Source organism: Strix uralensis, chromosome 15, assembly GCF_047716275.1.
Source record: "Strix uralensis isolate ZFMK-TIS-50842 chromosome 15, bStrUra1, whole genome shotgun sequence".
Lineage (NCBI taxonomy): Eukaryota > Metazoa > Chordata > Aves > Strigiformes > Strigidae > Strix > Strix uralensis.
Genome location: NC_133986.1, coordinates 9847975 through 9969870, shown reverse-complemented (window position 1 = coordinate 9969870; position 121896 = coordinate 9847975). Strand labels below are relative to the sequence as shown.

The 121896-nt window shown below is 40.3% G+C and overlaps 2 protein-coding genes and 1 long non-coding RNA gene across 6 annotated transcripts; all 3 read right to left on the bottom strand.

Annotated features, from left to right (window-relative positions):
- Positions 1 to 380: 380 nt before the first annotated feature.
- Positions 381 to 9965, bottom strand: LOC141950343 (uncharacterized). Of its 2 annotated transcripts, XR_012631002.1 has the most exons (5): positions 8611 to 9965; positions 4327 to 4473; positions 2887 to 3067; positions 2725 to 2804; positions 381 to 2262 (listed from the first exon to the last, which is right to left on the bottom strand). It is a non-coding gene; the product is annotated as an uncharacterized LOC141950343 (long non-coding RNA). The 2 variants fall into 2 exon arrangements; XR_012631003.1 differs by lacking the exon at positions 2887 to 3067 and having other exon boundaries at positions 381 to 561.
- A 1012-nt stretch (positions 9966 to 10977) lies between these two features.
- Positions 10978 to 14871, bottom strand: FADD (Fas associated via death domain). The gene is made up of 2 exons (XM_074884834.1): positions 14346 to 14871; positions 10978 to 13877 (listed from the first exon to the last, which is right to left on the bottom strand). Exons 1-2 carry the CDS (start codon positions 14644 to 14646, stop codon positions 13591 to 13593), a joined length of 588 nt encoding a protein of 195 aa, XP_074740935.1. The 5' UTR covers positions 14647 to 14871; the 3' UTR covers positions 10978 to 13590.
- Positions 14872 to 26420: 11549 nt separating this feature from the next.
- ANO1 (anoctamin 1) lies at positions 26421 to 108583 on the bottom strand. 3 transcript variants are annotated; one of them, XM_074884879.1, is made up of 27 exons: positions 108488 to 108583; positions 73930 to 74108; positions 70026 to 70352; positions 67673 to 67771; positions 65977 to 66128; positions 64617 to 64671; positions 61755 to 61806; positions 58982 to 59047; positions 58428 to 58483; positions 56862 to 56903; positions 53316 to 53380; positions 52615 to 52749; positions 51111 to 51271; positions 47306 to 47388; positions 44553 to 44624; positions 42568 to 42615; positions 41388 to 41462; positions 39841 to 40042; positions 39007 to 39118; positions 38319 to 38376; positions 38110 to 38210; positions 37507 to 37652; positions 35912 to 36064; positions 34010 to 34062; positions 32146 to 32330; positions 30140 to 30245; positions 26421 to 29144 (listed from the first exon to the last, which is right to left on the bottom strand). In XM_074884879.1, exons 1-27 carry the CDS (start codon positions 108543 to 108545, stop codon positions 28884 to 28886), a joined length of 3102 nt encoding a protein of 1033 aa, XP_074740980.1. In that variant the 5' UTR covers positions 108546 to 108583; the 3' UTR covers positions 26421 to 28883. The 3 variants fall into 3 exon arrangements, with proteins under 3 accessions (XP_074740980.1, XP_074740981.1, XP_074740982.1); XM_074884880.1 differs by lacking the exon at positions 58982 to 59047; XM_074884881.1 differs by lacking the exons at positions 42568 to 42615; positions 58982 to 59047.
- Between the last annotated feature and the right edge of the window lie 13313 nt (positions 108584 to 121896).

The window sequence follows — 121896 nt, the reverse complement described above, 5'->3', positions numbered from 1 at the left end:
TGGTCCATGAATCACCCGCTCAAGATGCTTGTCTCTTCTCATTGACTACAGAGGGAGCCTAGGGCAGCTGGACTCCTGCCGTGGGAGCTGCACTTAGATGTCTAAACCAGTGTGAGATGAATCTGGGCTGGGATGATGGATACGTGCGAGAAACAGCACCGCTTGTTTGCAGGGAAGCAAGTAAAATGAATGTGAATGTCCACAGAAATAAGCAGTGCTGTTATCGGCTTCATTGCTTTGGATTTAGCAGCCCAAGGTTTGTCTGTCTTGTTAATTTTAACTGGTCTGGAATTAAATTACTGTATTTGCAAGACTGAAGCCTAGAGCTTCTGAGCCATAGCAGTCTCTCAGGGTATGTAAAAAATAAATTACCAAGAAAAAAGAATTCTGTTCCTTTTATTCCAAAACACCCTGTATATGCATGCACTGATCCCAGAGTGAGCTCTATAGACATTAAGCTTGGCACACGTTTACTCCGCAAGAACCTGAGTAAGAACAAGAGTTGGTTTCTATGCAGACCATTTCAAAATTGAGGCTTCAGCTTCTAGAATATTTTGAGACCTGTTAAGAGAAAAAATAAAATTAAGAGATTGTATTATTTTAATAATATGTGCAGTGAGCTTTATAGTCTGACTAGAGTAAAAAGGATTTGCATGTGAAGTAACGCTTCTGTTCCTGTAAATCACAGTTTGAAGGAAAAAAATTGGGGTTTTTTTCCACTTTGTCTGCTATACAAAGGCTCCTATAGTTTCAAGTGGCTTTGGAGTAGGCACTAAGCAAAGTAGACCATGATTTCTATATACTCAGGATCTTCTATTATTAGTCCTTCATACAGTAATAAAGTAGATAAAAGCATTTTAAAAATAAAGAGATCTCAAATAGCACTTAAGCCTGTTTTTAATCCTTAACTGCCTAGATTTCAAGTGATAACATACCTTTCATTACAAGCTCATTGCCTGCATGAAATTGTATGCAGCAATCACTGTCTTCATTATTCAGATGCATGCTGAATTGAAATATTAACCTGTGTATGTGAAGATAATAATGTTGGTCCCAAGTTGTATGTGTGTAAACAAGGCAAAACGATTTTTCTGTGCAACCAGTTTCAGCTTATAGGCAAATGAAAATGTAAATAACACTTTCAGTGAATCACTAGTTTATGTACATGAGTTAAATGTTTATTTTCACCATTTTAGAACTCCCCACTGTCTTCACAGTATTTACCAAAAATATTAATTTTCTAAAATGAATTGGCTGAGATGGTGACTAAAAAACAACATGGCCTCCAAATGAAGTCATACAGAAAACTCCAACAGATAAAAATTCTAAAAATTATGGAAACTTGCAATGGCAGCAATGTATTTTGCCAACAAAACTTCCCAGTTTCAAGGTGATCCTAAGGCTCAGATGAAATTATCTGCCAATAGATATGGTGACTTAAACTGCTGTCAAAGAAAGTTCATTTTCTGATATTATTTTCCTGTTCTGATTAATAGCAATTCTACCCAGGCAACCAAGTAATTTAAAAATAAATTTCACCTTCGGCATTTTGAGAAGAAGGAGGTTACTAGGTCAGGATCTGACATGGAAAATAAGTATAGGTATAAGCCATATAATAGTAAACATTCAGCTCAGACCACCTACTAGTAGCCTTAAGCAGCAGAGTGACATTTAAAAGCAATCAGAGTCAGAAGAGAACCTTCAGGGAAAACAGACAATACTTTGGAAAAAGCAGCTCTACTTTTGCCAGAGGAAAAAACCAAAACCTTTGGGAACAGTGCTCAAGTCAACTTGAAACAAATATTAAGAAAAATAATGGAAATATAGTAAGTGGTGCTTCTCCTCTTTTGCAAAATTATCATAGCGTCCTTTTAAGTAAATTCCCTCCCCGTTTGCTTCTGTATTGGTCTGTCCTTACCCTTCAGCGGTATACCTCCACCATAAAGTGTACGCTGATGTTTAACTAACAAATATGAGAGGTAGCACATGCCTGTCAACATAGAAGCCAAGAGAGCTGCAAGTGGTCTCATCCTCAGCTTTTGAAGAAACACTATGACTCTGAGCGAAATTCCCTGCAAACCTATAAACCCAGAGCACGCAGCACACGACCTGGGCGAGACGCACAGTGGGGAGGAGAACCCACAGCGCTGCACGGAGAAGACAGGGTGCCAGCAGCATCCTCTCTAATGTCAGCAGGAGTGGGAATTGCCTCTGCACCGCCCTGCTTGCACGGGTTATCCCTACTGCTGGATTCACATTCCCCTGTAAAGAAAGGCAGTTTCAGGGATCCTGTCTGAAATTATAATTGTAGTGCTGCTAAGATATCCTGGTATTGAGCTATAAGTGTTAAGGATGCCTAAGTCCTTGTCAAAGCATCTTTTTTAACAATGAATAAAAACACAGTGAGGCCTCGTGTCTCTTCTTAGCTTGCCATCAGCAGTATGTCTAATACTAGCCTGGCTGAATTTACCTTCCCCCTACACGGCAATCTCCTCTGTAAAACTTACGATCAGGGAGCACACGAAGAATTTAAAAACTGAGGAATGCTTTCTGCAGCCCTTGGAATTAGAAGTTTAGGGGATCCACTGCAATCAGTACGCATAGTCAGAGTCTATATACCAATAATTCTCCTCTCAACTATAAAGGCAATGTACTTCAGTACAATCTCCTCCAGCAACGTTATTAATCATCATGTACAATACTTAAGTTTTCCAGAGAAAATACCTAAATCTTCTGGCTTTGATAGCAATTTTTCAGTTATACAACTGAAGCTTGACTGAAGTGGCCAGTTTCTGCATCACCTTCTGGAGAAAAAAAAAAAATCTGTTGTTAAGACCAGAGCAAGACTTATGCAGCTTCGGAGAGCTACTACTGAGCAGTACTTACAGTGGAAACTGAAGCTAATGCTGCTATAATTACATTAACGTCCTGTTTGATACTGTCATAACATGGCTTTCTGTCTGTCCCAAAGACACAAGTGCCAAGTCCCAGATGAGGCTTGGCTTTGTGCGAGCAGCGGTACCCACGCTACGGTGGCGTGTACAGAAACTCACAGCAGAGCAGCATCCTGCGGAGATGACAGTGGTGGCAGCAGGGGTAACAGTGACACACACACCCCCATATGGACATTTATGAGCACGAACACCCCAGTTCACGTTGCCTGCGCTAACTGGAGTCAGACTACATATAAGCAGCTTCTGCTCCTTGACCTGTGGGTCACTCCTCAGAGTTCAAGCATCTTACAGGAGTATCTTTATCTTCACCTGAGGTTTGATCCAGCATGTCCTCAGCTGCCACTAAGGTCTTTACATGTAGTCTTTTGATTCATCTCGGCTACCAACAAAATATTTGTCCCTGTGTTGCACCAGATAATACTCTTAGTCACTTGAGTTTTCTTTTTGCCTTTTTCTGTTTGCCCGAATGCCTTGTTCCTTTGTATTTATGTAACTTTTGTCAAATTACAATGAATTAATTCTGGCAGTTATTAAATAAAAAGCCATTTACAATCTAATTGCTGAAAGTAAGATTACGTGGCATGTAGCTTACAAGAGAAAAAAGCAAGAGAAAAAGGTATGAAAGGTAGTTCTCTCCCTGCTCTTGGTTAAGAAATCATTAGTTCTAGGAAGGTTGACAAAAGCTGAAAAAGCCTTGCTGTTGTCTTAAATTAATCCTTAAATGAAGTGAGAATAACAACAAAACATTTAGGAAATGGCTGAAAGCCATGTGTAAGATATAAAGGGGAATAACTCAGAAAAAACAGCAGACCTGACATTGTTCATCTGTGCCATAACAAGCAGGGCAAATGATTTATGTCAAAGCTAAATTCCTTGTTCTCCTGAACACAGTTCATATTAAAGACCATTTGACCTAACCATCTGTTTGCATTGTAATTCACATTTAAAAGAGTCAACATAAATATTGACTCACGAACAGGTTCTAACTTAGGCCTGTAAGTTAAGCTGCCATGATGCACTTAAGCTTTTGCACAAAGAGCTAGAGGAATATCAGTCACTTTTTCCTTTTGTGTTACATACAATCAATCAGTCCGTACTCCAAATACAGGTCAGATCCTCTTGCAAATCCAAATAAACTTATAATTTCCTTTTGTCCCTTAAACAATTTTGAATGCCTAAAACTTCCAGGAATCATTAACATTTCTTCATAGACAAATGTGAAATATTAAGTCTAGCCAAGGCAAGATTAATTTGGCAGTTTCAGCCTAGTGAATTGTTGCTTTTGCCACAAAAGCCATCGAGGAACTTGGCACTAACTCATTCTTTGTACTTTTTACCTGCAAAGCCAAAGACTGAAATGGTAGGCACTCACCTATCTTCTGCTGTAATCATTTAGGGGCACCATGAAAGTGCATGCAGAACGAGAAGGAAGGATTCTTCCGTTCACTTTGGTCAGGTATATGATTTCCAAACTGCACTGTGCCTGTTAAATCATTTATTTGGTGTCTACAGCTGCTGCCTGAAAGAGAGAAGTAACAGGGTAGAAAACAGAGGGTTAATGTCATCATCACAGATTTTGTATTGACCCAAAGTATTAAATTGAAGGAAAATACTGAAAATTACAGTAACTGATGACTGCTCTAACATATACTAGGAATTAAGCCAACCCACATTTAAATCTGGGAGATTAAAACAATGGCTTAGTCACTTTTGCTCTGTCTCTTGAAGATGCAGCAGCTGGCCCTGAATTTGTACTTAATATTTAGTGTTGGCCCCAAAATACACCACCATTGTTTCTAGCAAAACTAGGGCTGCTCCTGGAGATTGTCATAGGGATATATTTCTTTACAGAGATAGTACAGCACAGTATACAGCTTGTAAGTGGCAGACTAAAGTTTGAGAAGCAGTATTGAGAAATAACCCTCTCAGGAAAGTCTTCTATTCCAGATTACATCAAATAACTTTACTTAAGGGTGTGTGTATGTATGCATATGTATACACATGCTACATACACACACATATAGAGATATGTGTAGATACACATACACAAGCATATAAGGATTTGGGAGGCGCATCATTTTCATATCCAACACTTTGTCTCCCATAATAAACTGTACAGCTTCCTTTCACCAAAGTAACATGGCACAGGTTTAATTCCAATACATCTTTAAGCTGTGTACAAACAGTAATGTTCCTTGTGTAAGTATTCAGCATTTACCTGCTACGTGTCCATGGATATTCAGCTAATAAGGGGAACGTTCAGTGTAAGTGATACAGCAAAACTAAATTCTGCAGTACCAGATTTTTGCTGCAAACAGAATCATCAGATTTTATGCCAGCCAAAATCTACAGTGACAATTTGGAGTTTTAGGTACCACATCCAGTGATATTTTGCTAGATTGGGTTGTTTTAGCATACATTCTGTGGAGGTCAGGATGTCCAGTAGTCGCAATGGGGGAAGGTTCTTGACTCCCAATTTTCGGTGCTCATAGAGATAGCATCTCCTATCTGTCTCAGTTTGCAGCCAAAATGCTGCAGAAAAGCCTGCATATATGGACACCAGTTAGTTCTTAGCAAGGTTTATGAGTACACAAAGAAAGGGTTTTTCAGCTCCTAGGGTTCAGTTTGGTTGCATGATTAGAGGCTTTTTGTCTGCCTTCAATAATGCCACCTTTGTAATACCAAAATACGTGACCAAAAGAAGCGGGCAGTGTTCTTCAGCCAGCAGCTCCCCATTACTTCTCTTTGCATGGAAAAAACAGGAAGCTGCCACTGCTGCTGTAACATTTGACATGATAACGTTTCAAAAACAGGATATTCCCTGACCTGCTTACAGGTACTATGGCAATTCCATCCATGCCCATTTTTCCCTTACTGCGGTTGTCATATCCTATTTGAATACATTAAAAACCATTGGAATGGGCTGTCTGAATAATGAGGGATGATTCAGGAAAATGTCAGTCCTCTTCAAACCACCAAGAAAACCAGTGTTTGTCCTCCCTCAGGCTTGTGTTTTATAATTATTCAACATTTAATGATGGGGGGGGGGGGATGAGTTTGCAGGAGGGAGATAAGGGATGAACGTAACTTTTTAAAGAAGAAAATGGGACAAGCCTATGGGGCACTTCAGGTACTGTTCAAATAAAAGAAGCTGTAATCTAATTTCTCCATCATTCTTTCTCTAATTTCTCTGAATTAGCCTGTGGGAACCTCTCAGACCTCACAAAACTGAGCTCCCCACAACTCAGACCTGAGCAACAGACATCAGACTTTGCTGGTAAGACCTCTTCTGGCAGAAGACGTGGCACAATCCTATTTGAATCACCAATTATTAAAACAGTCACCCTTTAAAAATTCAGTTCAACCTAAATGCAATAGGTTGCATAATAATACTCTACAAAACAATAAGAATACTAACCTAGAAAATGCACAAATAATGGCATTACATTATGTGCAAAAGTAAACTCAGGATTTTCAAAGGTGTTGATTGATATTAAAGTTGGTTAAATACTCCAGCTGTTTTTGCAAAGGTACCTGCTTTGAGACTGTTGGTCTAGACACTTCTGCAAACCCTAATTCACAGAAGTAAAGACAGGTGAAATCTGTCTTTGGCTTTTAAGCTGCAAAATGATCTGATCCTTTCACACTCAGTAGCTTATCCAGTGGAAATGATTACTGGAGAATCAGGAATTTCTAGGGCTCTGATGAGGATTCCCACGTCCATTCCCACTTTAAGCAAAACGAGGAGAAAGAAGGAGATATTCCTAGGGAGAAAAATCACGATCGGAGTATCCCAAGCTGCTCTTAGTTACCCACAGAGGCTGTAGGAAGCACAAGCATCACTTACATATGCCGAGGAACTCAAGGACTGTTTGGGATCTTGGCTAAGCACCAAAGCAGCTTGGACACCTTCCTTCCCCAGGCTTTTATTCATGTACTGAATGCAGGGTGGAAAATGAGGGTCCCATCCACAGAATTACTCTTACAATTAAAGTCCACAGTTTGTGGGTGCCTCTTGCTCACATTAAGGTACTTACTCATGTTACTGTTTTATTATGTTTGTCTAACATGAAACTAAGGGGTTTAAAATCTTATTCCCTCATTCAGTCACATGAATAAAGGGGTTGATGTGAGTCAGGTTTGGAGTGCTCGTAACTATGCAGTTCCAGGAAATGAAACGAAAAAATACTGCATGGAGTGAAGCCTTATAAATACAGTCATCTAAGATATACCGTAACATTTAATATCCCTTAAAATTCACAGACCAGATGTGGAATTTGATATTTTGATTTAAAGAATCACATGTACCTTATGGAAACATGAGACACGAAGTTCTTTAGCATCAAAGTGCTATTTTTTGTAAGAAGTAGAATACATTTTACAGAAAATTGTACGAGCAAGTCCACAGTGAATAACTTATTTAGATGGTATATAACAGAGCTGCAAGTAGCCGTTAACTAGAAATGTACACTTTGTTGGTTTTAGCTCTAATTAGTTTTCATTCATCTGCATATATATTAGCTATTTCATGCACAAACATGCAGTTAGGCACAGGTTTGAATTTTAATGCTGAAGCTGTATACAGAAATGGAAGCACCACATGCTAAACTGTTGGTTAGAAAAATGTTGAAAGTAAATTTCTTAATGTCTAGCCCTGCGCTCTGTCCCAGTGGGGCAGTAGAACCAAAAGGAGATAATTCAGTCAAGAAATGTCATTTTACATTCCTGCACTCAGAGCTTGGATGTTTGACATGGTCACTGACTGGAGACTGCAGCAAATCTCACAATTAGTAACAACTTCCAAACATTATTCAGCCGGCTGGGACAGCCAGAAGATGGGGTGCTGCAGCCACATGCCCCATGTGCTGCTGTGCCCGGCGGTTGCCATGGGAATAATGGCTTTGGGGGTAATTCAGGCTATCCAGGGTTTCCCACATTAGGGACTTTGCAGCCAGGAAGCTGTGACTAAATTCTGCTTACATTGAGCATAACATAAAGAAAAAATATACAGGATGTGGGTCCCAGAAACCATGGGCCCAGACCTGCCAGGTGCTGCACCCTTTTAATTCACATTTTCTCTGCAATTTTTTTTTCAAAAGTTGGCAATATGCCTAGAAGAGACAGGAAGCACCTCGCAGGGAGACCACTGGTGGGGAAAAAAAGATAACCATTTAGCTCGATTGTTCACATATTGACATTAACGACAAGAAAGGTTTTGTAGCTCAATTTTTATACCAAAAATTACTCACACTTTATATGCTCACCGTATATAAAATCCGATACCAGGTTTGCATACAAAAATCACTTACCAATTTTTGTACAGACATGCAGTCTTCATACATCCTTTGGACAATCTTTGCCACGGGTAGTGTGCACACTTACAGAATAGCTGTTAAAACCCTTTTAAAAGTTAAAAAAGCCTTTTAAAAGGGTATTGCAGTATTTTAAAAGACCCTTTTAAAACCCTTTTAAAAGACTACAATAAGAAATGCTTGCTGATTAAATCCTGCAAATTATTTTCTGAAGTTACTTCTCCTGCTGGGATCAATAGGAATAACAGAATTAAGAAATGGAAAAGAAAACATTATAAAAATTGTTAGCAATTTTAACTGCAAGATTATTGCTTTACACAAAAGTTATATAAAACCAGGCTCACCTGTAAATAAAACGGCTACCACAGAAATATGTTGGATGTTTTTTACATCTGGATTTTTTTACATCTCCAATGACAATGGCCCAGTTTTATCTCCATGTAACTTCACACAGTACAAGAGCCTGGTCTGAAGGCTTGAACACTATGAAGTAAATAAAAATGCCAGTTTGCTAGCTGGCATTAGACACACAAAGCTGACATTAAGCTGTTTTCCTTAGCAAAGGTACTTACTACATTGTACTGGAGATGTAATCCTTAAAACCTCTTTTAGAGGGTTTTTTTTTTTTCTATACCAATCTCTTCAGAGTCTTAGAGAACACATACAAACCCTTAACTTCGCTACAATAGCTGGTTACTTTGAAGCTGTCTTTAAGTACTGTGACCTGCCAGAAACACAGTGCTACCCTTCTATTAGACAAACTAAACCCCAAGCTGAAAGAAAGGAAAGCTATGTCACCATCCACACAAGAACTGTACACATGGCATATTTCGAAAACGACGAAAAAGTTTTCAACTTCCAACACTGATCAAATCACAGGAATTGCCAAATTTAAACTCAGTGTTACCAACTTAACATATTTTAGTAACGCGTATTACAAAAAATTTTACAAGAACAAAGCTGTGTTAGTTTTAGTCTGTTTTAAGAAATGTGTAATGCTCTCAAGAATGAAACAGTAGCAGAAATAGCTCTGGATGAAACTTATGCCTGTTTAATCATTAAGAGTGCCTGTAAATTTGATCCACACAGATTCCCACGCAGAAGCCTACATTAATCTGCGCTTTCCCGGCAGCTGAGTAAGGCTGTGCTTCCCTGTCTGTAAACCTACAATTCCCAGAACCCATTGCAACACACCCTCTTAATGTTAAGCAATCCTCAGCTATGAAATTTTTTACGAATGCAAAGATAGATTCTTCAAACGTTCTTGAACCTTTACTTGAAACCCCTACCTCTACCCCTCATCTCACCACCACAATTCCTACTTTTCTGGTATATGATTGAAACAGTGAACTAGTTTCTAAAAATTCTACCAGTGCATCCTTCAATAAAAACACTGGCAGAGAAAAGAAATAATAAATCAAAGAGGGAAAACAACTTAGAAAAATAGTTTCTGTGCTGGAACACATTTTAAGGACATAGGTTATCCATGCAGGGAATGGGAGGAACAGCACAAACCACCTTTTGATAATTGTGAAAGAAACAAAGACCGTGATTAGAAATAAATTTCAATTGAAAAATACTCAATCAAAAAGTCTGAACATGCTGAGTGCCAGAGAGAACTTGGGAGATAAAGCATATGTTACTAAGCTTTTTGCGTTAGAAAATTAAATGAAGCAATTAAATTTTAGAAAGTAGCCAATTATTTTAGGACTGAAGCAAAGGCTGAAGGAAATACAGCTGCCTGTGTGTGGGGAATGGAGGGAAAGGAAAGCAAAGCATTGCATTTGAAATATTCCTGACAACCAATTTGTGCAAAAGCATTCTTAATTAGAAGTCTAGAAAACTTTAACTCAGTAATGAAAATAATGCAGTTAAAAAATCCCCACTTAATATGGGATATATAATTGATATATTCAAAAATCATAGGAAATGGCAAGCAAGTACTGAAAGGGCATGTGAAGCAACATGGAGAAACAATCCTCCAAAACTGAGAATTCTCCTGACATGACACTTTTTACTCTCAACATGTTTTGATGTGCTGTTTTCTAAAGGCTGTAAGGAAACAAGACTCTCAAGAGACCAAGAGGAAAAGGTTTTATTAATTCCTCACTGGCAGATACTCTTGCAGAGTAGCATAGAGTAAAATGGGTAATTAAATTACTTTTCTTACGCATTCAAAGCTTTAAGTGTGCGCTAACACTTCAGTGCCAGTATGTGCTTCACAGAACACCGAAGCCTCTATCAATTTAACTTCTGAACACATCCTCCAAAAGCCTGAACAGGTTTAGAATAAGCCATAAACTACATTTTTAAGTAATTATAGAACAAATACAACATCCAAACCACAGCATGACTAGCAGAGAAGACAATTGTAAGGCACTTACTCACCGAAGGCCTATCTCCCATGCAGACGCTGCACTGTGACTCAATTTTAGGCTCCTGAGGGTTGGCAGAGAATTTTTTTTTCTTACACTTCCCTGAGTGACAGCATTCAAATGCTACTCCTGCTAGGAAAGCTATAGCCTTTTTAGCACTTCTGAGAAACTCAATGACAAAGCTTTTTTGCCTTTTTTTTAATGTTGCAAGAAGGACATTGGTAACATAAGGCCTGTTTAGCACCACTCCTTGCTTTAAAGGTGTCCTTAACTTCTCCCAATTAGAGATGTCATCACAGACAGAAATCCATAATATAAAAAAACCAGTTCCATTCCTTTTCTTTTTAAGGAATTATTTTTTTAATGAAATGTGCACAAAATTTATTCAAAACTATAATTCAAGTTACAAAAATACATGTATTTGAGTCCACAATACTTTGAAAATAAACGATTGCTAACTGGATCACAAAACATTTCCTTGCAAATTGCACCCTTTTCCCTTATCCCTCCTCCCAATAAAAAATTTTTGTTCCCTTTGCTCCATTTTGTTCCATTTGATTTTGTTCTCACATAATCAACTTTTTAATCTCTAATAAAAACAGTTTTAATTGGCCCTGAGGTACTGCACAGATTGATGCAGTCTCGGTCATTGCTTTCATATGCAGTAAAACATCCAGTATGTAGAAATCCTTAAAGAAACAAAAGGTTTTTATCTTCTGAGGCAGAATATTTCTTGTAGCTGAGGAGTGCTTGGCTACAAGTAACAAGTTATTCTTAAAATATCCTTGTTATATGCAGCAGGCAATATACTTCTTTTCATATTCCAGATAAATCTATGTTCTGTGAACCAGAAGACTTATTACTAGTGTGTAAGAAAAACATGTTACCAGACAGATTGAACCTGGAACTGTTGCAGAGCTGTTTCACCACAAACATAATTCATCTTGCTGCTTCACTTCTATTCCACTCTGCTCACAAAGATTGCTTAGAGGCTTGAAGGAAAAAAAGTCTGAGGCAATCATTTTCTTTAAATACTGTAGAATGGAGATCATATCTATTAAACAAAAACCTCCAAAACATTTGAGCTAGTGATTTAGCTAAAGCACAGCACTGTATCTCCTCCTGGAAGACTGGAATCGACAATTGATACTGACAAGTACTGGAGCAAGTACTTGGAGAACTGTATCTGCCCAAAAGGCAACTCGTGGGAACTTCTGTATTACCCACTGCACCTTTGCTTGGATACAATCACTGGTATTTAATATACTAGATTAGAAAAATACTTGAGAGAAACATTTAGGGAAGAACCTTAATGAAAAGGTAAGTCCACGTTACAACAGTTTCCATTAACTACAATCAAATATTCAAGTGTCATTGTCTAAACTACAGGCACCAACTGCAAGAAAACCTTGAAAATTATGAATGTCACAACATTTATACAGAGTAGTGGTATATTATATGCTGACACCCGGCCTTCACAGTATTGGCACCGTGTAAAAAGAACCTGAAAGGAGCTAAAAGTCACACAGGTACAGTAGCAAAAAAAGATGCCTCTCCTCTTCAAGTATCTACATATGTAGTTAGAAGGATGTTTGCAGTAACAAACAATCCTACTCATTCAAGCAATAATGATTTCAGAGGATTTTTTTTCCCCCCCTCGTATAGGGGATAGTCCCCAGAGGCCTCTACAACCCTGCATGTCCTGAAGCTTGTGCAATTTTTCCAGCCCTAGGTTAGGCATGAAGGCCATTTTTTGAAGTCCGTTCCAAATTAAAGCTGAAAACTGAATCTGGTCTTGTTCATGAATCCTCCTCTGTGAGTTGGTTACAACCACTTTAAAAAAAAAAAATATCAAGGAACAGGAATGAACTAAAAAGTTGCAGAGGACCTGGAACAGCTACTGGATCTGGAGCAATCTTTGAAGATCACAAATTGTGGAGAAAGACACCTGATCCTCACAGGATATCACTAGGGAAAAATATACTATATATTTGCTCTCAGTAGGCCCTTACACCCCTCCACTAAAAAGAAACCAATTTTTCTTCTAGGCTTTTGTTACAGTACACGCTTTTGTTACCAAGAGCACAGATAACTGCAGCTTACTTATGAGGTGAGCTGCAACTTCCAGCAGACATGACCAGACTCTCTGGTATAGGTTATGGAAGGATTCCTAGTAAAGAATCTTAAAACATTCATGGCAGTAAAAAGAGGCTGCTGTAAACATCTGTGAGACACACACAATTTCTCTGATAGTTTCAGGAGAACATCTCCTTCAGGATGATGAGGGCACTTGATATAGACATTTAATTTCAACTAGTTCATTTTCAACCCAGGCACGTTTTCTGCCAAGAAAAAGCCACCACAGGAGTTACTAGCCCTCTTGCACTACAGTCTTGAGGCCTGAGGTTACAGTCATCTTAGTAAACTTTTACAAAGAGCATATGTATTTGACAAATTATGGAAGATACTATTTTATGGTACTCAAAAAGAAAACCCAGTACAAAGCTAAGAGGTCTACTCCTCCCTTTTACAGTACAGTTATAATAAGCCTCAAAAAAAAAAAAAAAAACACCTAACCTCTCTGTGAAATTTAAAATTACAGTTGCCTCTGAAGTATCCCATGGATGTCTGAAAAGTACCTGCAGTAAAGCAAATCTTGTTTTCAGGGGGGTGGTAGAACAAATGTGTGAGAATTTCTACAAAACGGAGTTTAGGTCTTCTAAAAGTTAAAATCTCTTAAAGGAAGCATCAAACTACAAAGCATTACCTGAAAGGAACTGGTTTTTACGTTACTCTTCATCTGACCGCAAATCAACCTATTAAGGCACATAAATTAATGGCAGAATAAGTGACAGAAACAATGATACTGATTTTAGTTCAGAAGAGAAGGTGGCACTTTTACTTTTTTCATCCATATCTGTAGGACATGGAAGTGTTTTTATATTGATTTCACCTCGTTCCAGTGTTCAGTGTTAAGAGCTTCTGTTCAACTTTGTCTGCCACCAAATTGAGATTACATTCCCGAAGACCTTTTATTAAATCAGCCACCTTTGCATCTTTTCCCTTCCATCTCTGCCACTCTCGAAGTGACTGAACCAACTGTTCATGCAAGTTCAACGGATTAGCTGCCACTATTCTTTCTATTTTCACTTCAGAAAGGCCAACTTTTCGTATCAGCATTCTCCAGTCTCTCCCCACATTTTCACATATGACGTCAATAGCTGCCTTCTGAAGACCTGAAATGGCATAAATATATCCAGTTAGTGATGGATTTACTAAGAAATATGAGACAATTTTTAAAAATTGGTTATTTTGGTTTTATTTAGCAAAATGCTATTACTCTTGCTGCATTGCACATACTGAAAGTCACACCATGTTCTGGAAAGCCACCGTATATACTCAGAATACCAGGTACATAACATGATTTGCAAGTGACCAATGAATAAAAAAAGGTAAGAAATTTCCACCCCAGAAAGCTGTTTGCAGTATTATGCTGTCCTCACGGTACGTTTCCAGGATACAACACAGTCCCATGCAGCAGTTAGTAGCAGAAGCACCCTTAGCTGTGGGCTCAGCTACAGCTGGCAGCTGAGGGCAGCCTTGCTCTGCGTTTGCTCGAAGCATACCCACAGCTAGAGGATGCGTACAGACTTACTGGGTTGGAGGGGGGAGAATGTAAAATTAAAAAAAAAAAAGCCACCTACGCTTTTCATGCACATCTGGTTGATCATCAGGAGCATTAACTTCTCCTTCCTCTACGAACTGCTTTAGCTGCGAGACCAAATCTTCTCTTTTAATGCTCGCAAACAAGCCTTCAAGAAACGCTACCTTGTCGCTTGCAATCAGCTGCTGCTCGAGGAGGATGTTGAAGAGCTCCACACCACTTCGGACACACTCAAGCTTCCTTTTCCCAATTTTCCCCCGGCAGAGAAACTTCAGGGAAGAAAGCTCAGTGTCCGACAAGCTCGAAGAGAAAGAGTGCAGCAGAGTCAAAAACGGATCCATGGTGCCGAGGCCTACACCGCAACCACCACCAGGCCCGGGGGGCGAGGCACAGGCCGCGCGAGAAGGCTGACGGAGCTCTTGTTTTCACAGAGCGACTGTTCGGGAGGGCGGGGAGACCAGTCCCGGGGAGACCAGTCCCGGGGAGACCAGTCCCGGCCCGGCCCCGGCACGGCCACGATGGCAGAGCGCTGGCCCGGACCCTCCGCCCGCGCGCCGGCGGCGGCCTTACCCGGAAGTCACGTGATGGTGGTGGTGGGTCTCCCCCCGCCTGCCATAAGATGGGGACGGCGGCGCAGGAAGTGCCCTCACGGTCGGGTCCAGTTCTCACTGACCGTTCGCCTGATTTTAGGAACCGCGCAGTGCTTAAAAGCCTTCGGAGGCGAACGGGCTTGTTTTGTGATGCCGAATAAAAAACGTGTGTTGGAGCCGAGGTTGGCACGGCCGGCCTCTTGCTGTAGGAGGAGCAGGACTGGGTCCCAGCGCCTCAGCCTTGGCCGAGCCCCAAGTCGGGGGAACTGTGGGCTCCCCGTTTAATACAGAATTATTGGACTTCTTGTGAGCACCTGTGCCTACAAGGGTTTTTTTGGGAGTTTTTTTGCGAAAGGAAAAGGAGAGCAGTACAAGGATAAAAGGACACTCGAAGAAGAGCAAGATTCCACATCAGAGCCCCACTCCCAAAGAGACACTATTCCCATGGTGTCCGTCCCTGGCAGCTGCCCAGGAAAGCAGCCTCTGCCCTCCCTGCAAGACCTCGGCCTTGGAGACCCCCCACCTTTCCCTGGAAACACGGGGCTTGCAGCCTGGGCTTTGTTCCTCACAAAGATTAGTTGTGACATAAAATAACTCCTGACCTTTAAAAGGGAAGAAAGAGGGCAAATGTTAAGTCCCTGTATTTTAAAGGCAGTTTTCATACAAGGTGAAAGGTGGTGAACTTCTCTTAAATAGGAAAGTTCAAGTTCATCCCACTGTTTTGTAGGTCCCCAAAGTTCAGAAAAAACATAATGGCTTTTCTTCACAGCATGTGTAGGTAGTTCAGATGTTTCCTTGTTCCTTCTGTGAACGCTGGCGTGCTGGCTGATTCCTCAAGCTACCCCATTACTAAATTGTCTCCAGCAATTAAACATTGTTGCAGCACACAGACCTATGGTCCTTGTCATAAAAAGATCGATGTCTCAGATGCACGAGCTTAAGAGTTACCATCTTCCACATCTCCTTCTCCAGTCTCACATTCCAACATGAGGAACAACTACTCCCAAAGCATTTCTAAAACTCCCAGGCACAAGCTCTCCTTAGATAAAACCGCTAGATATTCAGCATCCTGTTTCAGTCTGTTACACAGAGTCAGTCTCGCACATGATGAAGAAAGCCAATATATGGAACTGGCTACACGCATGAAGCCCATCTGTGTATCCACAGCAGTGGGCACAGTGATACAAGAAAATATGTATTTCATACTGAATACAAGATTTGTTTCCCATATAACCCTCCCAGGTTATATGAACATTGGGCAACTTCATCTCCTTCAAGTAAGCATTCCCTTAAAATAATTTCTTTTGCTATAGCATTAGCAATATTTTTTTTAATTTTTAACCAGATAATCCCAAAATTCACAATAACTTTGGGACTTCCATCAGCCTCCTTTTTTCCCCCCCCTTATGTTCCTCATCCAAGAAAGATGACAGGGCATCTAATCATGCCAACCTTAAAAAGCAGGCAACATGCATATCACTCCCAGTCTCTCAAGTAAAATATTAAACCTGTTTAAAAGACAGGTTTTTTGTTTAGTCCCTAAATGCTGCAAATTGGAGGGAATTAACCTGTTGCAGGGGCTCATGGTAAAGTAAATAGCAAGAGGAATTGGCACCAAGAATTTGAGCTGGGATGAGATGCACCTGAGTTGAGAGATGTATTTCTTTTTGCAGCCCTGAGTATACTTTAAACTGAAGGAAAGAACATTAATAAAAAGGGTAGTGTGATGACAAAGAGAAGTGTATTTGCAGTGTGTGGATTAATTTAGAAAGCAGATGTAAGCCCTAGTAACAATATAAGAAGTAGAAAATCCAGGTAAATGAAACATCATTTTAATTTTGCCAAGGAAGGTGACTCTACAAAACAGGAGGAACCAAATCACATGGTGGATAACTTGTGCCTGGTGATGGCAGCTGGCCAAATTCAGAGACAAATCCACATGAAGGAAATCTTAATCAGTGTAATTTATACCTTTATTCTCTATCCCTTGACATGCAATTGAAAGCAACATCAACTGAAATTTTAAAAGGTTCATACGAATTTAGTGTCCAGATTCAGTGCTGAAGTGTGAGGAGGTGTGAAAGCAATTCCATACATCAGTGTATTCTAAGGGAGTCTGAATTAGTAACAAACATGGAACTAAAAGATACAAATCATCATTTAATTAAGATATAAATTGTTGCTTAAATGCTTTTAAACTTACTCCTAATGCCTGGCATAATGATTTAGTAGTCCCTTTTATTATGTCTGAAGCTGACCCATTAACTCTACTTCGACACATTCACAGATGAAAATACTCGAAGCAACTTGCTTTCCTCCAGTTATTTCCTTTGAAAGCAGTTCACGGGGCTTTAGCAAAGAAAGTATTTGCCAAGGTCAACAGATCATAACCGCTCCACATCAGAATAAAACTTAATAGAAATGATTTATTAGACCAGTTCAGATTTCAATGGAAGTTTACCAGAAATTTAAGTGCTATGAATGATCCAGTTCCTAACCAAATATTTTACAGCTTTGTTGAGGCAAGACGTTTCCTTGCGAAATACTGCAGAGGGAGCTCGAAGCCTGGGAGTGTTTCAAACTGACTTTTGACTTCATGCTCTTCGCTGGAGGAGCAGGCAAAGAGAGCAAAAAAAGATTCATTTCTGCTGAGCCTGCAGTGAGGTGTCACATTCAGGCCACAAACAGCCATTTAGGGACTGTGGCCACGAAACAGTGAAGCACGTGGCTGCCCTTCGTGGGGCCTGTGCACCGTCACGTTGCATGAATAAATGGGGTGGCTGAAAGGTTGCTTGGGAGGGTTCATGACTTACTAAACAGCTGCTTTAAAAAGTGGTATGTTAGTCCACGTGCCCTGAATAGTAAACGTTTTGGTAAAATGTATGTGGCTGTACTGAACCACAGGTGACTGAGATGAGTTTGCATGGAAACGTCGGAAGATGCTTTGTGTTTTCCAGCCAAGGCAACCTACATTTCTGCCTGTCCCTTCTTCTTTGCTCTAGCATCACACTCGGATCTGCTATGGGACTGTGGAAATGTCTGAGTTTCTGCAGGTGCTGCAATCCCTCTGATGTAATCTGATTTGCTATTAGTACTCATTAACAAGTATACGAGTTGCTGAGTCCACCTTTGATGACTGTTTTCTCTATTACTGTCAAGCAACTTACTAACTTGATATGACAAATAGCTTTCTGTAAATACTGATAGCTTGCCTTCTCTTTTCAGCCAGCCCCTCCTCTCTAACAAGGGTGTGCAGCCTGCTGTTGACACACCAGAACATACAGTGATTTCAGATGCTGGTTGCAACATAGCTTCAGCACAGTACATGTCATGCTCATATCAGAGATGGTAACGCAGATATTCAAAGAAGTCTCTCTCCTTTCTGAGGCCCACAGCAAGGGCTGCATGCACCAGTAGAGTTTCCAGTGTTAATACATGTATTTTTCTTCTTTGCTTTTGTTCTGAGCGACGTACCTACTGCTTCGTACGTCCTTTGCTTACCTTTGATATGTTTAAAGCTTAAATCACTGCTATTAATTCAGTCCTGTCACATGAGGGTAAAGGTCTGCTCCCGGGTTTGTAAGGTGCAAAGGATGTGCTTCTGTAGGACCTCCTGTCTGGTTTCACAGAGCAGAGAGAGATGGAAGACTCAATGGATCAGAACTGTATCTTGACCGACTTGATGGTGTAGTTACTTTAAATAATATACAGGATGAAGAGATAGCCAATAGGTGTCTTCAGAGGCAGACACTGGAATCAAGTCAAGGAGAGCTTGCTGGTCTACTGCTGTTTCTTTACAAGTTGCTTAATGGTACTTATTAGATTGGCTGGGCTGATTGTCAAAGGGAAGGTAGAAATGTCAAAGGGGTATTTGTTTCTTGTTTTGGGAAGTGGAAGGAAAAAGGGGGATATCGTACAGTGGAGGTGGCATCAAAATTCAAGGCATTCCATTGTGATAAGAGAAATCTGTATGCTGATGCCCACCCTGCGGGTGGGCTGCATGGTGCTTTCAAAAGCCCTGCAGCTAGAGAGGGGGGTACACTTGTCTTTTTGACCGAGTAATGAGAAACATGATGTGATGCAGTTTCTAGTTGCCTGAGTCCATAGAAGCCAGAGTATTTAGGTGCTACAGTGCTACAGTGTTTTTAAATGAAGCAGCTTTGATAACTTTTCTAACTCATCAGACAGTTCAATAGCAAATAACCCAGGGCGAATTTAAAATTCTCATCCCTGACTGTTCTGAGGAACAGGTTGAACAAACTTCTTGGTGTAGACTAGATATGTTTAACCCTGTCTCAGTGCTGAGAAATTGTTTCTCTTTTGAGGTCCAGGCAATTGTACGCTTCTGTTGTTATAACTGCCATTCACTTTCAAGGGAATTAGGAGCATCTCAGTTTTTCTTTCTTGTAAGATAAGAGCAGTATTAAAAAAATGCAAACCTTGCCTTATCAGCTGAATTGTGCAGTAACAGATTTTTTGTTTGTTTGCTTGCTTGCTTTTTTACTCCCACAGTGAGTAAACTGATTTTCATAAAATTTCTTAATATTCAATGCCTCTCATCCATTGTTTGCAAAGTCCTAAAATGCATGTTTTCAGCAAAGTGTTTCTGCATTTTCTTCTGTCCATGTTTCTTTTGCCAGATAGTACCTCTCTGTCGCTATAACATCTAGCATAGAAAAAAGTAGTCTAGTAAAGAAACTATTTGTGAAGAGACTTAGGATCCTAGGACAAAACTGTCTGTGACAAAAGGGCCTATAAGCAATGTCAAATTATTGGGGGTTGAAAGAGAGAAAATTAGAAGCAGAGTGTGGGAAAAGTAAATAAGTATTGAAAAGAAAGTGAACTCCAGCATGAATATGTTATATACAGATAAAAGATCTGGCCAAGTAACAACAACAACAAGCAATAAGTTGTTAACAGATGCTTGAACTTCATATTGAAACAGAAGAAGTGTTGATATAATTCTGTTGATATAGTTCTGTTGTGTTATTGTTGGCACAAGAAGTTAGTTTAACTTTAGGGGAAGGGTAAATTGTAGACTTTTGTTTATTTTCTCCAGCTAAAAACCTCTGACTTGACTTTTTACCTATTTTTGTAGTGAATTTTCATCATACCATGTAAGTATGAAATCATTCAGACAAACATTTCACATGTCAATAAAGCTATGTGTATATATTAGACCAGCACATTTCATTCCTCTAAACTGTATTTATTACTTAGGCTCTGCAGCATTGATTTTGCACTTGGAAAAACAGAAGAACAGAGAAAACAGAAAATTAGGGTTGTCTGCACAGGAATGTCATTGTGAAATAAGCCAGGGAGGAAATAAAACCCCACCCCAAATAGTAGTGAATTATCATTAGATCTCTTTTTGGGCCCTTTCTATTTCTATCCTGTACAGTCCCCACTGGAACTAGACTAAGCTGACCCGCAGAGCATTGGAAGCGCCCGCTCTCTGAGGGGTAGCTTAGAATCGCCATGTGAGGCAGCTATTCTGAGGAATTTCCTCCTGAAGATAAACCTACGGCAGGATATGATAATGACACGTCAAATTTCATGTTAACTTACACCAGGGCATGTCCACACACCTGCCTTCTGCAGTGCCGCAAAGAGATACCGGCGCTGGTCTGAAGGCAAAATACTGAAGAGCCACTGGGCTAAAGTCGTTTGTGAGTCCAATGCTCGCTCCGACCCATTGACTCTCAAACCCATACTGGGACCATGCCTCATTGTGCAGTGGTGGGCTCTGTGACTGGTTGAGAACGAAGCTAACAAAGTTAAGATACAAACTGGAAGTTGCTCTTCATCCAGGGAGATAACCCACTGGTTCTGATTGCCAGGCTTGAAAGCTAATAGTAATTAATTTCTGAAGATATATAAATTTGTTCTTTATTTTCCTGAGCTGCTGTATTGCCAGTTCCCAAGCCCAATAAAAACATGAAGAGGTAAAAACTTACACACATTTAACATTTATTTTCTTGGATAGAAAATAAATGGAGGTGTTTTTCTTCGGTCTCCTTCTTTGCATTGGAAAATACAGTATTCTGAGCACCTATAGAAAAGGTTAGGATAACTTTAATTATTTTGCAGAAAATGGATCAATTTTGCACTAGTTTGCACTACTTAGAAGTATTTCTTACAAACATGCAATTAGTCCTATACCACAGGACTTCATCCTCCGACCTAAGGAAAAGAGTTTTTTCCCTTTTCCTTACTGAGTACAGCAGCACTCAGTTGCCTGCTACACAACATTGCGGTTGAAAAAGTAGCAGCAGGGATTTTTTTTTTTTTGTCTGTGAATATTCCAGCTCTAATCAATTCTGGATTAACAGACCCTGCTTTGGATCTGATCATTGTCACGAGAATGGTGTGAAAAATGTAACCCTTTTCCCAGCCATGTCTCTGCATCCAGCCTGCAGAATGGCCTCTTCACTGACCAGAAAATATCTTGGCCTCTAAATGTCTCCCAGAGTTACTAAAATTTTGCTTTAATAAATATAAATGAATGAGCCTGGCCACACTTGCTTGGTTTCTGAGTTAAACTTGGGTGTTGTGAGCTCACTAGAGTGACTGGAGATAATGACAAGCCAAGAGCAGGGGGGACACATTTCCTAAAATTAAGCATTACCTAAGATATCTTGATTAGCAATAGAATTACCCATTAGAGGAAAGATCAGTGGATTTTTGTTCTTCCCTTCAAGAATGTGCCAATACAGTATTTTCTGAGTCATTATCTCACTGTCGTTGAATTGGAAGGTGTAAGTTTTTTTTCAAATCCGATTAGAGCGGGAGTGCCTTGTCTGCTCAAACACAGTACAGTTATTATCCGGAGCGCTCATTTCCTTTTAAAACGTGAATAGTTTTATGCAACCATTAAGTGACACAGGATATGACTAGGTTAGTTACTCATAGGGATTTAGATATAATAAATAAGAAAGCATATCTGGTTTCATCATCCCCCTCCCTTGATTCTTGGGGAGGGGAAAGTATTATTTTCTGCTCTCTAAAGAAATGCTTTAATTTGAGCTAGTGCACAGCATTGTAGTCAAAACCAGATACAAGTTAGTCTTAAGCCACAATTTGGAGTTTGTTTTCATACAGAAACATAATGGAATCTTGTTGCATTTGTTCCCAGAGATGAAAAGTCTATGAAGGAGCGTGACTTACTGAGAGAAGAATGGATTCATATAATACAATATATAGCAATTATGTATTTTCTGTACAGTCTGTATACTTTAAAAGAAGGAAGTTACACACACCACAGCTTTGTCTGCCTACCCTCAAAAAATTAGTCTACCGCATTTTTGTTTTTCTTGAAAAACTCTTGTTCAGAGATACAATGAAATTAAATGACTTGCAACATAAGATCAGACTCAAGCTCACCTTCTCTCGTCTCTCAAACACAGCTTTGCTGCTATTTGCCAGTTTTGGAGTGAGACTTTTAAAAGCAGAAGTAGCCTGTATTACGTCTTTGCCAGTACCTGAACCTGGAAGTGATTAACTCATTTCTTATCCACAAGAAGACACAGAGATGATTACCATCTTAGCTTTACACCTCTCTTTGGTCAGAGCTAAAAGACAAGCATTGTAAAGATGTGGAGAAATTTGGTTTCGGAAGTAAAATTCAAAAATACAGAAGTGGAAACGTTTAGCAGAAATTCAGAACTGACTCTCGGTTTTACTTCTTTTGGTCTTTGAAGCCTGGAAGTTGTAGCTGAAATTCACATTAATTTCCTCTCAGGACTTTCACTGTTCCTTCCCTGCTCTCAACTCCCTCCCACTCCTAATGGTGTCTGAGTTGTATAATATACATAAATAACTCTAGGAGTGTGGCCCGGAATCCACCAGCTTCCAGAGCTGTTTTGTTATGCACACTGTCTCTTGCTGACCTGAGAGGTCATGCAGTAAACCTGGAGTAGTCTAGCCTGCTAAGATTTATTACTTTCCCACTTGATGGTTAATTACTTGTAATTACCTACCTTCTTTACCTACAGATGTATTTTGAGGATTAATACATTAAGAAATGTGAGCTGTTCATCTAATTAGATGCTCCTACCAGGACAGATGGGAATGCCATGCTTGTGAGCACCATGCAGCGATGATGCAGCGCTGCCGTCTGGGTTCAAAGCAGGCAGCACAGGCAATCACCCCCTTACCTGCACATCGCCTTTGGGCTCGAGAGACTTACCCACTATAGAACCGAAGGGCTTGTACCAACTGGGACCTGACTTCGATGTTGGAAGCTGTGTGAGAGTTTATAAATCGTTCTGATTAACATTAAAAATAAGTGTGTTCCTAGCGGAACCTTTTTTTTTTTTTGATTGCCGAGGAGCATGGTATTATTTGCAATTCAGTATATCAGTGAAGAAGGCAGTCACCAAGCCCTCAGTGATGCCAGAGAGGTCTTCTCTTTCTTACTCTGTTTTCATCCATTTCCTTCCAAAGGGCCAAAGCCTTTCAGCTTTCATCTGAACACAAGACTGGCAGTATTGCACCGCTTGGCAGGATGATTGCACATCGCCACAAAAACATTGGTAAAGGCTACCTGATAACTTGCCTACAAGATGGCCTTGCCTTAGGAAGCGATTCTCTTTCCAGAAAAACAACGTCTGTGCTCATCTCCAGCTAACTTGAGAACATCAGTCAAAAGCCTTTTTTCTTCCTCCCTTCCCCATTTGCACCTTTTCCCTAGCCGCTATCTCTTATATTTCAACTAGAAAAGGTGGCCACTCTTGAGTTGGAAGTAAAACTATATGAAATAACCTTTTCTTCTACTCTGAGAAAAGATTGTTTACCTGCCTGCATTTAACTCTTGGTCTGAAAAATGGACTTTGTTACGCTTTTAAGTTCATTCAGCACAAGCACTCTGCTAAGTATTTTGATTCTTTTTCTCATGAGCATTGGGATGGATACATTTCCCATTTTGGCATGAATTTTCTCACAGAGGTAGTACTTACCAAGATGAAATCTATGACCTCAAAACCTTCAAACCTGTGTAAGTTCACATGACAGTGTCATGCTTTTGATTTTTTGAGCCCTTTGCCTTGTGGAAACTTGCACAACAGCGTGCCTAACTCTACTGCTCGCAAAACTCATATGCATCAATATATTTTGGCTTTAGCTGACACTCTGCATTATAAAAGTACCATACAGTAAGTGTCAAGAATTTTTATTTTAAGTGGAACCAATTATTCAATAAGCAATGTTTAGTCTCATGCAAAGTGTGCTGCAGTCAAAGGAAATCAAAGGAAATATTTTCTTTGGCTTCAGGTGGCCTTGAATCAGGTGGCATGCATGGTATTAAAACTTAAGGAAAGAGCTAAAAATTAAAAAGGAGTCACATTAATAGTTAGTTTCTTCTTCAGAAAGGCCTGGTGGACTAAAAAAAGAAGGAGGTTAAAAAAGGAAATTTGTTTTTTCTCTGCTGTACTAAAAATGGCATTTATGTTTGGTCATGGAATAAATAGTACTCAAATGTGCAAAGAATTGAACCAGAGTTTGAATGGACTCCATATAAATTTTAAGACATTATTTCTTCAGTGGCAAAAGGAAAAAAAGAGTTGTTTACTCTGAAAACATCATAGGAAAATATAAATGCGCTCAAGTCATCTATGAAACTTCAGGAGAGTTCAGACTCCTGAAGTAACAAGATGAAAAGTAAATTGTTTTATTGTTGCTTATTGGACATCACAACAGCCCAAAAGATCATTAACAGCTCAGGACCAGAGAGCACTGAGGGTTTAAAAATAGAAATGTGTCTGTGCCTTGACTTGAGACTTATTCACCCTTAAGCTATTTAAGACTGCAAAATATTTGTAAGACAGTATCTTAGAAACACAATGACATGGAAATCCAGAAGATTCAGACTCATAGTGTCCACACAATAGGGTGGGTATGATTTCCTTCTCAGATGCACCAACTGAAGTTATGTCTTTGCCACAACCTTTGGGTAGCAAAAAGCAAACAGCGTATTTTAGCAATGGTTCAAAAATTATCTACACAGCCACTTCCAGCTGTAATCTTTCCTACTATTGTCTGCATTTGCTCTTGGACTAAGTAAATCAGCATAATGATTTTCCTGTTTAATACATTAATGCATTGAGTTTGGGTTTTGGTTTTGTGGGTTTGTTTTTTTTTTCTTTTCTTTTCTTTGATCAAAGCAGTGCTGAGAAATGGGGTTTTGTACTTATTTTTTGGCAGAGGCATGGAGGAACAGGTTGAATGCATGTTGTGGAGATAATGTCATAATACAGAATTCAGCTGTATTCATACAAATACAAATATTGCTATCTTTCATCAAACCTGGCCCATATGGTAGCTGTGAGTCATATTGAGGTATGTTCAGTTATTTCTTGATCACTTCCAGATTTCTGCTTCTCTGCATTAACCTTCTCTCCCTCCCACCTCAATCCAGCGAATCCTTATTAGCACAATCCTGCCTCAAATTTGCTATTGGTAAAACCAAAACTTGTTTCCTGTATCACAAATGAAAGAAAACTTTCATGAAAAGTACCATAACCACAGTGCAAATCTCTTTCTGGAAGGCATTACCTTATATCTAATGAGCTCGTATCTAATATCTTCAAGATCTGACAAAACCAAACCAGTTACCAACTAGTCAGTGATTTACCTGCTTCTGGTTTTCACATCCATTATCTCGGAACAGAATTCCCATCTTCTAACTAAATTTCATTAGTTAGAGCATTAGCAGTTTCTGGTTAGAAAGGGAGAATTGGTATGAAGGCTTGTCCTTTGCCTTCTCACAGAACAGGGGAGAAGGAGAAAAAATTGGAAATGGCAAGTCAAGTTCTGAGCCCAGCTTTGCTTGTACAGGTCCCACAAGGCAATAAAAATGTGATATACACTGTGTAGCCTTTCTGCTTCCTGATCTACTTCCCTTCAGAGCTGCATTCAGCAAGACACAGTCGAAGGAATCCCTGAGTTTTATTCCTTTACTTTTTACCATCTCATTTTTTTCTTAATAATGAATAAATTTTTCAATTTAAATGAGCAACCCAAATAGCATTCTTCCTCTTTATGAGCCCATTTCCAACGTCTTAGTGAAAGCTCTCACACCTTACATTCTGCTAAAAACGTAAGACTAAAGTCAGAAGAAAATAAAAGCTCCCAGGATAAAATCCATCACTTAATATTCAGTGCCTGTGGTGCAGCCGTCTATGTCAGGGCTAGAAGCCAAACCTCCCTCCCTTTGTGCTCACAGAGACAGATGCATCTTAGGTGGGATTCATTTAATCTCAAAGTGGGTATCTAAAGCAGCTCGAACACAAGATTTACCTTTGATGTTGTCAGGAAGATGTCTATAAATGAAGTAGTCAATAGTTGCAAGCAAATCTCAGTTATGGTCTTTGCTGTCTGAGTACACAAGGAGCACTGGAAAGGGCATCACAGATCCAGTTCTAGGCAAACTGTAACATAAATTACTGTATTTCTCAAATCTAATAGTACTCATAGTTGCACACTCAGAGCACAAGGAGGATTGGGAACAGAACCTGTCCCACAGGAGAAACTCTTGCATATTTAAGTTTATTTCAAATATGTGTTCAAAGAAAAAAAAAAAAACGAACTAAAACAGATTTAGTATATATTTGCTTTTCTTAAAAAATGATTCCATGAAAGAGTTTTATAGTTTTTTTAGTAGTAATACAGTTTTTATATACAAAATTCCATTTCAAACAATTTACTGTACAAAAGAAAGTATAAGCAACTGTTACTAGTTCATGATTTCAGCAAATAATGAAAAATTCTGATAAGTACGTGTTCAGGATATAGTTCTACCATTTACAGGAATGTCAGTATTAAGTTGGGAATACTTTTGGATAAGTATTTACAGATGAAATTCCCTTCAAGGACGTTCCCTAAGATTTCTCTTCAGAATAGGTAGTTCACTTTTGGCTTTCTTCTGGATCTTTTGGGCTACCAAGGAATGAGAGGAAGAACACTTTGTCAACAAGATGTATGGACAGAATTCTGCTTGAATTATTGTCACTCACAGTTCTATTGCAGTCAGTGGGCCTGATCTGGTAAACACTTACTACCAGGCGTAATGCTTATTGTGTGAATAAATCAGGCAGGATTTGGCCCTACAGTAGTAAGCTATCATAAATTACAAATTTTAAAAATAGTGACATTCCTGCAAGTCAAAATACAACAGAAACAAGAGTTAACAAAATATAAGCCCTTTATTAATAAAAATCTTTGGTTGGATCAATATTTTAAATAAGCTTCAAGAATATTTGGTTAATACCATTTTCTTTCTTCCACATAATTTCTTTTCTGGTACCTTCTTTGGACAGACTACAGAAAAATATCAAGTTTATCACATACTTTAAAACAAATAAATATATCAAAAGCTAAATATGGCATTTTTTTAAAGTTCTAGCATTAATCTTTAAATTAGTTTGACAAAGAAAAAAGAAAAGGAAAAAAGAAATAACTAACCTCTTTAAAACAGTCTTTTGATGTTTGGTTTTGTAACAAACCATACAGTAGTTAGACTTTAAAGAAATCTTTCATTTTTATTTTATTTTTCAGTTTTATATTTGTAATGCAAGTGCCATGGACAAGACAAAGCAATAAAAGAAATGAGGTTAATTGCACCAATATTATTTGGAAGTGCAGTTTATCATTTGACAAAGCAAAACTAAAATGTACTATGCTTAAAAAGAGTTGTACTGATGGGATTTAGCTAGACTTCATAAGTAAGGATTTTAGGCTCTAAGGAAGCTCCTTGTACAAAAGATAGAGTATTTTAAGACAAAAGAAAAGTCCTGTAACTAACTGAAGGTCTGGTCCTGTAGCCCCAGTGCAGGCAAAACTTCCACTGAAGACAGTTAAGTGGGACATGTTTTGGATTTACTCCTCCAGCACAGCCTCTGGGAAATGCCATTCAACAGCAGAAAATCTTCAGGGACAACTGGCTGTGAAAAATGGGTGCAGACTCCTTTCTCCTGCAGAGGATAGAGGGCTACAGAGAAAAACCTGGCTGAGAAAGGGATGTGCTAAAACAATGGGAAAAAGAGAATTTCCTCAGCAACAAGAGTGTCCAAGTACTAGGCAGGGCAGTCACCGCAGCTCTACATGTGCTTGTTAATTCAGGGTATTTAACAAAATGCTCTGTGATCATCTACCTGCTGGGAGGATCTCCAAAATTGTGCTGCCGCTGCCTGGCCATGAGCGAGGAGCTGCTGGGGCACTGCTCAGACACAGCTGATGCAGCCTGGGACACTGAGGTAGCTTCATCCACATCAGTCGTTCATTGGTAAAAAAGAACTTTTCCAGACTCACTTTTCTGATGTTTCTGAAGAGAGCAGTGCCCCAGTGAAGGCCTCGGGTACACAGCAGGTTGCCACAAGTGCCCCACGCACCTGTGTGACTCTAAAGCTCAGCTTGTTTTAGACCTGCAGCTTCAAACACAGATGTCTTCCAGCAGAGCTAAACCCTGTCTTGGAAAGCAAGTCAGTCTGGTAGGCTTTACGTCGTTTCTCTCCTGCCAAAAGGAATACTAGGGCACACTCTAAAGCTGATTTTGCATATACTTTACCAAGTTACCCCGTGGACCTTCAAGCCTGGGGTTCCAAAAATATTTTAAATTAGTAGTATTATTATTACTTAAAATTTACCTTTATTTAATTAGTTAATAGGCTAAGGTCAAATTCTCAGAGAATATCTCTCTCAAGACGTACTAAGTACCTGCATTTATTAACGCACGCCAACGTCAATAGTGTTATCTAACAATGAAATATAAAAATTCCCTGCATTACTACTTGTGCAAAAGAAAAAACAACAATATTATCAGAAATAGAATGTGGTCCTCCATATTTGTAAGAAGAGCATTTCTCACAAAGATGGGAGCAAAATGGCAGCATATCCTTCAACATGCACCAGGTTGTCCATTAATCGAGTCCCGCCCTTTACGTGATGGCTTGTGTATCAGTGGAATGCCCCAACATACTCAACTCCCTCCTCTTCTATACATCGAGAGGATACGAGTGGCAGGAGGACAAGCTCCCACTGTGGCTCCTGGAGAGTCTGGGGCTGTGATTGTTACAGTTTTCACCTTTTTTCTTGTCCTTGTCTTTCCAGGTTTCTAGCATTTGCAGCTTCCCTTGCTCTTCTCTCATGAAGACCTCCACCATGAGAACTTTCTCTTTATGAATCTGCTGACTAATGTCCTTGGGAATGTCTGGGATAATCCAGTCAACAAAGTCACTCATAAACATGACCAAGTTCTGAAAATGAAGTTGTGAGAAAATGTCAGCAAGGTCAAATGAAAGGATGAATGTAGGGAAAGGGCCATTTTTGGTGTACTGAGGAAGGAAGAATGAAGAAAGGACAATATTTGAGTTGGGATCAACAGCATGTCACAAGCCTGATACTGAGCCAAATTCACCTCAACTTCTTGTTCATGCTAGAGGCAGAGAAAAATGGCAGGCCCAGATCTCTATGATTTATGTACAAATATTGTCACAGCCACGTAGAAATTAAAAGGAAATGCTGTCATTGATAAATGGCTTTACATTTACCAGCTTCACATCAGAAAGGCAAAAGCAAATAGCAAAAGGTAAAATGATGAAAGTTGGTGAAATACATTCCAATGAAATGTTTCTGATTTAAAAAGCTTGATTCAATGAAAGGGAGATCTCTCAGAAAAAGACATCGTTTGTCAAAAAAAAAAGAATAAAAGTTTTGAAATGAGTTGTTTAGATAAGGCAGACTTAAAACACTTATGTAACAATAACCAGCAATGCTGTTGTGATTGAATAATGTCATTTAGTGAAAAATTACACGATTTTGCCTTCTTTCTCAGATGTGAGTTAAACTCTAACTGGGAAAATTTTGGAAATTTAATTTCTTTGCTAGGTTTAGAAATGATTTTGGATAAAATTTATGCTGTTTCAGTGAATTTGTTGATGTCCTACTGGAGAAATTGGTGGGACCTAATTAGTATCAGCCTTGTGCTTTGCTGCTCCCTAAGGTCATTAAGTTGCTTCTGCATCAAACCAGTTCAGGGAATCCCTGAGGATGAATTTTTCCACTGGGTATATCTAGGCATGGGTGGGTGGGAGGAAGAGGGTGAATGAGGATGGGCAAATTGCTTTGCTTTGCTGAGAGAGAAGATACTTTCTTTGGCCTAATAACTTATTTCCAAAGGTGGCTTGCCTTAGGTAACTGAAGAAATACAGTAACTCTTTCTCATATAAAAAGTGGCTGCAGTAGAACTTACCTGGAAAACTATCACAAATGCTAATCTTGCTGCTAGGACAGCCCAGAAATCCTTTGAAATGTCATACTTGTTTTCAGACCAGGGGGGTTCTCGATAATCTTTGTATCTGCAAAACAAGACGCAGTAAATCAGTGCCGTCATTTAGAAATCTCGGCACCAAGAGTAATTCATACCAAACAGTCAAACAGTAAACTGAACTGTCTAAAAGCAAGTTCACTACTACAGCATAACACTGTATTAACCTCTCAGAAACAAGACACAGCTGAAGGCCTCTCACAGCCTTCAAGTTTTACTCAAAATTAAAGGTCTTCAATCTCAATACTCTCTGATTAGTACAAATAGTATCAATTCTGCATAAAGACGGAGTAAACTACACAGCTCAGATAATTTATTTTCTTTTAAGATTCATAAAAAAAAAACAAACCATACATTTTTCAGACTAATTTTAGAGACAAAAATACTGATCACAGATCCATAGAGTGTGTTATGCTACATGGTGTTCTTGTTGATGATTAATTAGCAAAAGATTGCAGCTAAATTTTGCCATATAGCGAGAAGGTGAGAATGCTGCCTTAACTATGGTTTACAGAAAATCTATGAGCAAATCAACAATAACTTGTTAGAAATAGGACCAAGAAAAATACATTAAATTTAAAACCACAGCATCCTGTCAGTATTTTGAAAGATTTTAAAATCCCTGGAATATGGAAGAAATGATGGTATGGGAAGAAGAAAGAGGCTGGGACTAGAAAGCAAATAAACCTGGCATTTTGTATGGGACCACAACACTAACGCTTCCATTCTGTAAGTTCTGTGCTAAAAACAAGTTTGACAACCTCATTTATCCTGTGCCCAGAGATCACCAGAAATAAACCAGGAGAAAGTAAAAGCAAGCAAAGCTAATGCATTTGCAGTTTTGGTTGTTTTTTCTTTCATCTCAGAGTGATTTTTCTGTTCAGCAGTCATTTCAGCAGATTAACTTGCACTACTCAAATTTATAAAGAATATGAATTTTAAAAGAATACAATTATAAAGATGAAGGTTTTCCTTGGTCAGTTTGTGTAATTTTTTAGTGTATGTATACCAAAGTCATCTTTTTTTTTCTCCCGTGGAATGCCTCTTCCCTCCTTGTTCTCCTCTTCCTCTTCTTACTCCCACTGTCCCCCTTTCAGTTTTGTTGGTCTAAGTGCTTTCACTGATATATTTGGCTTTGGTCCCCAATTCTAAGCATTAAAACATTTGTTCTGAAGATGATGGGTATCTAAGGAAGCCTAGGCAAAGCACGCATTTCAGCACTGACCTAGATTGCTTCATAAGCTGAAATATGCGACAATTATTTTCCTTTATATGAATATGAAAAGAATATGTAGAAATTGTTACAGGCATGCAGATTTCCTGTACGATGACACTTTAATCAGCAATTCCAGTGCTGATAAGGATGCTATTACTCTCATCAGGAATTGCTACAGAAACTGGACAAAAATAGAGGTGTACTGTGCAGTCATGTTCATTTGGGGTTAACCCAGCGCTGAGGGATCTGGTGGAGTTGAGAATGGTCAGTGTGAGGTTTATGGTTGGACTGGATGGTCTTCAAGGGCTTTTCCAACCTTGATGATTCTGTGATTCTGTGATTATATCAATAGCATGTGATACAACAACATGACATCAGAGTAACATCATTTTGTTCCTTTAAAGTATCATTGTGCTGTTTATCATTATTCATCTCCTTTCCTAAAAAAAGGGAAACCATAATAATAAAAATCTTTGCATAAACACTGAATTTAACAATGCTGATCTCTATTTCCCAAAATAAGCAGTACTTCATATTCAGGTTTTGTGGTTGCTTAATATGCAAGACAAGACATTCAAGGCAGTGGATCCATCTGATAACAAGGAGCTAAAAAGGTATTGAAAATACAGGGGACCTGCCCCAGGAATGTAAAAATTTGTCTCATTTTTAGTCAGCTGTGAAAATACTTAAAATTAATTATCACTCAGGAGAGTACCTGCATATCTGAACCTCGTAGCCAAGATCCATGGGGTCGTTTGGAGCTGTTCCTGCTTGAAAATCGCTGACATTAAAAGAGGATAGTGTATGGTTCACGAAGCCATGCATGGTGCCATTCTCACTGTACATATACAGGTACACGAGGCGTGGAATGAAGTCGGATGTGAATGAGATCACAAATGCCTAAGCCATAAGAGTAAAGAGTGAGCACAATATTCAGGTAGTGGTTAAGTTAATAATATACTTGAGTATGTTCAGCCCAAACAACTCACACAACTCAGGGACAGCTTCAGAAAACAAGGGGGTAGACTGCAGCCCACAGCACCCTAAAAATGGAGTATTCACTGCTGCAACAAGGTAGTATTTACTGCTTACTCTTCCGAGTTGCAGAATACTAGATGGAGTAGTTCCATGCCAACTGAGATTTCTATGGGGATAACAACTTGAACTCCCTAGAGAATGAAGCGGCTGTACCCCCCAGCACCAGAAGAAGACAAAACATGGTGCTGCTTCCCCGTCCCCCAGTCACAGCTTGTCCCTGATGCATTGTATAAGGTCCAACTGATGGATTTCCAAGTACTTTTCTGTTCTGCAAACAACTGACAGTGAATTGACTCTTTAAATTCTCATTGCATTGCAAAAGTCATTTAATTGTGTTTTTTTAACTCCATCAAGATAAAAGGATAAGCAGACCGAGCCAAGTTTTATTGTTATCGTCACAAAAATTGTGTTATATTTGATTTTGTGTTATATTTATATTTATGTATTATTTAAAAAGGTTTTCTAAAAACATCGTACAGAAAATGCAAGACAGCCAATTCAGCTGAGTTCTTCATAACTTTAGCTTTTCTCATTTATCATTATTATGAAACATTCTCACTGGCATAAATCTCATGTACAATGTGGAACAAACACAGTACAAAATGTTTTACTTATTTTATGATAAAGAGGGGTAATACAGATCAAAGAGGGAAAAATAACACTGGATAATGATGAAGAGAGACTACAGGGAAGAAAAGAGAAAAAAATAGAGAAATTATTTCCAAAGGAAAAGAGGAAAAACGGTAAAGACAAATTAAGGCAGCATACCAAATAAAACAAAGGAATGGTTTGGCCATAGCACAACAGACACCTGTGGGCAAAACGAAGGGATTTCCAGTCTGGATAATGAGGAAAAAAATGAGAGGGCCCATGGACACATGCCTGTAAGCCCTACGTGGCCCATTTTGCTGCATTGCAAACATGTTTTCAGCTTGTCGTTCAGCTTTTTTTTTTCATCTTTCCCAGGTGAGATGTAATGAAGATGATTGTGGATGTCTATTCACATAGAATATTAGACAGGTACATAGATGCATATATTAAGGGCTGGGATGTTCACTGCTGAAGTAAACAAAAATATTTTCATGGCTTTTCAGAGCTATCTGAGTGAGAGCAATTCAGTTCGAGGCTGGAATTTCAACGGAGGGACACTGCGCTCTGATGAGCTGAACTAATTCACACCCAGCTGACTACCAGATTCTAAATAGGTTTTAGCACTGAAGTTAAAAAATACGTCCTCTTCGTGATAGTATTTCAAAAGAGCAAAAATAGGCAGCTGTGGTCTTCTTTGTTTGAAGGACAAAACTGTTTTATGAAAATGTTCTGGGAAAAAAGCTGCAATGACTACTTACTATTTTATATTATTGCTACTACTATCACAACTTTAAAATAAACACTGCCTCTGATTCTCTAATATTTCAGAAATATTCTAGATCATACACTTTCACTTCATTTTAAGGGATTTATGCTGAAATAAAACTAATGGAGCAGAATGGAAAAGCCAGTCTATTGAATTAATATTTTATTCATGCCGAATTACTTACATTTATGATGACAGCAAGCTTTCCAATACCTCTGAGGATATTATACCAGATTCCTAAGGAAGGAGATAAACGATTTAAATGCTGTTGTAGTCATTAAAATCAGATAAATTACATTTTTGGTTAACAGGGTTGGGAGCACTTATGACTGTGCCGAACTAGAGTTATATTTTAAATAAGAACAAATTATAAGAGATTAATTTAATGACCTGTAAGAAAAGGGAGCCCAACTCTGTCTTCCAAAACTATATTTAGGCACCTATTTTTTCAAGGTTTTAAGCTAAGAGCTTCTCTGAGGAAGAGGAAGGCAAGCGTGAGACAGAGGAATGCCAGCATAGGTAGAAACAAAAAACATCATGAAATTTCATTCAAACTTCTCAAATGCCTGAGGAGAATAAGAAAGCTACAGCTGGAACCTCCACACATGTGGTGCAGAACATACTGGTCTACCAGCTTGAAGGATCTACCTGAATCTGTTTCTACACCTCATCACTACTGATCCTACCTCACTTTCAAAAAAAGTAAAGCTCCAGTGGAGCCACTCGATGGGATTTTTCCATCTGCATCTGGAAACCAAATATATACAGGTTTTCTCAGCGTGGACTCCGTGCATACAAAGTGTAATAGCAACCAACGCCAGACTGACTCAGGTTCAACCCCTTTGGACGTAGTCCGAGGATAATGCATGAAGCCCCATAGGTCTGCCCCCTCTCCATCTCGAGATCCCATTCCTCATGGGAAGGGCTTCTCTGAATTCTACATAAAGTGCTGGTTTAGTGTACATGGCTGTGCACCCTCGTGCCTGGCCTAACAGTCTCCTGGTCATTAGTGACAGCTTGAAAATTTCTCGTTAGTTGAAGTACTCAAACTGCAAGATTCAGTCTTAATGGAAAAATCCAGGGCTGCTACCAGATCCACATGGTTACAGCCCTGATGAGCCGCTCTCCTATTCTGGGTCTGAAGAGGAAGGAAGATGTAGGAGGCTTTACGCAGGGTAAAAACAAAACCAAAAAACTACAACAAAAACCCAACAGCACCCCTCCTAACATCTCCACCAGCAACTTTACCCCACAGCATCAAATGAGCCAGCTGCAAACTACCCCAAAATCAGTGTCGTGGTAAAGGCAATAGCATGACAAAACACAATGTGTTCTTCAACTCTAGGATAAGCCTAGGGCACAAGGAAGAGCCCAAGGAAAAACTCTGCTTGCACAATACCAGAACGAACACTGAGTTTGGTAACATATCATAGATTTCTCTGCTCTTGCTGACTAGATCTGTAATACAAACAATTATTTTAATGACCATTTTACTCAGAAGTAACCAACATTTTGGAGAAATAGCTTCCTCATTACATATACCCTGTTAGCCCCCTGCAGCAAAGGGAGGACTGGTCTGTTATCACCATATGACTGCAGAGCCCAGTTTCAGCTGGATTCACTGCAGCTTTCAAGCTTTACCCTTCCAACATTCATGCTGAGCAGGGACGAAGGGATACATTTACCCACAGACTTTTGAGTATCCTCTCAGTCCCAAGTGTATTTCTCCAGCCCAGTCCAGAGTGACTAAATGCAGAAATTTTTGCTTCTGCAAGAAAACAGCATTGCCAGGAAGAACTGTTGATGTGCAGAACCATGCAAGATATTTCACTATTGTATTGATCATTTTGATTTGAAAAGTGATATTGTTTACTTAATAAAATATTAATCTGATTTAAAGCTCTGGTCTTTCTATTTTAAAAGTAAAGCCTCGATAAATTGTAACAGTTCACAGTTAAGCCACAGTCTAATGTTTTGAATTTTCCTATAAATATCTTCCTGTTAATGAAACTAACTCAGCATAATAATATCCTGCCATCAATCCAGGAATAAACAAACAGGGATAACAATAGCAATGTGCACTTACCTATATCCTTTGCTCTGACTGCTACCGGTCTCCTCAGCTCAGTAACAAATTTTTTTGCATCTAGACGGATTTCAATGATGTTGTTCAACAAAGCAAACAAAGGTGCCAGTGGGAAGGATGCAACGAACAAAGTTACAAACCCAAACTGTATGACTGAAAAGAAAAAGCAACTGCTTCAATGGCTGTAGTCAGTATTTATTGAAGGCATGCATCATCATGTCAGTGCCATCCCCCCAGATTCCAACAAGACAACCCATGCTGGGAGACTAAACCACATTTTTTGCATCAGGCACAGTTTGCCTGACCGCTGCTCCATTTGGGCATTGAAGGGCCAGTTGCCCCTCTTTCAAAAGGCAAGGCAAAGTAACCAGAAGGATGGGGAAGCATTTAAAACAATTCTGCTGTGGGCGAGGCTGGCACAGGAGTGATCTAAAGGAGATTATGGCAGTGATCATGTTAGCTCTACATAAACTTGCCATGCTCCACCCAGCAGGTTTTTAGCCCTCACTAATCCTACTGGAAGCTTTCTCCTCGTGGACTTCAAAAAGGACACGACTGATTCTCCACCTTCACTGGGAATAACTTGCTTTCTACAACCTGGGATCACATCTGCTTTTGTCTGATGAGGACATCACATTGGTGTCATACCCATCCTGGTACCCATCTTTCTCATCCTCTGTTACTTCCAAATGCTCATCTCACTAACTGCATCTTTTCTGATTTTTAGGAACTGACAGCATGACCTCGTATTTTGTACCATTAAATTTCAATCTGTTTCAGTTACTCTGAACATCAAGGTCATCAGATATTCTAACTTGCCTTTGAATTTCACTAGGCATGCCAATTTGGGGTATTAGTATTCTTCATTATCCTTTACCACTATTTTTGCTTAGTCATTCCTTAAAATACTAAATAAAGTTGCTCTTTTAAGACAGATCCTTCAGGAATGTCTGATACAGTAGAAAACAGCATTATGTCAAACAGTTCTCATCCTTTCCAAGATTGAAAGTAGGAAAAGAAATGTAGTTGTACAGCCACAGCAATGTGGAGCTGATATCCAGTGCTTAATTTCCGTATCACTCAACATAATAGATCACCTGAAAAAAAATTATATGTGATCTGTCAAGTACAACCTGGTCTGCAAGCACGTATCTTTCTCAGAAGATTTAGTCCAGATTTCAGAAAACAGAAACAATCTGGTGTGAGAATACGCAGTGGAAACTGTCAAATGTGAATTAAGTAACTTATTTCCAATGTAGGGTGCAACTGATGATAAAATATGCCTCACAATCTCAAATTTATGCCATTTAATCATTTGCATTTGAAATCTGACAGTGATGTGTCACACGACTTGAAAGAAAATATCTAAAATACAGTGCTAGAGTAAGGACTCATGAACAGCAGAGAGCACAATTCATCCCTGAAGCAGCCAGTGGCTGGCTGAAATGTGCTACAGTCCGAGACTATACACTTTAATAATTAAGTCATGCCTCACATCCATTGTCCAACGAATCTACAGTTCAAAAACCTCAGCTCTCCATTCCAATTAGTCATAATAATTATGGTTTAAAATGCCTCCTTTCCACTTCACTCACTCATTTCCATATATTCAGGGGTAAGTCCAGCAAAAGGCTCCAGGTTATAATCCACTTCATAACGCTGTTTTTTTTTCATGTGCTCTTCATGGTCTAAAGAACGCCGACGCTTTAATTTCATGTATCGTATAAATTTCTTCATTTTTCTGGGGGAAATGAAAATTATTCATTTAGTTAGCATGCCATTCCAGTCACAGTGCCCATTTTTTCAGTGATTTTACACTAATAGATACAATAAGCTCCATGCCTATTTTCACTAAAACTGTGCAAGAGCCACAATATGCTAAAAGTATCTGGGATCAGCATATACAGGTACTGAAACACGGTTATAATTCAATCACATGTTCAGTATTACACCTCTTGCTAACTCGTAGGAAAGCAATAGATTGCCCAGCACTTTTCAAAGACATCTGCATTGCTGGATGCAGTTGCAGCACAGATGCAGGTATTTCTGCTACAGCAGACACAGGCTTACTGCAAAAATCTTGCAGGCAGCCCATGAACCATGTTCATGTCAAGGGGCCATGGATACACAGTGTATTGCACGCATCGTAAAAACCATGTGTTTTAAAAAAACCAGACAAACCCAAACTCGCTACTTACGGAATGCCAATCTCAAATAAATTGTTCTGAATCAGCTGCTTGCCCAACATGATAATACTGAGCTGGATACACAACTCCATTAGGCAACCACCTGGAGCACACTAGGGTGGACAGAGGAAATGTCGGTCAGAACATCTGCTGCAGCCCCGTGGCAGGGGAAGCTGCTGCTCCCACCCGACATGATCACAGACAGGGTAAAATGCAATTACCTCTTCCATTCGGAAAGAATGGAAAATGTAGACGTAGTCCCCTGGACGTCCAACAAATCTAGGGCACAATGGTTAGAATTATAAACTCCATACGTATTTTATACTTTTTATATTGGTCTCTAAAGTAATTTATGTCAAAGTCTATGCCTCTGAGTGGGACCACCTAATGTTAGTCTTGAAAAACTGAATAATTATCTTTGGTGTTGCTTTAAAGAGTAAGTCCTGTTTACCAAGTAAGCAACTGAGTAAAACTGCAAGTCTTGTGTCCTACAACATTACAGGCACATCTTGGCAGAAATCCTCTAAGGTAATCCTCATTTCTGTTGCATTAACTGGAATGTGCCACATGGAGTATTTATTTTAGCGTTGTGCTTTCGTGCTGGTTGCAAGAAGAGAGATGATACTTGCTATGATATAAAAGTTAAGAGTGGTAAATAGACAACGGTAAACAGCCTGATGGAGGATTGCTTCTGAGTGTACAAAGTTATGTTAACAAAATGGCTTTAACAAATTTGAAACAGCAGAGTACCAGGTCCCTGCTTTATCCCATAAGGCTGCAGAGCTTTTGGGTCAATACTGAGGAGTTTTTAAACCAGATTTACTTTATCGTCCACTACAGTCTTAGCTCAGTTACAGCTGTCTCATAAGCAGTAAGCTGAAACCCTGAAAAGCCTTTTGCATTACTCACCGGCCTTTGAAGAAAGCAACATAGAAAATGGGTGTGTAGGCATTGACAAATTTCAGCAGGAAAGCCTTAAAAATCAGCCGCTCTTCAAAATTCTTGTCAGTTTTTGGCACCTCTGGAACCAATGTGACATGGATAAGAAACGTTAAGGAATTATCCTACCTGGAACTTTTCAAGATCTTATAAATGGGGACTCTGGAAAACTTCATCCATCCTTTAAACAAAGAGGTATATATTTATAGCTATATATGTGTATATTAAAGCAGTATGACCTCACTGAATTCAGTGGTCAATCTGCTGAGGATCCCACTGTTCAGATGTGTTACAACAGTAATTCCAATTTCATTCCACATCTGGCTGACCTCCATGACAATCATTTGCAGATGGACAAGAACTTATATGAAAAGATTTCTGGACCTGTTGTCACTAATGTTTTTTGGAAATGATTAAAAAAAAATTTTTTTAGTGTTTTTTTGCACTCAACAATTCTGCATTTCTCGACATGTCTTAAGCCAATTAAAAAATGGCAGAAAATGAAAACAGTAATTGTGTGATACAGAAGAGTGAAGCTCAAGATTAGGTATAGGAACTTCTGCTGTATCCCCATCATCCATAACTGGGTTAGTGATTAGCACTACCACTGCTGAAAGAAAAACTTTAAAAACAAGGCCAAATCCATGTGTGCTTTGATATTTGAAGTAGCTGGTTACAGTTTTAACCACACATTTGAATTTCCTGGGTTTGCTCACCACTTTGAAGTTAATCATGAAAGCCAGTCATTTGGGTCCTCTCATTTAAAATCGCCCTAGCAAGTATCAGTTGAGGATTTAAACCTACCAATCTGAGTTAGCCACCTTGCGATGCAGCCGTATACTTCATCCAGGATGATGATGACGACCAAATTGATAATGACTGCGGTGGCAGTGACGGTGACCCTAACGCTTGACCGGCCAGAGGGAGTTGAACTGATTGCCAGTGCCGCTGCAGTCGAGATCCTGTATATTATGACTCCAAACACTATAGCGAACGTCAGCCCAACCTGCAAGTAAGAATAGCGCAGCCTCTTATGAAAGATTTAACTGTAAACACTTTGCTTGGGACTTAGCAATGACCTTAAAAATGGGATCTCCAGGCCACGTCCCAAGTCCACCCAATTCTGCATTAAGGCTTCCAATCACTTTGATGAACTGTGGGAAAAGATCCTCTTTTGCTAGTAATTTGATCACTACATGAACAAATTGTTACAATGGTGCCACAATCACATGCAAAAGGCTTTTTTTTTTTTTTAAAGGCACCTAAATGTAAACTACTTGCTTATAGTAAAAGTATTAGTCGGCTTCCTCTCAGCCCTAACACCACAGAACATATTCATGGTATTTGCTTTATTATAAAAGAAAGCCAGGGCTGAGGCAGAGGAGTATTTCAGCTTAAGTCTGCACACAAGCCTTCAAATACTGTATTCAGGCTCGCTATGCTGTCTTAATCCCAAACTGAAATTAAATCTGATTAAATCAATGCACTTGCTGGCAACATAAAGGTGCACAAAATCTTACTCAATTTTTCATTGCTTAAATAGAGGAATAATTTTTAAATGTGATTATTATAAGGTACTGATTCTTCAGCTGAGAATATCATATTTACTGCATTTCCATTCTCTGAAAACACAAATATTTTTAAAAAACAAGCCCAAAACAGGATCCCTATACCCAAAAAACAAATTAACTGAGTTAGTTGGGTGTATTCTACCTTTGGAAAGGGCTTAGGCTTTTTTATCCATCTGCCAATCTGTTCCATGTCTTGAATCATTATTTCCTTCAAAATTTGTTTTAAATGCTGATGCTTTATCAGCAAATGGAAAAAGGCTGTTCTCATCATTATTTTACCTTTTTCTTGAATTAAGTGCTCTGTTTGCAATTCTGTTACATGGTATAACCCCAAATTTGACTGATTTATTAAAAATCCTTGCAATCAGGATTGCATCTGGCCAAATCATTTCTTTCAAAAAGGTTTGGTATAAAAATGAGGCCATTCTCTACTTCCTGACTACTTTCTGAGAGGACTCTCTCTACTTTTTAAGTTTTGTCCCATCAATGGTGGTGGTAATTTCCATTTCCATGCCCTCACTTTTCCCCTATCCTATTTAGGTATTCTTATTTCTTTACTGGAAAGAGATGGCAAAGTAGAAATACAAGCTCTTGAAAATATTATAAAATTATATTAGATTATAAAACAATGAAATGGTTGAATTTTTTCACTGGGGGAAAGCCATTGCGAACCACATCAATCTGATAAGGTCTGTCATGGTTTCACTAACATTTCCATCACTTCTGTTCTATACAATGACTTGGTAACATACATTTTGGGTTTTGCTGAGTGATGCTTACCATGAAGATAATGCCAACAAAATTGGTTAAATAGGCTGGAAAACGATCCTTCCATGTCAGCTTTTCTTTATCTGTCTAAAATTTGGGGGGAGAAAAAACCAGTACATTTAATAAAGATAAAGTGTGTGATCTAGCACATGACAAAAACAGAGAGGGGGTGAAAAAAGGCTAGCAAATACACAACCAGTTAGAAGATGCAAAGACACAGTGTTTACAGTTACAATTCCACACAGGCAAATTGTTTACTCCATATCTAGGTTCAAATTGGTCAAGCGTCTGCACTGTGAGTATAAATAAACCAGATTTTTCTGTATACTTTTTGAAGGAAACATGCAAATAGGCTGTCATAAACCATGAAGTAAGATCTCCTACTGTTAAATATTTTCTTTTGCTTTCCCTAGAAAAATTCTTCTTCTTCCTCTCTCCCTCCCCAGTTAATATTTGCAGCCTTGCAGTTGCATAACTGGTTCCTGAAATTTAGATTAAGTATGCTACTGAGTAACTCCAAGATGAATGCACAGTTGACAGGAAGATCTTATTTTGGTGTGTGATAAGACTTGAAATTCCTTCAATATGAGTGATTTTTAACCACCTGCCTAGCCACATAGTATTCAATGGACCATGCCAATAGGAGTTAAGATGCATACATATAATAACCCTTTATAGGATACCCTAAATCCAGTCAACCAGCCACTGCCTGAATTTGGGTATGAAAATTTCATTTAGAACAGTATTGCTCATCTAACGTCTTCCATAAACTTTGATGCCGGGAATTGTTTCTAAACACCAGAAAATAAACAACAAAAGGAACATTACAGAAGATGACGCACACGTTATAATGAACATAAAAATATTACTCAAATTCTATTTTTATTACATGCACGTTGTCTCAGGGAAGTGCAAGCAACTCTTTCACCACACAGCCCATGCTCCACTGTAAAATGTAACATAAGATTAGCCATGCAGTGCCATTCCCAATGCACAGAAACAGTGTCCCAAAGAGTGCTGAAGAAACAAGAGGAGGAGGGAGAAGAAACCCAGAACTGAATGTGAATATTAAACAAAAGTTCAACAGCCAAAAACAAATTGATTTGTGTCTTCCATAATTACTCATAATTTGAGTTTCTTCATAAGTTTGAATAAAAAGAACCAATTTCACCCCAGCCATGACTGTCTTAACTCTTTGTCTCCATTTGTTTGCTGTCTCTTCTGGAAAATACCGATGCTTCTGATGGCAGTCAAAGGAAACAAAAAAGGGATTGGGCAATATAGCATTACAAAGCACTGCTAAATTAATCTATATACTCTCTACTGACTCAGTGCGCATAGCAGTTTAGTCACAAGTGAATGCTCTATTAGTTTGCTTAAGGCTTTGTGTTTCAGCTTTAGGTTAACATAACAACAAAATATAAACTCTTGCCCCAAATCTTGGGGTAGATCAAGCAATCCTGCAAAGGATATTCCCTCTTTAATTTAGGATTGTGCCCTTCTTTTTCCTTTATGATGTATAACGGATATGCAAAATGTTTTTCCTTTAAAAATTTTTTTTCTTAAATTGCACTTCTCTTTAAAAAATATGAGCAATTTCTGGTTTAACTTTAGATATTTTTTCTTTAAGAAGATTTCCAAGTTGTCTTACAACTGTTGAATTTGAACTTTAACACTCTAGATCCCAATGAAAGATAATTACTGAGTCTTTCAGAAAAAACTCCTTTTCTCACGTTTCCCAAATTAGTAACATCCAAATTGAACACAGTCCCAAAAGTTATAAATAGTTTTAAAAAAATCCTCTCTTAATTGCTCAGCTTTCATACTCCAATATTTGGAGGCCACCATTCATTAATTGTCCGATTACCCTACAGTCTTCCACATTTAAGATCTGAATTCTCAATATACCCAGAAGGACAGCAAGTCACAGGTTTTTAGCAGAATACAATGAAGTCTGTATTCCAACATTGTTTATCCAGTGTATAAGAGGGAAGCAATCCAAATTCTTTCTCTTCTGCAAGGGATTTTAAAGCCGTGCTGTGAGTAAGGTATTGCATGTGACACTGAACTGCTTACACCGGCATCCTATAGATTAATGGGAACATATCACCGCCAGCTTTGTAGTATCTTTTAAGAGGGGCCCAATAGTACTCAAGTAATAAGCGTGTGACAAAAGCAGACACATTTAGTTTAACACCAGTCCAATCTATGTATGCTGTCTCTTACAGCATATTTCATGTTAATGTGTTTATTGTAGTTGTATTTTCATAGGGTTTTCATAAAATCCCAGTTTAGGGCATGGTTCCACACTACTGTGCCATGGGCAACAGATATAAAAGAGGAATTTCTGCTGACAGGTTTTGTTTCTGCAGAAGTTTTTACTTCTCTGCTTAAAAACGCGGTCATACAAATGGCTGAATTCTTGCAGTTAAGGGTGGGTAACCTCTGGTAGGGTGGAAACCAGCATGTGGGGGAGAAAAGGAGCTTTTTCCAATCGGTCTGCTGCTGACAGACAGTAATAGGGAAGGAATTAGAGCCTTCAGCGAAAGGGCAGGGAAGCTGCTCATAGGGACTGCACCGTCCGCTGGCGAGATGCACGTGCCCTGGGGCTGACTGGCAGCACCTTTTTCACGGCGATGTAGAGAGCAAGTTAAAAGCAGAAGTGAGCGCTACCTTATTCAGTGAAATAAAATGGAAGTTAACTTTTTAAAAGGCAGAAAGTTATCAAAGCTGGAATTCGGCAAGAGAATTGGTGTTAGTATTCTTCACTGATGCTCTAGCAATATTTTTATTTACAAACAGTCTAGCAAGATAGAGAACCTCTCCTGAGAGGCTTTAGGTACTTATACTAGCACAGAATAAGATGTTTTGTTACAGTTTTCTCAAACTTGATTCATTAGCCTACCAGGAGTGCCCCTTCAATCGGGCTCAATCAGCTTCTCTAGGCCACACTCCTGTATCTGATTATTAAAGACATTTCTAGACTTAATCAGGTCTTGTGCACCGGTATACACCAAGTATCCCATGTATGCTTGAACCAAAGACATCTGGAATTCAAACACAATGGGCAGTGGCTCTATTTTTTACCTATTTCTTAGTCTTGGGTCAGTGTCTGCTATAATGACCTTTTTTTCCGAAGTCTTTTATAAGTGAAACAAATGAATATTTTTACCATACCTCTTTATGTTTGTGTTCTTTTCTCAGTGATTTTTCTAAAACTTTAGCTTCATATTCTGCTCTTGGATGATCCTGTGAAATAAGTCATATTTAATAAAAAGCAAAGTTATTTATTTTCTGCATCAGCTATATATGAACTGTTTACATGTCAATTTCCTGATCATTTTCGAGTTTTCTAACTGAATTCTAATTCATTTGATACGTCCTTCATGTCAACTGATAGTTTAAATAAAAAAAGTTAAAACCTGTATCATTCACAGTTCTACAGCAGCAACTGCAGAATGATCTGGACTCAGTATCAGACACCCATGTGAAATGTTATGTAGATGAAATTTAATACTTGAGAGTATAGAGCACAACCTGCAGATAGCATGGTTCATACCAAGTGACATTATGCTTGGATTTTAATTACCTATCTTTCTGATAAAAATCAGATTTTGCATGTCATTAACTGTAATTTCAGTGATCCTCAGCTCATGAGGGAAACAGTTATCTCCTGTAAGTATGCAAAATACTTGGCTTTGAGATTCCAGAAAATCATCAGTTGGGCTCTTCCCCTAATCCTGACCTGGACAGCATCCACAGATTACCCGTGTGCATTGAAGGAGAGGGTGTAGGAAACACTCAGAAGTAAGAGACAGCCAAAAGATTCAGAAAGATTCACGGATTCAGAATTCACAATAATTACGCATTCACAAAAGGTTCAGAATTCACAATTATGCATTGGATGGGAAACGGAACGGAGTTGAAAAAAGTCTGAACAAGTGGAGAGGGGGAGGGTGTAAAGGCAAAGCAATCAGTGGGAGATCTAAAGAAAATCTGATGCTTGAAAAAGAAGAGGTGGAGATCAAAAGATGGCATTCATCAGTAGACATGTAATAAAAAAGGTAGGAGCAATTAAAAAAAATTGTTTTCCAAACCTTGACTGCCTCCTTCAGGACACCAGAAAAAAAACACAAAAAAACAAGAAAAAAACAAAAAAACAAAAATTTGATTACTGAACTGTTGCAGATCATATTGGATTTATATTTTAAAAATTACATGAAACAAACATAGGTACAGTGGATGGCTAGACACTACCAGAGAAAATCAGTCTACTCATGTTCTACAACATTTATTAACATTATTGTAAGTACTGTATGAACTAGGTGTCCCTAAAAACACCAGAATATGAGACACTGTGAGTTTTAATATATCACTTGAAACCCTGATTCTTCAGCACGATACTAGCTTAAGTTTCGCCCAAATCAGAAATAGGAGGGGCTTAAATTCTTTGCTAAACCCATGACTGTATTATCTAGCATTGACTACTCAAAAGAAAGAATAAAATATTCTTTATTAACAGCTGCTGTTTTAGCTGTGTAAGAGCTCTGAACTCAGACATGAAGGGGATAGACACTGGAAAGATACAGTTAATCCTTTCTACTTTCATGTGTGTTAACAACAAGTTACCAAAAATAAAAGCAGTACAGTATCCAAGAAATAAATCCCTATATTCTCTCCCAGTAAAATAGGTATGAGCTAGCAAAGTGCACGGCACAGGGGCTGCTGGCATAGGGTGCCTAAATATATTACGAGGGGATAAACATATTAGGAGGAGATAATTCAAGCTGAAAGATTTTGGGGGTGAGGGGAACAGTAACTGTGCCAGGCTCATCAAGCTGCATAGTGTTAAACCCAGGGCTGGTGAGGTTCTTCTTTCACGTGAGCAATATTTGTTGTGTATCTATTTAGAACATCTAGAGATATGACAAGGGCGGTCATACTTCTTTTAATAATAACAACAGTAAAAGAAAAGCCAGCTGGCCAGCAAACAAAGCAGCGACCGCCTGTACAACCTGTGGGTCCAAGCTCAGATCCCGCAGTGGGGTTTTCGCAACACAGCTCCTCACATATGATGGGGAAATGGAAGGGACCTGCAGACCTCTGCAGCCCCTGAACTGCAGTACAGCCCAGGGCAAGGCTGCCAGGGCTGGGACCATATTATGGTTTAGGAAGGCGTCTTCCTTTTTTTTTAGTGACAAAAGTAAAAACAAAAGGGTGGGATACAGTTTCTCAGCTGGCTGAGGATTTTTTCCTCCTCTCCTTCTAAAACGTCATTGATTTTTAAGACCTTTTTTCATACAGATTTGGCCCTTTTCCCCTTCATGCTATTTAGCACGTTTAGTATAAACCTGGCTAGGGATTTTTATTTTTTTTTTTTATAGTAAATGAAAAAAAAAAAAGCCACCTCCACACTGTGTCCCTCCCAGTGCCCCAAGCCCACATGTCTGGCAATATTTTCTTTGGTATTTTCCAAGTCAGGGCTTGATCCTGCATCGTTAAAGTTAATAGGAATTTTTCAGTGCTTTTTTTACAGTGCTGTAACTTTATCAACTTCAATACATTCATTTCTGATTTACAGCAGTGGGAGATGAATGAGGTCCTTAGTTGTTAGCACCCTGACATCAGCCCAGCAGTAAGGTCTGAGCTGTATATTCCATGCCTACGCTGCTAGGTGTGACCCGACTACACACTTTAAAAAAAATTCGATTTTGTGGCTATACAATTACATTTCTATGGCAACAAGACATACTAGTCATACCCTCGCTATAAAAACCTCAAATAGTTCATGTACAGAGATTTTCCTTTCTTCTAAATGATGGAACCGCCCTAAGAGCGGTTCCCCGTGAGGCAACGTCTATGGGCTGGGGGCAAGGAGCTATCAGTAACGCCACGGTGGAAGTCAAAGAGTCAGAACTGAAGGGACAAACCTCCTCCTCTTCAAACCCAGTCAGGTCCCACCTGTAGTTGAGACGCATCTGTTTTCTCTTCCAGTGTTCCATAAAGGTGGCAGCTGAAACAACAGTTTAACAATTATTTTGACATTTTGCCAAAAAAAAAAAAATCGTATCAGCCTCTGGGATTTGTCTCAGGAGGCATGCTGGCCACGCTCCACTTTGTCTGCTGTGTGTCTTCAGGCTCTCGTCTCCAAAAGGCCTCAGCAGGTGCAGTATCGTATCATATACCGGGACAGGTTAACTTCATTTTTGTTATGCAACAGGAAGGTCTATCTGGGAAATACTGATGTACTAGGAGTCAACCTTTTTATCTAGGTAAGCTAGAAGAAAGGGCATCTGTTACATCCACAGCTTCATGTAGAAAGATGCCTACAATTTTGTAAGGGGTATAAAAAAGTCAGACACCCAAACTTATTTAAGTATATGTGACTAATGATATTGTTGGTCTTCATCTCATATAATTCCATCCATAAATCCAAACAAACCCGTGTACAAGATATGAATGATTTAACTAGACTTGTACTGATGGGATAGTTATTCCCTCAAAGATATTACAATAAAGCATTTTTATGTTGTCAGAATTACATCTGTCTAGTGGTTGTAATAGTATGGTTAGCTCCAGTCATCACCCCCAAACCCAAATGGTCATGACAGTGTGAAAGCTGCAGGTGGGCAAGCTGTTAAAGAGGAAGCCTTTAAGGGTTTTAATAATTAGAAACACTGCCATTTTCTTTCTGATGGAGAAGACTTACAGAAAAGAAACCTCATTAAAGCAATTCTTGAGTCCCAATGAATGATCCCAGTCTATATCAGACTATCTGCCTCTGAGACCGAGCAAGTTCTCAGAGGACATATTTAGATGCTGGGAATACACCAGTGCTGTATAATAAATAAATGATTATGAAAGAGGCAAGTCTACCAAGAAATGGTGTTCCCAGGGGAGTTTCCTGCAATGAGTATTAACAGATGTGCTCAGAAACATTCATATCCAGAAAAACCAGAGGCAGGGAGAGGGTAAGAGAGTTGAATAAAGAGGAAAGGACACCCTCATGACTGGAACCAGGCTAAGGTCATGACGTTCATTCACCTTCCAAGCGAAACTCTCGTGTAAAACTTAAAACTGAGCCTCTTAACAAGCCATAGGCTTCCTGTAAATCGGGATGGCTGTAGCTGTATCCTAAGAGGATCTGTGTCCTGGTCCTGGAATTGCCTCCCCTCTCCCCACCGCAGTTCTCACTCAGGGGTCTGCAGCTTCCACATACAGGGAGAAATATGGAAAATGAACGAGACGTCGTTTCTTAGTGCTACTAGAAATCCTTCAGTGGCACGGACTTACAACAATCCAAAATGAAAAGACTGCATCTGAAACACATCCAGCTCATTTCAAAGGCCCTCAGTGAATGTGCCAGGTAGCAACGCGCTGCTGCTTTGCCAAACGTACCTGCATTTTCATATTTCATTGATGCCCATAAGCATAAGTAGAGCTTAAAAAGTCCCAAAGGTTACTATCCAGATGATCTTATCTGGATTCTGACATTTTTAATGCCATTTAATACCAAACAGCCCTGGGCCACAGTCCATGTTTAATGCTGAACTTCTGACTGGGGCCCAGCTCAGTGCTATAGCTGTTTTAATGCTTGTGTGAGTGGAGTTCTCCAGGGTGTTACAATACCATCACGATACAAAGAAATCCTGGCCAAATTTTGCTCACAATAATACCCCCGAACTTGGGCTAATTTTCTTCCTATGCTAAGGGTGCCCTGGGTCACCTGAGCAGGTTACTTGGGTCTCCTCTGCCTCAACACTTCAACTGTACATGAACCTAATGAAACTTCTTATGTGCAGAGGTGCTCACAAACAGTGCTGGAGACTATATGTGTGCCTACATTTAGAGACAGACAATTTTTGTTGATACTATTTCCTTAAAAAATAAATCACGTTTTATTTTTTAAAAAATTATTTTGCCAAATCCTTTAGAAATGAAATTTGCAATAACACAAATAGAAAACTATGTGGAAGAAGTTCTGATTTTCCCAATTCAAAAAGACCTTTCTGAAACAACATTTATTTTATATGGTATTGTACCACAACAAAATTTTATGCTGACCCTGAAGAACTTGAGGAATTTCACAGCCCACTCCAAAACTATCTCAGATATTAAGCTTGATTTTGTATAGGGCACAGAAGCTGGCTTCTGCCAATCTGCCTTACTTTGCCCAAGAATGTAAAAAAATGGATGGAGGGATCCATAGTTGTTTACTAAGTAAAGGGAGGCAACAGTGTTACTTTCTGAACAAAGTATTATGTGCCGAGGTCCACGTGGGGTTCACAGTAATGGTAAATGAGGGAGACCGAAACAGATACTTGACTGTGAGAGAATCAGACTATTTAAAGTCTCTGACACCACACCCTGCTTTGGGGTATATCACATTTCTCCCTATATGCTACATGGCAAGATGACCTGTAAGACAGTGATCCCTCCTCTCTGCTACGAAGCTGGTCAAGTTCGGCCTCCCACACTCTCCAGCTTTCCCTCTGAACCTACAGTGCTCCCAACTCCCCACTGTTCCCAAAATCCCTCTGCAGGACCGTCCTTGTCCTCTTCCTTATGGTACTTGGTAATGAGCTCTTAGCATTGCATCTAAAACATAATTATCTCAAATGGAGACCTTGGTCAAAAAAGCACTTCTCTAAACTGAATTACGTTGAATTGTACTAAAATCAGTTCAGATTAATGTTAATGTAAAAATGGTACTAGAACAAAAACAAATTTGGGCTATGGTTTTAGCATTAAATATAATTCAAAACAGGTTATTTGCTAACTCGCAACAAGGCGTACAGGACGGGCAAACACCATCTTGTGCTGCTCTTGCTGATGCTGGGAGTATGTGGCTATCAAACTTCAAAGCTGGGAGGAATAACACATATTTCCCTATTCTCTGTAGCCTCTCTGTACAGGGCTCCCAATTACAAACATGTGGTTTGGAGCCCATCAGTTCACTTTTACCTTAACAGGCCCTCTTGGCCCAGAGGCTCCTCTCCTCCAGTGCCCATGTCTGGTGCTGGGGTGCCCAAGCAAGGAGGTCCCCATCCCTCCTCCAGCAAGGAGGAGAAAAGCCCTCGATAACCATTCCTGAAGACACTCTCTCAAAGATTTCATAGAGGGTTAATATTTTTAACCAAGTTCTACAGATGTGCCAAGAAAGGTTAAGCAACAAGCTCAAATATAGGAGCAGTCAGCATCAGAAAAAATACCTGTAACGCCACCACTCCTGCTTCCTGGTCTACATGCATGATGTCTGCCTGCTGATAAACTTAATTGCATCTCGGAGCACACTCAAGAATCAATCTTGGTTTGTCCTGAGACACTAAAGGCCATTACACTTCCCTGTGGAGCCCTCCCCGCGACCCCAGAGTACATTAATACATTTCTTCTGTAATGTTCTAAAGTGGAAGCTGGCTCTGCAAATAGATTTTTTTTTTTTTTTTGGCAAGCTGTGCAATCCCGTTAATGAAATTTTGACATACCACGCAGCAGTTTTATGACAGATGCTTAACAATTCCATTTGATATTCATCTTGAGCAACTTTTTGAATTTTAGCCTTCAGTCCAGAATATAAATTTGGGGGTGACAGTTTCATGGGAAAGAAAAAAAAAAAAAAAAAGTTCTTTATATAATTAACTGTCTGAGTATAAATACATTGCTTTATCTCTTCTGTTTCTTCCTGTTGCATTCTAAATAATTAAAAACTTAACATGAAGACATATATCTTCTTACCCCAGAGAGCCATGAAGACTGAGAAGAAGACAGTTGCAGGGTTATCAAACAGATGACTTGCACGAGCAGTTGCACAAGCGGAGCTCATCTTCCAGTAGCTGCATGTTCTGTCACATAAGGGACACATGGTGATATTGTTTCTCTGGTCACACATTTCCATACTGCAACAAAACAACAAGATATGGAAAAAGCATGGTCAGTATGGCTCCATCTTCCATGCTCCCATGAGCTTTTCTCCTCTGCACAGCATCTGTTTGTGGTCTGTAGGACCATCAGGTACCACCCTTCCAGTGCTTCCCAGCTCTTGCCTCAGCGAGCAGCTCTGCCCGAAACCTACACCATCGTAGGGGCTGAAACCCTCATGTGAGGCTGCCATCCCCCTCCATCCCCAGCCCTACTTCTATTCCAGGGAATAAGGACAGCAGTATGAGAGGCATAAGGCTTGATGCTTTTTACTACATGAACTTAGAGTAAAAAAAAAAATTAAAAATTATTCTTGCTTTGAAATACTAACTACAGCAATAGTTAAGGTACAAGGGAAGTGCTGAGTATCAAGAGACTGGGAGTTCAACCAATTTATCTTCTATGCACTCCATCTGTGAAACAGCAACAGTGACTCTCCCTTTGACTTTCTTCAATTGTGGGAAGCAGTACAAAGCAATCTTCATGAACAAAACGATATCTATTTTTTGATATCCATTATCTGCTTTGTTACTCAGGGCTCATGGTTGTTGTACGAACTATGTAATGTTCATCTACAGCTGATGATGCATGCACAGCAAATAATGCAAAATCATAGGGCTTTAAATACAAAACTTACAAAAACCTGAAAAATAGTAGGACATCAAGATTTTGTTAATCTGATCACAATTGCTTATTTTAAGCATGTATATTCTTGATTCATCTTTATGTCACACAATGCCTTCCTCAGCATTTTATGATGGGAAGCACTAAAACCTATCATTAGCAGTATTTTGTTGTTTTGTTTTAACATAATGATCTGAGTTAGGAAAAAAACCCAACACCTCAGCAACTGGCCAAGAATTATTTTTAGTACATCAATGCAAACTCCACAAGTAATATTAACAATAAATGCTAACGATTTAAAAATGTGCTGCAGTTCTGCTGCCCACTCTCAGTCCTCAGTAGCGCTCCATCGTTTACTGGAAGTAGAAACTGGGCGGACTGCAAGCTCCCCAATCCATGCTTCATTTTAAGCAAGCTTCCAAAAGACAAAGGGTGCAGCAGGGTGAGAGGAGGGAGAGCGGTGGGAGCACACTGGAGTCTGGGAAGCGCCCGTTGGCAGACAGACCTGGGGAAGCCATGGCCAGCAAAGAGGGATTTGGGTGTCGGGCTGTGGGTGGCACAGGGCAAGCCCCAGAAACCAGGAGCCACAGTTTCAGCTGTGCTTGCCCTAGATATTAATGACAAAACATTTCTAGAGAAAGGTAACTTTGAGTTTCTAGTGGCCTCCAACTAGAATCTATTTATTTATTTATTTTACCTTGGTATATTCTCATCCACAGTTGCACAGCCGTATAGGAAAACGATAATCCCTACAATTGAAGCTGGAATAAGCATTTGTGTATAAACTCCCAGCCAGGCAAAATATAGTCCAATCTTCTCTCCAAAGTATTTTCTGAAATACATTAAAAAAAGAAATGAGAGAGAGAAATGTTTCCTATTTCTTAAAATATAACATGGCTAAAATTACAAATCACAGCTGGATTAAGCATGGAGAAAGTAAGATCTGACGACCTGTGGGAATTTTTTTCTTCTCAGAGCACTTTCTTTCTCATGATGCTTGGAGTTAATCCAGAGACACAGGCACCATGAAAGCAAGTCAGTCCAACTAGTAATTTTTTCCCCCGTGTTCCTGCTGTGTAAACTGGTATCTTACGATTTTCTGTGAGTTAATCCTCTTTAAAGAGCACCTTATTTTCTTCAAAGAGTCTCAGCTCTCACCACAAGCAAACAAAATTCATTAAAAATATGTTCCATGCAAACTTCCACACTAGGTGGGATATATCGGCGTGTTTTTAAACCCACAGAAAACTCCTTTTCCCCCAGTGAACTTCCCATTCTCCAGAGTTCCCCAGCGTGGCATGGAGGGCAGCATCCCTGCAGGGACACCAGCACGAGCATCGCTGTGCACAGCTCCAGCGCTGCCCCGTGGAAACACGACGTCAAGGGCTGAACTCTCACCTCACCAGGTCAATTGGCTGGTATTTATAAAAGACTCCGTAGCTCGCCCACTCCTCACACAGGAGCTGTAAAACAGAAAAGCAAGGCGAAAGCTAAAGCACTGGGTACACAAGTGTTTTCTCCTTTGGTCCCAGCAAACTGCAGAGCTCATGCTGTGGATCCAGTCTCACTGCTTTGTGGTTTCAGCCCATAATCTGCCAATACATGCAGTCTGCATTAAGTATTAAAAACAAATTTGATGATTTGGCATGCTGTAACACAGTGATGAATTCTAGTACATTAAAAGACTCTTCAGAAACTGGACTGATGGATAACTACAGCAGGGACAAGGGAGAGTAGTTCTGATTTTATGATCCATAGGAAGTATCTAGCAGAATGGATGTGAAAGATGAATATGCTTTGATTTACGAGACAGAAAAAAACTAGATTAAACTGGTTTGTTTTCACTATACAAACTATAATATCAGCATCCATCAAGAGGTGCTATGCAGAGGTGCCTCAAAGGCTGCATTTAAGAGTTTTTCAGCTTTAAACTAAAAGAACATGATTTTCACTCATCCTTTTGGTTAGGATATGTGCCAAGGAAAACAATGATCCACATTAGTGATTTATAAAATTGAATTCCTTACAAAAATAGGTTCCTCTGCGACCTTCAACTTGTCCTTTACTTTGTAAAATATATAAATAGTGCTTCCGAGATCTCATTTTTTTCTTAATTCAGTTCAGCTAACACAGTGAACAAGAAATAAGTGTGCATACAAAAGATACTGGAGAAGACGAACTGTGCTTGGTGGCCACCCAGCCATCACCTCCTATGTGGGACAAGGGCAAGAGAAGCTTTATATCCGCTTGTGTTTCCGTTTACTGCTTCTCTCCCTGCTTAAACCCAGTGACATGAACTTGGTAGCAGGATGTTCCTGGACCAGCTACTGATATTTCAGTGAGATGCTTTGATGGTCACTTCTGTTTTTATTAATTCATCTGACAACAACATAATCTTTTTCCTTTTTCCTCAAATGTAAGAGCATGAACTGATTATTGCCGAGGTATTTCTTTTCATCAAACATTGGGTAAAAATGTAAAAAAAAATAAAAAGGCAGAAAATTTCAGAGCTTGGTTACACAATCCTCCATCGGTGGGTAAGGACTGCACAGCTAGGTCAGCTGTGGAAGAAACTGCACCAGGGAACTGAGACCTAAACCAGTTATCATTACAGGGAGGGCAACATTATTAATCTTGTTCATAGAAGAACAGACCAAACAGGATCTTGTTACTTAAATCTGTAGGCTATTTTATCATGAGAAACTTGACAGATGTCAACCTCCTACATCTCTCCAGTGACACACAGCAAAGCAAGGAAGGGCAGACTGGCAGTCCCGCTGCTGCCCCTACCCATTCCTACTTCTCGCATTTTATCACACAGAAGTCATGTGGTGAACAATGTTTCTAGAGCAGTTTTACAATTCTCCTGCCAAATCATTAACACAAACTTTCCAAGCTGGACTGCTGTACTTCTCATGCAAATGGTTAGAGCCATTCAAAAAATACAACTTCTTTACTTTTACAGAAATGTGGCGTCAAAAATATAAATGGACTGTGGATTTTCCCCTCTGTAACCCAAAACCATTAATCTTTATTAGTTTCCTTACAATAGTAAGAGCAGAAACTGAAACCTAAAAGCAGGCCTTTATTAAACAGCAACATTCTTGCAAATTTTATATTTATTCTGCTTTAGGTGTCTTTCAACCGCATTTTCAAAAGTTTAAGGCCAGCTGCCTATGTCTGGGAAACAATTAATGATTTGGGACACCTCAACATCCACGTGCACTAGCTAAGACCCTTCTTTTTATTATTTTTTTACTGCATTTTTACAAGCTAAGTTTGTGCAGGGAAATTAGATTCCTTTCCTGTGATCTAAGCTTGTCAGGCATATCAGGAAAATACTAAGCTAAGGAGATTTTGCATCAGTGCCATGTTTCAGTTTTGTACGACACTGCAAACCAAATCTGTGCCTAAAGCACAAATGAATTATCTCATTTATCCTGACATTTATCAGCCTGATATTCAAAGCACAGCTTCAAAGACATTATTAGAGGAGATCAGCACACTAGCCCTAAATATTTACTTCACTTCTATGCTCAAATCTTTAATTTTGTTGTTAAAAAAGGCACAAGCCTGGCCTAACACTGGATTAGATTACAGAAAGCTTCAAGACACCAGAAGAGACATGCCAAAACACACCAAAAGATTATTTGAGGGAACTGGAAATCAAAAGCCAAGGTAAACATTTCCAAACACACAGTGAACTTGTGAGGTTTGAAGAGTTAGTAATAAAGATGATAATCCAGATGCTTTGAGAAAACATGGACTTTCATCCTATTTTTGGTTGAGCAATGCATTACTTAATAATGAAATGACAGGTATGTGGTATTTTTAACACAAATCAATAGAGGGGGGGGGAAATAACAGTCGCTGTCTTTTGATGAGCCATTTGCATCTTAAGGCACAGCAGACCTTTAATTTTGGGTACCTATTTATATTGACCAACCTGAAGGCCTTTAGATCTGCTTTTCCTACAACCTGAATGTCTTCTTTGGAGACATGACCATGAAACAAACTGAAAAGGTGAAGTTTCAAGTCTGAAAGCCCAATGTATATGGCACCCAAATTTAGTAGCTCCTCCTGAGAGAGGTCGTAACCTCTCTACTTCAGTTTTTGTCTGATACACAGAAAAAAAGCCTATCTTCTTTAGAGAAGTGTGATAAGGAGTATGTAGTAATTGCACTCTGAATTCAAGATATCAACATTTCTGCAAAGGGTGAAAAAATTGCTTTTTCTTATGAGAAGTATTTCCTTAGAATAATTCCTATTCATTTTACCACAATGAACAGATGTCTTTCAGTATACAGACAGTAAAAACACAATTTAAACCACAGACTTAGGCGAATGCAATGCATCAGTATACATCCACAGGGCAGTTTCTGGCTGAACAGTGCATATTAAAGCTTTGCTGAGAATATCTTGTTTCTGATAAATATTCAATCTTTATCTTTCCGAATAACTTTAATGCTTATGTTTTCAGCTGCCTCCCTCCTCACTTCCCAATTCTGATCCTCACACTCCAGTTCAGCAGCACATTAATTCAGCAGAGGTTGCACTGCTGAGACCAGAGCGCACTGTGGAGCGAGGCAGGATTTCTGTCAGATTCGGGTACCAGAATATGACTGAGCATATTCTCATCAGAGCTGGCCTGAAATGACATCATCTGAACTTTAGGAGGAGTTATACATAAATGCTGTCAATACTTTTACCAACATGGCAAGAAATGTATCATTATCGAGCTTGGTAATTTATACATATCCATACTGCATTCCACATTTGGGCAAATTTAAACACTGGAAAGTACTTCTGTACTTCTGCTGCTTGGCATTTAGTGCCTTTTTGCAGTATTTTCTGTGAAATCTTGGCAAATGTCCAGATTCCAACAGGTGACTGTTCAGGCTGGGACTCTTGTGAATATGTTAAACCCCCTTTATATCAACTTACTTTTCTGTCATTAGGTTCAACGTTTTCACCTTCATAGTCACCCTTTAAAAAAAAAGAAAATCTGCGTCATTCAGTGAGTCGCGCCCAGAGCTGCTATGCATCTTGCATACCCATGTATCCCACTCACTTAATGCATCAAAACCAGAAAAAGCAATCTGTAAAATAATGCTGTATTTTAGGAGTTCATTTGTCACAGCACACTTTGTCTTCTGTTGTCAGGCACATTAAGAAAGAGTAATAATGTCTGTCACTGGTGAAAAAGGAATGAATAAGTGATAAAGGTGGCCTAAAAATGTCAAGGGAAAGGATGCGGTATTGCCATGGTATTTGGGGTTCAGCTCAGTCCACTTGAAAGAGAAGAGACCAGCTGAGAGAGCTGATCCCTATCCAGACTCTCCAGCTCAGGGCTGATTAGATTTGAGGTTTTAATTTGGAGCTATTTTTAAATATGATAAAGAAGTAAACTAAGACAATAAATAACTTATATACAAGACTATCAGTAGCTGTCTAAAGACATGAGACAAGTACATGCAGAGAAGTTTATTTAACCTTTCTGGATTTCTAAGCTATATTGCTGTAGTTTAAGAGTGCCTGACATTTATGATAAACATCAGGCAGATAAAGAGGCTGTTCTGGTCTCAGTTACACCGAGATAAAACATTTAAGGTCCCACGTAAAACCAGCGTGAGAGAGGGGAGCATAAAACTAGGAAGACACATTTCATCTTCACATCCCACACCAGAAAACCGGCACCAGGCTCGACAGCCCCTGTATGCTCACACATCATGAGCAGCATGATTCCACGTCCCCTTGACATCTGTCAAGCCTTTCTGTAAGGGTCTAGCTAAGAGCATGGGTTTGTCAGCTCTAGTCTTACATTGGACCTCTAAGTAAAAATGTCACCAGCATCCAACTGTTGTGCACCTCTGGCAGGATGGGGATCCCCAGCTCGGGTATGAGTGCCACTGAAATTCCCTACCTCCCTCTAATCCTTTTGATGAACACGACAGTTGAACACACTCTTGACCTCTTACTGAACTGCTCAAAAGCAGATTTCATCAGTAAGATCTGCAGTCATATCCAGTCCCATGAAATATGTCACTTCAAATTCTTGCCTATGTTTTTTCCTCCAGTGGCAACCAATTGCATGGACACTGACATCTCTCTACTTGCCAGGGTGATGCCAGGGAGATGTGGACAAGGCAACTAGCCACTTGGTGCCCCAGGAATAAATATGTTTCCTAGCACTGATGCCCGGGATCTCGGGAGCAGAAGGTCAGAAAAGAACAGAAGCATTTTGTTTGCTAAGCCACTGAAATAACTCTTCTAATGTTACGTTCAAACGTCGCTTATGATCATCAAAGGTAGAAGAGAGGTGGGGAATTCATTAGAAGCGAGCAGAGTGATGGAAATAACCTGCAGAAGTTATTGCAGTTGTGATACAAGTGAGCAGGAAGTCAGGATCCTGAACACTCGTGTTTGGGATGATGCCATTAATACGTAACACATGAAGGATTTCTTGGTGTCAGATAGTAGACATGTAAAATATATTGTGAGATCACTTACATCATGCAAAGGATATGCAGCACTGTAAACTCCATTGGCAAGCAGACTGGTGATCCCTTGAAAAATAAAGACATAATAGTTATTTATAATTTTGAGGTTAGACAGTCTCACTTTGTTGTCCTTCCTGGAGATTTCCCTCAAAATAACAGTCATTTGGTCAGATAATGATTTTTCTGCCATCTCATTCCTTTCCACATAGTTTCATTTTTAATCATATAGGTTATTAAACATGACTCATTTTATGAAATGGAAAACTGCAGAGAGCAAGAGGAAGTCATATATATTTGAGAATCAAGAATTAGAAGCCAATGACTTGAAATTAGTCATTAAAATAAATTACATTTTCTGAAAAGTCAGTTTGATTTAAGGGCAAGCCTGCAGATTTGAAAGTGTGTAGCAGAAGGCTCGATCACAAGAAGAATATGGCTGGAATTGATGGCATATGGGAACACGCATACGCACACATCATCCACACAAAGTTTTGAATTCAGATTTCAGATTGATTAGAGAAATTGTAGGGAAAGCCTTTGCAAAGACCTTGGTGTCATACTTACCATATTTACCACATTTTCGTCTTTTATTTAAAAGGGTAGTTTCCTTCTTTCTTCCCTCTCCTTTCCCTGTTTACACATCCGTTTATTAGTCACATGCATGAGGCTGAAAGCAGTTAATGCTTGATCTATAAAATGTATGGGGCATAAAGGACTTTGAGGAGTCCTCCCTTCCCAGGTGTGGTATTGGTTCTTAACTTGGGGCTGGAGTACAGGAGGTGAGGGTGGGTGGGGAGGAGATAACGTGTAAGTTTGGAGGAGCACAACGGCGAGTGGCTCTTCAACACTGCAGCTTGCTGCACCAGTCCCAAAGGTCACTTGGCTGGACCTGGACCTCTGAGGGCTGTAGCACATTACTTCTCTAACGTTCTTGCTGCAGCTGCTGGCATTAATATAGCTACTTCCAATTATGGAGTATTACCCACATCCAAAGGTGTCGTGTTATCCATGAAGATACATTTGGGGATTCAACAAACCAGTCTTAGGTGCTGAATCAGAGCTAAGTCAAGTGCTTGTCTTTGTGCAAGGCTGAGCTGATTAATGCCAATTAAAAAAAACCCCCAAAAAACCCCAAACAAAAACCTGGCCACTGGCATTGTGGAGAATTTAAAAGGACTTAAAAAAATAAAAGAAAAATTATGTGCTATGGTGTGGTCCGTGTTGCCCATCAGTTCATTGCTAAGAAAAGACTGTGGAACTGGATTTGAAGGAACAGTGACTATGAACCAGGAAACAGATCACTGTAGGTTCACTGAAACATTTTCATTTTTGATTGTTCTTGAAATGAGAATTTTTCAAGTTTATTAACATTCTTGAGATACTAATCACCTGATGGAGGAACTGCTCCAGGAGTGCTCAGTATCCTGCAGTATCATTAATTTTCAAAGTCCTAGTTAAGATTATACAGTACTATGAATTGTCTGCAAATGTTTCCACGTTTCTGGCAGAAACAACTAGTGAGCAGATAAATTATTCTTCTAGGTCTGTGTGACCAACTGAAGAGCTACATAGTACCCTTCTACATATCAGTATTTAACACTGAAGACTGATTCACATTTTCACAAATTTGCAAAATAAATAACAAAGACTGCAGTGTTCACTGGGCAGCCACCTTTTTCCTGCTGGGCAGAAATGTTGCAGCGTTATCTGTGTTTGCTCAAATATGTTTGCAACCTTTGCTGGGTTGTAACCCAGCATTCCAGTGCCGGAACACAAAGGACCTGATTGAGTTATGCTGAGTATACCCATGGACAGGCTGGCCTAATGACATTTTTATTAGGTATACTGTGTGACCTTGCCAGTCTCAGGTAGAAGAACAATCCAGGAATCCTAACACTTTACTTTCCTTTAGCCTCTGCCCTATTCAACTAATCTCTAATCTGTTTCCCATTTCTGGACCGAAAAAAAGAAGAAAGAAAAAAAATAAATCAAGTGAGTAACCAACTCCAAGGCAAGAATTCAAACTGAGCTGTATGACCTCCCCCTTTCAAGAGTGCAAATATGCAATTTCCAATGAAAATGATCCAGCACCAGACTTGAAAAGGATCCTGAAAGCCACAGATTAATTTGGATTTCTCATGCTACAGGGAAACAGTACTTCTGTTAACACTGGCCGAACACCAAAATTTAGTGTATATAAGGACTCAACAATTGTACATTGTATGTTGTTACTTCAACAGAAAAGTCAAAGCATGGAAATAATTTCTGGCATACTTATTCTTCTATTATTTGATGTATTTCTAAGCAGCTGATGGGTCAATATTGAACAGAACTACCTGTAATTCAAGTTCCCATTGTTTTATTTAACTGCTTGTAGGCAAATAAATGCTATAACAGATTCCAACAGTTATCAAACATTTTCTCCCACGTTCATGCACTTTTCTCATACAAATTTGTTTCTATTGGTTGTCTGTTAAGAAGCTTGGATACGAGGGAATTCAGACTTCTGTCTTATATAATTTGGTTTGCCATTAACTATTTGTTAATTTTGTTCCCACAATCAAGTATACACCTTTATATCACGATATGTATAAAATAAAGTATATAACAGCTGAACAGGAAAAGCTGCCAACAAATCTTTAAGGTGACCTGATTTGCAATTCATGTTTACCTGCATTATGAATTTAATTCTTAGAGGACAAGCCCTAAGGCTGAAATCCTAAAACTACTGGCCATGGCAGGACAAACTTTGCACTCACTGACTTGCAGCAACTGTTCTGAGGGATAAGGGATGGGCCAGCTTTCAGTGCATGCCTTAGTCCTTGGCCGTTCCACTGGACTAATCTCAGTTCCACTTAGGACAGTGTTTCAGGCAGTCGTCAGTTAAGACCATTTCATTCAAGTCACCCCATGATAAAAATGTGAGGTTGCTACTTAAAAGGAATGGGCCAATCCATAGACTTTCACTGAAGTTACTGAAATCCATGGAAATATCGTCATCCACTTCAGTGAGTGTAAAACTGAACCAACGCAGAGCATGTATTATCCGCTGGTTTATATCACATCCAGTCCTGCTGCAAAGGACATAACTAACATCTGCAGGGGCTATATGCTCACTTACCATTTAATTTAGAGTCGAATCTATAAATTCACATTTGAAAAAATTCCAAACAGCTACATTAATGAAATTAAATTTCCAAATAAAACAATTATATCCACATACATCAAATTAGAGAGCAGGGGAAAACCTAAACTCCACAGCCAGTTACAACTTGCAATTATTTTCAATACCTGAAAACAATATTGATCTTAAAGCTAAATAAATAAAGTTCCTTACCCATGCTATATTTCGCTTTGGTACATGTTGTTCTTTTCAATATTTCATAAACCTACAGAAGTAAAATAAAAGAAAAGAAAGGGTTACTTCAAATACTGCCAATGAAAAGCACAATCTTTTTTGTGTACAGCTCAAATATTGGCAAAACCAAGATGTCAAGGAAGTCATCATTCTTTATTAAAAGTCATGGTATTCAGGAGAGCAGGGCTTAAAGATTTCCATGCCAAGTTACCCATACAAGAGAGAAAGGCTTAACTAAATATCCAGCTACCAAGATGAGCAGGGGAAAGAGGGTTACACCTAACCACTCACATAACAGAAACACTATCGTTGCTCATATTAGACATCGATCAAAGATCAGAAGCCCTCTTTTACCCAGACTAGGCAGCGTGCTGGGCCAACTCTTCCCTCGCCGTCGATGGCGCAAGCTGGCTTCAACCCGAGGGCTCCAGCACAGCTTCAGGCTCATAATGTGTACACAGCATGCAGCTATTTATCACAAACTGGACTAACACAGGCTGACCTGAAAACTTCTGAGCTTGCATGACCTCAGTGGCAAAACAGACGTATTTATTTTACGATTTATTGCATTTATTGTCAAATAACCTTTGCACATCTCAGCACGCTGCCTGAGCGGTCAAGCTTTTGCCCCGCACTGCTCCCGTGCAGTGATGGTCTTAGGTAAGGCAAGCTCAGCCGGTGCGAGGCTGGCAGGGGAGCAGGCAGCAGAGGAAAACCACGGGCAAAAGCACCTGCTGCCTGTTGCCTGGCCTGTCTGGGGAGTCAGGGACTGGTTTCCTGGGGATGCTCACTACTCTGTGTGCTAACTTGACTGTTGCTTGCCCAATTCATGGAGGGAAGCGAGCAAGGGCATATGCGGCAAGCCCCACAGCTCATCTGATTGTCATCTTGTAACTCCAGTGAGTTAAAGGGCTGTCACAGAGAGATTTCCAGTTATATAATTTATTATTTTTTTAAAAAAAAGGTCTTTGGCTTAGTTTCTATTCATCAAAGATCCACAGGGAGTGACTAGATTCCTGTTCATTTTGCTGTAGGCAGAAGGGTCAATATTTGCACTGGGGTTTAAAAATACGTATGAGAGAGGCAGGAGAGAACTTCAAGAAACAAGAATACAAAGATAAATGCATGCAGGATAAAATGATGCTGGGAAACAGTCAATGTGTTTTTTATTACCATGTGATTTACAGGGATTTCAAACAAAGCAATATACTACTAGCATTGCTGTTATATGTTCAGTGTTCCTTGAGCGGTTCAAAAAAAACCCCATCCCTCCTCTTCCTCTCAGCCTCTGCTATGAGCTCCTTTTGTTTCAGTCCATTTTTCAGTTAGTCTTGCTCACCCTCTTGTCCTATGGGGCCATTTTGTCTTGCTACCTTTCTCAGACAGCTTGTCATGAATTTTAACTCTTCATTTGCTCCCGTAAGTTTCTTGTACTTACAAGTTCTTTTACTATATACCGAGACATAAAAAAGAAACTCTGCCAACAAAAGCTATGCTTTTTTTCAATCTCAAATGAAATTTTTTATTGCAAATAAACCAATTCAATGTTTGGTTTTTTTCTTTTCCATTTCTGTGCTGCTGCATCTGCCTTCCCTGGTCAGGCTCACCTAGCCCTGATAACCCGCGCTCACATCAAATCCGCACACTTCAGGCTACAGGGGAACTACATCATGGGGTCCACATACTGGAATTTCAAAGCAGGAAAGGGAAGTTAGATATCTTACACCCCTTATCACCGTAGCAATAAAAGGCGGCTATAATTATGATATAAGCTCTTTTTGAAACCACTTAGCATCCTAAAGTCTAATGTTAAATATAAGATAAAAGCATGCTCACAGTCACATTCCAACACACCGATTAGCAGCAGTGGAACAGGGCAAAGAGTCCACGTTATACTTTGAAAAGTGTTGCAATAAATGCTGCTTGGCATGGTCCCTTCCAACTGCCCTGGATGTCATGTAAGCTGCCCTTTCAATTTCCCTCTCAGTGGCTATAAAGGAGGCTACATCTTCTCCCCCACTCTATTTTATGTCACAAGGAAGCACTCAAACGCAGTTTCTGATATCGTATTCCTGTATTAGGCTTCACTTCTGTAAGGGAACTGCAGAAGTTTAATTATGAAAGGAAAAGGCCCATGCTAGCACTGAAGGAGTAGTGAGACCCTCCAACACGTAGGCAGGAATGGCTCAGCTCAGGCCAGTGCTGCATACATGTACATCACACTTGCTAGTGTAATAGAGATGAACAGATGCATAAACAATCAGAACAAGATGCAATTTTCTGTCCTTGTTGCATCTGCATGTAAACTTTAACATTAAATACAAATCATAAATAATAATAATAAAAACCTTTTAACACCATTCTAGAGAATTGCCTCCCCAAACTATAAATAATATTCCCTGTAAATACCTGGCTCTTTCATTGGAATTTGTCTTGAGAGATTTCCCAGCATTTTACAAAAAGAACAACATATAGTTACAAAAAGGTAAATGAGCCACAGGGGTGCAGGTAGTTGATGGCAGAACCCATGGTACAATCTAAATCTATTCCTTTCTGGTGATATGTCTACTAAGAAAGTATGTCCCACATTAACTGTGAACTAGAAAGAAGATCTAAATTATTTTCCAAAAGGCAACAACCTGTTAGCATCAAAGACTATTCATTACATAAGCTAAAGCTGGAAGTGCCTTATTTATAATTTCAGTAACTGATGTCACAGGCGATCCCTGGCATTTGGTTAAGGCAAACTTGCAACAGTCAATGTACTAAAGCTGGCAAAGGGGCTATTAACACCATGGCTAAGGCAATATCCACCATAAATTATTTATATACAGTACTTACTATAGTGCTTCTCGTTTTGCTGTCAAAGAAGGAATCTCTGTCAGACAAATCAAACCTGTTAAAAGATTAGAAGAAAGCCCATTATGTTAAAAAAAAAAAAAAAAGCGCCAGTAATTTCCTGCTCTTGTTGACCCCTTCAATATTTTCATTTCTCCTGGGAATCTCTTGTAGCTAACATTAAAGACTAGCTTGTAGAAACTTCATTAAAAAGAAAATCCATCCCAACTCTCATGTTTTAAAGAGGTCACTTATACGTTTCACTGATTTTACATGTTTATAGGTTTTTCTGCACAAGAGAGACTGTTGATGCTCATTTAAGTTGAACTCCTGACCACTGCTGGCCTTGAATTTCTCCTAATAATCTTTACATTTTTTGGTACCTTAAACCCTGTGAGGCCACTCTTGCCTCCCTTATTCAGCAAAGACACAGGTGGTCTCACTGAAAGGAGCTATCACTGCAAACAGTGTAAGGCACATCCATGCGTAAGCTAAGGACATCTTTTAGGTTTTCTCTGAGCCACCAGGCTCCTTCACTGTAGGAACATCCTACGTGCAATAAATATATAAACACATTTCCTGCAAGTCCAAGAATATGTCAAACGTTGACTGGCCCAACTAAAACGCACAACTCCATCAGCATTCTGCATCCCTTGATTAAAAACTAAGAACCCTGTACGTACAGTGAAGAAATCCTGCCCTAGGACTGTTATTTGTTCCAGCTGGCACATACATAAACACAGCCTTCAAAGCTTCTCCTCTGGGATGCTGGCCAAGGAAGAGCAACAGCAAAGCAATCCAGCGCAGTTGAAACTTTGGCTGGGCCCCACCTTATGATTTTTTCCTACACCCACGTTTACAGCTATTCTTACTGATCTGAAATCGATGGCAAAGCTACCACTGACTTCATAACATTTCCCAAGACAAGGCCTGGTTGGCAGTACATGTGGGAGCTGCCCACACCAGATGAATGAAATGATTCTGAAAATTATCAACCCACATCTCTGGCTACAAATTTTACTGAGCATTTTATTTTACGTGGAAAAGAGACTATTGTAAACCACATTATAAACCTTGTTTGACAGTCTAACAGTTGATGTGTATAGTTACATAGATATGTATTATATGCCACAACAGCAGCTAAAAAACACACAGAGATTTCACAGAGGGGCTCTACAGAGCCTCATTCCCCAACAGTGAGCCAAAAACCAAAAAAGTAAATTTACTGCAAAATGGAAATACTCTTTACAGTAATCCCTAACAAAGTGTTGGTGTTCATTTTCCTTCACCTTTTGGTGCCTTAGCTGCTATCAGAAAGGCTGGAACCTGTTGACATAGACATTTACAGAAAGCTTTCACTTACAAGTGCTGCTTCTCTCTGGAGAAGGGGTAGGAGAGGCGCTTCACTGTCTGAGGTTTGTGTTCTGCTACTTTTGGCTGGATGGGCTCTGTTATTTTTTGAATTACAGAATTAATCTTTTTCAGAAGACCATGGGTCTGATTGATCTGATACATCTGAGTGGGCAAAGAGAAAAACAGCAAAACTTTATTGCTTTTTGGTTATCCATAAGTGAGAGCAAACCGTAAGGAATAAACTATCAATTAAATAAATACATCACAGTAAACTATCAAAGAGTATACCTTACCTTCTTGAAAACATTCAGAAAGACATAGATGGATGGGAAAGTCAAACCAAGGAAAGCAGAGAAAGCCTATTGCTATTCCTCTGAGCCAAAATATGGCCCGTGTTTGATTCCAAATAATCAGAGTGGAGTGTTCAACAGAGATATACTTGGCACTGGCTCCTGAGCACCAGCTCCTCTGGCATTTACTATTTTCTTGGTGCAACAGGACAAAGAAACGAAGGAGCTACGGAGCCCCTGTGCAAAACAACAGAAGTGATCTCCTCTGCCAGGGGGATTTCCTGGGAATATTGTGCAGGTTTCAGGAGTTTCCCCTCTTCCATTTAAAGGAACCAAAATATCTTGAATCGTCAATTGCAGTTCTGTAGCACTAAATGCAGGAATTGTGTTAGCAGGTCACAAAAAAGGATTACAGTCTTCCCTCTCTGAGCCACAAAAACTAGGTGCAGATCCAGGGCAGGGCTCCCACCTCAGGAAGATGATCGGCTGGAAATAAGGCTTTAGGGGACTGAGGGTCTTCTCAGGCACATCGCTTCTCCCGGGCAATGCCTGCAGGCTTGGGTGGCCTCTTTCACAAAAAAATCCCCACAGAATGCACACCCTAACTTTTGTTTTGTAGCAAAGCAGCTTTAAATACAGGATCACAACAGACTTTTCTTACCTAATTGTGCTTCTGATTAAAATCAGTGGTGAGGCAATAATGGGGATTAATATCAAATCCAAACCAAAAGTGTGGTTTTAGTGTTGTAATAAATGATGTTGGGCTTTGAGACTGTCTCTTGCTCCATTATAGACTTCCCTCTGCAGTCTGGGAGATGCACTTAGTATGTGTTTAAATATTAATCCATCTCTAAGCTATGCTCACTGAACAGGTAGCCATCTATCACAGATGATTTAGAATTGATGAAAATATACTGTCATTTCTTTAATGATATTTCAAATATTCTGAAAGGTAATTTATTTTGTGGTAGTCCCAGCTCCTGCAAATATGACTAATGATGTACATGAAGAGTCACTAAACCCAGTGAGACTACTGCACACAAATTGTTACTCTTATGTTCATTTTTAGCAGTCTAGCATTTTGGCTGAGAAAAAACCCTCCAAAACACACATATAAATTTCATCATCAATTGCAACCTCTTCTTTTAAAGCATGCTAGGAGGATAAGGCATTGTATGAAATCGCTTGCATCGTATACAGATAACAGTAGCAGCTCGGAATTCTTGATTTCCATTTCTCCTTCCAGTTGTTCTTTCTGCTGTACCAAGCAAGTTTGTGACTCTCATTTTCTTCACAGATTAGTTACTTATTTTAAAAATGCTTGTGGGAAGAAAAGTCAACATTTGTAAGGTGCTCAGAGATGAGTATATATTTAAACTATGCCTTTCAGAGGATAAAAGGAAAATCGGGACTCACCTTTTTTGTGGGCATCTTGAGCTTAAGAAATTCTGCCTCTCGACACAATACATTCCACGGTGCGTGTATTTTTACAAATCCAATCCCATGGATTTTAGTCTTAAGAAAAAGCAAGAGAAAAGGTTCCTGATGAGAGGAAATTAAATATTTTTCCCCTTGTGTTTCATATGTATTTAAGGAACAAACAGTCTATTACTGCCAACATGATAAATCTCATTTGTTTGAGACAGCTAGTTTCTAACAACAGGACAATCACTGAACACCTCTTCGTGCTGAGCTGCAATAAAATGTGACTCAAAACCACTATTGTCTTCCAGAACAATTGCCACAAGGTTAAACAGATAAAAATCGTTTGGGAAGTAAAAGCTAATGACTGTGGACACAAATACAGACTAAGCTGGTTAAATCTGAAGCACAGGCATCCAGCCAAATGGTGTGATTTCTTAAGCGTGTTGTAAGTAATGGAGCTGAGAGTCCCTGCTGCCTCTTAAGAGCTGCTCAGTATCTCAAAGGACCAGAACTGCAGTAAGAAAGAAGCAGTCTCAGATACAGATGTGAGTATCTACATTAAAACACTATGCATTTTAATTAGGAAAATTGGTAGGAAGAATTCAACAAAACAAAAGAAAAAAAATGTTAACAATAATATTAGCAGTATGCTTGGATCCCACTAGTTCTCTGAGCTCTGTTCTAGGTGGCTGGACATGGGGGTTTGCTTCTGGCATTCCCACATACACCCGTATTTACTCCCACAGAGTAGTAATTTTGAAGCTGTTGGACAAATTGATTATCAAACTAGCAGGCATTCAACAAACAGAAGAGAAACTTTAATAAATCTTTCTACTCTTGTTGCTGTACAAACTCAGGCAGTTATTATAGTAACTAGCTTTCACACTGCTATTTCCCACACTGGCTTTCTAGAAATCAGTTACTCAGAGGACATAAATAACTGCCATGGCTTCCAAACCACCTCTGAATTTACTTCATCAAAGAGAGTTTAAGTGACTTAGGAAACATCATCTGTTTAAGAAACCTTTGCTCTTTTTTTCAACTAGTAAGGCCTCCAACGCAACTTTGTGGCATGCTTTTCAAGCCCAAATGATTGCAGGTTTTTCCCCCTACACTGATGGGCTGGATATGGAAGCTGATGTAAATCCCTGTGGCTTGCTTTCATCTCTACACATTCCTGATCTGATCTGGTATCTTGCACTGAAAGGACAGGGTTCTCTCTCTTTTACGGTGTCCTGGGTTGAACCCTGAGCCCTTCTGAATCATTTGAAATCATATTATATGTCATAGGTGGGGACCTCCCATCTTGCAAAGGATTTTAATATCTATGACTTGATACAGGCAGGCTTCTAGTTTACTACAACAACTTGCAAGTTGGATGGAAAGTAATTTTTATTTTCACCTGGGGAACAGAGAAGTAAAAGGGTTTTTTTGCATTATACAATGTAAAATATATACTTTTTTTTATATATATATACACACACCATTATATACATGCCTGTAATTTGTGAATAATAGATAGCAGATTTATTTTTTTAACATTCTGATCACATGTCTAATTATTTAATCTCAACTTTTAGATCTTGTAAATAAGGCCAGCATAAATGTTTACCCTCTCTCACAGGAATTTTGGGCATATTGGTTGGATCAGTTAATTGTAATAGCTTTCTTGAAATTAATACGACTGTGGCTATTTCTACTAATCACACACTGGCAGTACTTCACACATCATTTTTTATATAGTCTAATGGTCTTTTAATAGAATATACTGTTTTCAGGGTACAGGTGAAAGGCGTTACAAGCTGTACTGTTCATATCTAAGAATGGAAAGAGCAAACTGTAATACAGACCCACGCGCCCAAGCCAGAGCATGTACCAGAACCTCCTGAACAAATTTAATTCTCTAAGTCTATACTGAGGTATAAAAATGTCACTGTCTGTATCAGGTATTTTTAATCAGAACTGGAATTACCAGTGGATCCAAACCGCAGCATACTTTAAACCCACCAAATTGGGATTAGTGTTGAGAGCAATTTAAGCCTCACTTCTAGATACAGCAACACATCAACAAGCTGTGTTGCAATAGGGGATGTGCCATGAGTCCTGGCCAAGAAAAGTAAGAAACTTCACCTCGCTGGGGCACTAACAACACCATGGGCCATTCCTGTGAAGCAAATTAAATTGATGGATGAGGATGGTGCTGTCAGAACTGAAACAAAACTCTGAAAAAGCTGAGCTTGTGTAACCTTGATCAGAGCCAGGTTCACAGGAACAGCTCAGCATCTTCCAGGACTAGACCACCAGTTATCCTCCCTATCTTTAACCGTTTGAAATGGCTCCTTACATCCTCATCGCGTTCCAGTTCCAGACCAGCCTCCACGAGGTTCCCTTCGTACTCCTCCCTGCGAAACCTCTTGTCGTCTTCATGGTAATCCACGTGAGGTTCGCTTTCCCCCATTTCCAGCTGCACTCCCTTCCCAGGAAGCGGCTGGTCCTGCTTGGCACTTCGGGCACCTGAATCATTATGATGAACTCTTCTGGTGAGTGTCCTCCCTGCCGAGGACTTCTTGTAATGATAGACTAGGATGTAGTCTACTTTTCTCTTGCCATCTCTGAAGTAGAGTCCATATTTGCAGTCAGCATCTGGATTTTTCGATAGGGAATTTAATAACTGGAAGCAGGGAATGGGGGTGTGGAAAGAAGGAGAGACAAGAAGAATAATGAGTACACACGCCAACACAGACACCAGATAGATCATATCCTTGTACCAAGGACTCCTTCTTGCCTGGAGCACACAATGACCCATCTTCAAAGAGCACACATACGGGAGGAGCTCCCCCATGTTACTTACTCAAAACAATTTTGCAAGTTAACACCTGCGCTTTTACTGATAGCCAGCTGGGATTTTATTGGCCAGAAATAAATAGCTAAAATGACTGGGATTTAATCTAATTACCAGCACACTAGCTCATAAGTCAGCTACTTGGTGGATTTGGTTTTCTCATTGGGGGTTAATCACCACTAAGATCATCTGTCCTTTTCCACCCAAGACATCTGCGTTTCAATTTTGACAAATAGATTAATATCATGTGCAAACATTTCTCACTTCTCTTATCTATCATTGCAAGTTTGTATCATCTGAGAAAGAGATCATCTTAGATACAGACTGAAGGGAGCCAGCTGGTCATGAAGCGCAGCCAAAAAATGCAGATGGACCGTAGCCAGGGAAGTGGGTTCACTGCTTACTGAGTTCATCACTTTTTTCCCCCCACTTACAAAACCTGTGTTACTTTGCAATCTGATGGTTGCAAAGGCTTTATCCCCATCTTGAATTAATGCTGTGTAAGTGTTGCAAGATGCAAGAAATGTAAGACTTAAATCACAATTCCATTTCCAAGCATTTATCTGAAAACTGCACAAGGCAACTGTAGAAACATAAAAAAGTACTAACAATTACTCATTTCTACTTTCAATAGCACTTCTCATGCATAATTCACAATTCCACCCTTGGAGATGCACAGAGCATTTAAAAAAAAAAAAAAAGTTCACTAGTTACTTGCATTTGTTTTTACAAAAAATACTCATCACAAGGGTGGCTTTTCAGGGACCAGGAGCATTTTCTGGCTTTTAATTTTACAGAAGAATGTTAAGCCTCCATGTAGGGAAAAGGTCTTCTGCTCCAAATGATACCAACTGGCCATCAGTTTCAAATCATATCAGTCAAAATCCATTTGGGATGGGTACACCTTCTGCTTATTTCATACACAAAACCATGCATGTAAATTGTTTGGAAAGAGTTGTTTCTAAGATAGTCCAATTTTTAAACATCAGATGAAAACAGCAACCTCTGAGCTTACTGTACAGTATATCACAGCCCATATAGCCAAAACTTTGTTGAAACCCAGCCAATGTTACACAAATTTGCATACTTCTCTGAACATCACTTTGAGGAGAGCAGGTCCCAGCTGCTGTAACTATAAATCAATGACTTTAAGGGAGAGTCTGTTCTTCCCTTTTTGCCTTGGGGAGATTTTTACTCAGAGAAAAATTCAAGCAGCAAACCCCATCTTCCTGGGTTTGGAGGGAGGAGGAAGCGCACTGAAGAAGTCATTAGACAAGCGTAATCAGATGAGCGCATAGCAAGGAGGACTGGCAGGCAGCAAGAAGCCTGAGATGCCAGGAGCAGCCATCGGGTGAGGTGGGGATGACTGAACATTCATTGCTTTCCAAAGCCTGACTTGACCATGTCTGCCCAGGGCTTGGCTGCAGGTCTCCATCTCAGTCCCTCACAGCTTTGATCCGTGCCTGCCTTTACTATTTGTTTCTCTCTCCTTTTCCTTCTGGATTTCATCTCTCTTTTCCATTTAACCAAACCCCTTTGCTCCAAATACATAAACATATAAGATTTGCTGCCACCATGGAGTTCACTCTTTGTCCTATTCCCTCTTTCCCCTGCTCCACATCTCTCATATTTAGCCATGACAATAACACATTCTTCAGGGCACAGGCTGCTCATGTTTGTGTCCCATCTAGATATTCCTATTTAGTTCTTAATGGTCTTCTACATTGTAGTTATGCTTAATAACTACTACTTTCTGATTGCTTCATGATTAATGGCATGCACCTGTGAATTCAGAACATTTTTTTAAAGCAAGCTGACAGTCTGCTTGCAGCAAGCAACTCGGTTATGCAAATTTCTATAGAAAAAATATTAAGAAATAGTAGCTAACTGGATTTTCAGGATATAATGCCTCTTCAAAGTAAATAGTTGTTGTAAGCAAGATACAGGAACACTGGGATTTCTTTTAAGATAACATTGCATTTAATTTTTAAAGATGTGTTGATTTTATTAATTAATTAAACATCAATTTCTGAAAAACTGAGCTGAACATCTGTCGATTCAGACAAGTGTAGGGAGATAAAACAGGCAAAAGATTCAGACCCCAACCACTTCCTACCCTCGTTGGACTGAGTTTACGAGGGACAGCAATTAGCTCGTCTGTTCTGGAGACAAATAAATAAAGGAAATGGCAGGTCTGGAGATGACAGCAGTGAGTGCACCAGATGTTTCTAACTGCCTGGGGAGCTCAGGAGAGATCAGTACCTGCTGGCCACAGCTCCTCGTCTCCTGGAGCACACCTTGGATGGAGAAAAGGGGCATTGAAAATCCCTCATGTCTCTCTTTCTCTGAGCTACTGCTAGTGGGAAGGGGACAGGTCACACTGCAGAAACTAAATGAGAACTTCTTCACATTTCTTTGAACTTTCCTGTTGAAAATCTGACCCTTGTGGGGACTCACTGATAATTTCGGAGAAGGTGCTGCACTGTGGATACTAAAACCTCAATAAAAATTTATTAATAAACGAGAATAGCTATGTCCCACTGCAAAAGGGATGCAGCTGAAAAACTCAAAGAAGCTTGTTGGTCCTGTTTTAAAGAAAGAAATGGTTATCTTTTAAGGATGTGGTATTAATGCTGAAAGGTACTCATAGGCCACTTCCTTTCTTGCAGTGCTGCTACACTGAAATAGAGAGGGAGTTGCGTTGACTTAGACCATGTAAGGCTCATGTGCCTTCGGTTGCAAATCAGACACAGAAAAGACATGTCAGTTGTACCACAGCAGAAGGGGTGTTTACACTCTGACAGAATTACTGCTCCACACTCAATCCTAATTAAGCACAAGCACAATGAATACACCTTCCCCCAGTGAGATCTGTTATATTGTCCACTCCATCTCAGTTCCTTCACCTGAATAGACTCCTTTTTATGACATAACCAACTCCTAATCCTGTTGGGTATTCATGTTACCAACTTTCTTTAAAATTGGTGTCAAATAATTTATCCAAGGCATAATGGAATGCTAATCTCTATTGTGTGCCACAGACTATTAGTTTAACGTTACCTATGTTAATAACAGTTTTTGCATGAAATTTTTTTCTGTTCTCCTCTATATGGGCAAAGAAATTTAAAGGTTGCCACAGCCTTATTGCCAGATTGCTTACTCTGAAAATAGCCAACCCCTTTTTAGGAGACAGGTTAAGCAAGGATCCCTTGCTTCCCTTCTTCACATCAAAGAACAAATCCCACTGAATTAGCATGTACTGTGGCTGGTGGCAATTCTGCTCAGCACTTCTGAAAAAGGGAGGGAGAGGATTTCAGAACATCCTGGGAATGGAAAGAATAGAAATAAGCTAAGGAGTAAAGTGCAGTATGCCAGTTATGACACATCTGGCAAGTCCTTTACTCACTGTACTCTCATGCTGGTCATATCCTATATCCTCAATAGCTCGGATGTTGATAATGTGGATCCCCTTCTCCTCAGCAGGTAGGCAGGAGTATTTCTTGTTCACCCTCATTCCTGTCTCCTCTGGAGCCTCGTTGAGATCTTCTGGCAAAAAATCCACCCCATGAAACTCACTGTCTGCATCTGAAAAGAAAAGGAACAATTTCATCAAGACACTTTAATCCCAACACTTGCTCCTCCCAGAGACACCCAAAAGCTGAAACGTATCCTGTTCCTGCCTTCTGCCAATGAGCCCTTGTGCAGGGCTCCCACCCCTTCTCCGTGCCTCCCTTCTCAGCTTTCCCACAGCCCTCTTCAGCCCTGCCTAGGTGTCTTCCTTCTCCTGAGCAGTGCTCAGTTAGCTTTTCTGCACTGCTGTCTCAGGATGTTTACTGTATGGTCTCACAGAATGACTACATTTCTTGGGAAGAGAAGGAAAAAAGGGGGCAACAAAAGAAAAATAGCCAGAATTAGCTGGTGACGATACATGGCATGGTGTTTTCCCTTTTTCAGTAGGCATTTTCTCCTTCAACAAGCACTTCTTCATGCTGAAAGCCTAAGTAGTGGTTTTCCCCTCAAGTACCTATGTACTGCATCTGATTTACTGAACCATTCTTATTTAGGTAGTCTTGAAAATCTGAGGTTTTCTCCTTCTCAACCTGCCAGACACTCATACTGTTTCCACTTAAATAATAAGTGTATAGATGGGCTAAAGGATTTAATGTAAAAATTTCACTACAAAGTGAGCAACCAAATAACTGATAAAATGCAAACTAGTGTTTGCATATGTGCATTTATACAAGCAATAGAAGGCAAAGTTTTCCAAGATTTGACTCATTTTGACATACTGCAGCATTATGCCCTTTTTTTAAACCACACAGGAGCAGGATTTGCTTGTCTAAAGACTGAAGATAAAGCAAGAATTTTAGAATTTAGCCTTGAATGGATACTAAATTAACTCTCCCAAAAAAACAAACACCAAAAACATGCAGAGGAGCAGCCTAATAGCAGCTGTATTACAACAGTCTGTTGCTGCAGCTAGATCAACTGGAGCAGATAGCAGCAGAAACTGTACAGAATTAGCCCATTAGGAAAAATACTTCCCTCCTACCTAGAGCTGCCACTAAGCTTCTGATGAGGTGAGGATAGATTTTGCGTTTTAATTAGCTATGTCTTAGCCTAGGAGCAGGTTACTCCTCTTCACCAAGCTACCTGTCTGGGTTTGGTTGAACTTTGGGGATGATGTAGAAGGAAGAGATGGAAAAATCTCATTCTCAAACAAGCTTGCAGTTGACATGAAACTGAGAAGCATGGTGGATAAGCTGGAGGGTAAGGCTGCCACTTTGAGGGGTCTCAATAGGCTGGAAAAATGGGCTGCGAGCAGCCTCATGAAACCCAACAAGTCCTGCCCTTGGACAGACTAGTCTCAAGCACAAGCCCAAACTGGGCATGGACCAGGTAGAAAGTAGCTCTGCAGAAAAGGACCTGGGGGTGCTGGTGAACAGGTTCAAAGTGAGTGATCATCTTCAGTGGTGGAGGATAGCTGCATATTGGGCACCATTAGTAAGAAAGCAAAGACAGCAGGTCTAGGGAAGCGATTTTCCCCTCTATTTGACACTTGTCAGACCACAGCTATAGTGCTGTGCCCAGTTTTGGCTCCTCAGCACAAGAAGGACATTGACAAACTTGAGCAAGTCCAGTGGAGGACCATCAGGGGTCTCGTGAGTATAAGGAGAGGCTGGAAGACCCATGCTTATGCAGCCCAAAGAGAAGGCAAACGATGAAGTCCCGTTCCTGCCTTCGAATGCCTACTGAGTAGGTAGGTACAGACATGGCAGAGCCAGATTCTTCTCACAGGTGCACAGCAAAAGTATGGGAGGCTACAGACAGAAGTCGCAACAAAGGAAATTTTGACCAGACATTTCAAAAAAATTAATTCTTTAACAACAAAGGTGATCATATAATGGGGAAAGGGCCCACCAAAGCTGCAAATCTCCATCCATCCCTGGAGATGGTCAGAGCTCGACCACACATGGCCCCAAGCAACCCAACCCAACTTTCATATTGGCAGGGCACTGCATGAACCTGCAATCCAGGTTCTTCATGGTGACATGAAGGAGTTAGCATGGACAAGAACATGCAACAGCAGAGGAGGAAGGTGTGGCCAAAGCCTTGGCACATTTCTTGAGCTTATCAGACTGAGATAAATGTTATTAATATGAAATTCATGCTTCTCTGGAATTAGCAGATATGCTTCTCTGGAACACACAAACACAAGGAGTTTGTGGATCTTCATTTCAGCTCCTGTATCTGGGAAATCTGCTGCCCCAAGCGACTCTCTACAAGCTGCCTGCTTTCCTAGCAACTGCAGCGCTCATTAACTCCACCACCTTTGCATAAAAGCTGGGCAGCAATTATCCTTACATATTTCATGCGCACAGCATGTAACGCCCACATCTCTGCAGATCTGTGCTGCTGTTCTTGGCTTTTCTTTAAAATTCTCGAATAGTTATCTCTGAAAAGATGCCACACTTGCAATCTTGGGGCACAATCCTCAAACTCATTAAATCACTTGAATAACAATTCGTAATAGTTGAAGAAGCTTTTTATGGGGTAATATAGAGATGCAGCCAAAAAAATCAGTTCTCTCATGGGAGCAACTAGGATGTTTGTAACAATTCCCTACGCATGTATGATCTCTTTTCCCAACATACACATGCATATACACACACGCTCCCTAAACACATGGGAAACGATGCAAATGTTATCAGCTCCAGAATCCTATGTACTCAAGCTTTTATTCCATAGCTGTAAAATACTCATATAATAATACAACAACTTTTGGAACTTCATAAGCATAAACAACCTGTGTTTTTATTTGGAAGAATGCCTGAAACAACAGTCTAGAAACAATAGTTTAAGTGCTGTAAAAAGTCCTCTCTCCTTTTTCCTCCTTTCACACATGTACTAAATAAAACCTAGTTACTTCAGCAGATTACAGAGGATATTAGAAGCACCTTTTACTGACTATGAAACTGAATATTTTGTATATCTCATAATGGACCTGTAAACTGAAAAGTTCTAGTTTAGAAATAACAGTTATGATGGAATATGTTTAGAGCAGAAAATCACAAGCTTCCTTGAATCCAAACAAGTTCCCTGTGCTCTGGAGCTGCTCTTCTGAGCAGCATTTGTTAAGTCCATGGTACAGAGCAAGGAGACCTGCTCAAATGATTCAGTGCTATTGTGCAAGCCCGAACAATCACCCATCCGCAAGCATATATTTACATTTCTGTTTACACATCAGTAGCCTGGCAATATCAGAAAGAACAAATACTTAAGGTAGGCGATGAATCATACAATTTTGGTTTATTATGACTACCAGAAAAGATGTGAAATGTGAGAACTTTATTGATCCAATCTTCATTACAACAAGTTTGATTTCTGTACTTAAAGATGATGTCAGGATTTAATACTAAGTAAAGGCATTCAAACCACTTTGGTAATTACAAACGCACAGGGATTATAACTAGTTCACTTATGCTGATTTGGCAGAGGTCAAAGCATTTGGTTGCAGAACACTAAATATCTTTTTATATGGAATTTTATGGTATTTTAAAGACTTAAAAACATGAATCTCTATATTTTGTTAATCATATTAAACAAGGACAATAATTTAATCTCAAAATAAATTCACGTTCAGAACTATTTATGGCAAGATAGTAGATGTAGCACAAAAAGCACAAAACACATTAACGTCCTAGTTCGGCTAGAGTCACATCTTAATCTCTTTATTGGGAGCTGCAAAAGGAGAGTATTGTGAAAACTGCTAGCTTTGCTGCCTTCTAACATTGACTAATCCACTCTCTTCTATTTACTAACCAGAAAACACTACAACAAGGACCTGAAGAAGTGCTCAACGTATTTCAACACAACCATATAACCAGTCAGACCTTTCTCCTCTGTACCTACAGCTGATGTTGTTCAGAAACCCATGGATTTCGAGACAGCGGAAGTTCCTAATATTCCTGGAACATAGACTCAGACCCACCCAATGGTTCTTCTACACTTTATTATGTATTGCTTTGTCATTTCCCAATATTTGCTAAGAATTGCAAAACACCCTGCCAAGTATACAATATATAATAATATACTTTAAAGCAATCCTTGCCTGTCTCAAAACATCCCCATTCTGTAAGAGTGCAGAATGCTGAAAAGCAATTTCAATCCCCTCTGTGTACCAGGCTTAAGAAAGTATTTGGTGAACATCAGACACGTATAGAACTTCTAGCTTCCTTAGCACTGGCGCTGCCGGGTAATTCCTGCATTTGCTGTTAATAACCTTTTATTTTTCAGAACTGGTATAAAAGAACAGGCTTTTAGGCAGTACTTGTGTTTAGGAACAGCTCCATAGGGTATGTGACCATACACATATCTTAACAGCTGTCCCTTTTTTGTTAACATGGGAGAGCAAGAAAAAGAAGGCATAGAAACAGATGGTTACGTCAGATCTCAAGCTACCTTTCTGCTCTCTGTGGGAGTTTTCCCAGAGATCTTGGGATGTCATGGATTACACTGAGCCACCAGCTGCAATTCAGAGCATGGAGCTACAATGACCTTGTGAAATGCAGTAAAGTTAGAGATCTCTTAGCCGTTCTGAAATGATTTCTCTGTAAGATGCATCAGGTACAATGAACTCTGTGCCATTCCCAGTACAAAATAAGCGAGCACTACATTCATCTGAAGTAGATAAACTTATATGAACCAGAGAGATGAGAGCATGAGGACAGAAACTGATGAATGAACAGATCAGAAGAGAAAAGTGCATTATAACAGGAAGGAGGGTCTGTGTATGTCTTGTGCCTTTGCGCCAGTTACTTCTCCCCCTGAATCTCAAATTAGTCTCTCACTTTGAACAATATGGGAAACAAGATTAAATTAATAAAAAACTCCTCAAACTTGCAAACATCTGCTCCTTTGTTCAAACTTCAGTCGCAGCTGTAAAAGTCCTCAAAAATTAACACTAATTAATTAACGAACAATAGATTTTCCACCACAGAAATTTGCCACATTATGCTGTAACCTTTACTTTTTTCAGACAATGCTTCTTCACTGGACTTTGGTGACCACATGAACAAGAACTGAAAATCTGCTCTAGAAATGGGTGTATTTTCTCTATCACTAGCCTCGAATTCAATCAACTAGCTTATTAATATTATAGTCATAATCATGTATAACCACTGGATATTCTTAAGCAAAAAATAATTTTTCATTAAGACAAATGGAAAATTGCATTCACACAATGCAGTATTTACAGAAACATCCTGCCCTAGCTCTAAAATGAGCATCATTAAGTCAGCACAAGTACATATAAACAAATGAACACCTATTTCACTGCTCAACCTGAAACCAATAACTTTGCTGAAGCTGGCCTCTCTTATCTCCCCTTGTGTTCTTTTTTAGGGAGTATGTTTTAACAAAGTACCTAGAACAAAAAAGTCGTAAAGACATCTAGGTTAGCTGTCCCAGTTGTTCTCAACAAGGAAGAAGCAGAAGAGTTACAAGACCATGTGATTTAAGACTTAAATGTCCACATTCTTATCTTTTTGCCTTCTATAGATTGTGATAGAAATCAGAATGAAAAATTAAGAATCATGCAGGGTAAGTTCCCTGAGTGAATCATTTTGAAGGAGCCATAACACCAGTTCTTCACAAAAGCTTCTGAAATACTAGTGTATGGGGTTTAGATTTCTTAAACTGAAGACATTTGTTTCATATGAATTAAGAAGTAAAAGTACTGTGCGCAGGTCCCAGAACCGGTAATGACCCTACTGCGATAGGGAGGAAACATATTAAGGAAGTCATGCACATACACACACACACACGCACATATATATGTAAAAAACCCCACCCCACCATACACATATGAATATAGGTTGCATATTTTGTTTATACTACTTTCTTTCTGCAGAAGGAATGCTAGTGTACGCAATATGTCAGATATTTTTTGGATTTGGGTTTTTGTTAAAAAAAACTTTGATAGATACTGAGAGAAAATGCCTTCATGTGGTTTTGCTTACTATATATTGCCCCCTAGCAGCAGAATCCTCTTCAGCACATTCTTACCCATTTCTTTACTTCCTATATCTTCCAAATTCAAAGCTACAGATTAATCCTTGGGCTAAGAAGAAAAAAAAATAATTATCACAAGTGACTCACCTATCACTTCCTCCTCTTTTTTTTTTTTTCTCCTCCTGATATATTAAAAGGTTGTCAGATTTGGAGCCTGAAATCCCTACTTCGTCCTCAGGAAAAAATAAGGCAAAGCAAATGTCAAGGAAGCCTCAGTATGCCACTCCACCAGCGTGTCTCATTCCTGACCTATGGGTCATTCCTCCTGGCCCGCAAAGCTCTGCCACGGGAACGCCAGTGAGGATACCCACCGTTGGCAAAGAAGGGAGCTCTTTTTTGGGACGCTGACACCTGTTTACGAGGCACTGGCCTGAGATCAACAGCCCGGTCAGGAACTGCAGGGCTCTCCAAGGAGCACTCATACACGTCCTGAACTTTTGTTCTCTTCAAAGTCCAGAAGTTAAGCACTGATTAGATCCACATCTGTGACCACTTGATTTCGATTTTCCCTCTCCTCTCCAGTTGTGAACAGCCAGATGTTGCCTCTAGCTGCACTACTTCTGGAGATGCGGGAGGTTGCACTAAACCATTGACTGGCCTGGCAGGCAACGGGCTGCTGTGAAAGGCAACCAACCTACCCCCGGGGAAGATTAATGATTCCAGGGATGTTGACACCTCCTGTCCACCCGCCTGCAGAGAGGTGACTCCCTGCCCCTTTCATCTTCTGTAGCACCATGCTAAGTGGGACACCCTGGAATGAACCCATCTCCTTTGCTTTTGCATTTATTTTAAAACTTGGCTGTAGCCTACGTCTGTACAGGTTATTATCTTAATGAAGCAAACAGAAGGCTATGATCCAATCCATTAGAAAAATAAAAAGATCGAACAGTGAAATAAAACTTGGATTCCAAGGACAGTTTCCTTTACAGGACAGAAATACTTTTAAAGCAGGACAATCTTCGTATAACTGATGCTGACTACTTTGTTAGTACTTTGTATTACACTGAATGGCAGAGCCCATTCAGAGGCTTTGTGTCCAGAATTTGGGAGTTTGAAAACCAAATCTTGTCATATGGGTGGAGAAAATTCAGCTCCTGGCAGGACTATTTGAAACATCAGCTTGTTTAGCTATATTTCTCAGTACTGACTTATCAATGGTGGGTCTCTAGAGTGGGGCTGCAGCTTTCCTGGAAGGCTGTCTATGGCTTTAAAGTTATTGATCTATTATTATCAGCAACATGCTAAAAGAAGGTTAGAAGGACACACAACTGTGACATCATTCCAATTTCTGCCCTTCTATTTTTGTTTTTAAAGATTAATTTACTCTGTTTGCAGTATGTAGCCCTAGGTTTGACCACATCTAATCTTGTCTTGTGAAATGTGAAATGTAAAAACAAAGAGCAAAATCACCTAAAACCCGCAATGCTAGTAAAATGAACATTCTGATTGAAATGGCATTTTCAACAGCACATAATGGACCAGCAAATATAAATTCTATCATAACAAGACTCATACTGCCCATTTATTTAGACCATGGAAAAATCCCACATTTTATAAAAACACACAAAGCCTCCCCCACCTCCCCCTGAGACAAATTGCACTTTTTCCCCCCAACTACGAACAACTATTTAACGGTCTATTAAGTAAGTCTGTTTTCAGACGTATTTCTAAAATACTTAAATTAAGCACTCTTCTACCAGACACTGGAAAAATATTTCATATTTGCTCCTGTTGCTATTCCACAAAAAACAGCATTGAAGCCATGCTCAAGTCCACTGCAGATTGTTCTTTGCAAGCTGTAACTGAAGTTTTACAAATTATTTCTGTATTTCTGTAATCTGATAGTACTTCATAGCAAAATAGACAAAATGAGTGAAATTCTGCTCCCAGTTACTTTGCTACACATACAGAATAATTCTTGCAACTTTTTTTTTTTTTTCATTTTATATCACTTTTCATGAGAGCAGAAGCACTGATGTGATGCATCAGGACTAGTGATGCATCAGGACTACAGGCTGTAATTCTCTTTCTTACGCAAGTTACTACTGACTTCCAAAATGTGTATTGATGACTTTCTTGAATGCACTCTGCAATGTCATATCCTGAGTTATATGTATCGTGAGAAGAGGATAGACCAGATATAGAAGATCCACTGAATATGTGCTCTATGAATCCTGTTAGTTATGTTCTGAAGGGTTATGATGCTCATCATTTTTGTTTGTATGTTCTGAGGAAAGGCAGTTTTTACCAATTGGAGCAGTCAGATGGAAGGAAAAAACTTCTAAAAAAGAGATTATGAGGAGAGAATTGGTATGTGTTGGGACAATGTATACAGCAGCTTTTAAAGATATCTAAATACATTTAAAATATTAAGTATATTTTCCTTTACCAGGCTATTACAAATAGGTCCTTATACCAAACATGCAAAAATGAGGATCCAAAGATTATCAGTTTTATTGCAAAAATAACAGTCACAGACTGCAACCTGGGGCTGAGATCATACCATATAATGACTGGCAAAGCTGCTCTTGATCCAAGAGGTTTCCCTAATCTCAAAACATTTTCCACTCATGTTTAAATTTCCACACATCAAAGTCACGAGGGCATTCAGACTGCATAGATTTAGGCATGGATGTCTTCGGTTTTGCTAACCTGATAAGGATGTTTTTGACTACAGTCACCATGTTCAGTAACCACAGCTCTTCTACGCTTGCGCTGAAAGAGCCAGTCACTCTGGGTGAGGTAGGGTTTTGTATGGCAGAGCTCTACCTTATATATGTTCTTTGGGTGTGCCAAAGCAGGTGGAGCTGATTTGATAGCGAGGTCATGGTAGGTGATATTCATCCAAGGTCCCAGGCAGTCTCTAGCTCTGTGCTGTTTGAGGAAATAAAACCAAAATCCTACACAGAGCAAAAGCTCAGTTCTAGCAAGTTTTCTTCATACCCCGGCAGTTATAACTTGGATGTGGAGCAGCACTGCTATATCACAATTACCTGTTAAGTTTCACTGGCAATTGAAACAATCTCTCTCTCTCCCCCTGAGCAAGTGAATGCAAATCCATGAAGGGGAAAAGCTCTATTAACTCTTGTCTATCCATAAGAACACCATTCCCTGCATTCCCCAGTCTTATAAATTGAGGCATACCAGGGGCAGAAGACCTAAGAAGTGACTATGCAACCAGGCAGTCGTCTCCTTTGTTTTAAGAAAGAGCTGAGATCTGACTGCCACAAAGAGGCTGATGCTCCAGGAAGGTGCCATGTGCCAGCCAGCTAGCTTGCCCTGTGCCAGAGGATGCAGAAACACACGCTATGAGAAAATAAGATACTCCTGCTTAGGATTCCTGGTGGTGTCATCTTGGGTGGCAAAACTCTTGGAGCAGAAAAATAATCCATCAGCAAAGTCAGCTTCTCTTCAGTGCCAGCAAGAGGAAGGATGGGGCTGGTGCCTTGGTAAGGCATTCTGAGACCCCCAGATGAAAGGCACACTTGAAATGTTTGAGCAGAGATAGACATTCTTTGTAGTTTGGCCCTTGGCAGGGAAGCTAATAAAGACAGCAGTGCTGAGCCTGGGCTCACCAAGCCTCTTTCTTAACAAGCTTTTGACACTCCTTACTATCTACTACATCTTCATACTAAAGCAGCAGTCAAGACTCAGTCTAAGTATAAACTGCTGCCCTGTAGGTTTTGCAACAGGGGACAAAACCCTTTTTTACTAAAAAGCCTGGATCAGATAAAGGCAGTCAATCCACATTTACTACTGAAGACCAAAGGAGAGGAAATTGCCGTGAAATTGCTGTCAACTGTAAAATGGAAAGAAACAGAGTGTGGAGGGCTCTGTGGGTGCTGCAGGTGGCCAAAGGTAACTGGGCCAAAATGTCTATCCAGATTTCCAGGTTTTACTCCTCACTTGCTCTTGTTTTTTCTGCAGCAGTACGCTTCCAAAAGGAGCTCAGAATCCATACCAAAGCTATGTCCCTTAAAGAAGTATATTCCTGCATGAAGGAAGTCATGTCCACAGCCAGCATGCAGGCACTTAACCCCCCCCCCCCCCCCCCCCGCGCCAAATACTCAGTGAGTTCATATCATGAGATCCTAAGACAGACATATTTTGAAAGATCGTTGTGTTCAACCTGTGTAAAAACATGGACATCTTGGCAAAATCAAAGACATGTCCTCCAGAAAAGGTCAATTTTTCTAATTATTAAGATGATAACATATGACACTAATGCACTAATGAAACCAGAAGTAACAAAGGGCAACAACAGTCCAGTATTTTATCTCAAAAAGTGTGAGAGAGCAAAAGGGAGAGCCCTTCTGTCTTGTTCATTGTTCTTTGAGAAATTGTACCCAGAAAGACACTCACAACTACAAGCATCACCAGGTGGCCATTAGTCTTCCTATGATATATTCTCAATACTCTTCTCTTTAGTGCTAGGCATAAATCCTCCTTCTTTGAGGAAACAACTTTGAACACCATAAACATATGACCCAGCAAAACAAAACCTAGAAGTGATATAGTTTCAAACAGTATGTCTCTTTTGTAGCCAAATATTCTGTTAATTCCCAAACTGTAGCTGTTCCATTATGGTCAAGCAAGTGAATGGTATGGGTCACTCCTGGATTGTACAATGTAAGACTCCACCAAAAAATGTTTTAGGATTTTTTAAAAATTATTTCTATAGCTCTGAGACTTTAGCAAAATACAACCATGAAGCAGACCAAAATGCATCTCACCCACGTGTTTGGTGGTGGTCTGCCTGAAGATACTCTGGGTAAGAAAGGAAATGGCAAGTCCTGCCAAGAGCAAGCATTTGACATCAGTGCAGATAGAGAGAGAGAAAACATTATCTGTTTTCATATTTCCTGAGAAAGACATTGAAGATGTTGTAACCTTGTTATTTATAGAGAGCCAAGGTTTCATCCTAGAATTTAGGAGAGGAATTTATTTTCCTCTAAAGTGTGATTAAGTTTATAAGCTTAAGACAAGGTTTTATTGTGCTTTTCTGTTTTGGTTAGCAGAATAATATTTCACTTGCTGTCTTTATTCTTTTTTTGAAAAAGGAAAATATTCTGTTCATTTAGGTGGTAAATGTTTATCAGTTCAGTGAAAAAAACCTAAACAATGGAATAAAATGGAATTAAACTTTAATATACTGCTTATCTTCAAGCATTGAAACATTTAGGAAAAACAATACTCTGCTTGAAAAAAATAAAATCTTGTTTTACCAAAATATTTAGGAAAGTAATTTCTTTGGATACTGTCCTTTAGTATATCTGCTATTCCACAAACTTTTTCAAAACATATTGTAAACTGCTATCTGCAAACTTTATCACTTTTTAATAACACATACTCTATGTTGGTTGGTTAGTTCAACCAGTTTACAAAACACATGATGCGTTTTTGCCAGCTAGGTTTCTAGTGTCATAAACAGTCTCTGTATTTTTTATTTTTTTAAAATATTCAAACTCTTCAGAAATTACCTTGAAGTGAATGCTTTTAAATCTGCAATAAATTTATTGCTAATTAAGAGAAAGAAAAATTCTTCCTGACCACAGTAATGACATCAATACTGGTATTTAAAGGAATAGAGAGCAACTAGGTAAATATAAATGAAGGTGGTGCAATTCTGACTGATATAAAATCTAATGGAGATAGCTCGCTAGTAACGTCCTTGAACCATTTGCTTTACTAACCTTTTGGATGTCTGGAACCCATAGCTGCTGCTATTTTTTATTATGACTGGCTCTGTATCAGACATAGTCTGTGAAGTGACATGATAGAGCAACAGTGGTTATGGTGGGGCAGGTATCATAACGCTGGGTCAGCTATTGCCCAATGCATTAATTTGAGAGACATTAAGATATTTAAAATACTTGAACCAGTTGCAGTGGTTGAAAAAAATTCCTAGGTATGTAAATTTTTATTTTCACACTGTCACTCTCCAGCCCAACTCAAGATCAAGGCACCCTTCCCCAAGCTGCTTGGTAAAGATGTACACCTCACCTGGCTCAATGGCACCAGGGCATTGCCCACAGCCAGCCCCCAACTGAACACACACGCGTGGCCCTGTTTGCCTCCTTCACATCATAAAAGGCTCAAGAAAAACAAGACAACTTTCCAAGCGATGTAAATTTGTTTCTTGCTGATATGGGAGCCATAGAGGAGCAGCAGTAGATATGCTTGGGATAAAAATGTGTGTGCCATTTATTTCCCTTGCTTTACAGCCTGTAAGAGACCATATACTGGGGGTGTGTTTGTGCAAATTGGTGGGGTACTTGGTTAGGGAAAGCAATGTCAGACCTCCTCCCTGAGGAACAGCTTCCATCCAAGGAGCTCCCCCAGCAGCGCTGAAGAGAGCAAGGTGGAGTACAGGCGTGTTGTACACCACCAATACATACATAAAGGATATTAATGCCCCCAAACAGTGGATAGTGACTGCTCCTCTACCCGTAACTACAGGTACTTACATGAAGAAATATTTAAACGTTACAACACATGTAACATTTCTGAGTCTATTTATTTTCTTTACCTAATTTTAACATGAGCATGATTTTTGTTTATATGAAACTAAGACTTCTTTCCTGATAACTTTTGTCTCTAACTATATTCCTTCAGGAAATATTTATAACTCAGATCAACAGTTTATATTCCTTATTCCTTCCCTACCTGTGGGCTGGTTCTTGCCTGTAAAGCCCTCATGACCAAAGACAGGCAGAACAGTGAATGCCACCACATAACGGCTCCAGACAAAGCAGTCCAACAAGATGCTTCAAGAAAACTTCAGAGAACACAGAAAGTCTTCTTGATTAATGTCCCACAATAGTACATCACAAAATTGTATGTTGTAGAAGGCTGGATGCTCTAAGGGTACCGAAAATTAGATCAAGTATAAATGCAGGTATGACTTGACCCAGCCCAAAGCTTTTGGAGTGCCAGTTCTCACAGGAGAAAATATCTACAGAAGAACACTGTCACCCCTGAACATGATGTTCCAGTAGAAAAAAATGACTCATCGTACCCACTCCAGCCTGCGTAGCAATTCTCACAGCACCCTATTGGGATCTCCCTGGACAAGAAAATATCAAGTGCTTTCTCTGCTAATCTTTCCACTTGCTAATCAGCCCTCAGGCTCTTAGAAGGGACTCAGCCTGTGACCTTTAAAACAAGATTTAAGAAGCCGAGCACCAAAATCAGCCAATAGTAGAAAAATCTGTATCTGAAATGCTGTTTTTCATAGTAAAACAGCTACTTACTGGTTTGACAGAAAGGGACATATCTTGCTAATCCTGGGGCTTTTTAGCACTTGTATCCTGTTTGGCTTCTCTCCTTATGCCTATTTATTTGGGAAATTTATGGTGCGATTCCCAGAGGTTTGGATGGCGTATCACTTACCCACTTCAATAAACAATCTGGAGTACTGTTTAAATATGGAAATGCTTAGTAGCAGTCACTTTGGTTGTGCTGCTGCTATGCCTTAGGAAACCTATGCCTCAGGGGAAAAAGAGGGGGGGAAAGGGATCTTCTTGTGCAGACAGTCATTTATCTTCATTAATCCACCAATATCAGTGGGGCATACCACACATTTGTAAGATTTACAAATTGCAAAATATTGATTCAGTTCAGCAGACAAAAATTTCCACCCAGCAACGACCTTTTAAAACTCTGCCCTTTTGAACGGAGCCTTGTTGCTTCACCATCAGGAACCAAGCAAGGTACACTGGTTGCATCCTCATGGGTCGCAGTCCTTGTGGGTGCAATGGCTGGCAGTTTAAGCTGGAATGCCAAGATTCTGCAATCCTAAAACGTGTCAATATCTCCACCACTGGCATGAGATCCATTCTGCCCTTGAGCTGGTTTGGGGAAGGATAATTATTGGGTTTACCATTTACTGCCAGTCCTGCCTTGTCCTGACTTTGTAGGTACCAAGGACAAGGCTGTTTCTGCTCAAGTGCCGGTGACAATAAATTTCTCGAACTTTTCAGAGTATGTGAAATACAGCCACATACAATGTGATAAGTCACACCTGACCAAAAATTTCTTCAGTTTTCTAAATCTAATCTCTTGCCTAAACTCCTGTAAGAAATACCTCCTCTCAGAAATTGGACTTGCTGTCCACAATGAGGATGTATGATTCCCTCTACTGAAAGAGGTGAGGGTGATTATCTGGGAATCTTCTGAGTCTTTATACTACTGCCCCATGACCCTCACCTCCAAGAAAACACTGAGATTTTTCTTGTTCAATGTCTAGAAAACCTCACCTGTTACACCAGCTCCTCTCTCATGTGTCAGTTAAGGGACCACCTTGTAAAGCTCTTCTTCCTTGTAAATCACACTGAAATTGTTTTTACTATAGGTATCATCTTCAAGTTGCTGGATTGCCCGAGCCCCCTCCTGATGGTGTAAGAAAAGGCTAACACAACATTCCTCCGTTTCCGCAGCCACCTGCGTCTTGTTTTTGGGAGACACTTTCTGTTGAGAACTTCTGGTCACTACTGGTCACTACAGGTGCTCTCAGAGCAGAACAGCAGAAAACAGCATCAAAACATCTTGCAGCTAACACCTTATGATCAAACTGCATGCCCACTGCCTGTCCACCCCGTGCCCAAAAGCAACAGGACTTCTTGATTTCAAGGAACACCCACAGAAATATCTTTCCTATGACACTAACTCCTTTACAAGCCCATTAAGGCTCTCAGTATAGTGGAACGTGGTTTCTGCTCAAACAAACTGTTTATAATCTTCTCCAGAGGTACCATGTGGTAGCTCTGTCAAGCATTGCAGGATACTTCAGGACTCCTTCCTTATATGTCAGTTGATCACAGTACATCTATCCCTCTGTGAGACATAGCTCAGAAAAAGTCAAAAGACAATTTAGGGTGTATCAAGCAAGGTACTTCCAATAAAGATGAAAGAGCAACAGCAGCATTTCTCTGGGATATCGCCTGCAGTACTCATCACCCCCATTTCAGAAACATGAACTCAAATTTAAACAGATTTAAAATGACTGGGGGGATGGTGGCGGTGATGGAGGGAGAAGCTTGTCTTTCTAGAAGACAATAAAAGAACTTTGGTGTTTTAAGTTAGAAAACTACCCCTTCATTACCCTCTTTCCCTCCCAGTCAGGTGGTCAAGAAGCCAAAGAGCAATGAAGAACAAATAAGGAGCACACATGACTACATTAATGTTTAAAACACTCAAAGATGATCATTACAGATGAGGCTCCAGATCAGAGGCATGAGGTTCATATCAGAGCAATGGAGGCAAAACCATAAATAAATAAAATCAAACTATTTTTATAATGGTACTTGAGAAATTTATGAATGAGATTCTGTGATGTGGTTGCCCGAAATAGCAAAGATTTGGACATGATGACCCAGGAGTTCCTGAAAGCAGCTGGCACAGAGGCCATGCGTGCACAGAGGGTTTCCCACTATTTTCTTTCCTTTCCTGTAAGATGGACTTTTCCCTCTGAGTTACAAACAAATTTCAGCATTAACATAGGACACCTCAGAATACGACAAGGATAATGAATATTCCCCCCCAAACAACAATTCTACCTAGAAACCCAAACAGAAGTTTGCAAATCCTGTTGGCCAACTGCCTGTCTTCCACTACTTTCTTCAAAAACATATTTTCTTGGATTTCTTTTCATTTTTGTTGCTCTCCTCTCAGTGTTAAGCTGTATGATACAAAATTTTCTTCCAAAAAGATGCTTGAAACTGAATAAAGTACTCCAGGTCAGGCTCTTCCAGCCCTGGGCAGAATTACTACATGTTCCCTACAACATAAGATATTGTGGATTTATGCTTCACTGGACTCCTAGACCCTTTTCTGAGGAACTGCTATTTAACCAGCTAATTATTCCTACTCAGATGGAGTATTTTGCACTTGTCTGGTTCTCATCCCAAGTCATGGGAGCACATCCTTTTCCAGGAAGATAAGCAACAACAAGTCTGGTTTAACAATTTAAGATTTAAGGCTGCTAGTACCAGATCCAAAACTCCACAGTGAAGGTTAAATACACTCACTTTACTGGTTCAAGTTTCAAGAAATTTTTAGTGGGGCAATTTGGCATCAGCAGGCTTTATTTTAGATCTATTATCAACTGTCCTGCCATGGCCAGCCTAAAGCTGGCATAGAGGGATAGAGCTACCATTAAGTCATTTGGGTGTTTTTTTGAGGAATTTTATAGAAATGCAAACCTATGTGCCCATATTCAAAGAAAATTAAACCAGTACTTTTAAGGAACCTGACAGTACACAGATCCTGTATCTAAAATTGTGGAATTAGGGCAAAAGTTTGTTTCTGACATAGCAAAACTTAAGTTCATAGATAGTGAAGGAGATTCTTCTCTGTAAACATGAGAGCGCATCTGATGCAAGATCAGAAAGAGAACTCATGGTAACACATACACTAATTATAGTGAAAAACAATCAGTGCTCCAGAACAGATAATAATGAGAAATGAACACTGAAGGAAACTTTGATGTACTTCTTAGATAACTGTGGTACTTTAAAACTGGATTCAGTTCAAACATTTAAAACATCTCAGTCCAAGATCTACATTTCAGATTGAGAATGTGTTGATGCACAACTAGATTTTAAAATAAATACATGGTGGAGCAGAACACAAACATGGATTAAAAAAAACCCAAAACATAAGCCCTCTCCAGTCAAAACTCCCCTGTTCAAACAGCTTTAAAACCACTTCTCCTTAACATAAGCTAAATCCAAAGGCAAATTTTACTGAAGTCATTCTTAATAATTCAGTTTGCAGCCTGGATTGGCCAAGATGCACGTCAACTTAGTGCAACTTGAGTCATGGGTATAACCTGGGTCAGACTGCTAGCTCCAGCTCTGACCACTTGACTACAAGGCCTTCTTTACAAAGAAACTGAAAATAAGTAAGTACAACACTAAGGGCAAAGCACATCAATCCTGATCGAGGAGAACACAAACCTGTGCATATTTAAGCAGGCCATTCATCTTGCTGATGCTAAGCAAAGATCTCAGGCTAGATAGTTGGTTCATTACTGACCAACTTGTAGGACCAAGTTTAAAAGGTATTTCCAAAAGCATCAGTGTTCCAGTAGTGACAAGGATGAGGAATGAGTGACAAGGATGACACAAAGGGACAGAAATTTAGAGTAATTCACGCTTCTCTAAACATATGATTTTTTCTTACACTCCCATATAGCAATAAAATATTTTTCTGTAACACCCTTCACCAGAAAGTCACCTGAGACAAAACTAAAGAGACATCTTAAGTTTTTCTAAGACCATAGCTGAATGAACACAAAAAGCCACCACAGGGAGACAAAAAAAAATTTCCAACAGCAACAGCCATCAATCCCTCCATTTACACAACAAATAATGTCCATGTGATACACTTCATTTTCACTCTCTGCAGCCAAGCAATGAAAAGTGGAACTTTTCACTATCATGATGGCCTCACGTGTCACAAAATATAGCCTTCAATATACCACGAAAATTCTGAAGATCGTATTAACAACACAAAATAATTCCCCCCCACATTTCCCATCTACATTTTATATTCTTATATTCGAAATTCCTACGAAGGCCCCAGCTGGGGGCACAGAGAGCTCAACTGGAACGTGTCCATGAGCTCCACGAAAAAGTAACATAAAGATCAATTTTTAAAACACCCTGTATATAAACTACAAAATGGCACGTGCTGTCAGGATTCCCCTTCACGAACAATATGTGCCAGTGCTATTGGACTGTTTATTAAATTTGCCATTAAATTTAAACACTTCAGAGCATGGAGAAGAGCCCGTCTCGCTTGTCAGTCACCAAAAGCAGTTTTAATTACATTGCTGAAGGGAGACTAAGCGAGTGCATAACAGCTCCAGGAACAACTGTAACACATGAGCAGACACAGTCTTTCGAATGGCACTGCTGATATGCCCCAAGTTGTAGATGTGCTCTGTGAACTACAGATTTTCAGAGTTAAGCAAATTAACCAGCGGCTCTCATTAACGCAGCCAACCTTAAGGACATTTGAAACTAGGGCATGGAGTGGGGCATCAAAGGGGAGACAGGGTGCTCTCAGTTGCAAGTATGCATGGGCTTGCTGCCACCAAAATGTCCTAACATGTTTCCCTCATGCTATTTTCAAAACAGCTGCTGCCCACTGGCACTGCTGAAGTGTTTAATTACATGGAATAAGTGTTGCAAGCCTGCTGCTGCTCCTGCCTGCACACTGAGCCATCAGCACAGCCACCGAGATGGGCACCCTCTCGCCCCAGGTGACAGGACACAGACCATGGCAAGGTGGGTCCTTCCCAGCACCTACACAACTTATTTACCACTAGAGTCTCTCCCTTGACCTCAGTGAAGCTTCAGTGCCCTTCTTCCAACACAATGTTTCTAAAGCCACCCAATCAAGATGCATATGAAATCTGAATGCATACGACTACAAACATTGGTTTCACATGCCCTTTCCTTAGCAGGCAAAGGAATCAGCTCTCATTTTATTTTCAGGGTGCAACAGCAGCTGGTACCAAGGAAAACAGAGGTGGAAATACTTTTCTAAAGCCCTTTCCAAAACATCTGCATCTGCATGCTGGATGATGGACCATGTCCACGCTACGTGACGCTGGGAGCAGACCAGGGATTTCACATTTCAGAACCAGTCGGGAGTCAAACATTTTCCAGTGAAGGGGCAGCCTGTACTTCTTTCAATCAATTACCTGCCTATTGGAGCTGAGTTACAGCCAGTGGAAAACACTAATATTAGAAATCCTATGGTTCATAACTCTTATGGTCCAAATTCATTATTTGAACGCATAAACCTGGTGAGACAAAGCACATCTTCTCTTCTATCCTGAAAAAGGGTTCCTGGATCCCATGCTGCAAACTCCCAAGCAGCACGTCCTGCTCACATGGCAGTCTTAAAGAAAAGAAACAATATCTGAGTGCCTCCTATGTTTATAATTATAGCTTTAGTAACATTCCACCTCCTTTCTGATTTTTCTTTCAGGCTCCCTTTTTGGCCTCTCCTCAGTGACAGCCTCTCAGACGTTTCCAAACTGTAACACATACTTTGGTGACTATCAGTTTCACTTACTCCAGACAGATTTTTACTTGATGGTTGCCCCCCCAGAAAAGTAAAAGCTGCAAGTTATTCCTTCATAAAGCCTATAAAGAGAGTTTAAAAGATAAGCTTCTCTTTAGTGCTCTCAGAAAGGTTTAGCATAGCAGCAGGTTTTAGACATCCATGTACACACCCATCAGTTTACTTTTATCTGGACTTTTTGATTGCGTTTAAATTTTACATGCACTGAGTAAGGAATGACAGGATCGTCATTTTAAGCTATAAGACTACTGCATACGTTAGGGTGGAAAGAAATAACGCTACCAAGTCCAAGGAAAGGTGAAGACTGCATGTGGCAGCCTCATAAATGATGGATTGAGTGTTTAAGCAAGAGACTGGTGAGAATGGAGCAAAATCTCCTGATGAGCTAAAGCTGGTATCAGTGTAAGGTCCCTGCTTCCAAAACCACAGGCAATGGAAAGCAAAACACTTCATTGATGTGAGGGCTCAGAAATGCTACAGTTATAAACCTCATGGTACTAGTTCATAATTTTACTGTACAAATTCAGGGAGGAAAGATAGATCTTTTCCTCTTTATTAACAGACAGTCCCTTGATCCTACGCTGCACACCCCAGCTGCTGTAAAATGTCACTAAAATACAGAAAATGCAAAGTGAAACACTTGTTCACACAAAGTTTGGTGAATTCTCACTATAAGACACCAACCAATGCAAAGAGCTTTTTGGATTCAAGAAGGGCTTTGACATGTGTTATAGAAAAACAGCCTCTCAAACACTTTACCAACCAACCTGGAACTCAGACGTTTTGAACCTGAAAGAAGATTCTTCAGGGGCAAATTATCCTCTCTTTGTTTGGGCTAAGACTTTTTGCCCCCTTCTTGGAGGAGGCTCTGGAGGCAGACTGTGGCTTGGGGGAGCTCCAGCCTACAGGAACATGCTGGTTTCCCACAGTGAATTTCTGTGCCCTCCAAATTTGGTGAGTAAATATTCCAATGCCTCATCTATCAACCACGCCACAGATGTATAACAAATCAGTCTTGAGTAAGATGGGAAGCTAGAAGAGACAGAGCATCACCCAGATTTACCCACTTTCAAGAGCTTTAAAAAAAAAATCCCCTCCCTCCCAGGTGCAGCTTCTCTGGGCAGCCCTTATGCTCCCACGTCGGTCCCAAGAGGACTCTTACATTTCTTCTGGTCCTGAATTCCCCGTCCCAAATGAGCCAGCCCCAGAAGGCAGCGAGCTGCTGCTGCCGCACAGCTGCCTAGCTCTGCCTCTGACTCACCACTCCTCCCTGGTGCCCTCTGACCGTGGGAAGCGGTGGGAGACGAGGGCACTCAGCATCTCTTGGGGTGCTCAGCCTCTGAATGTATTCGGTGCTATGAGAGCGTAGCTGGATGCAGACAGACAGCAAAGCACCAGCTGCCCGCAGCAAGCATGCTCAGGCACTGGTTAACATAAAACTGTTTCTTTTTCGGAGACCCCGATGTTTAAATCTCCTTTTGGTCAAAAGTACTTGTTCAGATAATCTATGTTTTCAGACATCCGATCCATTGTGGAACAACCATATGGTTTGGGAGTCTGCTCAGTTGTGCCAGGGAAGTCTTTGGGCTTGCAGGGACCTGAGTGCTGCGACTGACCTCCACCAGTACCGCTCTGTGCAGGAGTACTCACCTGACCAAAGAACAACATGCATCCAGAAAGAAAAAGAAAAGAAAAAAAGGAAAAAAGCTATATTCTTCCACATGAACCTTGGGGACAGCTCGGGAATATCATCTCTTTCCTGCAGACAGAGACCCAGTAGCCCCCGAGGTCCCAGAGATCCCTCTCAGCTCCAGGGGTGCAGCGCGTGGTGGAGGGACGGGAGTGCGGAGCACGTTTCCCACAGCCAAGGAACTGACACTCCGACAGCATCCAGCTGCTCTCTGCATCCACTGCTTCCTTCCCAAATATAACCAGCTACTTACCCCAAATCCCTAAATTTAACAAAGAGCAGGGGCACTATTTTTTTTGGTATGAAAAAGGGAAAGTATCCAGAAAAAAAAGAAAAAGAATAAAGAAAGAGAATGGACACAAAATTAAACAATCTACCTTAAAATAAACTCTGCAGTATTATCTGTCTTTTGTCAAAAGTTATTAGGGAATAAAAGTGACAGACTGTCTACTAAGATACATCCCATGTCCAAGTGACATACCTAAAACTTGTCAAAGATTTCCTTCTGTTGATGTGTCTGCTTATCCTTAGTGCCCACGCGTGTCACATTGCTGTATATTCTTGTATGGTGGGAGCAATTGATTTATTTGTCAAAGCAAAAGAACACTTTTTTCCCACCTAATTTTACTCTTCTGATCCAACAGGTATTTGTTCCTCACGTAAAACAGAAAAATCCTTGACTAAAACCAGACTCCACATAATTATTTTTCCTTAAAAATAAAAGTCAATACAACTGGCAAATGTGAACAAAAATGGAACTGATCTATCAAAGAACTGTAAACGGATTTTCCTCCACTGCACATTTTTCACATTAAGAAATTACTACTGGTCAATATTAAAACCAGACAAATTACGTGGTGCTTTGGTGAAAGAGAGGATAAAACAATTCATGTGGACAAGTTACAGGAATGGATAAACGAGATGTTGCCTCAGCCCAGACAGCAATTAGCTTTTGGGAACTTGGTGTCTGCTTTCCAGCCTTTGCCGAATGTTGCAAGTCAGGCCTCTATATAACATATCAAATCAAAACTGAAACACCAGACTTGGCCAACTTTGGGGGCTGTTTGAAAACTGGGCTTCAACCACAGCTTTGATGTGGTTGTGGACTGGGTACATTCTCATGAAGTTTTAATTCTCATTAAAGCTGCAGAAGGGTAGTGCAAGGACACTAGAAGAGTTCATGTGAAAAGTTCTGCTGTGGGGGTAATGTGGAAAGGGTTTTCTATGCGGTGGCAACATACAGTATAACCAAAAACATTCAAAGAGATTAAAATAAAATTTGCAGTTAAATATCTGTACTTTTTTCTTAGAAGAAAGTTTAAATGAAAATTAAACCAAGCAAATAAAGTGAACTACAGCTATTGAAACAGAAAGCATATGGATAACGGGAAGGAGTAAAGAGCAAGAGAAACGCTTCACGCTGAAAGGTGCACCCCGGGGGTGCAATTACACAGGAGTCGAAGTGAGTGCAGTTGCATGTCAGAAACCTGTCTACACCTTATCAGCTTGACAGATGCAGAGAGAGATCTTACCCATTTAACCTTGGTAAGAGCAGATTAAGCACAAAATTTCCTTTAGTTTCTTCATCTATTTGTTGTTGGGGAAAATTTGAAACTCTCTTTTCCACACTGCGAATATCTACTTTTATTTTCATTTAACTTAATTCAACTTGAGTGATGTGAAGGTAACTTGACAACAGCAAAGCATTTCCTACCCAGTGCTGTGACAAATCCATAGCCTGGAGTACTGGGACACCCTGCCTTCCTAGAGTGTTCCTCAGAATATCCCAACATTGCTTCACAGGAGTGTATCATCCAGTTTTAGAGTTGGTATTGAGTCAACCAGAAGAGAAAAGGGCCTTCAGATTATGAAGAAAAACCTCTGGCCTTCCCGAAGGTGGTGCAGGAGGTAGTTCATGGCTGAACCCCATGGTCACAGAGGGTTTCAGCTTTTAATATGGTTTAGATTAAAATCCTATCTGTCTCCACAACTTTGATGAAATTTTTGTTTTCTGTGTCAAGGCTGAAAGCAATGAACTAAAACAAAGAACTTGACACGTATGGCCTCCAATATACAAACAACTGACTGTTTCCATAGAAAATTAGGGAACAGAGAAACTGAAGTAACTCTAAAAAAATGAATTCCTAATTTTGTAATAAAGGCCACATGGTCCACTCAAGTGAGTGCAGAACTGGGGAGGCATAACTGATTAGCTTTAACCAAACACCACTACTGACTTCATCTGTGACTACATGCATTTTTTCTTCATCTCAGGAGACAACCCTGTGTCTCGGTCAATGGGAACTGCAGGGCTCACCTTCTTACTTAGCAGAGCATTTTCGGAATTAATTATTGAGCACTTAATTAAATCAAACAGTAAATGAACTTACTCCTAAGTAGAAGTTAATGAAAGACACAAAGCAAAACCAACACCATTGTCTGAATTTTTGTGGTTGAATTTCAATCTCTTATCTGTACTCACTGGAACAATTTTGGCCTGGGTTGCACACAAACTTATTTTGTACACCAAAGCTGAACACAGTTCAACAAAGCAGAAAATTAATAGAAACGCCATTTGAAGTTAGGTATTACAAACACCTTTTGTGAAGTTTTATCACCATTACATCAGACTCCGGATTCTGCCCTAATTTGGTAATAAACTGATATTCTGAACCCCATCTTACAAATACTGCAAACCCAAACTCGACCTTGCCTCCACTGGCCATCTTTATTAGCAAAAAGTCACTGAACAATAATGCTGGCATTGTAAATTCATGCAAGGAATAGTACTTGCAAAGGTTTTGGATGCGAGCTGAAAACCCATTTAGTTAAGAATATTTTATTGTGGAAAAGGATGTGGAAACAGAAAATAAGTTAAAATGATAAAGAGACCTGAATAGAAAACCCATGGTTATAAATGGAACAGTTGCTGTAAGCAGATAGTTCTGTACATCCACATCTGTTCCAGTTCAAAGCAGTTCATGTGAACCAGGGGAAGAAACTATTTTTTCCCTTTAGCTTCACTGCCGCAAACCTATCTGCATTCAGGCCAAGGCAGAGAGTAGGAAGAGGGAGAAACCACCACCAGTGGACTGGCTCAACCCAAATTGCAACAAGATGGGGCTGTCACTGACATCTCTTCTTGCATTTCCCCCCCAATATGAAAACACATTTAGAAGAAAGCAGCAACATTTGCAAATATGGCAATTAAAGTTGTTTGGTTTTGCTAAAACCAAGGCATCTGTAGCTTAACAAAAGCTCTGGTTTTGTTCCTCTACTCACAGATAGTTTCTGTTTCACTGTCCCTTCTGGGGCCACTTTGATGATAACGTGGGAAAAGCAGGCAGAACAGCCAAACAGGGAAATAAATATATAAAACTAACGAGACTGCTCCAGAACTCATTCAGGTTTCAGAGGAGCTCAGATTTCCTGCCTGTGGATAGCTGAAACACTTTCCCTACGTAGTTCAGTCTCTGTTTCTGCAATATCCCCTTTTCTCCACCTTTTGAATCTTAAAACCAAATTTTTAAAAAAGAGTAAAAAAAGAGAGCAGCTGCAACAATGATGTGGTGCAAAGAAACAGAAAGAGCAATGGTATCAAACTTGGGAAAGTGTAAAAGCTGAAATTAGCTCCCTGTTTTGGTCTGACAGCAATATCAAACTCCAGAGGAGGGACACATATTCCCCTGTAATAATCTGGTTATGAGAAATCTTTATATTCCTACTTACATCATTAAATGACGGCACATGTACAGCCTTCATGCAGTGCATGAGATTTAAATGCCTTTTTTTTTTTTAACATTAGGTTGTTCACTTTGAGGTTGATATATGTTTGCTAGTGTTCCTAATTGTACTTGCCACCTGCAAAACATGAAAGCTTCCCGCAACCAAGTCTCTGTAGGCAACTCCTGCTACTGATGGACAATGTGCTTGAGTGAGTCAATACAAAGTAATTGCCAGACTGAAGTCAATCACAGGCTCCCAGGAACTGCTTTGACTGGATTTTACTTTAAAGATTTAGTGCCACGGCTGGTGAGATGCTGAGCTCCTCAACTACCATTAGACATGTACTTTGCTTCCAAAAGTAAGACGGATGGCAAAATCTCTGCTGAGTTCCAGAGCAGAGTTCCCGAGAAGCTACCTGAAATGCAAAGATCCTCCACTACAACTAAAGAGTTCTCAAAATCCCTTACACAGATGCATGAATGAAGGCTCGAGACTGTGTTGTGAACTACTGTTCGTGTTTGGTGGAGAAAGTGCTGCGCAGGGTTGGAAGCGTGCTGAAGACTTGCCTTGAAAACACAGAGGCATGGAAGCTGTCAGGACACACAGGAGGGTCTCGTGCTCAGTTGCCCACTTCCCACCAAAACCAGGGCTATTTGTATGCTTAAGTGCTTTACTGGACAAGGGCCAGAGGGCATAGCAAAATGCCCCAATGAGCTATTTTGAGAAAATATACCGAAGAGAAAGAGAAAAGGGAAAGCTTTCATTAATTTATATTATCAAGACAACAAAGATCTTGTTTTGGAAACCAGAATCTGGCTCTAACTGAAAGCTTGTTAGCAAGATGATACAAAGTTTAAAAATTAAATTAATTCATCTGCCATTTAGAAACTATTAACTTAAAAAGGCTTAGATTTGGTTTCTATGCCTCTGGTATGTACCTGTTTAAAATCTAAATCAAAATCTGTTTCTGCTCTTCCATTAGAATGTGGTCTTTGGTTTTTATTATCCAAATACTCAGTTATATTGTCAGATGGACCTAAATGTTAAGATTAATTAAAAATACTTCATCACAACACACAAACGACAAGTCGTTACAGCAGTGTAAGTACGGCAAGCACACTTTCTCTTGCAGTCGATGACTTGTCATTATTCTTAGCGTGTTTGAGACCAGATTCATTCTCAAATTAAATTGATCAGCTGCAATTTTAAAAAATAAGCTATTTCATTTAGGCCAGATTTTCCAGTGTGATGACACTCAGCAGTTCCCTGCAAAGTAAAGAGCAGAGTGAATAATCACAGCCCAACAGTCTAAACTCCAATTCTGAACTAAGGAGCACCTAGAACACTTTTACCCTCTTTAATTTGGGGCAGATATACGCTGCTCTCCTTCTTCCACTCTCACCTACACAATGCACATGGTCACATCCTGGACAAGTATTATCTTCTCTCAGCTGAATCCACTTCAAGTGAACTAAAATGACAATTCTTGTTTTCAGTTACCTGTCAAACCCATACATTCAACATATTCATTCTTGCCATAACAAAAGTTCTGCAACAGAAAATGAATGCAATGTAAAAGGAGTTGAAGGGCTCTCCTAACTGTTCACTAAAGATTATGAAGTCCTTTAAGATCTGTGAGTAAAGAAATACTTTGCACTTCTAAAGCACATAAAAAAGGGCTAGAGCATGACTTCTGTGTTCAGGCTTTGCCTCTCAACCTGGCTTCCTACCATGTGAGTGAAAGGAGGATCTCCTGCATGTCCTCGAGTACAATTGTTCCGAAACAGGATCTGTTCCTGTTCTGAGAGCCCAAATGTTATCTTATATCTCAGGGTACATGGAGTAAAATATTTCTACAAGGTGACTGAATTTGAAATACAAATCCGTAGCATAGAAATAGTTGTCTCTGTTAGCAGAAGTACGTCCTTACAACGTACCTTAGGCTGTTCTCTTTTGCCTTTCAGCTGGCCTCAGCTCTCTGTCAAATGGATTATTGACAGCAATTGTAAAGATGAAGTAACATTTCAAATCCATGTCCCTGTCAGTGTCAACACTAAACCCTAGAAGACTCTTCACAGACAAACTGACAGAGCATGCAAACACAACCCTACTACTACAGTGCTGATACCTATATCCCTGGAAACCTTGAACGTTAGCGATTACTCAATTCACACCCTATATACAATCAGTCATGCTGATAAAAAACCTGGAATATGTTGACACTCACTCTTCATTATTCTGTTTGTTAGCAAGTCAGCTTCTCCCATGGGACACAGTCCTGTTAGCCACACCTCAAGACACAGGTATGTGTGCACACAGAGCTCCAGACAGCACAGATCCATATTGTCCAGTATACCTTACAAGGTGTCTTTCCTATTTAACATTAACATACATTATAACATACAGATGTGCTGCTTAGCAAGAAAGAGGGGTACTCCCAAGATATGTTCTGGGAAGGAAAATGATGCTCAGCATGTTTTAGGTCAGATTACTTCACATTTCTAATGACTAAACAAACTTATAGCATGTTCTGCTACCGTTGTATAGAGCAGCCTTAAGTTTTAGTAGGCAATCACCACAGAAAGGAGACCATTTCCTAAAAATCCCAATAACATTGATTTATTTTCAGATGTTTGATTCAAGTTTATGATTGGTTTGGGGCACACTATCAGCAGCATGACAAATTGACTATATGCCCAGGAGACTATATTTATTAAAGTATGTTGTTTGAGCTGATTAAATGAAGGTAACTGTTGCTTTGGATGTTGGTCTGATCAACCTTAGGGGTAGTGCAAGAGGCATAATTAACTGGAACCTCACTCGGGTTTTATTATTTTAGTGATAAACTAACCTTAAAAATCCACTCTATTTTTATTTATTTTTAAACTCTTTGCACAGAGCTGCAAGGTTTTACCACCTTGGAAGAAGATGCAGAAAGAGACAGGAGGGTCTTTCACCTCTGTGCTGCTTATTTTGCGTGACAGACCCCTGAGGCACAACCCCAGAGCCAGTCCTTCCCTCCACGAGCCCCGGGCTGCAAGTCCTTACACCTGGCTAAAATCCTGGAAAAAGCCTGGCTCCACATCCTTACTTTGTGACTCAGGCTCATTTCTGTTTATACTCTTGTGAGCTGAAGAATGACGATGACTAGTAGCTATATAGATAAATAAAGTATATTAAGTCACAGGAAGTAAAAAGGGAAAACCATTAATTTATTTTTAGAAACCTGTTCTTGCCATTCATCAGAAAAAGAACATCCAAAAGTATGCAGCAAGATACAAGCATCTGGATGAGGTTTGCTGACCACATACCAACATTCAGACTACACACAGAGAACCATTTTCCTTCTTTAGACCAGTCTCAGACTCTGTGCCAGGAACACAGGATACAGACAATAATGTAGTAGTTTCCACTAGCAAGCCTCGGGAAAGGGTGCTTTCACCACACATGCTACAGCTGCTTTGACATGGTCTGCTCAGTCGTATCCTTTCAGTTGTCCTACAGCTGGTACCTCTCTTCAGATACCTCGTGGCACCAGCCGGTACATCGCAAACTGTCATACACACACCTTCCATCAACAGTGTCCATACCAGGTTAAACACAAGAGAAAAGGTCTCAAGGTCTAGATCAGCTTCTCCACATAAATAGACTATGTCAGTGCTAACAAAAAACAAATAGGTGATTTAATATGGAGCTGGATGCTCAACTCCCCAAAAAATAGCAGCAAATGCAGTACGTCCACACAACCCTTCTTTCTCCTCCACTTGCTGGGCTGCCAAAATAGCATCCATCAGTAGAAAAACCTTTTCAGGACAATAGCGCCGCAACACATTGTGATGAATTTAATGGTATTTGCATAAAAGCTTCCATCTTTTGCAGTCTGCAGTAGATTTCTTCTGGGCAATCATACCACAGGCATAAAATCATACCATATTTTGAATCTTTGCCTGCCAAAATCCAGGAAGAATCGCAAAGCACGTTCATTGACATATCTTGCGGTACATCATCAGTCAAGATGCTATAGCACAAATGATCAGACAGAAATGCAGAATAAGTTTTTCTTTGACTGTTAATGCTGCGCTGGACGTGTTTCTGCCACTTTGCTTACTTCAGAGCAGTAAAAAACTAAGACTTTGAGAGACGCTTAGCCCTGAAACTTCCACCTTGGCTCTTGTTCCTCTTCTTTAGAACAATTATAAAACTCCCACAATACCATGTTAAAAACAAGCATTTTAAAATGCATTTAGAGGACTCTGAGTTTATTACTTCTACCCCTATGATGTGGCTGAAGCCAGTACCTGCTCACTTTTCCTATTCGCTCTCTAAAAACGTGTCCCAAATCCGCACTGGAAATGTAATTTAGTAGCCAACCTTTTCCCTCTTTTACTCAGCGAGTGCTGTGAAATGTGTTTCTCTCTTCCTGGACAAAATTTTTGTTAGTGAACCTTACTTATCAACAGAGATCCCTATTGCATATTCCAAGTTTGTTCTGCAAGCAGGACATCAGCTGACGTCAATGAAGATGTACAAGAGGCAACAAATATTTGCAATGTGTTTAGAAAACAAAGTTTTTTCTCATTCTAGTACATACTCATCAAGTTTCTCCCTATGCAGGATACAAATAGAGGGAGAGGTAAGACAGCAGGACTGGGAGCCAAGAATACATAACTTGTAATCACTAATGTCATGATATAAGTTAAATAATTTATAAGATGTAAAAAGAGCAGTTAATGCCTGCAAACCACTTAAACTTTTCATAACAGATTTCAGATTTTAAAACTCACTCGGATCACTTACAGTCACGTGCAAAAAGTCATAGGTGTTTGTGTCAGTTTAAAAAAAAAAAGGTTCTATTTTTTCAGAGCTGCAATCTGAAAGGACATTTCAGTGATTATATATATTATTAATACACCACTCATAGGAATAAGAAAGTACATCCAGGTCCTAGCACAGATACAGAGTTGCCAAGAATAAATCAGATATGCAGATAAGGTAAGCAGGCAAAGATACTAAAGAGGAATGGCACTGGCTCTAGCATTACTACTATCTTTTCATCAGTTCAAATCTGGAAATAGTTGCCGTAATGGCTTGAAGGACAGACTGCCAGCAGAAGGTTCAAAGATGTGAACTGTGGGAGTCCAAAGAAGAGAGAAAACACTGTCATGTGGGCCAGCCGCAGAGGAGACGCAACGCTGCTCTGGATACTGGAAACAGCAAAAGAAGCTGAAATGGCAGAACACGCGGTGCAGCACAAAGAAACAGAACAAACGAGAAGCGAGGATGTACTCAGGGACATGGGTCAGCTGTCTGCAGATAAAGGCAAAAGGATACAGGGAGGTTAGGGGGCAGGGAGAAGGGCTGGCCCTCCCACCAGGATGTAGTACTACTTTCAGAAATAGAGGGATGAGGGATACAAATCAAAGGCTAAACCAAATAAATAAAAATCTATTTCCCTTGAGGGCATGTGGGCTAGCCTGTGAAGCAGTGGTGGTGACTAATGCAGCCCAGCACGAGGAGCTTTGCTTCCTGTGCGTTCAGAGCCTCCCAAGCAAGGCAGCCATTGCGGTTGTTTCTAAAAGGCCTATATTTACCATAAATTACCTTGCAGCAACAATGGAGACACCACTATCTTTCTGCTCTTCAAAGTACCGGAAAAAAGTTGTGCACTGTTACTCACATTACTCTGTTACATTACTTAGATCGAACACCTGGCACAAGATGACTTAGCACCACTGAAAATAACACCATGATAGGGTCCCAGCAAGACACATAGGCTGCCAACTCCTGAAAATTTGTAATTTGTAAAACCCCTCTTGGAGTTTGTACCTATGACAGAACTGTGAGTCCTGCCATAATCTCAAGTTTGGCAGCAAACATGGGTGAGGTCTGGAAGGTGAGTATTCCCATACCAGCACCCACTGCCCCAAGATAAACTGCTTTTGTAGTCTCTGAAAGTAAGCATAACTATTTCATGCCACTATCACTAACTTGGCTTGTATACTAAAATATTATGATGTGCTCAGAAGTACTTTTTCAGAATCCCTGAAAACACTTTCAAGAAATAAAAGAAGTGGTGGCTTCTGTTCGTGGAGCTCATCAGTCTAATGGTTTACCTATACAGTGACCCAACAACTCTGTATGAAATGAATGTTTGATAGCTTAAGCACCTCATACTCCGCATCATCTTGCCAAAGGACAATGCCAAGGACTTTGGACATTCCCTCCTCTGAAGCCTGCTCAGTGCTTTTGGCTTGCTCAGATCTTGTCCCTGTGCTGACCACCCTCTGCAGCAAACGAGGATACAGCAGAGGTTTCAGCCTTTCAGTGGTACAGCGCAAAGATTTACAAGTATCATGACAATACAGAGCAGGATACTGAGCTCTGTGCAGAGGCTAACAGGATCTCTTTCCCGAGAAGTCACAAACCCTGCTGTACAGTGCAATACAGCCATATATTTAGTGCTATGCTTTCAGTGAGAACAGCTTCTCCCTCCTTTGCCTCCTGGAGAAGTCTCTGGTCAGGAGTGTATCAGAGGGCGGCTTGCCGAGGACCCAGCTGCGTAAGATGCCAAGCATGCCCCAGCGGGTGCTAAGTATCCCCAGTAAAACAGGGGCAGATGAGCAAACTTCGCATTTGTCAGCCTTTCACACAGTAAAGTCCTGAAGTCTGTCATGCCTGTTGCAGCCCCTTCCTTTCTTCCTTTTCCCCAAAGTGATCCTAATTTAAATTGAGCCTTATTTTCCAACCACAACACGTTCCCAAGCATTTCCTTTTCTCAAAATTGCCAGAATCCAAAGGGTGTAATTAAAGTCAAAAGGGACATTTTTCCCTTCCTGATGCCAATAAATACTGCTACTTCCCAGGATTACTCTCCTGCCTTCTGTTTTGGCATGCTACTTTTACCCCATATTTCACGTCATACCCACACAACTGCGGCATGTAGCCATAGAGCTACACGTACCTTACCAGCACATCCACATCTGACTCTGCAGTGCCCCACTTCCCACCACCCCAATGCTCTGCAAGAGCCCTCACTGCCTGACAAACTGCCCTGCTTGCTGTCAGTCATGTACACGACAAGGCGCATCGAGGCACAAGCCTGCAGTCCCGCACAAAGTCAGAGCGGCAGCTTCAGCTGCGTATGTGCTCATCCACAGAAATTAATAAGTTATTACTACAAATTAAAATATTAAGTTAATGACGTGCATGACTGCAAGTTACAGAGCTGGAAAAGAAGTCCTAATTAAATCAATACAGTTATTAGTCCCTTGTCATCTCTGATTAATTATTAGCTTAATATGCTTCATCATTTTCACTGTTAATGGAAATAGCTGCAGTGCTACCATAGGAAGCAGGGTAATACACATGAGAAACCTAGGGAGCCGTGCTGAAAGTCCCAGCTCCGGATTGAACAGTGTCTTCCAGAGGAAAAAAAAAAAAAAGGGGGGGGAAAACATTTCATTTTCTGGGGTGATAGTCTGACAACATTTAAGTCAGTGACAAAAAACCGTCATGGTTTTCAAAGGAGTCATATGTTTGCTCAGGGAAATTCTGATTGCTGTAATCTAGGGGGTAAAGACTTGACTCCTAATCCTGTGCTTGGCCCTGAGCACTTGTCCCAGTGCCTCTAAGCCTTTCTCAGAAGTGACAGAGTATCACTGCGCTCCTTTCAGAAGCCAGCGTGCCAGTACCTTTCCTCAGAGCCCACCCCAATTTTCACCCTCACCCCATCTTCATTAGATGCACTCGATACCCCAGAACATAAGGAAGGAATTGGCACAAAATAAGCTGACAGGCATCAGCTGCGATGTCTGGGTCCTCAGGGCACAGATGTAGCTGAGGACACCTGTCCTTTCATGCCTCCAAAAGAGACAAAAATAATGTACTGAGGTCACTTTTTTCCTTGCTAGTGAAAAGTAAAATAGTACTTTGGATGTAAGTGACTGGTAGTATTTACCCAGAGCTCAGGGAGTACAGACTCCCCTTCATTTTCCTGTTTTCTATCATCCTCTCACTGACACCAACTTTTTCCTAACTCCTTGTAACAAGCAAGTTTCCTTAGCTGTCCGCAGGAGGCTTTCTGAGTATAAAGACATGTAAAAACATCAAGGACGGGTCTCCACATATCTCTCCAGCCATAAATGTGAAAGTTACCAGAGGACTGGATAGGATTTGTACTGCAATACACGGATCCGCTATGTAATTAGACAGGAGTTTCATCTTTTAAACAGCTTTTACAAACAAGCTCTTTTGGATAGGTTATCAACAGAAATACAAACATGCACTTCCAAGAACAAAACTGCCCCTTGAACTCATTAATGAAGCTGGTACACAACGTTCATGCTGCTAATGGGTGATTCAGTAAATTGAGAATGTCACTGTAAAATATTATGTAAAGTTTCTCAAAGATAAAGAGCCACTCAAACAATTTCTCAGGACTCTCACCCTATCACTGTGATTACCTCATGATAAATTGCCACCTGCCCCATGAGTAATGCCTATTTGCTCATTTAGTTCTCTTACCGATATCTCTGTTAATGTACTGCGGTAACACTTCAGCTTCCCATGCTTTACTTGCTTTCCATTTCAGTTTTGAAAAGTTTGAGCTCCTCCTTATTTTAATAAAGAAGTTAACGTGGGACAATCAGTGGCATACAGGAACCCCGTCCCCTGGTATTTAGATATAAAACCCAGCTGGTTTGTGTCAAACGTTAAAGAAACAGTTTTCTTTTCATTCTGAGCGCTCTCGCTAGCCTACGGTTTGATGAGCGTACAGCATTTCTTTTAGAAATGGGCTGAACTCCAGTGAAATATTTGGCCATTTAATGAGTAGACTCTAGGATAACGGTTTTCGTGGGAATGCAAAAAGAGGGAGTAAAGAAAAGGGCTCCCCATGCTATTCTTAGCTGCAAACAGTTAGATTTGGAATTTTGATTGTAAAGCATGGAATTTATAAATGGTGCCATGCTAAATTTACTTCATTTGTATACAATTCAGCTGGATAATCAAGCGTGTTCCAGTATGTTCCTGGTTAGCATCTCAGTTCTAGTTTTATTGTCTCTAAACTGGTAGAAAAATGCGTTCAGTAAATAGTGCTTGTAAAATTTGTGTTCCAATGCGTGCGTGTGAAGGTTTTATATACAGAGTGTGTGTGCGTGAAGATTTTATATAAATGCATATGTGGGTGCACATGCATGCACACAGACACTGAGCGGTGATTTATTTCTAGAGGGAAGCCAAGGAAATTCCCACCCCCTACCATTTAAACGATCTGCTCTTTGGCTCTAAACACTCTGTAACTTCTCAGCCAAGGAATGTATTTTCCCCTTCCAATATATATAATTTATTTTGCTGCACACATTAGTTAATGATACAGAGATACATGATTTAGTCAGTTCTGTAAAAACATCACTGACAATCTGAGCCAGACCCATTTCATTTTGTCAGACCTTTTTTTTTTTTTTTCCCCCCTCATCTTCCGCGGCACAGTGTGAATTAACAGCAATCATCAACTCAAGGATTTATCCCACATACTTTGTACTCCAGCAATTTTTCATAATTAGATTGGCTTCCCGGGGTTAGACGAGCTTTTAATTACTATATTAACGTAGGTAAAAAGGACTTTACACTGTTTTATGTTTTGGGGGGCGGGGGGAAGACAGGAGACAGCTATTTTATTTCACTGGTACTTTGCAAAGATCATTCCTGGATTTTTAAAAATAGTCAATGAAAAGCTAATAATAACCCCCTTACCGGGGCGCTCGGAGCGGGGGCCGACGCCAGCAGCCGCCCGCCCGCCGAGCCCGTTTCCCGGCCGGGAAGGAGCGCACCCCCGGGGCACCCCATCCCCGCACCTCCCCCGCCACGGAAGACTTACGCGGTCCCCAAGGCGCGGCGGCCGGCAGCCTGCGCAGGTGGATCTCATCCTTATCCATCTCCTATCCGAGCCCCGCAGCCACTTGGTACCAAACTGAACTTGCCAGGATCCCTCCTCCTCCTCCTCCTCCTCTTCCTCCTCCTCCCTTTCCCCCCCCTCCCTTGTCTTTTTTCGGGGAGGGCGCGTTCATCCAGCGAGCAGCACCGCGCAGCGCTCCGCCGCCCCCCGGCCACACTTTAAATAAGGGCGCCGGGCGCCGGCCCGGCCCGCCGGGAGCGCGGCCCTCCGCGGGGAGCCGGCCCTCCGCGTCACGCTGCCGCCGCTCTCTCCCCGCCCGCCCGCGCCCCTCCGCCCCCGCGTACGTTGCGTGGAGGGAGCTCCGCGCCTACCTGCGCCGGCAGCGGGCTGCCCTGACCTTGGGCGCTCCGCGGCGGGCGCCGGAGCGACGGCGGCAGCTGCCGGGCGGGGGCAGCGCGCCCGCGAAAGGTCAGCGCGGGCCTGCGCGCCCGCGGCCCGGCGGCGGGGGAGGCCGCGGAGTGGCGGGGCGGGGGGGGCATCACCGTCGCGGTTTCGCTGGAGCTGAGCCCCCTGCACGCCCCTGAAATGAAGCCGGTTTAACCGTTTCCCTGGTCCACTCTTTCTTTTTTTTTTTTTAAATGGGTGTTAAAAATTCCCGCACCTTTCGGTTTAACAGAAATAAAAGAAGAGAAAAAGAAAAAGCACGACTTGGTCGGGTACCAAAGTGAAGGCAGCAGTTGTGGCTGCCGCTGATAACTCTTCCCCTCATCCAGGGGATGGGCTGGATCTCTCTCCAGCTCCGCTCCCCCCCCCCCCCCCCCATCTTTCCCACTGCCCCACCTGTGACAACATTTACCTCCATCCCCCCGAAAGAGCCGATGCCCCGTTTCCCGGGGAGGCTGTGCCTGCCCCTCCTCAGGTCTGCTCCCGGAGGGATGCTCAGAATATCGCCGTCCGCACCAACAAACGTGCACTCACAGAGTACCACCAGGTTAACTTTTTACCACTTTTTTTTTTTTTCTTTTTAAGAAATGTGAGGTGTAAAACAGCTGTCACTCGCTTTTTACAGCCTCCAGCTGGGTGGCTACAGTATTTGCACAGGATTTTGAACAGGATTCCAGTTTTATTCATCTCCACAGATGTAAATGCCTCTTCAGTGCCCCCCAGGGATTCTCTGGTCTTCTCCAAACCTGCTGCCTGATCCCACGCTGTGCTGCAGAAACCCACTTGGGCAAACTGACGCAGATTTATCTGCACCATTCTCTGACTGCTTTCTCTTTTTTTAAACTCGGACAAGCACTTAACCCTCAAAAATGCAAAGACAGAAGTGCGCAAGGGCTCTGCCAGAAGGAAACAGGCTCAGCAGGCTTCCTGACTTCTGGCAGGCCCCCAAGGACCCCACAATCACTGTACGAGGGCAAGATCCTCATCCTGCCCTGCTTCTGCTGTAGCCAGGCCCTTCCTGGGCCCCTAGCACCCACAAAAGGGACATTGCTGAGCGGCAGCTTGCTGGTGGTGCTCACCCCCAGGTTACCATAAAGCTGTGCTGAGCCATGGCCAGTTGGCCAGGGGGGCCAAGCGACCTCCTCTCCCCTTGCTCAGAAAACAGGGTGCCCACCACCACTGGGGGTAGCTCAGGGGACAGGGGTCCCCACCACATGGCAGCGAGTGGACACTGCTCCCACATAGATCGTGGTCCTAATTCCAGTCTCAACTCTCCTTTGTTACTGAAAAGATAGTGGGTTATGGATCAGCTATGTCTGTGGTACTGTAGTTTTAAAATTGTAAATGCCTCTTTTCTGGGTTGGTTGGAGGTTTGACATGAGGGACATTGAGATAAATATATAAACAAGGGAGTTTACGCATATGGACTTTTCCTTTATGGAATCTAATCCCTAGAGGCTTTGAAACTGAGTCAGGATGCTTTTAGGCTACATTTCATATCTTTTTACTCCTTTTTAACTTTTGTGCTTTTTTGAGACAGTATGGATTTTGACTATTTTTAAAATGCACATTACTTAGTTTATTATTAGCAGAAGAGCGGGCAAGTAGATTGTGTTGAACTGAAGCCTCACTTACCAGCTTGCTTAACCAGAGATCAAAGGCACTTGGGAGCATGCACTTTTTCCTTTGCCTAAAATTAATTTATTTTGGATGGAGATTAGCAACAGAACCAAATGTGGGCACAAGACCAACATACATATTTGTTTTATGAATGTGAAACACAAAGAAATCTGGAAATAAGGCCAGATTCCAGTATCCTGTCTCCTCATGACCACAGGATCCATGAGCAAATGCTGACTACAGCTGGGGCAAGAGCCCAGCCTGGACAGATGCACACACAGGGCAGGCATAGCACATGCCTTCATCATCAAAGGGCTACCTTTTCTGCAAGTAATTCTACAGAAAGCCCAGCCAGAGGCAGGCCAGCTGATTGATGACATCATTTTGTGACAAGGTTTAGGAAGTTTAAGTCTGACAAGCAGGATTTCAAAAATTAATCTTGTATTTCATCCTTGTGCATGGAAAAAGATAAAAATAAAGCTAACATTACTGTCGCATTCCAGGTGTTTAAGCATTAATGGGAAAGCATTTATTTTTAAAGTGTCCTGAAAATTAAAATACATTAATTCCCTACTATTATTTTTAAAGGTCCGGGGCTGACATGGCCCAGATTTGAGTGGAAATGGAAAAATCTTGGTTGCTGTAGAACCTGTGCTCCACCCAGTAGTACTGAGAGGCAGGACAACTTTCCTTCCCACTCCCTTAGATGAGCTCTAGCAGATCCCTTAGCTGCTTTGGAGAAGCCCATTGTTGGAAACTACTATAAAGATAATGGGAAAATCACGCATCTGGACAGAGGCTGCCTGACCTCCATCACTCTGTACTGCCTCCACACACTATTTCATTTGCCTGTCAATATTCCCTGGGCTCCTCCCTGTGCATGTGTACAGACTTTGTAATTAGACTAAAATCAAAGGCTGGACCACTCTTGCACCTGAAGTGACAGAACCAAGCAGTGGGACTGCTCAGACTCTGACCACGCATGAGAGCAGAGGAAATATGATTTGTCTTTTCAAGAGCCCCATGAGCTAAAATAGGCTGTTAAGCTGATAGGAAGCAGAGACTCCAGCTACGTTTTTCTTCCTTAGCGTGTGATAAACCCAGTGTGCCATCTCAACACATACTTGTGAGAAGAATGGTAAAGGGACAGAGAATCTACTGTCTATGCAATAAAACAAAAATGCTTTCTCAACAATTAGGAAGGAGACAGTGCTGCTTGGCGTCCACACCTATAGTAAGTGCACTTGCTGGAAATATTTATAGTCTGCTCCTGCAAAATGTATTGTGTACCTTTATAACAATAATAATGCAGTTCTTAACTCCTGTGATTTGGAGCTGAGCAAAGGCTCTGTGTGTTCGGGGTGCTCATGCTCTGGAGAAATGCCTGTGCATAACACCGGCCCCACCATGCCAAATGGCAAAACAAGCCAACCAGCCCATCAACCACCTCTCTGCCTCGCAGTTGCCTCTGAACTATTTTTATGAACTCTTTTACACTTTTGAGGGGCACGCAGTGAAGGCAGGGATACACTCCAGCTCTCCTTTCGGCTGGGGCATCCAGAGATAAGAGCCCATATCCCTGGCAGCCACCCGAAATGGCCTGAAGACAATCACATGATGGTGAAACAAACCCTGGCCGTGGCTATGACAGCAGCGTACCCCCTCCCGCCTCCTCGCCTTCAGCGCTATATGCAACACACTCCCTGGCTGTCATTGCTGCACATGCAAAAGAAAGAGAATGGATGTATTGTATGTGAAGTGGAGAATCAGGTTCCAGAGAGCCCTAAAATCACAGGCAATGCAGGAAAGATAAACAGGGAATAGTAAGTCACAATATAAAAACTAAGGCAGACCCAGAGAAATTCGCAGGTGGCAAGATTAAAATAAACAGCAAGAGATTCTTTTCCACATAATATACTGCAACCTTAAGATTATTATGTAAATTATTATATAATAGTGAATATAACAAAACTATGGATACAGAGCATCATTATATTTTCATGCAATACAAGTGAAGTCAGAAGCACATTTTTTTTAAAAAAGGGATAAGAAATATTTATGAAAAATAGGTCCAGTGGTGTCTACTGTACAAAGCAGTCTGGCTATAATTTTCAGCTCAGTAAGCTCTTAAGCCTCTGGTTGTTGGAAAGGCATTTGTGGGGAAGGATGGTCTGTTTCTTATCTCCTTTCCTTGCTACTTACCACTGACAGACACTGGGTCCTGGGCTAGATGGACCTCAGAGTATGGCAAGTCTTTTGGCTGTATAACGCTTAGCATTTATATAGAACTTATGTACCTAAAGCACAGAATATTTTATTTGTTATGAACTCGTTTATGTCAAGTGTAGTTCAGTGTTGGAATTAAGCAGATACTGCTAAAAACATTATTTCATCAATGCCCCAATCTTGTAAGTGCTTCTGTGCATGCTTATATTAAATATTACTTCTGTCTCTGCTTTTTTTTTTTTGTGATTTAACATTTTGCCAAAGTTGAGTGAGAAAAATGTTACTGTTTGTAAATAGTATTGTCTAGTATGCCAAATATATGCTCAAAGCTGAAGGCAGTTTAAGGACTGAATCAAACAATGTCTATAGTGAAAAACATCCACTGCTTTGCAGGTCTTTGCCTGTGCCAATGGCAGAAGCAGGTTGGGGTCACCACACATTCCCTAAATTAAGAATAAATATTTAGGATGACTGATTTTCACAAGTTTAGAGAATATGTAAGAGAAGTGAAAAATGAAGTTCTGCATAATAACAGGAAAAAAAAAGAAGACAAAACCCCCTGCTTCTGTGTATGTGAAGACTATGTATTCCCTTTCTCATGTCCCCAAGAAATGCTTTCACTAGTTGCTATTAGCCACTATGGATATACACAGGGTTTTCCCATTAATGCTGCTGAAGTTTCCAAGTGTCATTTTACAGAAGTTAGAGGAACCTCCCACTTCTTCCCTCTGCAATTTGCAGTTGGAAGTAGCACCACCCAAGAGCCCCGCCAGGACTTTGAAATTAAATTAGAAGATGCTGTAAACTGTGTTCACAGGAATGGCAAGAGAGAAGATTTGACTCAGACCATGTGAGTCACAGTTGGTCTCCGATTCTCCCCTTGCTACTGATGGAAGGAAATTATGACAGCCATGGCTAGCGCAGCTGCACTGGCCAGAGGGGTGGGGGAGTGAAACTGAGACCACTCCAGGTTTTTTTTAACCCTCTATCTTTGGATCCAGTCCCCCTCTCTATCCCAAAGCAGATTCAACTGGACCCAAGATACTGCTGATCTGAGTTTTCCTGACTCATTTTTATGAGATTGCCATCATCAGTTTCAAGCTTCTGTAGGAATCTGGTGCTGTGCTTGAAGTTATCGTTGCATTTAGAAAAGTTTCTCCTAATCTCAATCCCTTCTTACTATAGGCCAAGTCTTTCAGTCCATGGCCATTTCCATTAAACATGAAAGTGCGTGTTCCCTTCTCTTTGATCTGTGTGGCTAACAGCAGCAGACCTTGATTACCTTTTGAACTGAAGCTTCAGCTAACCACAATAGGAAAAATAAGAACAGTTTTCATGTTTGTTTTTCTTTTTTTTGTAGCGTACAGTCCAAAGCAAAAATCAGCCCACAGTGCTTCCGTGCGCAAACTGCAGCTGCATGCTGTGACCTGCCTCTGTATCTTTGGTCTTAAGCAATGAAGTTTAAAAACAGAAAATTGCTTACCAGAAGTGAATCTTATAGCTTTACTGCCACTTGAATCATACAGAGGAAAAAAGGGTGAAGTATTTACCTGTGACTCGACTTGCCACTCTTTGCATTTATAGGAGCCAGCATCTCCCTCAACACACATTTAGTCCAGGTGTTTACTGTGACTTTTTTGAACCTGCAATTGTTGCACCATTTATAAAGGAAGCAGCAAAGCCTTTTCTTATAGGACACAAAGAGGCCCTAACAATGACTCAGACTAATACCTTTTAACTGGCTTGGATACTGGAAGACTGAAGCCCATGTGCTAGAGTCATCTGCAAGACATCTACAAGGCAGAAAGACAGCAGAAATAGCACCCTGCACAGACTGGCAGCCCCTTAAGAGACAAGTTTTTAACACTTGATTAACAGTAACAGAAATCTTGCCATGAGCAGCAATGGCTTTCACATACCAGGACCTAAATACTTACTTCATTAGTTATCGGCAGATATGCCACTAACACAGCTCAAGATTTGATATCCACAGGATATTAGATTCTGAAAAACTCAGAGATTTGATAGCACTTCCAGAAGGATCTGCTGGTGCTTCTAGCCCTTCCACATAGCCACCTGCCCCCCAGAATAACAGAGACCACACCTACAGTCCCAAACCATGCTATCATGCTCCCTAGCCATCCCACCACCTGGGCAGCCAGAGGCCAAGCCTAACTTCCCTTTCCTACAGCCAGGAGCCCAGCCTAACCTCCCTTTCCTACAGCCAGGAGCCCAGCCTGACCTCCCTTTCCTGCAACCAGCCCAGATAACTCAAATGAAGAAGCCCAAAGCCTTTTTATTCCCTGGAGACTGCTCAGGGATCCCTCCCTTCCCACAGCTCCCCTCTCCCAGCAGGGCAGGTGATGGGGCTGCCCCTCTCCACTCAGGTGTTTCCAGTTGGCATCTTCCCATCTGGAAGGATGCTGAGGCCTCTGTGAACTCTGTCCAGACTGCTGCCATCTCTAGTGTATGTGATCCTGTCACAAGGGCATTTTATGCAGTGGTAGCAGATAATTTAAGACCATTAATTTACAACAACACTTTACAAAAAGTAGCAAGTTAGGACTTGTGTAAATGAGTGAAGACCTGAAGTTATAGCAGTACCAGATATTAGTATAACAGCACAGAACCTGTTGTGTTAATATTTGGATAATATTACACATTATCATATCCCTGCTTTTTCAGAATTTAATTACTGTAGTGCAAGTCCCAGTGGTCTACATACGGCAATTATTTCCCAGGTAACATACAAATATTATAAGGTCTTTCCATGGACATGAGGCGTTAGCAGTAAAATTACACATGTGCCTATCACTGAATTGTAGGTTTCAATTCTATACTTTCACATATTTAGTTACAACTGCTGGTAACAGGTGTTTGCTGTATTTTTGGTGTGTTTGTTGTTTTGTTTTGTTTTGTTTTTTAAATGGTACATTATATGTTTTAATATCCGCAATTGATCTCCAAGGTGTTTGTGGTTTAAACATGTGAATCATGAATTCAGTTGGGACCTCTGTGAAGGCTCCCTGGAAACAAGGCAACAATGAACTGAGAATCCAGCCCAGGGCTGTGAGTCAATAGCAAGTTCAGAAGATTCACCAATATTTTCCAAAACACGAATATCCAAGGACCTGCATGAGAAACTCTGAGGATGACGACCTGGTTAAAGAAACAGTTGTATTCACTTTTCCAGCCTCAAACCTCTGTGTTTCTGCAGGACAGGTACTGAGAGAAAGAAATACAGAAAATTTTGGAGAATAATGTTTTAATATGCAATCAGCCATCTGGGACAGGGTATGCAGATCTTAGCAAGACAGAGCATCACCTGTAATAGATGAATGCTGGTCTTGGTAATGAGGTACGGTTGTATCATGTACATGGTTTTGATTCTCAAATGGATCCAGGAAAGAATATAGACATTTTTACATTGTGCTTTCAATCTATATAAATAAAATAATGCAGCAGTGATTGCTTCCTGGTCAGACTGAACACCACATACTTTCCAGTAATGTATCTGTAAATATAACTAGTTTGTCTATATCCAGCTGGGTAATTAAGAGCAACAAAGCCATGCTGGTTGTTATTGTACACAAATGCACCAGCAAAATGCATCGCTTCCAGCACATAGCACACACTGATGTTTTAAAAGCAAGTGGCTGACACTGGGTCGGGTATGTTCCCGCAGCCCAGGTCTCTGCTTTCGTCAAAGCATCACTGGTGTAAACCAGGCAAAGCGGGAAGGGATGACAAAAACAAGGTGACGCGAAAGCCTATAACTAGGCTGAGTGACAAGAAGAGAGGGCTGGACAAGAAGGGATAAAAATGTTTGATAAAAAGTTTGTAAACTCATGGCGTCTTATTCACCGTGACTAAGACAAAGTAGAGCTTCTCTGATTGCCTGTTGCTGCATGTGAGGGTAGGTGTGACATCCAGGCCATTTCTTCAGCTTTAATGTCACCTTCTCCTCCTAATCTTAATAAATCTCTTTAATTGCATCACTTGGGAGTTAATCTGTCATTTGAGAATTTTTTGTAGCTCACGCTTGAGACTGTCAAACAGACATCTATCTGTAAGAAAAGAAGAAAGGGTGTTTCACTACTATTTTTGTCAGGACTGCGATCCAAGAGGTACCAGATTAAGGAGTTTTCTTTCAGAAGTGAGCTGCCTGTCAGAACTCGAATCACAGCAGCCTCTTGCTGATCACAGATGAAAACTGTATTTGAGGGGTTTGGGGAAGTTCTGTGTGTACTGTTTATGCAGATCAAACTGGGAAATATATACATTCACACAATTTTCTGGTGATTCATATTCTTCTCAAAATCAGCTCTTGAATATTCCCTTTCAAAACATAGGACCTTCAACAGCTCTTAAAATTTGCTGGATTTTTGTATTGTGCTGGGATGGTTGCCACCCACACAACCTGTGTCTGGTCACTGCTCTTCTCATAACTTGATGCCATAGTCTGGCAGTTCTTTTTCAGCTGCTGGGTTGCTGCCATGCTTCATCCTATGCTCCAAAGTCACAACAGATGGCATGGATGCAATTTTCTGCCATTAACAAGGACCACAGCAAAATATGTGCTTGGCAACATGCCCACTGACCCAAAGCCATCTGTGTTCATTCTGGGACTGAAAACCATGGGGTTTTTTTTCCCATTCTGTGTTGCTACACAAGAATAAGGGGAAGATCTGGTCATTAGTTACCACATACGTAACTTTTTTTTCTGTGACCTATATTATCAGCTATTCCAATGATAAATTAAAACCAAGAGAGTTAGACTCTGTTCTTTTATCTTAACAGCAGGTTGAGTTCCTGTGGGAAGATGCCAACACATATACTGAAGATGAGGATATTGACAGCTATGAAGTGATGTACCTGGCACAGAGTCTGAAAGGGAACCAGTGACACGGTAAGAGACCTTCCAGGGGCTGATTCTGCTCCAACTCCTTTTTCACATGTATAATCTGCACACCCAAGAACGCACACACCTTAAAGTGATGGTACCTGAAAATAAGTCCTCAGATACCTTTCACCATCAGATAATAAAGAGTATTACTTAATTATTGATTATATGCAGGGGAACAATAAACCTCACTACAAAAAAAGGAAGAAATCTCAATGTTCTTTTTGAATATTTGTTTAAATACTTTAACAAATACACTTACTGTAAACGTATAAATACCTTTAATTTATCCGTGGTTTTGGTAACATGTGGAAGTATGTAAAAACAATTCTGAAAAATTACAAGCTGAAAATCTGTTTTCAATTCTTAAAAAAACTTTTAAAAATCTTTTTTTCCTCTGCCCTAATTTTCATACCTTTATCAGGTATAGTTATTTAAATTCTTCTCTATGAATCTTGTGTCTTGAAAGATTCGCGGACACAGCTGATCTTTATCGTGTTCTTTTAAACACAAGGGGGCACCAACAAGCTAGTGGAGCAAGACAGAAACTGTTCACATACAGTAAATCAGAAAAAACTGTACAGCTCTTGATAGTCTTCTCAAGTGAGACGGATTTTGAAAATAAAGGAAGGCAATGCAATGCTTTATCATTCCCTCATCTGAAATGACTGAGAAAGTAATCCCTGGGATGTGCATATTATGCTGCCTCATTTCTCTTACTAGCTAGAATTTGGCTTATTTCTGACCACAGATGGTTCTCTAGGAAGGTGGAATCCTGTTTCCTTGGTTTTATAAAGAGGAAATCCACCTTCTAAGTAAAAAAATACCAGATATCCCTGAAATTGCAAAGTATAGCCAAAGGACCATTAGCATTTTATTTTTTTTTTAAACATAGAGATATCAGTGATGTTTGTGTTACTGAAATTTCCAGTCCTTTTTCAATTTCTTTGTATTTCTATAATAAATCTGGAATAAAAAGGAAGTCTTGAACTATAAATTAAGATATTAAAGTTCTTAATGTAGTGTGATCCCATCTATTGAAATATGGCCATCTGCACATACAAACAAGTGGAATGTGCCCCAGTGCAGAGGGTGAGCCCAAGACCCAACACCGTGTAAATCCTGAGAGCAGAGCTGTGAAGTGATGGATGGGCAATCTAAGCTCTGCTTGCCCACCTTTCTAACTGCTGAATTTCTGCTGTGCTTTTCCAGTCCCATTGCAAGATCCTTTCAGGTTGTAAGGATACGTATATGAAAGATCAGTTGCTATTCATTTTCCCATTGTTGCTCATAAAAGATTGCAAAATTCAAAGGAACATGATGTTTTAGTGCAATGAATGAAAGCAAGTCACTTTTGGGACTTCAGTGCATGGTTTTGACAGAGTACTTTTTCTAACTTTTCTTTCTAATGTTTTTCTTTTCTTTGACTTCAGACACTGAAGGTTTCCTCCCCAGGTGTTTTCTGCTTTCTTAGGTGCACTCTCATTCTTCCTGGATTTTTTATGTTCTTCTAATTCTCAAGGTAATTATTCATCTAGCCCTTCCCTCTTCCCAGCCTAAACAAACATTGGTACAACTAGTTTTCAAAGGAATTAACACTTTTCAGGTGAACATGACATCTAAGAGGAGACTCCTGTAACTGAGAGCTCATTTAGGTGGGACCCTTAAGTCAGCAGGTAACAATCACAAGGAGGAAATACGTTTTTTGCAAGTGCTAAACTATTTTCACTCATTTAAAATCACAGCTGAGCCCTACACAACCCTGTATAGAGTTAAAATGGCTTAGCAATGTAGTCATACCGTACACAGGATGATTATACCATTCATATGATGATGATCCAAGTATGAAAGTTTCAAGCTTCTATTCTGCTTGGGAAAATGGTTCTACAATGACACAGATCTCACTGTTAAGATTTTCCTGATAATTTACCATGTTTGGACCTGCACAGAATTGCTTTCCCCGTTCTCTGTGTTCATATAGGTTATGAACTGCCTGTTCACTGTTGCATTTGTCTGTCTGCCACATTTAGGAAGGATTTATTAGTGGATTTCAAATAATGAAACCTGCACATGGGATAACCTCTACTATCAATTTATCAGTCCCAGAACAAATGTAGAAGCAGTTGCGCAGAACCAAAGGCAGAAGGTCTCTGGGGAGGTTGGAGAGACCTGCAGGGCACTGCTGGATTAGAAGTCCCTCTGCATTAATTGTATGCAAGTATAACCTTGACTGCTGTGTAATCACAGCTGTTAAGCATCTTTGCTCAGATACCCTCCAATCTGTAGACATGAAAATACAATTGCTTGTAGCCATGAAAATATTGTTTCTTATTTCTTACCTATTTAATGTAGGTAGAACTGTTAATTAATGGTTTCCAGATCGAGAAAACTCTTTTGGCTTTGTAAGTATATATGTGTTGAAGAGGTAATGTATTCTTTAAATTCATCATAAACTCAGAAGTATCCTGTGACTTTAAAATAGTTTTGTGGAGAAAACACAGAAGAGGGAGTTAAGAGATGTGAATCCTTTTTACCCCATCAACTATCTTTCTTGTGAATATGGTCAGCTAACTTTTCGGTGCTTTAGTTCCCATGTGTAAATGTTTACCTTGTACATTACTGACAACAGGCCCAGTTACTAGGATAAAAAGACCATTACTCCTGCAAACTTGAGACTGAAGCCTGGCTTTTCCAACCTTAGCAACAGTGGCTTCCAACTGCACTTACCAGCCCTTGAAATCAGGGAAGTCTCTGGCTTAATAAAGTTAGTAGGTGTGTGAGAGGGGCTTTTTCTTCAGTCAATCTTATATAGCTGGTGGGATGGACTAGAGAGGAGGAGTAGGTCAGTTTAAGAGTGTCCAACTGTTGCCTAAGCCAAATTTTTCTCCCTTTCTTTTTACTTAATTCCAAAAATACTAATGACTTTTCTTGCATTATGCCACATGTCTCCAACTATGTTTATGATACAGGCATTTTTGTGTGTGTGTGTTAGCAGCAGTGTTAATTCCTGCACTTGCAAAAGCTTGAGTTTTGCTTGTGCTGAACTGCACAACGTTGCTTCAAGCAGAACTGTTCCTGTCTTATGCTGCTGGCACATTCGACAGTCAGCTTGGTCAGTACAACTGTCAACTGAACATCACCACCTGATGCTTTTGTCCAGGGCTTCAGTAATCAATATTTACTGACATCCTCATGTTTTGCTTACTTTTCATGAATCATTCCTACAGTTGTTCCCATGTTTACCTCCTCTTTTTCCCTTAAATAATTTTATTCTTTTTGCCTTCCTTTCATTTATGTTCTTTCCCTCTTTTATCTACAGATATTTTACATGTGTGCCCTAGACTTCTGGGATGCCTTTGATAGATGCCTTACACTGAACATGACTGCAGCATCCATCTCTGCAGTGTATCCAAACAATATACAATATGAGTGACACCACCAGGGAAGCTAGCCAAGGACACCAGAGCAGTCTCTATCATTGCAAAAACTGTCCTGGAATTTTTAACATTCACATAAAACATCTGTTTCTCATCCATGCATGGTACTTAATATATCTTCTGCAGATCTATGAATCAAGTCTTTAGGGATTTGGATGTGTTGTTTTAGGGAAGCAAGGTAGTCCATACATGATAATGAATACAGAGATTAAGGTTCCACATGAATAACTTCCGGTGGCAACACTGGCTTAATCCATCCCTCTTCTTGTACATGCTGGGTCTTTTATTGCTGCACCCACTCCTTCCCCTGCATTATGAGTCTGCAAGTATATGAGAAAATACGCAGGTAACTTAGCTAAATGGGGGGGAAAAGAAAAAAATAAAAAAGGTTTTGTTTTGTTTTCAGTTGAGTCCGTTCCTCAAACCATCTCACAACATGACAGCACACATGCTGGTGATGGTCCAGAGCAGGAGGCAGCTCTGAAAAGGGGAAAGAGCTAAGGGCTACTTATAACTTTCTAAATAACCATGCTGCTGAATGTGGTACTAGAACCTGGATTGGATTGGAATTAGTCATAGAAAAGTTAGAAAATGCCTCATTGTGAATACTGAGACTTCTAACATGATGGATGTCAAGTCTGATAAAATTTAATTTCAGGCAGCAATGCAAACTTCCTGAACTTTATTTCATTCACTATGTCAACTATAGCATATAATGTTTCAATCAATGTGAAGGAAAGTGTTCTTTCCAAAGCATGGAA

Coding starts and splice junctions, on each gene's coding strand:
- FADD (XM_074884834.1), bottom strand. CDS start 14,646: ATGGATCCGTTTTTGACTCTGCTGCACTCTTTCTCTTCGAGCTTGTCG. Junction 13,878..14,345: donor ACCAGATGTGCATGAAAAGC/GTAGGTGGCTTT, acceptor ATGCCATTTCAG/GTCTTCAGAAGGCAGCTATT.
- ANO1 (XM_074884879.1), bottom strand. CDS start 108,545: ATGGATAAGGATGAGATCCACCTGCGCAGGCTGCCGGCCGCCGCGCCT. Junction 51,272..52,614: donor GTGGATGAGAATATACCAAG/GTAAAATAAATA, acceptor GTTTTGTTGCAG/TATGGAAATGTGTGACCAGA. Junction 44,625..47,305: donor CTGGGTTTGAAGAGGAGGAG/GTTTGTCCCTTC, acceptor CTTATTTCACAG/GATCATCCAAGAGCAGAATA.